At 35.7% G+C, this 144,179-nt stretch overlaps 8 protein-coding genes and 1 long non-coding RNA gene across 12 annotated transcripts in view; 4 read left to right on the forward strand and 5 right to left on the reverse strand.

Moving 5' to 3' along the window:
* Nucleotides 1-4,380: 4,380 nt before the first annotated feature.
* LOC136802880 (uncharacterized) lies at nucleotides 4,381-10,072 on the reverse strand. The gene is made up of 9 exons (XM_067059637.1): nucleotides 10,009-10,072; nucleotides 9,060-9,255; nucleotides 8,697-8,857; nucleotides 8,136-8,366; nucleotides 7,531-7,696; nucleotides 6,795-7,187; nucleotides 6,164-6,316; nucleotides 5,129-5,618; nucleotides 4,381-4,734 (listed from the first exon to the last, which is right to left on the reverse strand). The coding sequence occupies exons 2-9, from the start codon at nucleotides 9,238-9,240 to the stop codon at nucleotides 4,554-4,556; spliced, it is 1,956 nt and encodes a 651-aa protein (XP_066915738.1). The 5' UTR covers nucleotides 9,241-9,255; nucleotides 10,009-10,072; the 3' UTR covers nucleotides 4,381-4,553.
* Nucleotides 10,073-24,760: 14,688 nt separating this feature from the next.
* Nucleotides 24,761-26,066, reverse strand: LOC136802881 (uncharacterized). The gene is made up of 2 exons (XR_010846077.1): nucleotides 25,695-26,066; nucleotides 24,761-25,447 (listed from the first exon to the last, which is right to left on the reverse strand). It is a non-coding gene; the product is annotated as an uncharacterized lncRNA (long non-coding RNA).
* A 35,024-nt stretch (nucleotides 26,067-61,090) lies between these two features.
* On the reverse strand, nucleotides 61,091-66,304 carry LOC136802882 (lysosomal membrane ascorbate-dependent ferrireductase CYB561A3-like). Its single transcript, XM_067059638.1, has 5 exons — nucleotides 65,999-66,304; nucleotides 65,532-65,734; nucleotides 62,824-62,975; nucleotides 62,506-62,641; nucleotides 61,091-61,966 (listed from the first exon to the last, which is right to left on the reverse strand). The coding sequence occupies exons 1-5, from the start codon at nucleotides 66,267-66,269 to the stop codon at nucleotides 61,937-61,939; spliced, it is 792 nt and encodes a 263-aa protein (XP_066915739.1). The 5' UTR covers nucleotides 66,270-66,304; the 3' UTR covers nucleotides 61,091-61,936.
* Nucleotides 66,305-72,493: 6,189 nt separating this feature from the next.
* On the forward strand, nucleotides 72,494-79,916 carry LOC136802884 (uncharacterized). The gene is made up of 5 exons (XM_067059639.1): nucleotides 72,494-73,750; nucleotides 75,519-75,784; nucleotides 77,008-77,141; nucleotides 78,788-79,059; nucleotides 79,420-79,916. The coding sequence occupies exons 1-5, from the start codon at nucleotides 72,514-72,516 to the stop codon at nucleotides 79,686-79,688; spliced, it is 2,178 nt and encodes a 725-aa protein (XP_066915740.1). The 5' UTR covers nucleotides 72,494-72,513; the 3' UTR covers nucleotides 79,689-79,916.
* A 4,520-nt stretch (nucleotides 79,917-84,436) lies between these two features.
* LOC136802885 (uncharacterized) lies at nucleotides 84,437-97,041 on the reverse strand. Of its 4 annotated transcripts, XM_067059640.1 has the most exons (5): nucleotides 96,099-97,041; nucleotides 94,090-94,354; nucleotides 88,181-88,314; nucleotides 86,284-86,555; nucleotides 84,437-85,926 (listed from the first exon to the last, which is right to left on the reverse strand). In XM_067059640.1, exons 1-2 carry the CDS (start codon nucleotides 97,024-97,026, stop codon nucleotides 94,194-94,196), a joined length of 1,089 nt encoding a protein of 362 aa, XP_066915741.1. In that variant the 5' UTR covers nucleotides 97,027-97,041; the 3' UTR covers nucleotides 84,437-85,926; nucleotides 86,284-86,555; nucleotides 88,181-88,314; nucleotides 94,090-94,193. The 4 variants fall into 4 exon arrangements, with proteins under 4 accessions (XP_066915741.1, XP_066915742.1, XP_066915745.1 ...); XM_067059641.1 differs by lacking the exon at nucleotides 88,181-88,314; XM_067059644.1 differs by lacking the exons at nucleotides 94,090-94,354; nucleotides 96,099-97,041 and adding an exon at nucleotides 89,519-89,548.
* Nucleotides 97,042-109,404: 12,363 nt separating this feature from the next.
* On the forward strand, nucleotides 109,405-111,052 carry LOC136802886 (2-oxoglutarate and iron-dependent oxygenase JMJD4-like). The gene has a single exon (XM_067059645.1). The coding sequence runs from the start codon at nucleotides 109,740-109,742 to the stop codon at nucleotides 110,898-110,900; it is 1,161 nt and encodes a 386-aa protein (XP_066915746.1). The 5' UTR covers nucleotides 109,405-109,739; the 3' UTR covers nucleotides 110,901-111,052.
* A 324-nt stretch (nucleotides 111,053-111,376) lies between these two features.
* On the forward strand, nucleotides 111,377-120,442 carry LOC136802887 (uncharacterized). The gene is made up of 11 exons (XM_067059646.1): nucleotides 111,377-112,851; nucleotides 113,016-113,147; nucleotides 113,501-113,761; nucleotides 114,736-114,990; nucleotides 115,194-115,493; nucleotides 116,689-117,639; nucleotides 117,866-118,087; nucleotides 118,924-119,068; nucleotides 119,276-119,461; nucleotides 119,605-119,723; nucleotides 119,812-120,442. Exons 1-11 carry the CDS (start codon nucleotides 111,663-111,665, stop codon nucleotides 120,243-120,245), a joined length of 4,194 nt encoding a protein of 1,397 aa, XP_066915747.1. The 5' UTR covers nucleotides 111,377-111,662; the 3' UTR covers nucleotides 120,246-120,442.
* Nucleotides 120,443-120,523: 81 nt separating this feature from the next.
* Nucleotides 120,524-134,056, forward strand: LOC136802888 (armadillo-like helical domain-containing protein 3). Its single transcript, XM_067059647.1, has 26 exons — nucleotides 120,524-120,660; nucleotides 120,754-120,810; nucleotides 120,945-121,010; nucleotides 121,141-121,221; nucleotides 121,532-121,639; nucleotides 121,946-121,991; nucleotides 122,228-122,274; nucleotides 122,399-122,473; nucleotides 122,990-123,076; nucleotides 123,839-123,895; nucleotides 123,985-124,028; nucleotides 124,119-124,185; nucleotides 127,755-127,801; nucleotides 128,087-128,171; nucleotides 128,538-128,601; nucleotides 129,319-129,426; nucleotides 129,672-129,730; nucleotides 129,855-129,920; nucleotides 130,697-130,763; nucleotides 130,852-130,912; nucleotides 131,056-131,227; nucleotides 131,426-131,552; nucleotides 131,763-131,841; nucleotides 133,133-133,211; nucleotides 133,374-133,490; nucleotides 133,829-134,056. Exons 1-26 carry the CDS (start codon nucleotides 120,589-120,591, stop codon nucleotides 133,919-133,921), a joined length of 2,031 nt encoding a protein of 676 aa, XP_066915748.1. The 5' UTR covers nucleotides 120,524-120,588; the 3' UTR covers nucleotides 133,922-134,056.
* Nucleotides 134,057-144,108: 10,052 nt separating this feature from the next.
* LOC136802913 (protein trapped in endoderm-1-like) overlaps nucleotides 144,109-144,179 on the reverse strand; it is a 1,047-nt gene continuing 976 nt past the window's right edge. Inside the window, exon 1 of the mRNA XM_067059667.1 lies at nucleotides 144,109-144,179. This exon is cut by the window's right edge and continues 976 nt beyond it. Within this exon, the coding sequence (XP_066915768.1) occupies nucleotides 144,109-144,179 (71 nt within the window).

Genomic DNA, 144,179 nt, shown 5'->3' on the forward strand with positions numbered 1-144,179 from the left:
TCACCTCAAAACTTTGGGGCAGCCTGGAGACTTCAATAATGGTCCGATTTGGCTGAAATTTTGCACACTTGTTCCTTGGGTGAATCCCTGGGGGTGTTTTTTTTCATTTTTTCAAAATTTTGATTTTTAAGGGCGTGGTCACGAGTTTTAGCCCCGAAACGAGGCTAAAAACTTTGGGGCAGGCTGGAGACTTCAAAAATGGTTTGATTTGGCTAAAATTTTGCACACTTGTTCCTAGGCTGAATCCCTGGGGGTGTTTTTTTCATTTTTTCAAAATTTTGATTTTTAAGGGCGTGGTCACGAGTTTTAGCCCCAAAACGAGGCTAAAAGCTTTGGGGAAGGCTGGAGACCTCAAAAATGGTTCGATTTGGCTGAAATTTTGCACACTTGTTCCTTGGGTGAATCCCTGGGGATGTTTTTTTCATTTTTTCAAAATTTTGATTTTTAAGGGCGTGGTCGCGAGTTACAGCCCCAAAACGAGGCTAAAAACTTTGGTACAGGCTGGAAACTTCAAAAATGGTTCGATTTGGCTGAAATTTTGCACACTTGATCCTTGGGTGAATCCCTGGGGGTGTTTTTTTCGTGTTTTCAAAATTTCGATTTTAGGGGCGTGGTCATGAGTTCTAGCCCCAAAACGAGGCTAAAAACTTTGGGGCACGCTGGAGACTTCAAAAATGGTTCGATTTGGCTGAAATTTTGCACACTTGTTCCTTGGGTGAATACCTGGGGGTGTTTTTCTTCATTTTTTTTTCAAAACGTTGATTTTTAGGGCGTGGTCACGTCTTTTGGGCCCAAAACGAGGCTAGACACTTTGGGGCAGCCTGAAGACTTCAAGGATTCAGGCGTTGTTAATGAGGCTAGAATCATAATTGCTCAAATTTGGCTGGAACTTCACTTGGTTGTAGGGTTAATTAATGATCTGTAGGCTTTAGAAAATTTCCATTTCGGGGTCTATATCTTATATTAAAACTTGTCTGTTTATGTTTACAATTGGGCCTACGAGTAAATATTTAAAAGATACTGAAGTTGAGCCAGTGCGGTTAGCACGTTCGACAGTGGAATCTCTAATCGGGGAAACAGGTTAGTGTCCACCTTTTAGAAACTTTTGAACTATGAGCTTAATTTTGGTATTAGCCAATATTAAGGGATCAAAAATATGAAATTTTGGTCCTTAAGTACTAAACTAGAGACATTGGGCCATAGAGGAATAAGAAAAAGATTATTGAAACGTAAAAATTTGATTTAAATAAATCATAAGAGTTAAGGTATCAGTGATTTACCAATTTTATGGCTCATATAAATTCATCGGCTGGATAAAGTTTCAACTTGCAGAAAGCAATTTGTACAAAAAACTAAAAATAGTTTAAAATTACTCTTGTCTCAGACTTTTAAGTCTGTCACCAGTTTAATGTTCAATGTATCCGCTAATTAGAGAGAAAATATTAAGGTTTTGGCTATTTCGTGCATAAAACTTTGTCCGCTAATTGGAGGGTCCGCTAATTGAGTGTCCGCCTTTTGGAAACTTTTTTATGAGGATTTGACTAGAAAATGGCCGGGGAAAATAAAATCGTCCGCCAATCAGAGATGTCCGCCTCTTAGAGTGTCCGTTAATTGGAGGTTTATTTACTGTAGTTGCGAGACTAGTTGTTAAGGGTCACAAGGTTACTATTTCTTTTACTTTATTGCTAACGACTATAGTATGTTTATATTTTTAGTATATTCGTCTCTATAAATTCAACCTTCACAATTCATAACGTAATCCCGCTCTAGTTTCGATGTTCATTCTCAATCTTTTTGGGGCTTTATTCTTTTTTTTGCGTTAATTTCTTTCCTGCTGGTCTTAGAATTTTATTTCCTCGTATAACAATTTTCTTTTTTTTTTGGATTTTTTAACGAGCCCCCTGTATTTTTCAGAGAGTAATTTTCTAGTTGGTGAGTTGGGGAGTTGGGTAGTTGCAAATTTCGAGTTGGGGAGTTGCTACAAATTTACGAAAAATTTTAAGTTAAATTTATGTAGCTCAAAAGTACAAATTTCAAATTAGCCAGTACCAAACATATTGTTGGCTTTAAGATCATGAAAATGGTGATGTGTGCTATCTATAGCAAAGTTAAAATACTTAGTACTGTTATGTCATTGTCATAATGCTGACAACAGTACACGTTCTTGTAAAAATATTGTCAAACAAATTCCCCAAAAAATATTAATCATACTGCAAGTGATGCTTATTGTATAAAAGGATGTAAATTGACAGTCGTCTTAGCCTCAAAAAATTCGTAGAGGTTTATAGCTTATAAAGCTAGAAAATTAATGACACTTTCTTTTGTCTTTTTATCATTGAAATTGACACTTTTTGATAAAGGTTTTGATCATACACATTTTTTTATAAAGCAACTCCATTTTTCGGGTCAGGCCTGGAGTTGCTAAGGATTTTTCGAAATCCAGGCCCAAAGTTGCTTGTAAGGTTGCTTAAAAATTTTCAAGCTCAAAATGGTTCAAAAGCACATTTTTGCATTTTTCAAAATTTTTCCAATTTTTAATGGGCAGTAGAGGCATTTTTCGAAGATTTTCAAGGTTTTCTTTTTAAAGTTGTGTCAAAGTTATTTTTTTATGCTTGAGGGAAAAGTTGCTAATTTGGATTTGAGGCCTCAGGGTTGCTAAGCAAGTTGCTTATTTTTTGGGCCATTTTGAGGCCTGAGCCCTTAGCAACTCGGTTGCTTATAAAAAAGAATGTGTAATATTATAAAATACAATGATTCTAAAGTCACTTAATCAAGAATTATATTTATACTCTATATATATATGGATATGAATTGACAGTAGAAAATAGCTTTCCATGCTCTCAGCGCACGTGTTTAAGGCAAATAAGCATATTATATGTGTTATATGGATTATACGTATTATATGTGTTATATATTACTCTCATATTACATTTACTTTCAAAATCGGACTTTTGATGTATGTTTTTATGTATACTTTTTTCGGTGACCGGTAATTTTTTAATTCCCCAACTCTAACTAGTTCGAGAGCTGTTGGCCTTTTTATTGAGTTATTTTTCTCATCGGATTCTGACAAGGGGTGCAAAAGGTCGCGCAAGGTATAACCAACAGCCGAATTGCGCCGCATAGCGTCCTCGCGGCTTCGAATTGTCTAAAATGGTAGCTGAAGTAGCGAATGAGTAGATAAAGCAAACAAAGCGCCTGTCTGCCTGGATGCTGGAATATGAAGGAATTCCTGGAACGAATTCCCACAAATTTCTTTTACCTCGACTAGGTCTAGGCAGGGTAGTTGCATAGACTGTATCCTGAGACTGATTGGAATCGATTGCTGGCTAAATTTAACATGTTTCAGATGACCTTTACATGGGGAATATAGTGGTATATAGGTATATCATGGAGTTTTTATTTATTTTTTTTATAAATGGGGGGATGGCTACCATCATGTGTATGAGATCTGGCTAGAAACTTGCATTTATAGTGGAGGCTAACATACATAGTCCTCAAATCATTGACCACCTGAACCTGAACCTGTAGTTCATTTGTTTTGAAATTTTGCTGCTTTGTTTTGATTGCGCAGCGATTGGTGGTCAGTCCATTTGAGTAGTTTGTCAGTTTGATGGCGCGCTATCCACTGGTGCAAGTTACCTGACTTTACGGTAGTCATTTAGATAGCTATACAAGTTTCTTTCCATGCCATTTTAGCCTTCGATGTTTTGTTCGATGTCGTCCATTGATTACATTCAATCTTGTTCGATTTAAACAGGAGAACCCGTCTGCGTATTTAGATCTGATGTACCGTAGGTCGGGGAAACTTCGGACAGATTTTCAAGTTTTTTCTTTATTTCTCCTGGAATATGAAAAAAAGATCAACCAAACTTACTGTACATAACATTTGTGTTATTGTCTTTCAGGAAACCAACGTTACAAGTAAATCAGCCAGGTCATTATGAAAGAAACACCGTCTCAATTTCAGAAAGGTCAACTTCGTAAAATGTTAAACTTCGGAATGATTTGCCGTCACTCCAACGATCTACCATCATGACTGGATGCTGCGCTATTTCGAAACAAAAACATTGCACTTGAAGTGCCATTTGTTGAAAAATACCAAGAGACAAATTCGTGTGAGCCGAGAAGTTAACGACATAACGATTCGAATTTCACTTAATTGGTCATTAATTTTTCTGGGCGTGCAATGGAAGCGTGAATAACAAAAACTCGTCAACCGATCATTAGACTTTTTATGGACGCTGAACACATGAGAGGGTTTTCCTAACACACTTAAAATTTACGATTTATATAGCGGAAACCTGGGAAATAGTCATAGGGGTTTCCTGAGTAGGCTGTGAATTTCTAAAGCGGGAAAAGAAAGAAGGCGAAAAATTTGAATGTTTTTATAAGTACACATAATTAGAATCCGATCATAAATATAAAAAGTACCACTATAATATGAATTTCAATCTTGAATATAGACAGAATATAGTCAGCAAAATGACTATCAACATAAATGTTTTATGAACACAAATTTACACACTGAATTAAAAAGTACTGAAAAAAATTTATTTTTTCGCCTTTTGTTTTAAGCGTTGGCTTTGCCTCTGCGCTGGTCTCGGCTGACAAACATCACATGTGAACGGTATCGTCTCCCAATCAATTTCGTTAACTTTTCGAATGTTATAATGTAAACCGGAACAATGGATGTGGTAGGCCCGGCCACATTTTTGATCACATACTATCCAGCTGAAATAGCAAAGAGTTAAAAAAATAAGAGCGCAAAAAAAACAGTACCAAAATGTGTTTAAGGTATTTGAAGCCATAAATTATAACCTTTTCGTCCAAAAATCATAAGCATTGATTTCTACTATCAATGGGTGACGTTTTAATTTAGACACTTTCTGTACCAACAAATGGAGCATGTTTGAAATACTATACTCCCGCCAAAATTGTTAAAAAAACCTGTCATTTCAGATTTAATCCTAGATTTAATCATGGGCTTGTGACACAGGGGTGTACTTAAGGAATTAGTCAGCTGTTACACTTTACTAATCTTATTGTCAATTATATTGTAAAACGAAAATGCCAAAGGGTTGAAATATTTCTAACGAGTTTATATAGACAGGGTGCAGACACTCACATTTCAGAAGCAGTGTCGCTGTTCCAACCGATATTGCAGCCTGGACACACCCAGCTGATGCCATCTCCGTCCTCTTCCTGCGTCATTTCCTCAGTTTCCTCTACTGTATCTGTGGGGAGTTGTTCCTCGGCCTGTTCTCTTTCTTTTGCCGCACGATTTTCGATTGCCTCTATTTCTATTTCATCTATCTCTTCCTCTATATTGAAGTATTCCTCATCCTCATCTTCATCCGATTGTGCGGCCAGGGCTTCCTCTAGCTCCAATGTCAATTGCTCTTCGACGTCACTATCATCAGTGTCTGTATCAACCTCTCTGTCATTGATGACGTTCGATGGCCCTGGTTGTTCACCATCGTCCACACTGGCTTGTGCTTGGGTCTGTGCTGGTTGCTGTGAAACCTCAAGGACTTCAGTAGTTGTAGCCGCCTGGGTATCCAGCATGTCGCAAGCATTTTTGCCAGGCTCACATTTCTTGCCTCTGGTTTGTTTGTCTAAGGGAGAAAACAGTTGTCATTTCAAGTATTTCAAGAAGAGCAAGATTTTTCCATTGTGTGACATCAACGACCGGTTTTCCATCTTTTTAACGAGGACAAAACCTACTGTTAAAATCCTGGGGGGGGGGGGGTACTAGGGTTGAGGGAGAGATTGCTATTTGCTGACAAATCAGAAAGTCTTAAATTAGTCTCTCTAAGGGTCACCTTAGAGAGACTGATTTAAAACTTTCTGATTTTTTCCGACCCTTCGAGAGACTTTGGAAGGTGAAAAAACCGACCGACCTTAAGCCACGCACATACCCAGCACTCATTTTTTTGCCTAAGTAACACTCCCCACCCGGGTTAAAATCTTTGTAGTGGATTTGGTGAACAAATAAGCATATCTGTAAGCTTGTTGATTGGTGTATACTTGGGTGTAACTTTCGTTTATCTTTTCCATTTTAATGACTCCCTTTTTTCGGAAGAATTCAATTCACAATATAGCTAGGCGTAACCGAGTCTGTTTAAAAAAAGGAAATATGCTTATAAGAACGTGTACTCACTGGTTACAGAACATGTTCGGTTGTTTTCGAGAAAGTCTAGAACACTATCATTGAATATATTTAAATCAAAGCCATCAACAACATGAACACGTGAAGGTATCTTCTTTGCTATCTTAGTACGGTCCAGTGGGTGAATGCCACACGTTCGAAATCCTAAAATGACGTGGAATGATAGAATTCATTAAAATGTGATATCGACTGTTCATGGCTTCATTAGACGAAGGTAGAAGAGCAAATTTCACCCTAATTTAACACTCAAAAATCCACAATTTATCCGGCCCGTCGGCATAAACCGTTGTCGTATCTTTTTAAACTCTAAGTTCATTACGTTGACTCCCAAAAATAATTTGTATTTGCACGTCCAATTAAGAAGTAAGAATCACTGACGGGAAAATTATCAAGTCTCCATAAAAAAAGAGATGCCTTGGAGTTTTTACAAGATACTTTAATAATTGGTCATGTAAAGCGATAGAGATGACGCGTTCTTTTTAGAAAAAGTAATAAGATTCTTTTATTACATCTTAACAACCAACCAAATCAAATAAGAGCTAGTAAAAACTCCAGCTTGTCCCATAAAAAAGGCATTTTTTATGAAAATCAACCGCTATCATATATAAAAATGCATACTAACCAGATTCTAGGGCAGTTCCAAGCTCGCGTTCTATCCTGATAAAAGTACTCCTTAGAATTGCCGGAAAGCACGTTTTTTGTAAGTCATCCTTAATTCTGGTTTCCCGTCTCCATGCCTCCAAGCTTTGCCGCCAAAACTTCTTTACTGGGGAGAAAACGGCAACATCAAGGGGTTGTGAAATGTGGGTGGTGTTCGGAATGAGCGGAATGAATGCAATGTTGTGACGGCGGCATTCAATCAAGACGTCAGCAGTGTAATGACACCCAAGATTGTCACCAATGATGACCTTCTTTCCAGTCAACTCCTTTAGACGTGGTAACGCTAGGTCCATAAACCATTTGGTGAAGGATTGTGCCTCAAACCAACCATTTTTACTCATAGTATACGAAGCACCTTAGAGTAATGTGATAAGACGTTATTTCCACTATAATACACCCCTGTCTCAGTGCCCCGGTGGAACCTTTTCCCACGGTGGGGATGAAAATTTCTATCGAAATCCCAATATGGATAGAAAATCTATTGTTTCCAGCTCAAAATTTACAGTGGGGATGGTTTTGGAGTCCAATTTTTTCCATTAAATTTTCAATGGGGATAGCCCACAATTAAGTCACTCAGGTATTGTCTGTAAATCAATGCTAAGGCAGGCTATGTGAACGGTAAAATAACTACGCAAAAAACCTTATTGTTGACGAATATGAAATAGGAGGAGTCAGTTACTACATAGAAACATACATACCTCTTGGCCCGTGTTTCTTCCAGTTTTCCCACATACATTTCGATTTATATACAATCATGGGTGGCATGAACTCGCCCTTCGGGTTGCCGCAACACATGACTGAAAATGAAGTTTTCGAGTGAGGCATGCATCGTTCAACTCTCCGTCTCCTCTTAGATACAATGACCTGGACGAGATAATATATGTCGATAAAGTTAATTAGCGTGCCCTGTGAAACAGAGATATGGTGCTCACAATCCAAAAAGACTCCTGTGTAATGGACGCGGTCAGATCTTAATGGGCTAGCTAGGTTAGCTAAGTAAAAAATTGAACATCAATGTAATCCTGAACTTCCTGACACGAATACTAACATCTACAGTTACACAAAAGGTACGAGAATTCAATTAAACTTTTGATAAAATTAGTTAACCTATGATTAGGAATTGAGTATAAAATCTCCACCTTTGTAAAACCGAAGATTATAAATCCCTATATTTGGTTATTTGCCTGATTTTATCTGAAAAGGTACGAATTTGCATTTGGGTCACAGGAGAAGGGGTTAAAAAAAAACCTTTTCTGATGTAAAAAACGGTCAGATTTGATCAATAATTCAGAAATGTTTTAACCTTTTTCTTTCCTGGATCGTCAGTGAAATTAGTCTCGTCAAAATTCCAAATATTCTCTGGCGGTACCCCGTCGAGTTCTTTTTCCAGATTGATGAAAAATTTGTTTACATCTTCCAAACTTAACCCACTTCTGTTCGGTTTGACGTTGTCTACACTTCGTAGTTTGAGTTTGAAGTCACGAATAAAGCGTTCGGTCCAATCCATGCTGGGGAGGTTTTCATTTCTGAACAACTGTAAGACAATATATACATGTTTTATATAAGCGTATAGGTTCAGCGATGCCTAGGTTGAGGGCGTGGCAAGGCCGAATACTGTTCGTAAGAGTGCTTATACCCCGAGCAAAATGTTAGGAAAAATCCGTGAAACCCAGCCCAAATCAGGATAATTTTCTTAGTCTCGAGAAATGCCTAGTATATGCTTAAATTATTGCCATTACTGATTCTAGATGTTTATAACTTCAATGCTTATAAAAAAACATAATAATGTAAATTGGTTTAATAAAATTCTTCACAATTCTGGCAGTTCATTTCCCCTAAAAACACATCAGAATATTTCCCTAACCTTTACGCCCTTTTTGTTTAGGTAGTCTTGCACAAAGTATCGTAGGTCTGTTCTGTCCATGGGTACCTGCCACTCACATGTCAGCTCTACCATTGAAGCCAGTGCCTTCTCTTCATCATGACTGAGAACGGTCGGGCGTCCAACTTTCTTTGGGTGATTGTCTGAGAGTATGCAGAGGAAAATAATTTTATAAAGGCAAATTTTATAAATTTATAAAGGCAATTCTTTGTTAAAAGTCTTAAAGAACCTAAGATATAACTGTTATGTTCAAATACTAAAATCAATTTACCGACTATGGTCAGAGCCCTTAAATGAAATCCTTATAATAAGTTCCCTCTTTTTCTCGGGTATCGTAAATATTACCTTTTATTTTGTCATACAGAGTGGACCGTGGGATTTTATATTTTAGCGCGATATCTTTGACTTTTTTTCCCAACCTGATTTCTGTTAACGCCCTCTCCATTGTCCCATCGTTTGGGTCATACTTTGTCTGGTATTGACGAGCTCCGTACTTCCCCGCTTTTCTCTTTGGATGTCTTGCCATGATGCTTTGTTCCTACTGCAAAGGAAATATAGTTTTTGTTATATTGCTGCAACAATGGAGATAAATCATAAAGAATTTGTGTCCATTCATTTTTGCCAGCATTGGCTCGATGGCTCTTGATTAATCATAGCGTGTGAACGTGCTACGTATGAGAGAACGACAATGGTCGTTCGCGCCACGCAGAAGAGTCGGTCACTTTCGATTACACCGGCACTCTTATTCCCTTGCGGCACGAACACACTGCGACTGATCAAGGCCGTCCCAAGGGAACGCCTCACCTTTAGCATTGTATTACAGGCTGACTGTACACAACTTGTTAAGATATAGTGGATTACAAAATTACCAAAACACATTTGGGACAAACTTCACTTGTGGTGCCCAAATTAAATTTTTGTAAGACAACATGTAAGCGCTATAATTTATTGGAGGACAGGCTAACAAAGAAAAAAGAAAATATCCATACACCTGGATGATAGACATGGGTTTCTGCAAAGTATGTATTAGATCATGGTTTGCCCTGGAATCAGGTAACAATAAAAAACCCTTTTCAAATCCCCAATACTTTTATCGGTACAGGCTAAGTGAAATAAGCCCATACATCCACAACAAATATACAGGCCCTGCAATTTAGGTAGAATTAAGTGTAACTGAAACAGGGGTGGCTTATGTCACGAAAACATGATTGACCCACTAAAATAAACATTTCAGCCCAAAGCTATAGCTAATAATTTACATGTAAATTTAAAAGGATAAATAAAATTTTCTTACCTTTGGATGTGTTTTGATGTAGATTTGTTTCAGTGTGTCATGCGAGTATGTATGTATGTGTATTTGGATACACAATCTGTGCTCAAGGCATTTATACACAAAACTGCACACGTGTGTAAACAGTGGTCACCCGCGCATTCACACTCACGAGATGAAAAAATTATTACCGCCCTTTCAATACGCCCCTACGTCACTGACCCAGTGAGACCCCCGCCTCACTGGAAAATTTGACCGAAATTTCGTTCCCGGTAGGAAAACACTTTACAATTTCACTACAAGTATGGGAAGAAATCCTACTGGGGCTGTGAGACCGGGATATAATAGTTATGTGGATATTTGCTGGGACTATAGTGAGTAAGACCGTTAGCAACGGAGGGTGAAAAAAACGAAGGAAACTGTGAGGGTAAATTTCAAAGTCACCCTGCCGCAAGTGACTCAAATACGATGGTCGCAAAAAACTTTTGAATTAAAGACTTTTTGGACGTTAAAAATAAAAAGGACTCAGACAGCCGTTATTCCATGGCTAGCCACTTAAAAATATAAGTTGTTATTACTATTATTATGTTATTATCAGTAACTGTTGAAATAACGCGAAAGAGGCCAGCACGAAAACATTTGGGTCATTTTTCTCATTTTTGTGATTTTTGAACAGAAACAACGAGGCGCTATTTCGCTTCCATTGTCTTTCGGTGCTCCCTGTAGAAATTGCCTGCTAGTGTTACCCCTGGCCCCCCTGCCACCACGTTACTACTTGTCTAAATTAAACCCCCCTGTAACAGATCACTCCGGTGGTTGAATAACCAAGTGTATAAGATTGTCAATCAATGCCTTGGATACTTAACGTGTGAACCTGGTCACAATTATTCATAAATTAAAGTTTATAAGTTGGTCAACAATGCAAGATTTTTCAAGGGAGCAGCCAACTAAAGTAAAATTTTTCTTATCCGCTTATTTTTAACATAACGCATGCTAAAATAAGTTATCGCAGCAAGGTTTTAAAATGCCACCGGGTTACTGAGATAGGGTTGTTCATAAAAAGTTACCATGCGTAAAAGTTGAGTTAAATAGTCGTCCAACTATGGAAAAAATGGCCGACATATTGTCAAGAAAGTATTCACTCACAAATCAGACAACGGTTTCCTATAAAAAACTTGTTGCACTTTCCCCTCACCTTTTGAAATAGAATTAAGGGGTTTCCCTTTACTTTTTCATTTAAAACGTCATAATTAGTCTACTTACGTCATAATTGGAAAACGTGCAAATCGCGGGACAATTCTTAAACCAATTACCTTAAATGACTAGCATAACGTAAGAGCTTGAGAAATTTCTCGCTTGGGAATTGGTTCAATTCTTAGATCTTCGGCTACCGGTGCAACAATTTCCGCAGCGATCTTTCTGCGTGATGAATGGGCCAACTTTAAAGGGCTGTTAAAGATCGAGGAATGAATATTTTTGAACGAAATAAACTTTAACATAACATTGAATATATCCTCTTTTCATTACATAAATAAAATTTTGAGGTTGCCGCCTTAGTTATCCAACAAATCTCTTTACAATGGAAGATGGTCAAATATCGTGGTTTTCTTCAATTTCTTCTTCGTTTTTCTTTCGGCGTTCCGTCGCTTGATATGTATCGTCGGGTGTACTTCATTTCTGAACTGTGAAAGAAAAAAGTACGATAAAATGTTAAATCCTCGCGAAGTAATCACTCGTTAAAGATTTTAGTCCGAAGTTTCCTTCATTCCGAAGTTTCCCCGACCTACGGTATACTTGACGAGTCAGAGCTGTCAGTCCATTTTCAGACTCAAAAACAAAATAATAGCCTATTTTATTGCTGTGCTCACTTGCTGAAGAAAATTTTTTAGAATTTCAAGAATTTGTTCAGAAAGTGAGTGTGACCACTAGTCATAACGCTTTGAATAACATGTTTTGATTGGTAGATTTTTTGATTGACAGATTGTTTTGGATGGAAATTTGAAATTCAAATTCTCAGCTCTGACCATGCTATCCATTTCGCCATTTCGCCATCAGTATATAAAAAAGAAATCATAGCATGGATCTCCAGGCTATGTTCAATTACGTTCAATGTCTTCAATCAAACCAATCGAATCTGAAAATTGTGGTAATAATCAATCGAGTTTCGATTGCGTTCGACAATCGAATTTCAATTGGTCGATTGCGTTTCATGTGTTTTGATTGGTTTGATCAATCGCGATTCCGTTCGATTGAGATCGTCTGGTTATATTGTATGTACATTTGATCGTAAATTGTCAAACGACTGATGGACTGTCTAACAAGAAGCAAGGACTCCATTTGTTGAACATTTGGGTTGGATCATCAAAAAGTTAATCGATAATCAATCAATTCAATTGATGAATTTATCAATCAATCAATTCATCAAAGGGTTAATCAATATTCAATCAATTCAATTGATGAATTAATCGATCAATCAATAAAGCACCCCTCAAACTCCTGATTTTGATTACCTTTTAATTATCATAACCAATTGATATCCAATCCATAGATTGGTTATCAATTGGTCATTGATCGGAAAAAGTTATCAATTGTATCGAGTGGGACAGTCTGGACTACTACCGTCAGTTGGGGTTACTTTCATAAGCAAGGGGTCACTTTCATCAACTTTAAACGGCAGACCACTTTTAATGTTTTTCATTTTATTATTTATATATGTTACATTGAATTGATGAGGAGAGTAACTTTTTGTAAATATAGAAAGTAAATTTTTATGGTCTGAAATTTCTATAAGAAAAAGAAAACAAAAAATGATTTACTTATATACAACTTGTTACATTTTATCTACATTCATTTAAAAGTTACAGACCAGAAAGGGACCGTCTACTATGCACTAAGGGGGTTGGTTGTGTTGTCTCAAAAGCGTATGTTTGCGTAAGGAAGTATAATGAAGTCATATGCACTGAAGAAAATACGAACTAGCAACTAACCATAACAATCCGTAATTAAAAACCCAAGTACACCATGGAAGAAAAACAAAAAAACAAACTAACAGTAACAATAGCACAGAGAACTACAAAAGAAATGCACAAGACACAAAAGGAAGTAATAAGCTGAAGACCGAAGTCCGAGATCAGGTGCGGTACCTCGAGTAAGCATCTCCTGCCACTCTAGAGTCACCCGTCAGCTTATCAGGAAGAGAAAGAAAATAAAACATAGGCACAAAGTCTGACCATACAGTTAAGTACAGCAGAAAAGAAAAGTTTGAAAAGTCAGCCTAGAACCCGGTTCGGCGTCCCGTACCCGAGCGACCGCCTCAAAGAGGAGAGGAAGAAGAAATGACACAAAATCAATAACGAACAATATTAAATTGAAAAAAAAAAAAATATTAAATAAATAAATAAAAAAAATAAAAAATAAATAAAATAAAATAAAATAAAAAGAAATAATAATAATAATAAAATAAATAAACAAAATAAAGTAAAGTTAAAATGAAATAAACGACAAGTCCAATATTTTTTTGTAATTTTATAAGTAAATAAGGAAAACTCCCGAGAGCAGATTCATGCAAGGAAAAATAACAAAAACAAGACGACTTAAAGTCGAAAATTTCGCATAATATTAGAACATCAACGACGAAGACGCGTGAAACGTGACTCCGGCAGCAAAAAACTAAAAAATCCCTTTTTATAAGCGTAAAAAAGATCTTTATATTCAGAATAAATCAGAGAACTGCAATATACTTGAGAAAAAAAATTTAAAATTTTTTGAAAATGAAGAAGAAAAAATGAACTTTTCATTCTCTGATGCCAGAAAAATCATTTTGTGCTTTGATAACACGTCACTTGTGATAAGACTTCTTTCACTTGCGCAAAGTTTATATCAACTTCTTTCTATAAACAGTAGAATTTTTCTAAAATTGAGAAAATAGCTACAGTATGTGGCCCCCAAAACGGCGATCAAATTTGAAATTTCTCTCAAATCTAGAGGAAAACAGATTTTACAAAAAATTTTGCTGCATGAAAACCTTTAACAGGCTTAACATCTCTACTTTATTTCCAGGAAGTTCTTTTTCAAAATTTTCAATTTCAACAATATTTTTCAATCGCTTAAAGATAGGTAGCTTTTTTCTAAGGACCCCCAAAATGGAGGTTTGAAATTTTAGCGATTTCTCGAGATATCTTTAAGATATGAATACAAAATTTTGACCATAGTTTTGAAATATGATTTAGAGGGTTTTGGGCAGGGTTTTATTTGATAAAATTTTTACAGTATACCCCTGGTCGTCAAAATGCAGGTTTGGGGCCCCCAAAACGGAGGTGTAGTTAAAATCAAATTATTAAGCCCAGTGGTAATAGGGGGAAAAACTATGAACAAATTTATGTTTTTCCTTAAATTTACGACCCGATGGATGTAAAATTTATGATTTTTATGAAATATTTCAAGATTTTCGATACTGCAAAGTCCAAACTGAAAATTTGGAAATTTTCAAAATGACAATTTTAATTTAAAAACATCTTAATCAAGTTTTTGAAAACAAATCTCTTTTGAAAATAGTTCCATTCATGTATGGAATAAGCTGTAAAAATTTTAGAAAGAAAGCTTAACTAAAACTGAAAATATTAAGCTTTAAAGATATCTTTCTCCTATATTTTGCAAAAAAATTACAGAATTTGCCGTTTTTTGCTGATTCAGCGAAAATTTTATATATATAGTTAATTTTTTGTTTTATAAACTATTAACTCAAGGTGATAGAATTAGAATTCCAAGATTTTTTGCTTTTTCTCACATTTAGAATTTTCGGTTTTGTCAATGCTGATTCTAGGGCTCCAAAATACTGGTTGTCCTTCAAGATGCTATATCTTTTACCCAGCCTCTAAAGTCACAGATGTATTTGCATTTTCTGAACGGCATTAGGTGTAGAAAGTTTCCTATACCCCGTTTTCATAACTTATTTTCAATATCCAAGGAGCTAGAGTGAGTTATATGTAATTTTTATCTAATTTTGGTGTTAAAATATTTTCTTTAGACGCAAATATGTTGTTTTGAATCTGTCTCAAACCAGCAAAAACATGCTCATTTTTAAGTATAACCATCATTCTTTCAAAATAAACAAAAATCGTTTAATTCTGATAAATCTACAAGTCAGAATCTTCATTTTAATGAAAACCTCCGTTTTGGGGGCCGTCTCCGTTTTGGGGTCCATATACTGTACATTAGTCTGAAAAATCTGTTGTATACTATCTTTCTGATATGAATGATGGCGCACCACCATCAAAATCATTGGGCTTTTCCAGAACAAAATTTGAACATTGCAGAATATTGTGGGTTTGAGGATATAACATTTTTTGGAAATTTACCCTATGACTTTTGACCCACAGACAGCAGGTCTAACCCATCGGACAGAGCAGGTCTAACCTTCAGACAAGCATCAGTTGACCCTATGGACCAATCAAGAGGCCACTAAAGGCAAAAAACAGTTGAGTAGTTGAGCTCCAGCTTCTGAACTAGAAAATGGCAGGGTAAAAACTAGCCAACTGTAAAGAAATAATACTCTTTGAGATTTTCCAAAATCTCAACGCAATAATCCATATAAAATATATTTAGAAAAGCTCGTAACTTAAGGATGCAGACTTCGGTCAAGATAGAATATGGGGATTTATTTACCACCTGTCACTCAAATTTTCCCACCAGATACAAATTGACTAAACCTCACTAAAAGTGAAGCAATTATTTTCAATCTTCAATTATTTTATGATGCTATAATAGAGAGCTTTAAAATTAATTATTTCTAGGTTGACCGTAAATCTTTCAAAATCATAAAATAAAATGTTTACACACCCAGTGAAAGTAGTAAGTGCTAAAAGCAGTAAAAGAATCAATATTAAATGTAATCGATTAATGGCCCTTCTATCAAATCACAAGAATGACTCCTTTATACTGCTCTAACTGCATCCTATTAAAACAAACCCTCCCCAATCTCTTGCCAGTTACATGTTTTTTTTTATAAGCATAACGCTTAAAGCATATGAAGACTCAGATTTGCAGGATTCCTAAGCATAACATGAACATATATGTCAGCCTAAAATATTTTTCAAGTGGTCATTTTTATCTGTTTAAAAAGGTTTGGTAGAGGTCAAGTAAAAAATAAGACATTCCACGGTTTCCTACATTCCAATGCTCCCAAAATCTGAACAAACTTTTACAAAATTTCTGAAATTTCATTAAAAACTTGGCTCGGGTGAATCATAATCATGATTCTTAAATCTTAAGCATATAATAAGCATAAACTATGCCGGGATGCTTTGAGAACTTAAGCATACACGAGCCTGACCAAGGGGCATACACTTATGCTTATAAAAAAAGAATTTATCCTGTAAAATAGATATAGGGGGAAGATTCCAGAGTGGGGAAATGGGAATCTCATACCAAACAACGGTACCACTGGAATTTTTAATAATTCAAAATGAAAATCCTGATGAAGTTTGATTGAAGCTCAATTAGTTTGATTTTTTACCATCAACTGCTCTAACTTGGGACTATCTGACAAAACATGGGACAGCAATTTGGCCACCATTTCACCAAACCTCCAAAGTCATTTGATTTGAGTTAAGGAACGGCGTATTTAAAAATACACGATTTCTCTTTCGATTTTTCAGTAAGTTGAAATAGAGACCAGATATGCAACAGTCCCATCTTTCGACCAATCGTCCAAGTTAGAGCAGTTGACGGTACCTTGTTGCCCATTCTTTTTACACTCTGACGGCTTATAAGCAGACACCCACGCTAAACCTTAAAGAGCAGGCCAATATCTATCGGCCAAGCGATGTCAATCGAACTGTTCGATTACCGAACCACAAATCCAACAGTCATTGAACCAAGAAATTTCGGTAAAGTTCAATTTTGATTGATGTTCGACGTGTTTGATTGAGCTGTTGCGCTAGCAATAAGTGGGACCATTTGAGCTAATAAAAACACTGATCGCATCAAACTTAATTGAACTGCGATGTATATAATCAAACATCAAACTGAAGATTTTCAGGTAAAGTTCAATTACTGTTCGATCAGGTTCGATAATCGAACACCTATCGTTCGATGAAATTTGATGGTTCAATTACCAAAATTGGTTTGATAAGGTTTGGACGTGGACATCGTCGCCTGGCATCGGCCATCGCCATCGGGGAGGAAACAAGCTGGAACTTTTTTTTAATCCAAACTCATCGAACAACAATCAAACTTCATTAGAAAAAAAACTGTCATCAAACTTACATAATCAAACTAATCAAAAACTTGTCTCGTCAAATTAGGCTTGGTAATCGAACAGCTACTGTTGGATAGCTCGATAGTTCTTCGATATATATGAAATGATTGCTGAATTTCAATTGACATAATTTCTAGGAAATATGTGGAAATACTTGCTAAATCAGACTGCTTGTCACAATTGGTTAACATTTAACACATAACTATTTGGTGAAAAAAGGAAAAAAATATGATACCTGTGCTGTTTGTAGTTTTTTGAAGAAGAGGGTTATGTGGTGTTGTTGTTTGTGTAAAATTAACTCTTTTTGTACTACTTAAAACTTACTGAGCATTATCAATTTATTGGTGCATTCACTAACTACACAAACATAAAATACTTAGTAGTAAACGAATAATAAACCTCTTTAAATACTCTACAAAAGACCAGAAAACATGATAAAAATGTCTACAGCAGCAGCAAGTATCAAAAGCATGTGCAATCAAGCAGCCATTAGCTGATTAGTTCCCTTAGTTCTCATGATGAAGATGAATGTTTACAAAGGCTTGGTTACACATCTTGCACTATAGTATTTTAATTATCAAGAAAAGCGCTGTTTTTTATCTTTGTGAGTGAGTCCACCTTTAGAATATTGGCCGTAGTACGCCCGCAGCCAAACGCCCACGCCATAATTTGCGCCCAAAAAATTTTCTCGCCACGCACACAGAAAGGCTATCGTAATACTTTCGCTATGCGAAATTAATAATGCTTCAATTGATAAGCGATGATGCAAATTTAACCGAGTCTGCTGCAAATTTTTTCAAATCGTCATGTTTACCATAAGTTCTTTTTAAAATGTCTGTAATTTTTTGTGGATGGGCACCTTGATTCTTCATTCTGTCGATAACAGCTTTGGCAGACTTGATAAATGGTTCACATGTTGAACTTGCGCGACCAATTCTCAAAATTTCTGCACCAATGGTGGAATAAAAAATTTTAGAAGGCATGTTACTGCATTTAAAAGGCATCCTCACAATAGAAAAAGGAAAGCTGTCACGCTTGTCGTATAGTGAAGTATTGAAAAATCTTCCCTGTATTGAAATATCTAAGTCAAGGAAAGATACTTGTGTGTCACCGTGTTCCTTCTTAAGTTCTAATTCAGAAGGGTAGATATTTTTAAAGCATCGCTCAAATTCACCATCATCATTAATGGCCAAAAGATCGTCTATGAAGCGAAAGGTATGTCGAAACTTCCTGGCAATAAAAATATCTTCTTTTTTTACCTTTTTGACATAAGCTGACTCGTAGTAATAAAGAAAAAGATTGGCCATGAATGGAGCTGGATCCGAACCCATGGGAATACCAATCTTCTGTCTATAAACACGGTCTTCAAAAGTAAAAAAACAATTATCCATCAAGTATAACAGCTTCCTTAAAAGATTCTCTATAGTAAATATCACTCCATTTGGGGATGGTCGCGTCACCCATCTAGCACCAGACTTTGTTACAGACAACAGCTCTCGATCTCCCCCATTAAAACAAACATCAGTCAACTCGTTTAGAACAAACAACAACTTGTCATGAGGGATTTTCGTGTACAGAGTAGAAAAATCAAAGGTGGAAATGCAACTAGCTTTACCTTTTTTATTCAATTTATTTAAACTTTTCAATACTTCGTTGGTGTTCTCAATAACCCAAAATGTTTTTTAACAGAAGAATAATAACAGCACTTCATGTTGTACTAGTTTTCAATTTGATTGTAAAAGAGACGAAAACTGAAGTTACTGCCTGGGAAAGTTGTTTAACTGAACAGCTAGGAGCTGCAATGATAAAGCGAAATTTCAGAGGGTTTTTATGCATTTTTGGTAGCCAATAGATATTGGGTAGTTTTTCATTTCCAACTGACACCTCTATCCCAAATTTATCTTTAAGGTCTTTTTTGTGTGTACAAATAATGGTTTTATCCTTTTTGCGTACAGATTTGTAAGTGTCAGAGCCTGTGCCATTGAGTCCTAATTCCCTTGCCAAAACTTTGGCATAAAATCTTTTGCAAATCAAGGAAATATTGCCAGAAGCCTTGTCAATGGGGGCAATAACAAATCTTTCTTGTAAATCTAGTAAACTTTTTCGACAAATAGGGTCCCTCAATGTCTCTAGAACATGATCAAGTTTTAAAGTGGGAACAATTTGTTGTACTCTCTCGTCGATAGCTTTTACAATTTCCACTCTCCAAGCTCTAAGAACAACCTCATCTAAATGGTAACGCTCGCAGTAGGATTTAATGCATTTGTCAACACCTTTCAAAATTTCCATTTTAGCTGCTTCAAAATCTAGTTGTTTAGGTTCACGAAATTTAGGTCCACGAGAAAAAAGTTTACGTAATTTTTGATTGTCAATGATAGTTAAGTCACCTGTTATTATGTGATTATGAAAAGGATCTTTGAATTTGGAATCATTACATGAACAGGGAAGAATCGTAGGATCATTAAGAAATGACTTAACATCTAAAGTAGTGGAAAATTTGTTAAAATTAAAGATTCTACAATCAAGTTAAATATTTGTCCACCGGGAAGTAACAATCGATTTAAGTGCTCTAAAAGGGTAAGTTTTAACTCTGAGTTTTAATGAGACTTAAGACTTAGTTACGAAAGTCCAAAGTTCAATAGTCAATAAACTGATATAGGTTTGCCCCTCCCAAATTGAAATATTGAAAATTAAAAAGACCAAAGTTCTTTAAATCTGAACGTTAAAAAGCCAAAATTCTCACATATTAACCTATTGTCTTTGGAAATCAAAAATGCCAAATTTGCTTGCTGGGGGTCTAATTTTCACAGTCATAAAAAAATTTCTTCGGTAACAGCCAAAATTTTTGAAAATTCTCAATATGGCATTGTTAGATTTCTGTGGGACCTTATTGATATTTCACCAAAAACTGTTTGACCTGAAAATGCTTCAATGTCGTGGGTTATTTTTCAAATTTGACCCCCGCAGGCGAAATCGGCATTTTTAATTTTAGCAATCAAGGTTAATATTCTGAAAAGGAAATCGGGAAGTTTTGAACGATTTGAAGTGCTCTAAAGTAGGTTGGAGGGTAGAGTTTTAACTCTTTTTAACATGAGACTCCTTAGGATTTCAAAAGTTCAAATATCCAATAAACTCAAAGCCTGTAAGTCTGCCAACCCCTCCCAAATTGAATTTCGATTAGATAGCCAAAAATCGCTTTTCGCCAGTTTATTTGAAAACGTTAAAAGCCAACAACAAACCTGATTGTAGAGCCAACAGGTTCTTTCAATGTATAAATGATGGTGGTGTTTCAAAAGTTTTAGCTAAGAAAATGTAGGTACACACAAAAAAAATTTACAGCCTTTTTTTGCTTGTCAGAACTTTTGTTGAATGAAAAAGTACAACAAGGGGGTAAAGCCATACGGACGGCTCCAAAAATCTGCTGTTTGAACTTAATAAGTGTTAGTTATTCAGGAAAACTTTTCTTCGGATTTCGGCTAGGAATGGGTGTGATGTGCGTGCAGACCTCTGGCCCTTACTAGCAAAAAGGTGACCCTCTCAGTGCCCACCCTTAGAGAGACTTTTTCAGTTTCTATAATGGGCCAAAGAAATTGGGTTGGTGTAATTTAGATGCTCTAACGATACTTCACGAGCGCGATCCATGCATAATGGATTATTCCTATAATTAATCAAAAACTTAATTATAACTAATTGAAAACTGCATAATCTTTCTCGCTTTTGCCACAGGGAAAAAAGTAAGCATGGAACTACGAATAATTATGGTAGAAAAAGAAAAACTAATATTTATAAAAGAAGTAATCTAAAGGTGAAAGTAAACAATGCTGCTCTCAGTTTAACAATCATAATGAATATAGAATTTCTTGAAAATAAGAGAATATATGGCGAACAAATGTTTGAGGACGTTGTTCGGCAAAAAGATTTTTTTCGTAAACAAGCCCCTATATTGGTTGGAAGTAAGTGAATGCTGGGTTCTTAATCTTTATATTGCATAAACGTTTCAAATGAAGTTAGTATATTACCTAAATATTTTATCATGATTGTTAATTACGCATGAATTAACATTTTTATGGATCGCGAATCGTGCATCGTAATCGTTACGTGCATCTTTAAATTACACCACCCAAAGAAATTCGATTTTTAAAAGAATTCTATTTTGAAAAATTTCTAATTTTTGAAAAATTTCACTTTTTTAAAATGTTCACTTTTTTGACTTTCACTTTTCTTTGACCCGAGTTTGTGAAAAAACCGACCCTTAGAGAGACTGATTTTGACTTTTGTTGTTTTGGTAACCCTTAGAGAGACTTTGGGAGGGTGAAAAACCATTAAGGCACGCACATACCCAGCACCATGGTTCGGATTCCATGAAGCCCACGGCTAAGCCCAAGTAAAAAATCACTGCAAAGCTTGTATTCTCGGCTGCCGTATCATTATTAAACAGTAAAAATGGTAGATAAATGGCGAAGAGAGGTTTCTGCGAAGAGAATTGTGCGGGAAATTTTGTGGAATGGTGTCCTGTGTTCCTTCTAAACAACTATAATAATACATAATAATTTTCTAATCAGGGAAAGTTTTTACTGACTGATGGAGATTGGAAACAAGACCAACAAAGACAATGATTTGATTCCCTTTATTATTAAGCTGTTCTGTTAGAATCTTCAAAATCTTTATAGTTATAGTTTCTTACCGTCGTTAGACAAATCATTCCCATTTTCTGCCAAACATTCAAATGTTAAAATGGCAAAGTTTTGGTATGTTGAAAAACGAACCAAGCTGGCACTATGTAATAAAAATGAGAATAACATTGTTTATTCCGCTTTTTTCACGGGGTCAGAATTTTAGTTGATTGACCAGCGTGGCTTATCTTGGTCGTTAGAATTTTTTCATTTGAAAGTTTGGCAAAACATTGGAATGATTTGTCCAACGACGGTATTTTATAGCCTTTACCACATTTTGTATCAGGTTGAATATCATTGAGGGTAGTTGGTTTTCTAGAAACATATTTAGATGTAATTGATCAAGAATGATTCGAAATTCCCCAACTTGGTAGTTAGTAACGAGTAATTAACTTTTATGACTTTTAGCTATTTTTAGTCTTGGGTGAGGGTTCAATATAAATACATCAAAGGTATGGAAGCTTGAATCAGTTGTAGGCTCTTCTCCATCGACTAAGGATGTCAAATAAAGTCGGAAAGGTCAAGATTATCAGACTGTCTGCCCATTAAGAAGTACCACAGAGTGTATCTTGTTGTGATTATAAAAACCAGGTGAAACTTTTGAAAGAAAAATTAGAACTAATTGGAAATTGGAAACACTACTAGGAAAAGTTGCTGAATTAACGAAACATCTTGGCCGGGTGATTGGCTTCAAGACTTCAGATTTCAAAAATGATGAAGAAAAAGTTTCATACAATACATCTTTGCCAAAATTTCTATACAATCCCTTTAACACTTTTGATGAAGAGTAACCCCGAAGATATTTCAACACTTGATAAGGTTGTTGTAGTTGCTTGTGCTCTCACAATGAAGACTGATTATCAAAATAAGGTTAAACATTATAAGTGCTGCATGTGAATTAATACAATATATGACATTACACTTTTTGTGTTATTGCTATCACATCTTCTAGGTTTGGATCTCTTTATATTATTGCAATATACAAGATAAACGTGGTCCTTTAGACCTGCTTATTATGACCAGTACTTACGTTATATCTTCTCTATCAAGAGTCAGCGACAATGAGGCCTTTGGGAAGGCTGATACCCTTTCCACTTTATTTTAAAGTGGACCACTTTAATTTTAATTCTAAAGTGGATAATACAGACTATCTCAAAAAGAAAAATATCATTCAGAGAAACAAAAAAAAAGAAGTTACTTTTGCGAATGAATTTCTTTTGGTGCTAGAACTTATTTAGAATACTAATTCTTTTAATCTTGGCAAGTATGAATTTTGGCGAACATGAGGCGTTAATATCAATTGTATCAAAATAACAGAAAAACTTAATATTTTTTAAAAGCGTGCGATGAGATAGTCTGGGGGATACCCAAGATAGATTTTAGTAGTTTATTTTTATTGATTTAATAATATTTTCAAAGTTTATACTCGTGACAGGGGGCATGAAGGTACTACATGACACTAACATAACACACACTACAAAGTGGTCTAGTTTTGAATATTGTCAAAAGCAGTACTGCAGGGTGGTATTTTTTAAACTTCACTTCACTATTAGAGACCGCCAAGATAGGGTATAAATTTCCCCTGTTCGTACTCGGTTCATCGATTGGCTGGTGGTGAGAAAAAATCTGAGGAAAAAACTTTTTGTTTCTTTTCCTGATGCTTTAATTTTTTACTCAATGTGAGGTTTAACACCATAGGTAATATTACAAGACCTTGTTAAGAGCTTTAGTTAGCTTTTATGTTAGCTTTATATTCAAGGTGGTGACAATTTTTTTACATTTTTTCTTTGTATATAGGGACGAGATAACATGAATAGAAGCAGTATTATGTTGTGAGCAAAAATCAAAAAAAGATTTCAAGGGGGGGGGGGGAATTATTTTAAAAACCTTAGGGAGGGGAACTAAAAGGGGGGCAGAGGGATTTTTTTCAATTTTCAAGGGTGGGGAACCAACCTACTAGGACACTATGGCGCTGAACTGCGGATTCTAATGAATATAAAAAATAATCCATCAATTAATATCCATTATTTTCATGGAAACAATAAGGAAGGGTAGAACCTTTACAAAACCATTTGATAAAAGGAAGGGGTATAGAGGAAAGTGCCTTCAAAAAGAAGTGGTAAAGGATGAGTGTGGGTAGATTTTCGAAGAGGTTACAACTCTTGAAAGAATATTTTAAGAATATATTTTATAGTTAAAGAAGTATTAAACCTTCAACTATTTAAAAAATGTACAATAAACATAGAAAGACAAGAACAATACCAATAAGCGGATACAACAATACAACATGCTCAGATTGAATATTCATAGAATCTATGGAAAATATAAAGCTTTTAGTTCTATATTTTCAAAAGTTTTATTTCTATCTCTGGTCAGTGAAATTCTTTCTATCTTTGATACATTTCTATGATAAACTTTTAGGGGATAGGCTCATTTTGTGAAAACACAAGGTTCATAAAAGGGACAAAGGCGTAGATAGATTTGTAAAGGAAAAGGGTAGGACATCTCTCTGCTAGCTACACTTTGTGCTAACAAAAGTTTTTGACAATTAAGAAAAACCTCTTTTTCAAAAGAGTTTCATGCAAGGAGGTTGTATCTCAATCAGGTTACTTTACCCTACTAGTCAACCTCGTTAATTTTTGAAATGTGTCATACTGGATGTGAATATGGAAAGCTTACAACAGGCAACCTGGATATAAACAAAATGGAATTAGTGTTCTGTACTAAGTAGAATGATGGAAACATTTTTACAGAAACCTCACCTTTAGAAAAGTTTGTTGTATAATGAGAATTTAGAACTTGAAAGAAATTGGGTTCTCTTAGGGTCACTTTTGGGAATGATTAGTGAAATGTAATTTAATTTCTGGATATTTAAAACTGTGCTTTTATAAAACTAAAACATATTTAAAACTCATGTAAAATAAGGATTTTGCTTAAAAACTAAAATACAAATTATTGTGTGAAAGAAATTTGAATCATAATCAAAATCGACCACATGGAACCACTCTCAAGGGAATTATTCCACTAACATGGCTTCCACACGAAAGTCGAAAAGAGTACACACTTATTGTTAATAGATTTAAAACTTATTATGATAATATTATTGTGATAGTTATTATAACAATATGTGGCATATCCAGTGTCTTTCTTTTCCAGCTTCAGGGCAAAATCTTTTTCCAGTGAAAGCTGTTTACTTTTGGTGACATTGATTGAATAATGTATCATTTTGGGGAAAAGAATTTGCCCTGACTTTGGCATGATCTCACAAATCTTGCTTTCTTCTCGGTTAGAAGGAAGCTGTCATCTAAGATCATTGGACTATGCATAGACAAGGTGTACTTTGGGTTTGTTTACAATATACACCATTCTTTCTTCCTGTGAACTTTACCAATATGGGCATTATTTAATAAGGCATTTGATGCAATCCATCCGTTCTTTCATTTTTGTTCGTCCTTCCTTCACAGCTTATGGTCTAGTATCAACTAATGACCAGGGTGACAAACAATAGGATCCCATCAAATGTTTCGATGTTCTGCAAAAAAAAAGAAAAGTTTAAATAAAACTTGATAAATATATTTTTTAAAAGATACTTATGGATATGTTGCTATTTTTTTCACTAATTTATTCAGATGTTAAATTATATATAAACAGACTGATCTGGATGAATTTTAAAGGAGATTATAAGAGTATGAAAATAGCTTTTCTGATACAATACAATAGAGTATATAAATATGAGTATTAAACTCTGTAAAAAGAAGCCTTTAAAGGGTATTGCATACCTCTTTATTGTGGGAGATAATTGACTCTCTCTCTGATCATTCTTTCTATGAAAAGCCACGTACAAAGAAAAAATCAGCTCGGTTCGTTGGGCAGGGATGCCAAACCCTGAAGAAGCAATCAGTGAGCCTCCACCGTACCCAAAGCTATAAACTCTAGTCAGTTCTTCATGTTAATCGTGCTTCTGTTCTTCTTGAATACATTATCTTTTATATTTATTTATGGGTCCATCATGAACTAAAACTTTTCATTTACGGGTCATGGTGACCCTATCTTTGGAACGTGTCCAAGTATTTTGATGAAAATAATAACTTTTCCTGTAGGATTAAGATTTTTGTTTTTATATCCATTTGTTCCTCCTGGTTCTTTTAACTTAAAACATGTAATGTGAATATATTTTTCACTGTCTTTAGTTTTTATAGATAGATATAAAAGGGGAATCACAAAGGTACTTTACCTTTCTCTTTACGGTGTGAATTATTAATCATTTTTACTTTTTCACATCTACTTAATGTTTATACCGGGTGTCTCTGAAAAAACTTCCCCCTGTTTGATTCAAAATTGCGAAAAAGTGAAAAAACATATTAGCTTGATTTTTTCGAAATCGTTTAGAGGAGGATTTAACTTAAATTTTGGTATATCAAACTTTAAAATTGCTTCATTAGATCAAACGTTATGACAAAAAGAGTAAAAAAATTGTTTTCAAAAAGAGCGCAAAAAAGACAAGAAAACAGGGTATTCAAATCTTTTGTTAGAAAAAATAGACACTCAAACTTTCTCTTCTCCACTCAGATCCCAATCAAAAATAAACCCCTGTTTTGTCACATTTTTAATGTCAACCACTAAATTGACCATAACTTGGGAAAATTATGTGGCTTACACTTAGGATTGCTTTGGTTGTTAAGCTGAGGAAATTAGCTATCCATTGCATAAAGGGCTAATTTCTGTGGCTTACTTAAAGGTGAGTTACAAGCAAATGAAATGTGGGCAAAAAATGTGGCTTACTGGTCATGTGGCTGACCCTACCAAGAAATTTTAAAGGCTGAGTTCTCAATAATGGAAACAGTCAGAAATATACTTTCTTTTCAGTATTGACAGCAAAGAGCTAAATTTTTCATTAGCTGCAGCTAATTTAAGACAAACCCTCCTCTAAACGATTTCGAAAAAATCAAGCTAATATATTTTTTCACTTTTTCGCAATTTTGAATCAAACAGGGGGTAGTTTTTTCAGAGACACCCGGTACAGATTTATAAATATAGGTGTAATTCTCCATAGGGAATTCACCTAGGGGCTCTCGAATTAACAATTATTAGAATGATTCATGGATACTAAATAACAAGGTGATACTAAAGAAGTCGCTAAGGATTTCGAAAGTGATTTTTCAATTTGTTTTTTTCCATAGCTACAGAGCTATGCTTGGATACAAATTCAACAAATTTAAAATGTTACCTGCGTTTAAACCAATCTCAAATTACTTCTAGATCGTCATTTTTAGAGTTTTAGAGAACTCAAAAAACTTTCCTTGACTTATGTGTGGGGGGCGTACGGCAATCTGGAATCCCGTCATCCCGTAAATTTTTCGAGGAAATCCCGTCATCCCGTGGTTTTTTTCCGCAAATACCGATCCCGTGAAGAATTTTTGTAAAACCAAGAAAGTTCCTTGGTCAAACTTGATAGTTTGGTAATGTGAACTCCAAAGATTTATATCATGACCCTTTATTTGGCAAAAGACACTTAGCTCACTCATCAACCGCATGATTGTGATTTTGCCGAAAAACAACGAAAAAAGTGAAAATTAGTTCCCGGCAAAATTAGTTCCCTTAAGGTATCTCGACTTTTCAAAATTGTTGGACTGTACCAAAAAATTTAGAGGTTTTTCCGGACCATAGACGAATACATATATACAGACAGTATCTTATAAGACAATATCCTAAGACAACAATTTAGAGTTAATTTTGATTGATCGACCAAATCTCGAGGAGCGACCAACAAGGAGGAAAGATCCCTCGTCAAGAGCATTTTCCATGTTGATGGGTTCGTTCATCACTTCGTCCTCATTGCCTTATTCATCAAACTTATCAGGTTCTTCTGGTTCCTCTAGTTTTTCTGGTGGCGTTGTTTTAATTGGTTTTTCTGATTCCACTGGTTTTTCTGGTTCCTCTGCTTCTACTGATGATGACTCCTTCTGTTGATCGTCTTGGTTACGCTCAATTGTTTGACTCTTTGATAAGCTTTTGTTGACTCAATCACTTCACTCAGTTTTGTCGTGTAAATGTAGTGTGGTAATGTCCCCATTTTCGCCATGGTTGTTTCTTGACGTATCGTTCTTTGTCGAACTGCTTTCGTATAATTATTAGAGAGATTTCCTTTTCGGTAGGAGCGCTGCCAACGTTTTGAAGTTGAAACTTCCTTCTGAAGGAGGATACCAACTCCCCTTTCTACTGGTAAAATAATGAGCCGACCAAGGGTTTGTTTGCTTGAGAGATTCTTTTATTGCACGCATGAATTCTCTTGCACATTGAAGCTGACTCATTAGAACATGTTTCACGTGTGTGGTGGAATGAAAATGCTCCAAAGACAGGGTCATCATGCTCAGAAAGTTGGCGTTGTTGAATTTAAACGACGAAAGATTCTCAATCAGTCTCGTAATGGACCATTCCGTCAGCTGCAATGACACGAACGACTTTGTAGACACGAACACTTGAGCACCAGTTAATACAGCTGGAACATTGTTTCCGCTGGTCCAAATATCTTGCTCGAATCCAGAAATGATATTAAGTGACTGTGAAATCATTTTTAATCCATTCGGAAGAGCTTTGAGTTCGTAATCAACTAGAATATGTGGTGTTTTCAGCATTAAACGATTATACTTCTTAGAAAAAAAAGTACTTTAAAAATATTCGACTAAACGATACGTGCATGGAATGGTAAATCATAGTAACAGAAGGATCGCTCGCCCTTCAATGGGTCAATTCGTTACGCCGATCCCATTTGCTTAAAATGTACGGATGTACCTGTCCCAAGAAAAATGCCTTTTTTCAAGAACTTTCGCCAAAACAAATTCAAATATAATGATGCAAGTTATTCCCTAATTTGGGTAATGTTTTAAATACTTACCAAATTACAAGTTCTGTCTCCCATCGTTACAAATTTCCCTTTAAAAACCCTTTACCCCGCCTCTTTATGAAAATCTACCTTGCCTTATTATTTATACCTTCCCAGCTGGCACACAACGTTGTTTCTACGTTTGTCTAACGTTATATATGGACGTTAAGAACGTTAGATGGACGTTGAAACACCCGGGGGCATTCGATTTTGAAAGCGACCGTACGTTCGGCCAAAAATCAGGTCTCTAAAATGGGACCCTTACAGTGCCGGAAAAATTTGGCTGAAAATCGATTTTTTTCCCTTTTTAGGGCAAAATTTTTTGAAATTTCTCAAATTTTACCTCAAAATTTGGCATTTTCTCAAATTTTACACCCTTAGAGTGCATTTTTTCCCACTTGCTCATAAATCAACCCTTACACTCAGGCCCTTTAAGTGGATTTCTTTTCGGAAAAAAAGTTGATTCTACTAACTATTTATGAAACATCATTACTCTTTCAAAAAAAATTATTTTTAAGAATTTTTTTCGACTTCATGACGGGAAAAGATAGAATTTTAATATGGTTACAATGATACCCATCAAGTCGGTGAAAAACTTACATAGAATTTCATTAATGTGGAGAAAATCGCTAAAAAATACATAAAATGGCGCCTCCGCGGGATACAGCGTTGAGCTTTTCACCTCAACTTTTGTACACGAGTAGTTCAAGCAGGTGGCTATTCGAAACTATCTCAATAGTGAAAGATATATTTATAGTCTTTTCTCTATGCACGAAAGAATTACCAAAACTTCAGTATTTTCACTTGAGTTCAAATTTCAATCCGTATTTTAACTATATTGCACAATGAAACCCTCCACTATAGAGTTACTTTCGATATGCCGACTCTCCTCCCTAGTGCCTTGGAAAAAGAAAATCACGAATTTCCGATTTTGTATCGCGCGGAAGGTAGGAAAAACATAGTTTCTCCAAAAAAATACTCAAAAATTGGAAGGTACAGGCCAATGGGTAAACCTGTTTGTTAAAAATGGTTGATTGACAAGTAGATTCTTACGCAATAATCCAGTAATCAAATTTAAAAGGAAGACGCACTTCTTTCGTTCTTTTGAGCATATACCAATTAGCTCTCTCTTATTTTTTTTTTTAAAGAATGTTTACAAGAGTAAGATTTCGTTTATTAAATAATCTTTTAAAAGTGTTGATTGATGCGTGAGGCCTTTTCATTGAACATATAACTCTGTCGGTGTTTTTTTAGACTGTACCAGAGAGATCTTAGAAAAGAGAGAAAAGAGAATTTTCGTTTCAGAACCACTTAAAGGGCCTGAGCAGTGCACTTTCCAAAGTCCAAAAAACCTACCCTTAAGGGCCGCACGTTCGGTAGGTCACTTACCTGGAGTGCCCCCCGGGTTGAAGCAACGTTATGTGCCAGCTGGGTTACATTTTTGGGAAAGCTTTACCCCTCTCCCCTTTCTAATAGGGTAGTTCACACTGAAGATTTAAAAGAGGAGGTTTAAGATGGCACAAACAAACACGTCATACCTTTCTTCTCATGAATAGAGAATGCTCTCAACAATTTACCAATTGCCTCCAAAAACGTTGCTGTGTGGACCATTGTTGATGCTATCTTTATACAAGACGTTTGTAGTCCACAATATAAAGAACATTGTCAAACAAGTATTCGAATATTTAAAGCCCCGTTTACACTTTAACTCTCTGGTTGTGTTGAGAATTGCGTACCGGCTGTACCGTCCTTCTATGATTTTCACCGAAATACCCTAGATTTTTACTCAAAATACCGTATCCCGAGATTGAAATCTGACAAATACCGTCACCGTGGGTCATCTGAAATCCCGTCATCCCGTAGTTTTTTTTCACAAATACCGTTATCCCGTGTTTAAAAAAGCCTTTTCCCGGATACCGTGAAACCGTACGCCCCCCCCTTATGTTTGCTTCAAAAAATTACAGTTCTTACATTTTTGAACCTATTGAAGTAAAAAAAAGATGATAATAAGTAATTCCTCGTTAGGAAGATTATAATGAACATTAAATCTCTTTGAATTTCGCCCATTCTCAGCCATTTATGGTCCAAAAAGCATATATTTTTTTTCGAGGTGCTATAACTGTTAATCCTGGTTCATCTAAGAAAAACACATACTTGAAATCAGGGAAGTTTCTGAAAAGTATTAAATATTACGTTCAGTAGAACAGTCTTTATTTCTTTTGGTATTTTAATTCTTACTGTCTTCTAACAAGGTATGGCTTTTGGTAAAATTTTTAGTCAGCCCAGGTGACTCTTCAAATCGGTTCGACGATTTTTTTCCCGCTGGTCGTCGTTAAGACTTTAAGTTTTAATTCCGATTTCGGATTATTTTCGGGAAACAGGATTTCGGAATTACTTAGCGCGCGAAAATAAATTTTTCTTAGTAAGATAAAATAGGACGAGAAAAACACATAACATAAAAAGACGCGTATAATTAATAATAAGAAAAAAATAAAAAAGATTCTTTTTTGCGACCAAAATGAAGCCAGCGTCAGTTTCGCAGCGTCAGCGTCAGCGTCAGCGTCAACGCAAATCACATTCAAATCGAAAGTGGTTATAAAAAGTGTTCTAGCCAACTTGGATCGAACGGTATGGCTCCCATTTATAGATATGATGCAACCTACACCCATTAGTGACCTTTTACAAAAAAATGAAGTTCATAGCTCCTTCCAATTTTTCAGTTAGTCGAGGAACGTGTTCCTAACTGACTTTAACCAAAAAGTGAAAAAGTGGAATTCGGACTTTCTGGCCAACTTGGATCGAACGGTATGGCTCCCATTTATAGAAAGGACGCAACCTACACCCATTAGTGACCTTTTACAAAAAAAATGAAGTTCATAGCTGCTTCCAATTTTTCAGTTAGTCGAGGAACGTGTTCCTAACTGACTTTAACCAAAAAGTGAAAAAGTGGAATTCGGACTTTCTGGCCAACTTGGATCGAACGGTATGGCTCCCATTTATAAAAAGGACGCAACCTACACCCATTAGTGACCTTTTACAAAAGAAATGAAGTTCATGGCTGCTTCCAATTTTTCAGTTAGTCGAGGAACGTGCTCCTAACTGACTTTAACCAAAAAGTGAAAAAGTGGAATTCGGACTTTCTGGCCAACTTGGATCGAACGGTATGGCTCCCATTTATAGAAAGGACGCAACCTACACCCATTAGTGACCTTTTACAAAAGAAATGAAGTTCATAGCTGCTTCCAATTTTTCAGTTAGTCGAGGAACGTGTCCCTAACTGACTTTAACCAAAAAGTGAAAAAGTGGAATTCGGACTTTCTGGCCAACTTGGATCGAACGGTATGGCTCCCATTTATAGAAAGGACGCAACCTACACCCATTAGTGACCTTTTACAAAAAAAATGAAGTTCATAGCTGCTTCCAATTTTTCAGTTAGTCGAGGAACGTGTCCCTAACTGACTTTAACCAAAATGTGAAAAAGTGAAATTCGGGCTTTCTGGCCAACTTGGATCGAACGGTATGGCTCCCATTTATAGAAAGGACGCAACCTACACCCATTAGTGACCTTTTACAAAAGAAATGAAGTTCATAGCTGCTTCCAATTTTTCAGTTAGTCGAGGAACGTGTCCCTAACTGACTTTAACCAAAAATGTGAAAAAGTGAATTCGGGCTTTCTGGCCAACTTGGATCGAACGGTATGGCTCCCATTTATAGATATGATGCAACCTACACCCATTAGTGACCTTTTACAAAAAAATGAAGTTCATAGCTGCCTTCCAATTTTCAGTTAGTCGAGGAACGTGTCCCTAACTGACTTTAACCAAAATGTGAAAAAGTGAAATTCGGGCTTTCTGGCCAACTTGGATCGAACGGTATGGCTCCCATTTATAAAGGCAACTACACCCATTAGTGACCTTTTACAAAAAAATAAGTTCATAGCTGCTTCCAATTTTTCAGTTAGTCGAGGAACGTGTCCCTAACTGACTTTAACCAAAATGTGAAAAAGTGAAATTCGGGCTTTCTGGCCAACTTGGATCGAACGGTATGGCTCCCATTTATAAAAGGACGCAACCCTACACCCATTAGTGACCTTTTACAAAAAAAATGAAGTTCATGGCTGCTTCCAATTTTTCAGTTAGTCGAGAACGTGTCCCTAACGACTTTAACCAAAAGTAAAAAAGTGGAATTCGGACTTCTGGCCAACTTGGATCGAACGGTAGGCTCTCATTTATAGAAAGGACGCAACCTACACCCATTAGTGACCTTTTACAAAAAAAGGAAGTTCATGGCTGCTTCCAATTTTTCAGTTAGTCGAGGAACGTGTCCCTAACTGACTTTAATAACCAAAAGTGAAAAAGTGGAATTCGGACTTTCTGGCCAACTTGGATCGAACGGTATGGCTCCCATTTATAGAAAGGACGCAACCTACCACCATAGTGACCTTTTACAAAAAAAATGAAGTTCATAGCTGCTTCCAATTTTTCAGTTAGTCGAGGAACGTGTTCCTAACTGACTTTAACCAAAAAGTGAAAAAGTGGAATTCGGACTTTCTGGCCAACTTGGATCGAACGGTATGGCTCCCATTTATAGAAAGGACGCAACCTACACCCATTAGTGACCTTTTACAAAAGAAATGAAGTTCATGGCTGCTTCCAATTTTTCAGTTAGTCGAGGAACGTGTTCCTAACTGACTTTAACCAAAAAGTGAAAAAGTGGAATTCGGACTTTCTGGCCAACTTGGATCGAACGGTATGGCTCCCATTTATAAAAGGACGCAACCTACACCCATTAGTGACCTTTTACAAAAAAAATAAAGTTCATAGCTGCTTCCAATTTTCAGTTAGTCGAGGAACGTGTTCCTAACTGACTTTAACCAAAAGAAGAAAAAGTGGAATTCGGACTTTCTGGCCAACTTGGATCGAACGGTATGGCTCCCATTTATAGAAAGGACGCAACCTACACCCATTAGTGACCTTTTACAAAAAAATGAAGTTCATAGCTGCTTCCAATTTTTCAGTTAGTCGAGGAACGTGTTCCCTAACTGACTTTAACCAAAAAGTGAAAAAGTGGAATTCGGACTTTCTGGCCAACTTGGATCGAACGGTATGGCTCCCATTTATAAAAGGACGCAACCTACACCCAATAGTGACCTTTACAAAAAAAAATGAAGTTCATAGCTGCTTCCAATTTTTCAGTTAGTCGAGGAACGTGTTCCTAACTGACTTTAACCAAAAAGTGAAAAAAAGGAATTCGGACTTTCTGGCCAACTTGGATCGAACGGTATGGCTCCCATTTATAAAAAGGACGCAACCTACACCCATTAGTGACCTTTTACAAAAGAAATGAAGTTCATGGCTGCTTCCAATTTTTCAGTTAGTCGAGGAACGTGTCCCTAACTGACTTTAACCAAAAAGTGAAAAAGTGGAATTCGGACTTTCTGGCCAACTTGGATCGAACGGTATGGCTCCCATTTATAGAAAGGACGCAACCTACACCCATTAGTGACCTTTTACAAAAAAATGAAGTTCATGGCTGCTTCCAATTTTTCAGTTAGTCGAGGAACGTGTTCCTAACTGACTTTAAAACCAAAAAGTGAAAAAGTGGAATTCGGACTTTCTGGCCAACTTGGATCGAACGGTATGGCTCCCATTTATAAAAAGGACGCAACCTACACCCATTAGTGACCTTTTAAAAAAAAATGAAGTTCATAGCTGCTTCCATTTTTCAGTTAGTCGAGGAACGCGTTCCCAACTGACTTTAACCAAAAAGTGAAAAAGGGGAATTCGGACTTTCTGGCCAACTTGGATCAAACGGTATGGCTCCCATTTATAGAAAGGACACAACCTACACCCATTAGTAACCTTTTCCAAAAGAAATGAAAGTCATGCCTGCTTCCAACTTTTCAGTTAGTCGAGGAACGTGTCCCTAACTGACTTTAACCAAAAAGTGAAAAAGTGGAATTCGGACTTTCTGGCCAACTTGGATCGAACGGTATGGCTCCCATTTATAGAAAGGACGCAACCTACACCCATTAGTGACCTTTTACAAAAGAAATGAAGTTCATGGCTGCTTCCAATTTTTCAGTTAGTCGAGGAACGTGTCCCTAACTGACTTTAACCAAAAAGTGAAAAAGTGGAATTCGGACTTTCTGGCCAACTTGGATCGAACGGTATGGCATCCATTTATAAAAAGGACGCAACCTACACCCATTAGTGACCTTTTACAAAAGAAATGAAGTTCATGGCTGCTTCCAATTTTTCAGTTAGTCGAGGAACGTGTCCTAACTGACTTTAACCAAAAAGTGAAAAAGTGGAATTCGGACTTTCTGGCCAACTTGGATCGAACGGTATGGCTCCCATTTATAAAAAGGACGCAACCTACACCCACTAGTGACCTTTTACAAAAGAAATGAAGTTCATGGCTGCTTCCAATTTTTCAGTTAGTCGAGGAACGTGTTCCTAACTGACTTTAACCAAAAAGTGAAAAAGTGGAATTCGGACTTTCTGGCCAACTTGGATCGAACGGTATGGCTCCCATTTATAGAAAGGACGCAACTACACCCATTAGTGACCTTTTACAAAAGAAATGAAGTTCATGGCTGCTTCCAATTTTTCAGTTAGTCGAGGAACGTGTCCATATTTGACTTTAACCAAAAAGTGAAAAAGTGGAATTCGGACTTTCTGGCCAACTTGGATCGAACGGTATGGCTCCCATTTATAGAAAGGACGCAACCTACACCCACTAGTGACCTTTTACAAAAAAAATGAAGTTCATGGCTGCTTCCAATTTTTCAGTTAGTCGAGGAACGTGTTCCTAACTGACTTTAACCAAAAAGTGAAAAAGTGGAATTCGGACATTCTGGCCAACTTGGATCGAACGGTATGGCTCCCATTTATAGAAAGGACGCAACCTACACCCATTAGTGACCTTTTACAAAAGAAATGAAGTTCATGGCTGCTTCCAATTTTTCAGTTAGTCGAGGAACGTGTTCCTAACTGACTTTAACCAAAAAATGAAAAAGTGGAATTCGGACTTTCTGGCCAACTTGGATCGAACGGTATGGCTCCCATTTATAAAAAGGACGCAACATACACATAATAGTGACCTTTTACAAAAGAAATGAAGTTCATGGCTGCTTCCAATTTTTCAGTTAGTCGAGGAACGTGTCCCTAACTGACTTTAACCAAAAAGTGAAAAAGTGGAATTCGGACTTTCTGGCCAACTTGGATCGAACGGTATGGCTCCCATTTATAGAAAGGACGCAACCTACACCCATTAGTGACCTTTTACAAAAAAATGAAGTTCATAGCTGCTTCCAATTTTTCAGTTAGTCGAGGAACGTGTTCCTAACTGACTTTAACCAAAAAGTGAAAAAGTGGAATTCGAACTTTCTGGCCAACTTGGATCGAACGGTATGGCTCTCATTTATAGAAAGGACGCAACCTACACATAATAGTGACCTTTTACAAAAGAAATGAAGTTCATGGCTGCTTCCAATTTTTCAGTTAGTCGAGGAACGTGTCCCTAACTGACTTTAACCAAAAAGTGAAAAAGTGGAATTCGGACTTTCTGGCCAACTTGGATCGAACGGTATGGCTCCCATTTATAGAAAGGACGCAACCTACACCCATTAGTGACCTTTTACAAAAGAAATAAAGTTCATGGCTGCTTCCAATTTTTCAGTTAGTCGAGGAACGTGTTCCTAACTGACTTTAACCAAAAGGTGAAAAAGTGGAGTACGGACTTTCTGGCCAACTTGGATCGAACGGTATGGCTCCCATTTATAAAAAGGACGCAACCTACACCCATTAGTGACCTTTTACAAAAGAAATGAAGTTCATGGCTGCTTCCAATTTTTCAGTTAGTCGAGGAACGTGCTCCTAACTGACTTTAACCAAAAAGTGAAAAAGTGGAATTCGGACTTTCTGGCCAACTTGGATCGAACGGTATGGCTCCCATTTATAGAAAGGACGCAACCTACACCCATTAGTGACCTTTTACAAAAAAATGAAGTTCATAGCTGCTTCCAATTTTTCAGTTAGTCGAGGAACGTGTTCCTAACTGACTTTAACCAAAAAGTGAAAAAGTGGAATTCGGACTTTCTGGCCAACTTGGATCGAACAGTATGGCTCCCATTTATAAAAAGGACGCAACCTACACATAATAGTGACCTTTTACACAAAAGAAATGAAGTTCATGGCTGCTTCCAATTTTTCAATTAGTCGAGGAACGTGTCCCTAACTGACTTTAACCAAAAAGTGAAAAAGTGGAATTCGGACTTTCTGGCCAACTTGGATCGAACGGTATGGCTCCCATTTATAGAAAGGACGCAACCTACACCCATTAGTGACCTTTTACAAAAGAAATGAAGTTCATGGCTGCTTCCAATTTTTCAGTTAGTCGAGGAACGTGTTCCTAACTGACTTTAACCAAAAGTGAAAAAGTGGAATTCGGACTTTCTGGCCAACTTGGATCGAACGGTATGGCTCCCATTTATAAAAAGGACGCAACCTACACCCATTAGTGACCTTTTACAAAAAAAATGAAGTTCATGGCTGCTTCCAATTTTTCAGTTAGTCGAGGAACGTGTTCCTAACTGACTTTAACCAAAAAAAAGAAAAAGTGGAATTCGGACTTTCTGGCCAACTTGGATCGAACGGTATGGCTCCCATTTATAGAAAGGACGCAACCTACACCCACTAGTGACCTTTTACAAAAAAATGAAGTTCATGGCTGCTTCCAATTTTTCAGTTAGTCGAGGAACGTGTTCCTAACTGACTTTAACCAAAAAGTGAAAAAGTGGAATTCGGACTTTCTGGCCAACTTGGATCGAACGGTATGGCTCCCATTTATAGAAAGGACGAAACCTACACCCATTAGTGACCTTTTACAAAAGAAATGAAGTTCATGGCTGCTTCCAATTTTTCAATTAGTCGAGGAACGTGTCCCTAACTGACTTTAACCAAAAAGTGAAAAAGTGGAATTTGGACTTTCTGGCCAACTTGGATCGAACGGTATGGCTCCCATTTATAAAAAGGACGCAACCTACACCCATTAGTGACCTTTTACAAAAGAAATGAAGTTCATGGCTGCTTCCAATTTTTCAGTTAGTCGAGGAACGTGTTCCTAACTGACTTTAACCAAAAAGTGAAAAAGTGGAATTCGGACTTTCTGGCCAACTTGGATCGAACGGTATGGCTCCCATTTATAGAAAGGACGCAACCTACAATCATTAGTGACCTTTTACAAAAAAAATGAAGTTCATAGCTGCTTCCAATTTTTCAGTTAGTCGAGGAACGTGTCCCTAACTGACTTTAACCAAAAAGTGAAAAAGTGGAATTCGGACTTTCTGGCCAACTTGGATCGAATGGTATGGCTCCCATTTATAAAAAGGACGCAACCTACACATAATAGTGACCTTTTACAAAAAAATGAAGTTCATAGCTGCTTCTAATTTTTCAGTTAGTCGAGAAACGTGTTCCTAACTGACTTTAACCAAAAAGTGAAAAAGTGGAATTCGGACTTTCTGGCCAACTTGGATCGAACGGTATGGCTCCCATTTATAAAAAGGACGCAACTTACACCCATTAGTGACCTTTTACAAAATAAATGAAGTTCATGGCTGCTTCCAATTTTTCAGTTAGTCGAGGAACGTGTCCCTAACTGACTTTAACCAAAAAGTGAAAAAGTTGAATTCGGACTTTCTGGCCAACTTGGATCGAACGGTATGGCTCCCATTTATAGAAAGGACGCAACCTACACCCACTAGTGACCTTTTATAAAAGAAATGAAGTTCATGGCTGCTTCCAATTTTTCAGTTAGTCGAGGAACGTGTTCCTAACTGACTTTAACCAAAAAGTGAAAAAGTGGAATTCGGACTTTCTGGCCAACTTGGATCGAACGGTATGGCTCCCATTTATAAAAAGGACGCAACCTACACCCATTAGTGACCTTTTACAAAAAAGATGAAGTTCATAGCTGCTTCCAATTTTTCAGTTAGTCGAGGAACGCGTTCCCAACTGACTTTAACCAAAAAGTGAAAAAGGGGAATTCGGACTTTCTGGCCAACTTGGATCAAACGGTATGGCTCCCATTTATAGAAAGGACACAACCTACACCCATTAGTAACCTTTTACAAAAGAAATAAAGTTCATGGCTGCTTCCAATTTTTCAGTTAGTCGAGGAACGTGTCCCTAACTGACTATAACCAAAAAGTGAAAAAGTGAAATTCGGACTTTCTGGCCAACTTGGATCGAACGGTATGGCTCTCATTTATAGAAAGGACGCAACCTACACCCATTAGTGACCTTTTACAAAAAAATGAATTTCATAGTTGCTTCCAATTTTTCAGTTAGTCGAGGAACGTGTTCCTAACTGACTTTAACCAAAAAATGAAAAAGTGGAATTCGAACTTTCTGGCCTACTTGGATCGAACGGTATGGCTCCCATTTATAGAAAGGACGCAACCTACACCCATTAGTGACCTTTTACAAAAAAAATGAAGTTCATAGCTGCTTCCAATTTTTCAGTTAGTCGAGGAACGTGTTCCTAACTGACTTTAACCAAAAAGTGAAAAAGTGGAATTCGGACTTTCTGGCCAACTTGGATCGAACGGTATGGCTCCCATTTATAAAAAGGTCGCAACCTACACCCATTAGTGACCTTTTACAAAAAAAATAAAGTTCATAGCTGCTTCCAATTTTTCAGTTAGTCGAGGAACGTGTTCCTAACTGACTTTAACCAAAAAAAAGAAAAAGTGGAATTCGGACTTTCTGGCCAACTTGGATCGAATGGTATGGCTCCCATTTATAAAAAGGACGCAACCTACACATAATAGTGACCTTTTACAAAAAAATGAAGTTCATAGCTGCTTCCAATTTTTCAGTTAGTCGAGGAACGTGTTCCTAACTGACTTTAACCAAAAAGTGAAAAAGTGGAATTCGGACTTTCTGGCCAACTTGGATCGAACGGTATGGCTCCCATTTATAAAAAGGACGCAACCTACACCCATTAGTGACCTTTTACAAAAGAAATGAAGTTCATGGCTGCTTCCAATTTTTCAGTTAGTCGAGGAACGTGTCCCTAACTGACTTTAACCAAAAAGTGAAAAAGTTGAATTCGGACTTTCTGGCCAACTTGGATCGAACGGTATGGCTCCCATTTATAAAAAGGACGCAACCTACACCCATTAGTGACCTTTTACAAAAAAAATAAAGTTCATAGCTGCTTCCAATTTTTCAGTTAGTCGAGGAACGCGTTCCCAACTGACTTTAACCAAAAAGTGAAAAAGGGGAATTCGGACTTTCTGGCCAACTTGGATCAAACGGTATGGCTCCCATTTATAGAAAGGACACAACCTAAACCCATTTTTAACCTTTTACAAAAGAAATGAAGTTCATGGCTGCTTCCAATTTTTCAGTTAGTCGAGGAACGTGTCCCTAACTGACTTTAACCAAAAAGTGAAAAAGTGAAATTCGGACTTTCTGGCCAACTTGGATCGAACGGTATGGCTCTCATTTATAGAAAGGACGCAACCTACACCCATTAGTGACCTTTTACAAAAAAATGAAGTTCATAGTTGCTTCCAATTTTTCAGTTAGTCGAGGAACGTGTTCCTAACTGACTTTAACCAAAAAATGAAAAAGTGGAATTCGGACTTTCTGGCCAACTTGGATCGAACGGTATGGCTCCCATTTATAGAAAGGACGCAACCTACACCCATTAGTGACCTTTTACAAAAAAATGAAGTTTTTTTTTTTTTTTTTTTTTTTTTTCTGTTTAATTATTTGCGTTTAATCACTAAGCTATTATAAAATTACACGTTAAAAGTTTTATAGCTATTGTTTGTGAGATAAAAAAATTGTTTACGCTAAAAACATTCGCAGGAGATAGAAGAAGGCATTGCTACCTTTTCACCTATCCCCTTGATTGCGAAAGTGTTTATTTACATCTGCTACATGTTTTATATAATAGAAAAAGAGAAATAAAAGAATAAAGAAGAAAAAAAGGATTATATAATTTATTTACACCTATGTGATACATTGTCATTTAGTAATATTTCTCAACATCTGTGTTAAAGATATATTTCTTTACAGCCTTTTGGAAACTTAGTTTTGATTTTTCTCCACAAGTTTCTTTGAGATCACTATTAAGAACATTGTTCCACATAAAAGGACCCCTATATCTAATGGCAAACCTTTTGACATCTAATCGTGCACCCTGTATTTTAAAAGCATTTTTTGAGTATCTTGTTTGGTATTTATGATTTATTTGAGGAAATTGGTTCAAAAATAAGTCAGGACAGGTTTTAGTTTTAACACTTTGCATAAATGCAATTGTCTGGTAGATGTTTATTTGATGGATATTAAGCGCGCCTAAGTCCTTAAAGTGATGATTAACCGGACTAAATTTATTTACACCAAACATGATGCGGAGTGCATGTTTTTGTTTACTAAAGAGTTTTTTTAAGTTCGATTTAAAAGTACTACCCCATATTATGTTACAATAATTTAAATAACTATGAATAAATGCAAAGTAAAGTTTTTTGAGCGAATTTAGTTCAAGGACTTGCTTAGCTTTAAAAAGAACTCCGATGTTTTTAGAGATCTTATTTTCAATGGTTTTAATGTGTTTATTCCAATTTAAGGATTCGTCAATTATTACTCCGAGGAAGCTTGTATCGTAAACTCGTTTAATTTCTGTATCGTTAATTCGTAAGGAAGGGAGTCTTAAAGGTAGGTCGTCAACTTTACTGCGTTTACAGAAAAGTATGTACTTCGTTTTTTTAACATTCAGTGATAATTTGTTAGCGACAAACCAGTTATTTATAAGGTTAAGTTCATTGTTTACTAATTCAAAAAGTGTTTTTAGGTTTTTGTTTGAATAGAAAAGATTAGTATCGTCAGCAAATAGTATAAAATCAAGTAGTTTCGATGTGTTATTTAGATCGTTTACGTAAATCAGGAATAGTAGTGGTCCCAGGATTGAGCCTTGGGGAACCCCACAGTCAATTTTTCTAGTGGTCGTTGTCGAGTCGTCATATGCAACACATTGTCTACGTCCAGTCAAATAGTTTTTAAACCAGTCCAAGTTAGTACCTGTTATTCCGTATCGTTCCATTTTTGAGATTAGTATGTCATGGTTAACAGTGTCAAATGCTTTTGAAAGGTCAATGAAAATACCAATGGTGAATTTATTCTTTTCGAAAGAATTTGAAATTTCACTGATTAATTCGAGTAGAGCGTGTTCAGTCGAGTGTTTTTGTTGGAAGCCAAATTGTTTTTGATATAGAATTTTATGCTGCTGAAGATAGTCATAGAGCCTGTTGTACATGATTTTCTCGAGGAGTTTTGAAAAGCATGGTAAAACTGAGATTGGCCTATAATTCCCTGGGTCATTTTTGTCTCCTGTTTTAAAAACGGGTGTAACTTTAGCAATTTTTAATTCATTCGGAAATATGCCTAGTTCATAGCTGCTTCCAATTTTTCAGTTAGTCGAGGAACGTGTTCCTAACTGACTTTAACCAAAAAGTGAAAAAGTGGAATTCGGACTTTCTGGCCAACTTGGATCGAACGGTATGGCTCCCATTTATAAAAAGGTCGCAACCTACACCCATTAGTGACCTTTTACAAAAAAAATAAAGTTCATAGCTGCTTCCAATTTTTCAGTTAGTCGAGGAACGTGTTCCTAACTGACTTTAACCAAAAAAAAGAAAAAGTGGAATTCGGACTTTCTGGCCAACTTGGATCGAACGGTATGGCTCCCATTTATAGAAAGGACGCAACCTACAATCATTAGTGACCTTTTACAAAAAAAATGAAGTTCATAGCTGCTTCCAATTTTTCAGTTAGTCGAGGAACGTGTCCCTAACTGACTTTAACCAAAAAGTGAAAAAGTGGAATTCGGACTTTCTGGCCAACTTGGATCGAATGGTATGGCTCCCATTTATAAAAAGGACGCAACCTACACATAATAGTGACCTTTTACAAAAAAATGAAGTTCATAGCTGCTTCCAATTTTTCAGTTAGTCGAGGAACGTGTTCCTAACTGACTTTAACCAAAAAGTGAAAAAGTGGAATTCGGACTTTCTGGCCAACTTGGATCTAACGGTATGGCTCCCATTTATAAAAAGGACACAACCTACACCCATTAGTGACCTTTTACAAAAGAAATGAAGTTCATGGCTGCTTCCAATTTTTCAGTTAGTCGAGGAACGTGTCCCTAACTTACTTTAACCAAAAAGTGAAAAAGTTGAATTCGGACTTTCTGGCCAACTTGGATCGAACGGTATGGCTCCCATTTATAGAAAGAACGCAACCTACACCCACTAGTGACCTTTTACAAAAGAAATGAAGTTCATGGCTGCTTCCAATTTTTCAGTTAGTCGAGGAACGTGTTCCTAACTGACTTTAACCAAAAAGTGAAAAAGTGGAATTCGGACTTTCTGGCCAACTTGGATCGAACGGTATGGCTCCCATTTATAAAAAGGACGCAACCTACACCCATTAGTGACCTTTTACAAAAAAAATGAAGTTCATAGCTGCTTCCAATTTTTCAGTTAGTCGAGGAATGCGTTCCCAACTGACTTTAACCAAAAAGTGAAAAAGGGGAATTCGGACTTTCTGGCCAACTTGGATCAAACGGTATGGCTCCCATTTATAGAAAGGACACAACCTATACCCATTAGTAACCTTTTACAAAAGAAATGAAGTTCATGGCTGCTTCCAATTTTTCAGTTAGTCGAGGAACGTGTCCCTAACTGACTTTAACCAAAAAGTGAAAAAGTGGAATTCGGACTTTCTGGCCAACTTGGATCGAACGGTATGGCTCTCATTTATAGAAAGGACGCAACCTACACCCATTAGTGACCTTTTTGAAAAAAAATGAAGTTCATAGCTGCTTCCAATTTTTCAGTTAGTCGAGGAACGTGTTCCTAACTGACTTTAACCAAAAAGTGAAAAAGTGGAATTCGGACTTTCTGGCCAACTTGGATCGAACGGTATGGCTCCTATTTATAGAAAGGACGCAACCTACACCCATTAGTGACCTTTTACAAAAAAATGAAGTTCATAGCTGCTTCCAATTTTTCAGTTAGTCGAGGAACGTGTTCCTAACTGACTTTAACCAAAAAGTGAAAAAGTGGAATTCGGACTTTCTGGCCAACTTGGATCGAACGGTATGGCTCCCATTTATAAAAAGGACGCAACCTACATCCATTAGTGACCTTTTACAAAAGAAATGAAGTTCATGGCTGCTTCCAATTTTTCAATTAGTCGAGGAACGTGTCCCTAACTGACTTTAACCAAAAAGTGAAAAAGTTGAATTCGGACTTTCTGGCCAACTTGGATCGAACGGTATGGCTCCCATTTATAGAAAGGACGCAACCTACACCCACTAGTGACCTTTTACAAAAGAAATGAAGTTCATGGCTGCTTCCAATTTTTCAGTTAGTCGAGGAACGTGTTCCTAACTGACTTTAACCAAAAAGTGAAAAAGTGGAATTCGGACTTTCTGGCCAACTTGGATCGGACGGTATGGCTCCCATTTATAAAAAGGACGCAACCTACACCCATTAGTGACCTTTTACAAAAGAAAATGAAGTTCATGGCTGCTTCCAATTTTTCAGTTAGTCGAGGAACGTGTTCCCAACTGACTTTAACCAAAAAGTGAAAAAGTGGAATTCGGACTTTCTGGCCAACTTGGATCAAACGGTATGGCTCCCATTTATAGAAAGGACACAACCTACAACCATTAGTGAGCTTTTACAAAAGAAATGAAGTTCATGGCTGCTTCCAGTTTTTCAGTTAGTCGAGGAACGTGTCCGTAATTGACTTTAACCAAAATGTCAAAAAGTGAATTTTTTTTGGATAAGATTAACACTTCATTGGAAAGTTGTTTTTCAGTTTTTATGACGTTTCAAACTATAAAGTAATTTTAAAATGAAGACCAAAATTTTTTTCCAAAACTCTGACTACCATTGATTTCAAAGACACTTAACTCCCGTAAGGCAGGATCAAAGATTTATTATAAACTGGATAAACGACTCATAAAACGATGGAGAGCGATCATTGTATTTCCTTTGTTTCAGAAAACAATTGATGTTCTAGCTTTGTCCGCAAAGGACAACTGTCATGGCGGCTCGAAGATGTCTGATTTTTAAAAATGTTTATCAGTCTTATTTTTAAAAAGTTCTCTAGCTCTTTCTTTTTGTACATTTGCAGAAAAAAAAGTTTGAAAGTAAGGCTAGCATTCCAAGCCCAATACATTTGTGAAATCTAATGTGAGAAAAACATCATTAGACAAGAAATTCAGACAAAATGCTTATAGTGACACGAAATTTTCAATTGAAAATATCTTTCCAAGACTGTCCCCAGAAAAGCTGAAATTAACATACATAAGACTTAAGTGTCTTGGCTCCACTGTGGTATGAAAATCCTTTGGAGGCACGTGGTGGCAAGGTCGTTTTTTTGAGGTTGAAGTTTGAAAATTTCCAGTGTCAACATTAAATTTCTTATACACAACACGTCTTTTGCATCTTTCTCACAGCTTGAAACGTCATAACGACTTATAATTATCAATTAAGTGGAAGAATCTAACTCTCACAGGAAAGTTTTAAGTCTCTTTTTGGAATTGGATGAGTGATTTTCGATAAGAAATGCAATAAAAATACTTCGAAAAATCATTTAACGAGGGACATAGCTAGTACACGAGAAATCGGCAAAAATATGTTACTTGTATATCCAGTGTATAATAAATCCTTGGCAGGATGTTTTGGTTTCTCGGGAGCGATGATTGCGAGTTTTTTGTATCAGGCATGTGACCACGGTTAAAAGAAGTTTCTTCACTCCGAATTAATTCTAATAGTATAAATTCATAGCACCATTTCACGGATTTGATTGAATTTTCAATATGAAATAAGTTTTATTGCTTCATTACACTCTAAAATTCATTATTTAGCTATAGAAGATTACGGATTTGAAAAACCGGAAAAATGGTAAATGCATTTTGGCTTTTTCAATTTTAAATGGTAAATTACAGAACCAATGCGTTACACGCCTTGAGCATTCTACTTTTCAAAGGTAAATATTTACAGCCTTTAAAAAGAAGGTGCGTGTAACGGGACAATTTTTTTGAGGATTAAATTTCACGGATTTTCCGATTTGAGGAGTTTCTCGAGATAAAAAGTGACTTCATCACCAGAAACCTCGTTTTTGATGTTTTTAGGAACAATCGTTCTCTGTATGGGTTTAGTACAGGCTAATTTTGGTAGAAACAAGACACAAAAGCAGAAGGATATTGTCTCCAGATTGTGCCATCCGCAACTGTGAAATTCAAACCTTGCAAAAGATTATCCCATTAAATGCGCTTATTATTAGCAATTTCGACCATAATCGCTCGATGAGTTATTTTTTCTTATTTGGTGCTCCTTTAAAGAGAGCAATTAATCGTTAATCACACTCTTCAATGCAGCGCCAATGTTTACAAAATTGATTTTAATGTTTTTTCTTACATTTTTTTTCATCGAAGAGAAAAATATAAAACTTTCAGTGTAATTTACTTTCCTAACGGCGAAAAAGCAGTGAAACCGATTGTGCGATTAGCTCGCAATCACATGATAACTCGTACAATTCGAAATTGCCCTCGTGATTTTTTTGTTTCGAATTTTCCTCGTCCTTTCATTCGGACTCGGAAAATTAATAACAAAAAAATCATTCGTTCAATTATTCTCGAATTGCACTCGTTATCATGTGACTACATATACTAATACTACTATACTAAAAAGAAGAAAGAAGAAACGAAGCAGAACGGACGTGTTTTTGAGAGAAGAGAAAAAAGAGAAAAAGAGAAATTTTGTGTAAAAAAGTATAAAGTGTTTTAAAAAATTGGAAAAATTCTTGAACTTGATTGTTTGTATTGTATTGTTTGTTGTTATTATTATTAACTTTGCTTGGCAAATACCATGGATTCGAAAAGCACAAAGAAAATGATCAAGGAACTAATCGATGACGCTTTAGCAAAGCATGAAACCAACGTGAGAACATTTATAGCAGCTAATACTACTTTGATTCAGGATTCTTTGTCTGAAATGAGAAAATCAATAGAATCCTTAACAACAAGAATTGGAAAAATTGAGACGACAGTAAAGGAGCATGATGGCAAAATAAATGAAATCGAACGATCGATCGAGTTCACCCAAAACCTTTTGGACGACAAGACTGCTGAAATGGATCGTCAAATCGACCAAAAGCTGCGGTTAGAAGTCCGGAACCTTAACAACTGTATATATACATCGAACAAACAATTAGACTTCTACAAAGAAAAGCTGCGTGTTCTAGAAGACCGAAATCGACGAAATAATCTAAGAGTGGATGGCATTAAAGAAAACGCGAACGAATCTTGGGAAGAAAGCGAAGCAAAAATTGAGGATTTTTTAAAAACAACGATGAAGATTGAACAAGATATTTTAATAGAAAGGGCACATAGGATGGGTAAGAAGGATCGAGAAAGGCCAAGGACAATAATTTTCAAATTGCAATCATGGAAGGACAAGGAAATCATTCTCAAAAACTCTAACAAATTAAAAAATACAGGATTCATCATTAACGAGGACTACTCGGACGAAACAATGGCAATAAGAAAAAACCTATTCAAGGACATGAAAAAAGAAAGAGACAATGGTAAGTTTGCTAGAGTTATCTATGACAAACTTATCGTGAGGGACTTTAGACCAGCCCGTTAGGAAAAATCTTTTCATTTTTAATGATTTATCTGAAACTATGCCACTAAATATTCAAAATGGGTGATTCATCTTTTTGCCTTCTAAATGAAAACCATACATTAACTCTTAGTGATTCTAATGATCCTGATGTAAACATTTCTGAAAATTTTAGCCTCGAAACTTCTTTTTTATCAGCAGACGAAACAAAACAAAAGCTTCATCATATAAATCAGGACTTTTCATTACTTAATATGAACATCAGAAGCCTTTCAAAAAATTTAAAATTCTTATTAAACAGCTTGATTATAACTTCAAAATTATCTGCGTAACCGAAACCTGGTGCAAAAAAGACGAAGCGGAAAGCGAAGAAAATCAATGTAAGAAAAGCTTCTCTAATTATTCTCTTCCGGGGTACAAAGTTTTACACCAAGCAAGACCACATAAGAAGGGAGGAGGCCTGTGTATCTTTGTACACGAGTCTCTAAATTTTAAACGTAAAGAAAATCTTTGTGTGAATGATAATGATTGTGAAATCTTAACAATAGAAATATTAAACAAAATTTCTCGAAATATTTTAATCTCATGCGTATACAGACAACCTTCTGGCAATTTAAAAAATTTTAAACAGCATTTAAAAAAACACTTAAACAACAACAATAATAGTATTTACTTAGCGGGTGACTTCAATCTAAACCTTCTTCATTATGAAAGTAATAAACATGTTAAAAACTTTGTAAATACTCTTCTTCAACATAACGTTTTACCGACAATCAACAAACCGACACGAATTACAAGAACAACTACAACTTTGATTGATAACATCATAACGAACGATTACTACAACAATTTTACGGGCGTGATAAAATGTAATGTTTCAGACCACTTTCCAAATTTTCTCATAAGTGAAAAAAAGATTGAAACCTTTGAGACTGAAACTACAACCTTTAAACGATTCATTGACCAAAAGTCAATAAAAAACTTTCGTGAAGCCTTATCAAACTATGAATTGGGAACTTGTAACAGAAACACATCATGCAGAACATTCATTTCATGCTTTTAACGAAATTTTCACAAGAACATACAAAAAGACTTTTCCAAAACAAAGAATCGAAATAAAACCAAAGACGATTAAATTTCCGTGGATGACAACAGGATTATTGAAATCTTCAAAACGCAAGCAAAAATTTTATGACAAATTCTTGAAAAATAGGACCCTAAAAAATGAAAACGTCTACAAGGCGTATCAAAAACTCTTCGAGAAAATCAAGAAAAAAGCCAAAAAGAACTATTTCTCAAAACGTATCAATAATTTCAAGGAAATTCCAAACAAACATGGAATGTAATTAAAGATATTATCGGCAAATCAAAAACTTTTAATAAATTTCCCCAAGAACTTACTACAAGAACATCAACTATGATAAAAAAGAAGACATAGCTGATATTTTTAACGACTTCTTCTCTACCATAGGAAAAAATTTAGCATCAAAAATACCACAAACAAATCAAAATGTTTTGTCATATATTGAAAACTACCAAAGCTCTATGATACAGAACCTTTAACTCTCGACGAACTTGATAAAGCATTCAAATCTCTACAAGCTAACAAAAGTCCAGGAATTGATGAGATTGACGTCAATGTTGTCTTCAAAATATATGACATTATCAAACCTTTTCTTCATCATATTTTCAACCTCTCCTTAAAACAAGGCATATTTCCGAATGAATTAAAAATTGCTAAAGTTACACCCGTTTTTAAAACAGGAGACAAAAATGACCCAGGGAATTATAGGCCAATCTCAGTTTTACCATGCTTTTCAAAACTCCTCGAGAAAATCATGTACAACAGGCTCTATGACTATCTTCAGCAGCATAAAATTCTATATCAAAAACAATTTGGCTTCCAACAAAAACACTCGACTGAACACGCTCTACTCGAATTAATCAGTGAAATTTCAAATTCTTTCGAAAAGAATAAATTCACCATTGGTATTTTCATTGACCTTTCAAAAGCATTTGACACTGTTAACCATGACATACTAATCTCAAAAATGGAACGATACGGAATAACAGGTACTAACTTAGACTGGTTTAAAAACTATTTGACTGGACGTAGACAATGTGTGGCATATGACAACTCGACAACGACCACTAGAAAAATTGACTGTGGGGTTCCCCAAGGCTCAATCCTGGGACCGCTACTATTCCTGATTTACATAAACGATCTACATAACACATCGAAACTACTTGATTTTATACTATTTGCTGACGATACTAATCTTTTCTATTCAAACAAAGACCTAAAAACACTTTTTAAAGTAGTTAACAATGAACTTAACCTTATAAATAACTGGTTTGTCGCTAACAAATTATCACTGAATGTTAAAAAAACGAAGTACATACTTTTCTGTAAACGCAGTAAAGTTGACGACCTACCTTTAAGACTCCCTTCCTTACGAATTAACGATACAGAAATTAAACGAGTTTACGATACAAGCTTCCTTGGAGTAATAATTGACGAATCCTTAAATTGGAATAAACACATTAAAACCATTGAAAATAAGATCTCTAAAAACATCGGAGTTCTTTTTAAAGCTAAGCAAGTCCTTGAACTAAACTCGCTCAAAAAACTTTACTTTGCATTTATTCATAGTTATTTAAATTATTGTAACATAATATGGGGTAGTACTTTTAAATCGAACTTAAAAAAACTCTTTAGTAAACAAAAACATGCACTCCGCATCATGTTTGGTGTAAATAAATTTAGTCCGGTTAATCATCACTTTAAAGACTTAGGCGCGCTTAATATCTATCAAATAAACATCTACCAGACAATTGCATTTATGCAAAGCGTTAAAACTAAAACCTGTCCTGACTTATTTTTTAACCAATTTCCTCAAATAAATCATATATACCAAACAAGATACTCAAAAAATGCTTTTAAAATACAGGGTGCACGATTAGATGTCAAAAGGTTTGCTATTTACCGTGGCTGAAGAGGACCTTTTAGTTTGTATTTAGTTTGCGTTGTAACGCGCGGCCGCGCTAATTATACGCGGCCGCGTGTTACAGTATGCGGCCGCGTGTTACAATACGCGGCCGCGTATTTTTTTGAAAACGAAAACATGCGGCCGCGTCTTTTTTCGAAAACATGCGGCCGCGTCTTTTTTCGAAAACATGCGGCCGCGTCTTTTTTCGAAAACATGCGGCCGCGTCTTTTTTCGAAAACACGCGGCCGGGGAATAAAACCTGCGGCCGCGTGTTTTTGTCAAGAAAAACACGCGGCCGCGCGTTATAAACATGCGGCCGGATCTTTCTTCGATTTTTGAAGCCGGAACTTTCTAAAATTCGCCGGAACGGAACAGCAATTTTCGCCGGAAAAATGGTATTTCTTGAATTTCTCGAGCTGTACTTTATATTTTTTCATGAAATTTTGCACACTGATGCAAAATGGCAATACCTAAAATGTGACAGAGCCCGATTTTCAATAAACATTGTTTGTACTTTGACTTTGTTTGAATCTCTGATATGGAAAATAATAGTAATAGCGTTAAGTTTTCGTTTGTCGTTGTTCATTAATTATGCCCTTGCAGATTGATTATTAGCCCTCTAGTGCTATTTGCGCTCTCCGCTTCGGAGACCTACCTTTGCCTGAAAACTCTCAAAGAAAAAAGAAGATAAGAGGGGTATGAATGTTCGATCTGAGTATAAATGTGTTGTGCTTAGACTAGCTTTCAATCATTAACTTGGCTGGGAAGCCAACTACCTGCGGAGAGATAATATGCGAACGGAGCGCGGGAGATTGTTGAAATGACTTCCTCGGAATTAACACGAGCTAAATTCTTAGCTCTAAAAATCACGAATACGGGGACGGAAAATGTTTCAGGCTAGTTCACTGGATAAAAAAAGGTGGGTGAAAACGTTAGTTTATCTGGTGGCAGCTGTAGAAATTTTATATTATATTATATTACATAATTGGTTACTCGAAACAATAAAGATGACACGTTGTTCAGAAAATGGTAAATATCTAATAAAACGTCTCAATAGCAAGTTAACGACCAATCCAATGACGAAAATTCCTGCAATATGTTCAACTTAACCTAAATTTTCTTTCGACAGGCTAATATCCTCAAGGTTGAAAATATTTAACTCTTTCGATTCCGCCCCAGCTAAAATCGTTCCATTTTTGAGGACCTTATTCGAAAAACTGGCACGCTGAAAAGATAGCCCTTGAAATGGGCTTTCCAACGAACCCAAACATGGCCTAATTTGCTTTAGAGGACGTCTATCAAAATAATCCTGCATTACTAAAAATAGACAAACAATAGAAAAACGACAAAAAACGACAATACTGACGAGTTAGGCTAACTAAAGACAAAAAGAACGACAACTTTCGCACTCAGATCATCAAATTGAAGCCCAGTGTCACTGCATACTGTGTCTGGGTAAGTTAACTTTCTAGATTTTTGAGGGAGTAATTTGGGTTTCCACAACAAGAGAAATGAAATTACCTGAGTTTAAAATCGATTGGGTCGGTTTAAAACGCGATTGGTTCAGTTTGAAACGCAATATAGGTCAGTTTTGAAAAACAATTAAATGAAATTTAAATGTCAATAGACGATATCGGCTTTCCAAATTCTCCCCGAATGATTACCCATGATGCAAATTCACGGACGATATCGACTTTGATGTGCAATGTATCATGGGTAATCATTCGGGGAGAATTCGGAAAGCCGATATCGTCTATTGGTCAACTTTTATTGCATATGTCATTAAAAGCTAAAAATAATTATAAACTTTTTGTAAATTAATGTCCGAAGAGAATTTAACCCTCTTTTGCACATGACATTAAGGAATTTGCACTTCACGTAGAGGCTTTTCGAAGAAACGCTTGCATACGAAATCTATCTAAACGTGACAAACCCTACTACCGTCAGCTACATAAAGAAGTAGGGTTTGGCGCGTTGTTGAAATTTTTATACTACTTTAACCGGATTAACTTTCGCGAGATAAAGTTTCGCGAGGTCAAAAATTCGCGAAATGTTGCGCATAAATATTCGCGAATTGGAGCTATCCCAAAATTTTGCGAGATAAACTTTCGCGAATGAAGAAATTGATTAAAAAACAAACCACCAAACCACAGAACCCAGCCAACTCCCAAGGTTCTAGTTCTCACCAGGGCCATGCAATTGTGAGGATTTGACCATTTGGAAGTGGCTCAATAGCTCCAGAGGTCGAGAAATTAGGAATTAGTAATGGAATTGGAAAAGTTGCAGAATTTCGCGAGATAAACTTTCGCGAAACTCGCTAAAGTTTATCTCGCGAAAGTTAATCCGATTAAAGTACTTTTTCTAGATTAAGTTTAAGTAGGAATTTTTCTCAATTAGAAGAAAGTAAAATAAGGTACAGACTTTTTCTGTAGAAATCAATCGTTAATTAAATACATCTATTGGACCTTTGGTTTTTTGGCTTGGTGTTTTGGAAAAGTTGGTACCAAAAAATTGGCGCTTAGCTTTATCATAATTAGATCTAGTGAAATGTGACATTTTCCAGACCATACTTAGGAGGACTTAGTAATCCGATTTCCCGGGAAAAACGAAAAAACCAAGCCGATCACCTTTTAAACCGACCTAATCACTTTATAAACCGACTCAATCATTTTCAAACCTCCGACTGTTGTCTAAACTGGATATTTTTGACATACCACCCCACACAGTGCGCCCATTGGTGGGCATCATTTTGGGTAGACTAGCAAGCGTCCGGTTTTCCTGAGACACAAGACGCGGAAATTGTGCTTATTATAAAGTGATGTGCGGGCGGGGAAATTATTCTTATAAAAAAAAAACGCTACGGGAATGAGAGGTTTGTATTCAGTGAACGTAGTGAGCGTGTTGAAAACGGAGCTACAGCGAAATACAACGACTAGTTACTAGTCTACATTTTGGGAGCCGTCGTGTGTCTTTTTTTCAAAAAAGACGCGGCTGCGTGTTCTTCATAAAAGATGCGGCCGCGTGTTTCTCATAAAAGATGCGGCGGCCGCGTGTTTCTCATAAAAGATGCGGCCGCGTGTTTCTCATAAAAGACGCGGCCGCGTGTTTCTCATAAAAGATGCGGCCGCGTGTTTCTCATAAAAGACGCGGCCGCGTGTTTTTCATAAAAGATGCGGCCGCGTGTTTTCAAAAAAAGACGCGGCCGCGTGTTTTTCACGCGGCCGCATCTCATAACACGCGGCCGTGTATTATAACACGCGGCCGCGCGTTTAAACATGCGGCCGCGTTTCTTGAAAAATACACGCGGCCGCGTGTTAAAAGGCGCGGCCGCACGTTGCAACGCAAACTAGATACAAACTAAAAGGTCCTCTTCAGCCACGGTAGCTATTAGATATAGGGGTCCTTTTATGTGGAACAATGTTCTTAGTAGTGATCTCAAAGAAACTTGTGGAGAAAAATCAAAACTATGTTTCCAAAAGGCTGTAAAGAAATATATTTTTAACACAGATGTTGAGAAATATTACTAAATGACAATTTATCACATAGGTGTAAATAAATTATATAATCCTTTTTTTCTTCTTTATTCTTTTATTTCTCTTTTTCTATTATATGAAACATGTAGCAGATGTAAATAAACACTTTCGCAATCAAGGGGATAGGTGAAAAGGTAGCAATGCCTTCTTCTATCTCCTGCGAATGTTTTTTAGCGTAAACATTTTTTTATCTCACAAACAATAGCTATAAAACTTTTAACGTGTAATTTTATGATAGCTTAGTGATTAAACGCAAATAATTAAACGGAAAAAAAAAAAAATACTGCCGTACATTATTGTACGGTGGGTACAGTGGGTGTACAGCAGATTTAAAATTAACCTATTTCCACCGCCGTACAAAGGACATTTAGATCCAGCCCCACCGTAGGCCTAATTGGAGTTGAGTCCCGAGTGGGATTCGACTTTTCAGACAAAGGATTTTCGTCGATTTTGTACTTAACCATAAATTTATGTCTTTACTTTTTTGGGTTTTCTTTGGAATCGATTCTCTTCCTCTTCTCTTCGTCATTAGGGATCCCTCGTCATTATGCGTTTAAAATAAGTCCATTCTAATTTGCCGGAACCCGATTTCAACGTCATTGTAACACGCCCGGAAAAGTACCATACCGATTTAAATATTTGGAAATGATTGTCCGTGTTTGTAATACTCTCGGGTACCTAATGGCCGTCCCCCCCTGCTAATTAATTTTTCGAAAATTTTCCACTACCCATATTAATTCAGTCCCGAATCTAGCCTCATATTTAACACGTTCGGAACAGTCCCGAATTCAACCTTTTTGTTATCAAAATCGGGACCGTCCCGAATACCGCCTTCTTTATAAACACTCGAAAACGTATTTTTTAAAGAAGTCGGAATACTATGTTATGGCAGTAAGTCCAAAGTAGTGTATTCCGCCTTCTTTTGAAACACTCGAAAACGTATTTTTTTAAAGAAGGCGGAATACTATGTTAGGGCAGTAAGTCTATAGTAGTGTATTCCGCCTTCTTTAGAAACATTGGAAAGGGAATTTTTTTAAAGAAGGCGGAATACTATGTAAGGGCAGTAAGTCCATAGTAGTATATTCCGCCTTCTTTAGAAACACTCGAAAACGTATATTTTTAAAGAAGGCGGAATACTATGTTAGTGCAGTAATTCAAAAGTAGTGTATTCCGCCTTCTTTAGAAACACTCGAAAACGTATATTTTTAAAGAAGGCGGAATACTATGTTAGGGCAGTAAGTCTATAGTAGTATATTCCGCCTTCTTTAGAAACACTCGAAGACGTATATTTCTAAAGAAGGCGGAATACTATGTTAGGGCAGTAAGTCCATAGTAGTGTATTCCGCCTTCTTTAGAAACATTCGAAAGGGAATTTTTTTACACTACTTTGGACTTACTGCACTAACATAGTATTCCGCCTTCTTTAAAAAAATACAGTATACACTACTTTGGACTTACAGCAGTAACATAGTATTCCGCCTTCTTTAAAAAAATACGTTTTCGAGTGTTTCTAAAGAAGGCGGAATACACTACTTTGGACTTACTGCCCCAACATAGTATTCCGCCTTCTTTAGAAACACTCGAAAACGTATTTTTTTAAAGAAGGCGGAATACTATGTTAGTGCAGTAAGTCCAAAGTAGTGTATACCGCCTTCCTTAGAAACACTCGAAAACGTATTTTTTTAAAGAAGGCGGAATACTATGTTAGGGCAGTAAGTCCATAGTAATGTATTACGCCTTCTTTAGAAACATTCGAAAGGGAATTTTTTTATAAAAGGCGGAATACATTGTTTGGATTTTTTGTTCTAATATTTTCGCCTTCTTTAGAAATTTTGAAATAAGGAAAATCGGGACTAAAAATTTCTCGTTGCCTTATATACTTTTACTTGAGTCCCGAATCCAATATGTTCGTAAAGTAAATCGGGACTAAAAATTTCTCGTTGCTATATATACTTTTACTTGAGTCCCGAATGCAACCTTTTCGTAGACCAATTCGGGACCGTCCCGAATCAAACCTTTATATAGACAGATTCGGGACCGTCCCGAAATTTACATTTTCAAGACAAGCTATCATTAGCCCGTATAAATAAAGATCTGCCCCACACTTCCCTGATTTTCAAATTCAAGCCGCCATATCCATCTTTTCAGTGACTCAGATATTAAATATGTATTATATATACTTTTACTTGAGTCCCGAATTCAATATGTTCGTAAGGTAAATCGGGACTAAAAGTTTCTCGTTACTATATATACTTTTACTTGAGTCCCGAATTCAACCTTTTCGTAGACCAATTCGGGACCGTCCCGAATCAAACCTTTATATAGACAGATTCGGGACCGTCCCGAAATTTACATTTTCAAGACAAGCTATAATTAGCCCGTATAAATAAAGATCTGCCCCACACTTCCCTGATTTTCAAATTCAAGCCGCCATATCCATCTTTTCAATGACTCAGATATTAAATATGTATTATATTTACTTTTACTTGAGTCCCGAATCCAATATGTTCATAAGGTAAATCGGGACTAAAAGTTTCTCGTTACTATATATACTTTTACTTGAGTCCCGAATTCAACCATTTCGTAGGCCAAATCGGGAATTTTAATTTAGTCCCGAATCCAAACATTTCGTACGCAAAATCGGGACTCAAGTAAAAGTATATATAGTAACGAGAAACTTTTAGTCCTCGTTTACTATATAATAGTATAAATCAAACCATCGATCAATTTTTTTTTTCATCGATTTCGACTTCCTAACTACGTCGTTCTAGTTCGGGACAGTCCCGAGCGGGACTCAAGTTAAATTAGGCCCCACCGTACACCACAGCACAATGTACAGCGGTCGTCAGCGGTCCCTCGTTAATGATGACAGTTTTCTATCCGACGAGGTTTGATTGGTGTTCGAGGAGTTTGGTTAGTAAAAGTTCCAGCTTTTCCTCCCCGATGGGATGATAGATATTGGCTCTTTAAGCTTTAGCGTGGGCGTCTGCTAATAAGCCGTTGGAATGTAAAAAGAATGGACAACAAGGTAATAAATCAAACTAATCGAGCTTCAATCAAACTTCACCGATCTTGATACACCTTTTGCTAATTAGGAATTTCATTTTGAATCATGGTACCATTGTTTGTATAAGATTCCCATTTCCGCACTAAGATTCTTGCTACTTTTCTGAAATCTTTCCCCTATATTTTTCACGGGATAAACGGCAAGAGATTGGGGAGGGTTTGTTTAATGAGATGCAGTTTAAAGCAGTTATAAAGGAGTCAAAGTTTAATCTCAAGGAGTATCATTTCTTTTGGTTTGGCTAGTTGGCTAGTTTTTACCCTGCCATGTTCTAGTCCAGAAGCTGGAGCTCAACTACTCAACTGCTTTTTGCGTTTAATGGGCTCTTCCAGAAAATGTCCGTACATGGGGTGGAGGATATAGTGTCCGGAGGGGGGGGGGGTAGTGAACAATCTCCCACAATCTACAAAATTTGCCTTGTCCTGGGGGGTAAACTTGCTCTCGATGGGGTCAACTGATGCTTGTCCGGGGCGGGGGGTTAGACCTGCTGTCCGGGGGATCAAAAGTCACAATATCCAAGGGGGGGGGGGTAAATTTCCAAAAAATGTTGTATCCTTCACCCCCCCCCCCCGATATTCAATTTTTTTCTGGAAAAGTCCAATGATTTTGATGGTGGTGGGCCATCATTCATATCAGAAAGCGAAGATAGTATACAACAGATTTTTCTGACTAGCCATTTTTCTCAATTTTAGATAAGTTTATATAAACTTTGCGCAAGTGAAAGAAGTCTTTATCACAAGTTCCTTCAAAACACAAAATGAGGTTTCTGGCATCAAAGAATGAAAAGTTCATTTTTTCTTCTTCATTTTCAAAAAAATTTAAAATTATTTTTCTTATAAGTATATTGCAGTTCTCTGAATTATTCTGAATTGAAAGATTTTGTTTACGCTTTATTTTAATGGATTGAGATTTTTCATAAAAAAACAGGGTATCTATGACCTGTGTGTACAATACATTCTCTATATTTTGTGTAACTCTTCATTCAAAATGCATAATGCTGCAGGAGTCACGTTTCACGCGTCTTCATCGTTGATGTTCAAGTATTATGCGAAGTTTTCGACTTTAAGTCGTCTTGTTTTTAATTTATGTTGTTCGATAATTTTTTCACTTATTCGAAACTATTTTCACGTGTTATTGACATATTTACAGACAAGTATCAATCAAATTACGAAGAATTAATTAATGTTCGCGCAAGGAGCTTGGTCCATGCAGAAGAATGTAAAGAGATGGAAAAACAGCTTCTTGAAAACAATGGAAAAACGGCTTGTCATATACCAGGTCTCTTGCCCTTAAGGGAGTTTATGTCGAGTAAATAGGTTTCTTTTGTTGTCACTATAAAAAATCTGCATAATTAGCGTGTTGTGACAAAATTCTTTTGTTTCAAGCCTGATTATGCGTAAACTTTTAGGGCTTATATTTTGGGTACACCTCTCTTATACGAAAAGGTACCTATATCTTCTTGCTCAGAATTTCCTAGCGATTCTACTGATATAACCGCATCATGACCGCATCACCATAATATGGAAAGCTAGAGCTCGAGAACATTATAACTTCATCTTGATTTTACTCGAGTTCTGACAGATTTTACAAGAACCAATTTAATATCATTGCGTTAAGAATTTCTTTTGCTATACATTGGTAAAAATATTGATCCTTATTCTTAAAAATTGAACTAGTAATCGGCAAAAAAGGAAAAACAAATTTTTATCGTCAAATCATGTAGAAACCGTCTGATTTGTATGGCCAAGAGCCGTCTTTTCTGGACTTTTATTTAATGACATAATCAACGTTTTTACAATAGAATTTTCAATAGAAGTGGTCGTTGAACTTTGAGTAATCAGAAAAGCTGTTTTTCCATCTCTTTACATTCCTCTGGTTCATATGATATCAATGTTTGAAAATCAATGTTTCAAGTTTGGCAAGTTTCTTTCAAAAGGAATCTTTTCTCTGAGTGCAATCATGAACATATAAACGACTGGACATCCTCTTTTGTCTTTTTGTAGAAAGGGCTTCGTTGCCGCCTCGTTAAAAGCACAAAATGAAACAGTAGAGTTTGATGATATACCACTTGAAAATACCTTACTAACAACGTCAAAACTTCGAAAAAAGTCTCTGTTGTTCTACTCTTCTCAAGTCTTTTATCTATATCATAATAAAGATAACAGAGGTAAAATCATCGTCAGCTTGTCAAAACTCCGACTAATATTTCTAAATTTTGACTTAAAAGTGTCTAATAATTTTAGAGAGTGTCACATTCTAATTTCGATATTCTTATTAAACACACAGGCTCTCAACTTTGGCAAGCTATTTTTTTCAAGTCAAAAAAAAAATTATTGGAGTGACAAAAGAGATTCAAAAGTATACACGCAGTTGAAATTCTGCATTTCAGAGTTGAAAATGTTGATAAGATAAATTAGAAACTTGTAAACAAATTCGAAAATAATTTTTTTGTACATTAGGAGTAATGTTTAAGCTCTATCAATCTTTTCACCTAAATAATTCAAAGAAATAAAATTATGCTGGAATATTGTCGGATTTTTCATACCAATTTTGAAATACAGGCGGCAACGAAGCTCGCTTCAAAGAGACAATAAAAGATAGATGTCCAGTCGTTTATATGTTCATGGTGCAATCGAATCAGATGAAATTTAGGGCCTAAGAACGAATTAAGCAATGAATTTTTTCAACTTTCCGAGCTTTCGATTTTGTGCATCAACGAGGTATTGCTAGGCTACCAGTTTTATAATGGTACTAAGGGATCGGATAAAGAAGGACGAAAGATTGTATAATTTTCTCCGTATCTCTTTAATCGAAATAAATCATAAAATATATATTATATATAATATCTCACCCTATATTAATTTTCATTTACAGCTCCTAAGAAATATTGATATTACCTGATATTATTTGGCAATAATGTCAGAAACCTTTGCTTCTAAAATCCAATAATTTCTAGCAATATAAGATAAATTAAATCAAAACAGAGCAATTCTATAAGCAATACTCTGAAAAAAAATATTTATACCCGATTTCTTAACAGCCAAGGCTCATTTTCCCTCTTGGTCTTCACAAATAAATTTAATTCGGAAAAAAGGAAATTATGAGCATTGTCCGTTAAGTTTGTGTTAGATCAACAAAATAAAAATCTACCAAAAAATATTTATTAGTATAGTTCACTCTTTCTGATTCGATGTTCAAGGAATTATAACTTTTCTTCGAATTAGAGAAAAATTCGAATTATAGAAAGTATTCTAAACCAGATTATAGAAGTTCGAATTAGAGAGAGTTGACATAATATATGAAAAAATAAAAATAAAATGCAGTTGTATAGATTAAATTCCTAACAAAAATATTATGTTAACCAAAAAAAAATCATGTAAATTTTGATCAGTTTTAATCACTATTATTTGCAAATGAAATTATTATCATTTTATTTCTTCAAAAATAATCAAAGTGGTATTTAGTCAAAAGGTGAGAGGAGTTCAAGTCTCACCTTTAAAATTAATTGTTGTTAATAGTAGAAAGAGAAATTTTCATAAACACAAGACTTGAATCCATTACTTGACAATCGCACATTTATCAAAAATAAATTTCTAAAGAAAAGTACAGTAAAGTGTGTTTGTGTTTAAAGGGACATAAAAGTACTGACGAAATTTGTAAACAAACCGTATCCGCTGCATACAAAATCAAAACATATATGGCTGATTTTGATTGTTTCAATTGTTTTGCAAGTTTGTTTTGGACACATGATTTTATTTGTTCCCTTTAAGGACACATGGTTCGCGCAATGTTTACATCTTACTACTTTTATGTCCCTTTAAAGTGAATATCAGATAAGACATAAATAATGACCCAAACAAAAATTAATGACTAACTAACCCAGCAGCTGGCACCTGTCGTTATTTCAACGTTCATCTAACGTAAGATGTCGTTGATGATTGATTAATGTTGTTGTGACGTTGAGTGCCAGCTCTGTCATTTCTTATTAGAACCCAGTTTATAAGAACATCTAAACTGAAATTTGGGATAAAATAAAACATTGTGTAATCCATGAAAAACAAACTCTAATTGAGAACGAGACTGTATTATGTTTTTAACGTATGGAAAAGGTGAGTCCTATGTAGATCTCAAAAGTAAAACAAAACGTTAAAAAAAAACAAAGACGGACTAAAGACCTACACGTTTTTTTTTTTTATTAGAACACCTAAAATTTGGCTGAGCCTGGATGTGCTTATTTTTTTTAGGAATTTTCAGCCTAAAATGTTCTTAAATGCGTTCTTGATTTTTCAGACCACTCTAAATCAACAATATGATACAAAATAAAGAGCACTTAAATTTGGCAAAATTTGGACAATATTTGACTCTTGACTTTTGAAGATCCACCCCTAAATTCGGTTAAAACTGCTTAAAAAGAGGAAAAAATTGTAGTTTCTTGTCTTTTTTTTTCCAAACTGAGGCTGGGCATGTTCTTAAGATGTTCTTAATTTTTCGACGAATTTCAGCCTATATGTTCTTATAAACTAGGTTCTAATAAAAAAAAAAACGTGTATCCTCATCTAAAACATCTACCCTATCACACGAATATAAATTATACTTCTTACACCTAATAAACCTAATAAAATGACTTCAAAAACGAAGTGGGTTAATTTCATGTTGCATCTGATATTAGACTTCTGCTCATCATCTAGCGAAAATGTTTCTTCTATATACGAAGTATATCTATGGAGGTTTGTGATTCAGAATAATCTGGTATATTCAATGGCACTCGGCAATCAATGGTTAGTTATATGAGGTGTATGTGAGTCAAATGGTGTCAGTCAGTGATTGGTTAAAAAGCTATTCGTGTCCATAATACACGGGGACAGGCTGAAGAAGGAGGAGAAATAAATATCATGCATTTAAATTTCCTACAAATGTCTGATAGTTTAATATAATAGCATGCATCTAAACTGGAACGACAGGTGAATTTTTCTACTGTCTCTACAATTTAATTTCACCCACTTTATCAATTGTACATGTTTTTTATAAGCATACAAAAATTCGAAAAAGGCTCGGAGATGATTAGGTCGAGGGCTTGACAAGGCTGAAAAATGCTTATAAGGATGCATCTATACAAGCAAAATTTTAGGAAAATCCGTAAAATTCCAGCCAAAAAGAGATAACTCTGAAAAGATAGGCACTAGGTATAATGCTTAGCATATGCTTAAATTTTTGCCAAAAAAATGAGCCTAGATATTCTATAAGTGCAATTCTTATAAAAAACATGTACTCTCTATTTTCACTCAGAGAAATTTGTATATAAATCAGGTTAGTTAAGCTATATTCAGTTATTTCAAAAGCACGAATACTGAATGATCGGAGGCGAGAAACTAAAATTTGAACAAAAATGTTGATTATTGTAAAACCTCATATGGTTCTTCACGTTTGAATGTTGGCTCGTGGACAATGTATTCGACAAGCATTGCCATGATTGCCAGAACCACTCCAATAACGTTAGCAATGTTTCCAACAGGGATGAAATACTTGTAGTCCGCACTATGTCTGAATTGGAAGAAAATGTTTGGTTAGAGTAATATTTCCGAGATTGTCATTAAAGCTATCTAATGATTTTATCCACCAAAGTTTGAATCTTCTTTAGCTTAGAATTTGAAATATTTCTCAGTTTTCTTCGACTTTTACTCGGGAAATTTTCGAGGAAATGAAATAGAATGTATAAAACTTACGCAAACAACATTTTTTCAGTTAACCCGGAAACAGACGCAATAACAACAAGATATAAAATTGCACGTCCAAAGAATTGATGGTATTTCAACGCTATAGCTCGAAGGTCGTCACCAAACTTGGGGAACAAGAAAGCTGTGAATCCAAGTAAATACTAAAAGGAGAAAATATAGATTTTTATGTTACTGTAGTTAAAAAATTTTGCAGTGTTAAAGGGATTATACGGTGTTATATACACCCGACTCGTCTGAAACTGATGTCAGCAAAATTTTAATAAAAGAGTCCTTTCAAATTTGTAAATAAAAGGAAGAAAGAAATCTTGCTCCACATTTTTCTTTATTCATTACAAAAGATTCTATTTATTTCAATCTGCTGAATCAACATACATTATTTATTTATTTATTTATTTATTTATTTATTAAAGGATTGAGGTTCAAGGCGCGCCGTGGGCCTCTAAGAACCTATCTTTTTTACAAATGCTTGTTGTTATAATTTTTTTTAGGTATAGTTTTGTTCTGGGGCTTCCCCTGACTTTAAATTGAATAGTTTTGTCTTTCATTTGAGCATTGAGCTCGCGTGCTCTCTTGCAAAATTCTTTGATTGTCAATCGTTCCAAAATCGTGAGGTCTTCTGTTGCTCGATAGGGCGAAGGAGGGCCTTTGTATGTCGTGATGGTTCTCAAGACTTTGTTCTTGTCTTCTTCATTTTCGAACACTACCTTGATTGGTCGATACCTCCCTTCCTCCTCTCTTTCTTCCGTGAATACTCCAATCCTCTGTGTGTTTACAATTTTTATGTCCTTGATACCCAGTTGTAATCCAAGGACTCTGTACTTGATAAATTTCTCGTCGTAAATTTTCGTTGTATTCTCAGGATCCTCCAAATGTTCTTTGATTCCATGGAAAATTAGGTTGCACGCTGTGGATCGTTGTTTACCGACTGTTTCACTTCGAATTATTTTCTCCACCTTATTCGATTGTTGATTCATATGTTTGGATACAGCTTCAGCATAACTAACCTCTTTCAGCTCTTGCTTCTTTTCAATTATGATGTTCTCGATCTTTGTTTCTATCTTCTTCTCGAGTATGCTCATCTTTGCTTCGAGGCTTTCTTTGATTTCTTTTGTAATAACAGCGACGTCTTTTGATTTAAGTTGGGAGATTTCTTCATTTTGTACTTTCATGATGTTTTCACATGCTTTAATTTCCTTTTGAAGTCCTTCGATTTTGGTGTTTCTGCATGTTTCAACTCGTTCCATCAGCTCTGGTGAGATCTTAACGCAACTTTGACATTGGAAACTTCGAGATTTAAACGTTAAGCAAATCTGTATTTGGTAGATTGGTAGCTGGGAACAGTTATAATGAACATCTCGGTGGCACTTCCTGCAGGTCAGAGTGTCTTTTGGTTTTGTTCCTTCTCTAATAATGCATTTTTCTGGGGTGCAAACCTCATTTTTAAGCGGCAATTCTTGGTCATTTTCATCGATTTTTTCCTCCATTTTCCTTGCGAGATTCGCCAACTATGTAAAAGGTCAATGGCTTTAAACGTGCTAAACGTCCTAAAAGCAATTGCTCTGTATCCCTATTAGGACTAATTGAAAATCAAAGCTTAGATTGATATGATACTAAGCTACAACCAATACCAAATCACCTTTTTAGCCTATAACATACTCAACATTTACTTATAACACTTTAAGGATTCAAACCTAAAAAGTTCAGAACATTCAAATCATTTAATTTTTTTCTTCAAAAAATGGTCATGGTCAAACTGCTGGAAAAATGAAAGAAAAATTACCTAGACCTCTTGGGATATTTCCTGCCCCATTTGGAAGTTCATTCACCCCCACGTATGGATATAAATAGAATGGCCCAATGTTTTATAAGAAACTACCCGAATAAAAACAGACTTGCTTTTCTAGCCTTTTCATAATGTTCTATAAAAGATCTACCTGAGCAAACAGACTGGTATTTTAGCATTTTAATGTTCCTATAAGCGACCGTAGCGCAAGGTCGTGGGTTCAAATGCCGGGTCCTACCAAGACTTCGTACTTAATGCTCAGCAACTAAAAGAATGATCAAGGGAAGTTGAGCAATACAGGGAAAAAGAGTGGCGCCTTCCCCTACCTTTGGGTCGCCTCCAACTGCGGTCACAGACTTAGAGCCTGAACCTTTCATGTCTTAAAAAACACATTGCTTACCTGGTTTGCAGAAAACACTTTTGAACACGAATGGTTCAGTTTTAAAAGTTTTTAGAAACACCGAATGTCCTGTTGAAGCCGACTGTTAAAAAAAGTCCCGACTGGCTAATTTTTCCGATTTTTTCTCCATTTTCTAACCCGATTTTAAACCCGATTTTTATCTGATTGGTTCCGACAGGACACTGCAAGAGCTTCAAAATCGTCTTGAAAAACACCTTGAACACCAGAGAAACACTGAATGGTTCAGAAACTTGCCGGTGTTTCAGGTAATGCATTTTGGCTTGGATTTTATAGAGAAAATTGAGAGTTGATTTAGGAAAATCCCAGGAACACAGGAAATGCTGAAAACACACCACCTCGAGAGGTAAGGTGTTTCTGGGAAATGATTTTTGCCAACACATCCCAAAAAAGCTTGAAAGGTTCAGAAAAAGTGTTTCAGACAAAGTGTTTTCAGTGTTTTCGGGACTTTTGACATGAAAGGTTCAGGCTCTTACTTTATAATAAAAAGAGTACCTGTGCTGAGAACAGAGTGACAGTCAAAATACCAATCCAACTATGAAGACTGTACAGGTTGGGAATGTTATTATGATTATGGAATCCAAAAACAGCAACCAATCCAACAATCATGAAAACAAGAGCCAAACCGTGCAATCCAGCGTGTAATAATTTGATCTGAAATTTGGGTGCGGTATTGAATACACGGTATGAAATGGCAGCTGAAAGATAAATTGATCATGATTGATGATTAGCAATATATGAAGTTTTAAAATGATAAACATTTTTATTAGAATAAAAAAACATTTTTGCTCCCATTATAGTATCATTAGTAACTAAAGAATCGAAATACAAGACATTTTCATTCAAATTCCAATGGGGAACCAACCCCTTACATGCTAGCCAAGTAAAGTTATAGTAAATTTTTTACTAAGCTGAATTTCCCCATTAAGTATTAGAAATATGAATAAAAATACTTTGCTTACCATTTCCATAGAGAACGATCATTCCAAGAACCATCATTAAGGGATGCCAATTAAACATTTTGCCAGAACCATCCCAACCATATCCTCCGAAAAAGTTATGACCCCAATATACCAATAACACTATTGTAAGTATACACAACAGCTCGAAAATCAAAACAAGTGCAAAGAACAGTCCATCATTCCTCTGTTCACTGTTTGTATTAGCAGGTGGGGTGATAGGTTTACTTTCACTTGCTTGAGAAGTGTTGCCGTCATCGAAATTGGTTTCCATACTTTTTCTCAACTCTTTTTTTAACTTATCTAATAAACACTACAATAAAAATAAAAAGATGTATTGATGATAAGATGTTGTTTTCTGCTTTGAACAGGTTTGTAAAATCTACTTTTAAAGGCGAGTAACATGTAACCCACAAAATTCTTTCTGAAGTATTTCAAATAAAATTAGAACCATCATTGAATAGCCCTAGTGAATTATAGCAGCATAGAGCAATGTAATCCACACTTATTAAAGATTTTAATCAAAACTCACAATGAATATCACTTGAGTTTGACCCACAATATTTACCAAGAACCTTATCTGATTACTTTTTTTTTCTTTACTGATGTCCACCAAGCTGTTTTGAACTTTTATTTTATGTAATTTTTAAACTGAAATCTTGTTTTTAAAAGTTTGTGGGTTACATTAATAAAGAGGACTTAGATTTTAATGTGTATATAACCCACAAAAAACAAAGTTGACCCCATTGATAAGCACGTCGCAACCCACCTTCTTACAAATCAATTTTCGATAAAGTAACTATAAGATATTGCAATTTTTCAAATTATAAGAAAGATAGAAGTTATTTTTGATGCCAAACTTTTTTTGAACCTGTTCCTTTTTCAAATTACAGTCTAAAGGAAAGCAAGGTTTGTTGCCAGCAAATAAAAAACAAAACAGAGGCATTCAAGGTGTAAGTAACCCTAAAGGATGCGTTTTTGGTTCCCTTAATGCATTTTAAGGCCCCTGGGATATAATAGTGGGTGTTAAAAAAACCCTATAAGTTGTTCTCGTATTTTAGATTAACATTCTTTTGTTTTGTTTTGTATCCCATTTCCTTCGGGCTGCACCCTTTTAACCAACATGAATGTACACGGTTTTTTTTATTATAAGAACATTTAGGCTGAAATTCCTTGAACAATTAAGAACATTGTATGAATATGCCCAACCTCAGTTTGGAAATATATGACAAGGAACTACAATTTTTTCCTCTTTTCAAGAATTTTTAACCAATGATAATTTTATAAAATCAAGAGTCAAATATTGTCCAAATTTTACCAATTTTAAGTGCTCTTTATTTTGCATGACATTGTGGATTTAAAGTAGTCTGAAAAATTAAGAATGCATTTTAAGAACATTTTAGGCTAAAAATTGCTGAAAAATAAGCACATCCAGGCTCAGCCAAATTCTAGGTGTTCTAATAAAAAAGAATGTGTTAACTTTTTCAGCTGTATTTGTGTATATGCGTACACCATCATTATATCAGAGGAATGGAAAGAGATGGAAAAACTGCTTTACTGATTACTCAAAGTTCAACGATCACTTCTATTGAAAATTCTATTGTAAAAACGTTGATAAGGTCATTAAATGAAAGTCCAGAAAAGACATATAAATCGGACAGTTTCTACATGATTTGACGATAATAATGAAAATTTGTTTTTCCTTTTTCGCCGATTACTAGTTCAATTTTTAAGAATAAGGAGCAACTTTTTTACCATGATAGTAAATTGATTCTTGTAAAACTGTCAGAGATCGAGTAAAATCAAGATAAGTTATAATTTTCTCGAGCTCTAGCTTTCCATATAATTGTGCGCTCATGATGCGGTTATATTAGTAGAAGCGCTGGGAAATTCTAAGCAAGAAGATATAGGTAGCTTTCCGTATAGAAGAGTTGTACCCAAAAGGCATAATTGTAGTTGAGTCCCGTTAAGAATTTTCGTTAAGAAAGAACAAAAATGTCGGGACTGAATTGCAAGTATAGTAGTTGGCGGGACTGAACTGCAAGTATATATATAGTAATTGACGGGACTGAACTGCAAGTATATATATAGCAACTGAAAAATAATTTTCCTTTTGTTAGTTTATTTAAAAAGTCCATACCAAAGATACACTATTATAATTTAAAGCTCATTACCAATTATTGCCCATTCTTTAAAAGCATTATAGAAAGGGGTTATTCTAAAGAACGGAAGATACACTGTTATATCTTATAGTCCATGCCCAATTATTGCCCGTTCTTTAAAAGCATTATACAAAAGGGTTATTCTAAAGAACGTAAGATACACTATTATATCTTATAGTCCATACCCAATTATTCCCCGTTCTTTAAAAGCATTATACAAAAGGGTTATTCTAAAGAACGGAAGATACACTATTATATCTTATAGTCCATACCCAATTATTCCCCGTTCTTTAAAAGCATTATACAACACTGTTATATAATTTAAAGTACATTCCCAATTATTGCCCGTTCTTTAAAAGCATTATACAAAGGGGTTATTCTAAAGAACGGAAGATACACTGTTGTAATTTATAGTACATTTATAGTACATTCCCAATTGTGAGTTTTCATTTTATTTCTTTCCAATTTTTTTCACAAATAAGATCATCAATTTAGATCTGAAAAAATCAGTCCCCCCGAGGGACTCAACTGCAATTATGCCACCCAAAATATAAGCCCTAAAAATTTGCGCATAATCAGACTTGAAACAAAAGGATTTTGTCACGACACGCTAATTATGCAGATTTTTTATAGTCACAACAAAAGAAACCTGTCAACTCAACATAAACTCCCTTAAGGGCAAGAGACCTGGTATATGGCGGGCTGTTTTTCCATTGTTATCAAGAAACTGTTTTTCCATCTCTTTAAATTCCTCTGATTATATCATGACAAAATGATAAAAAAACCAAACAACATGAAAAAGACTAAGGTTAAAACAAGCTGCCAAATAACCTAGAATGGGATATTGGGATATATGATATTGGCACGAGAAAATTTTAATAACACTGGGTTGATAATGGCTAGGAAGCTGCAAAAGGCTCATAAAATTGTTGAGCTGGAGTGATTGAGAAATAGAAAACAAGAGACGTTGGATGGAAGATAAAACAACTACTCTTATCGACAGCAAATTAAATTTTAGCTTTGGTAGAACAAGCTTAAATAATTCTTTCAATTTATGCAGTTTTCATCCAAGAATATCTTAACGGAAAAACAAGCGATACTTTTATGGACCTACCTGTTTATAAAACGAATGATAAAAGTTTAATGAAGGCAATGTAGAAACATAAACTGAATAATTTAAAACTTTCCAAGTTGGTGCCAAAAATGTTTTGTCGAAAAATTAACTTTTTCATATTTATACAATTTAATTTTACGTCTTTGTATAAAAAATTAGGAAAAACTTAAGAACAGATTTTTCACAAGTCCAAAAAAACCCATTTTTGTGCTTTTTTGGTCATTTTGGGACAAAAAAATTTTTTCTCAAAAAATTAAATCTTCCAATATGCACATTGCAATTTGACGTCTTTGTACCAAAGATTAGGAAAAACTAATGAACAGATTTTTCACAAAGCCTGAAAAACCTTATTTTTGGGCCCAAAATTTTTTTTTTCTTTCAAAAAATGAACTTTTTCATATTAAGCACAATTTAATTTTACATCTTTGTATAAAAAATTGGGAAAAACTAATGAACATATTTTTCACCAATTGATTATAATTTGAGAGACGAACAAAGCCGACCAGCTAAAAGAACTTTGCCAAAAATCCTTGCGGATAGAGCTAGGTTGTAAAGGTTGTTTTTTTTTCAAACTGGATGTACTGCAACGCTATACAAATTTTTGTTGTAATTTTGGCATGTTTGATTGTTGAGTGAACTTTTGGATTGTTGGATAAGTTTGGTATTATTTGAGACAAATAAAATTCATTGTTCTACGGGAAGACCTTAACCTTATTCATACTAGGCTTTTAGGGGTGGTTCAGAACTAGGGGGGGGGGGGCTTTTCCTGTACCACCCCTTAACTTGTGATCTAGTGGGTCTTTTTGGATGAAATTCGGCACGAAAACGAACGGGGGGGTCAAGTCGATCTGTGTACGTTCGCTTTTGTGGGGGGGGGGTGCTTGTCACAAGTGTGACTTTTAACTTAGTCTATGAAAAATATTTTTCTATCTATCTCCTAATTACATTTTTTCTTTGAATCGATAACCGAAGATAATTGTTAATCCCCTAAACAATTGTGTATGTTACAATTGTTATAGCAATTATTAGATAATTAGAGAGCAAAAACTTAAGGTGCGGTATAAGATTAAAGAATAACGCTAAAATCATATTCTTTGAACTTGCCACATAAAACAAATATAAAAGTACGAAAATTGGTTTGGTTCGATTAATTACGTCGGTCCGGTATTTAACACAAAAATATCTGGAGGGGAAGTCTTTCCCAACAAAAAGGAGATTTTTCATTTTATTTCTGTTCGATTGTTCACACATTGTGGCTTGAACCATATACTAACCACCAAATAGAAACAGTATTTTCAGAATACTATCACAGCAAAAAAACTTTATAGGTTTATTACTAATGCCATTTTGGAGATTTTTCTTGTCAAACATAAAAAATTAAATGGGATTTTTGCTTGAAATATTGCGTTTTGCAGTTTTGGCAGGGATTTCAATTCTAAAATGATAGATATATACCCAAATCCCCGAGGTGGGGGGGGGGGGGTACTAGGGGGTCGTGGCTTCTTCGTAAAGACAAAAGACAGATCTGGACTTATTTTGTACTTTCCAGTCTCTTGTTTGTAGTTTTTCTGACTTTCTTGTTCTGTGTGAGTTATTTACTATGTTTTCTAACTTACTGAATGACCTACCAACCGATCGTCACCGGTGGGATTCGAACCCACTAAATGCAAAGTTCCGATGTTTTGAAACCCATGCCTTATCCACTGTGCCACTGATTCATGCCGAAAGAGCGTTTCTGACGTTTCTGATATTGTACAAACTGCAGACCAGACTGTATTAAGAGAAAATCACAAAAGAGTGCTTTTTTCGAGCTCCAACCCTAACCCTAACTGATAATAACCAAATTCCTAGCCAATCTGATACGTAACCACAACCCAAACCACACCCATATATGGTGACCCTACCAGGTCGCCTGCAGGTGTAGCACCATGGTTGTTTGACTACATTGTTGGTGGAGTTGAGAAAATGTTCAAAGTTCTACCTGTTGAATTGGATCGTGAATCCCAGTTAGGAGTTATGTATAGCAAGGTATTTATTTGATGCAGCTAATTATTAAAATTTCTGAAACTGTTTGACATCGATCCGTCTTCAGCAAAATCAACACGTAAGCATTCAATGAACATTTCATATACGACCAAAGCTGTATATCTAAATGGCAAAATATAATTCTGAAAACATCCGGATTTGAACGTATTGGTTCAAGGAGGGGGGTGAATGTTTTAACCTTGATGGGGGCTTTCATTTATTCCAGAAAATTTTATAAGAAAGTTGGGGGGAAAAGAGCAAAAACTAGGTAATAATATTTCAATAGATGATTAAAAAATGTGTCTATATTTCATCCATTTGTGTGTTCACTGCAGGAAATTGTTATTTTTGTTTTAAGTTATTATTCAAAATAGGGGAATCGGTTGGACGCAAAATTTTTCTTCTAATGGGGGGGATCCCGGAAAAAGGGCAGGTGGGGAGGAGACCAAATGGGGGTTTTGGGCCCCAGATGGGGGGACCTGAAAACCTGGAGGACACCATGACAATCTACTTCAAAACAATTTTTTTCAAGGGAATTCTGAGAATAGACTCAAATGCAAGTGAATATGCTATAATTTGAATTACTAAAGAGTGGTGGTTGGTGAATATTACATTGAAAGTTGGAGGGGGGGGGTTTGCATCAAATTTTGAAAGGCAAAGTACCAGTAGGGGGGGGGGGGGTTTGCTCTAGACTAAGAGGGGTTAGTGGCCCTTTCCAAACTATACCATAATAGGTTGACTGAGGTAATAGGTTGATTCGAAAAAGTAAGTCCACGTGGAAGTTTTGTAAATTTCCAATCGTACAAATAAAATCTTGCGAAAATTGAAACGCAATTAAATGACATTGTATTTTTCCCCATTTCATCCTTTTATATCTTTTTTTCCTACTCGCTAATCAAGTTAAGTATGTACTTCCCTCTTTGGACAAACTTTAATCTTGAAAAATTGAAAATTTGCAGACGAACAACTATACTATACGGTGGCCGAGGAGGGACATTCAAAATAAAAAATTCAAATACAAAATAAAAAATTAAAATACAAAATAAAAAATTAAAATACAAAATAAAAAATCAAATACAAAATAAAAAATTCAAATACAAAATAAAAAAATTAATTACAAAATAAAAAAATCAAATACAAAATAAAAAATCGGATAGCCAAAAAATCCCGTAGTAGCCAGTAGCGAAGCGAGCGGAAGGTTATCCCAAATTTTCAAAATGGCGGAAGCAGGAAAGGTGAAGTGTAAGCAGTGTCAGTCAATGGTGCCTGACAAGCGCTTTTGTGGTTCTTGTGGACATGGATTGTTGAAGTATTGTATGGATTGTGGGAATAAAGGAAAGTGTGATGAATCCTGTGAAAGTGCTTCCAGTAGCACAACTCTCAATCTCAAACAATTCCAGGCAGCCAAAACTAAACAACGCACAGAACTGATTTCAAAAAAGAACAATAACAAACAATCCAAACAATCTACTTCAACAAAATCAACAAAGGAGAGAACTGATAAAGTGACCATTAAAGTTGGGCTAATGGTCAGAGACAAAGGTGTCCTCAAAAAACAAAGAGGGAATTGGGCCAATTTATCCGTAAGTCGTTCAGATTCAGCTGATATTGTTTTCAAACTAGCTATAGAGAAGCACTCATCTCTAGACCAATACTTCTGTGGAAGTGATGACTACCTTCTTTTGTATCCTGACGAAAAAATTGTTGACAAAATACCATCATCTGAAGAAACTTTTACTGTCAAAAAGTATAAAGAATTTCTCAAGGAACCGTCGTATGAAAGGGTAAAACTATACTTATGCCTTGAGGTAGACTTCATGAGTGATAATGTTCCTAAAACGTATCTTGAAAAACAAGAAGACAAGAAAATAGATGATTATTTTAATTCCAACGCTGCAGACAAGGCTTCAGATTCAGATGATGAGAATATTGAGAATATCACGATTGTTCCCAAAAGAATTGAAGTTAAAGATGATGTGGTTGTCATAAATGCTGATGCAGAGGCGAAAACAAACCTCACTGAAAAAAATTATCCATGTCCTACTTGTAGAACACTCTTTTCATTAATGGATATAGAAACACATGCTGATGAGTGTGCCAATAATGCCCCAAACATGCCCATAATAATTGATGATGAAGAAACATTTACATCTTATAACGAGGAAGCAATGATGGAACAAATGCAAACAGAACCCAGAGAAGAGACTCAAGGAACAGGAAGAGTATTACAGTCAGAAGAGGTACGTGAAATAGTACAAACCACCATCAATAGCATTGAAGTTAAGGATAATGAAAGTATAAACTTAATTGTATTCAGAGGAAGCTGTTTCAAAGACTTTCATAATCATTTCAAAAAACCTTGGAGGGACAGAATAGCTGCAAAATTATGTATCAAATTTGCTGGAGAAGTTGGTAGGGATGAAGGTGGCGGTGTCAGCAGAGAGTTTTACACAGGTACATATGAGAATTTTAGTAGTAGTTCTGGGTGGGTAGGTACTTATAGACCTTTCCAATAATGCTGCAGCCCTATTAAAAAGTTGACAAATATTGCTAAGGATCGCAGCCAATGAGACATATAGGCAAGTCGTTTCAGATTGGGATGGCTACCGTCAATCAGGATTAGTTTCATAAAATGAGCTAGGTAACTTTCATCAATCACCAATTAGCAGTCTGGTCTATGATTTGTACATTTTACAAGCTAGAATAACAACAAGTCATGATATAACTTCTGGCCTTAATAAATTGGGGACCAGAAAATATTGTGGTCTGGAGGTGATGAAAGTTACCCTGGCTTATTATAGTAATGCCGATTAACAACGGTACTCTCCTAGCAAAAGTTGGGGGGTGAACATCCAGATACCAGACCCATACCATAGCCGGGTGGTGGTGTCCTTTTTCCTTTAAAAGTTTGAAAAGTTCAGTTGGTATTGATACCAAAAATAATATGGTCCCAAAAGTTGGTATCCATATCAAAAGGACAGCATATAAACTTTCCTATTTTTTGTCCTTAGCTAGAAAATATCACGAAAATTTTATCAAATCAGTCTGAAGTGCATATCAGTTTTAAACAGGTTTCAATTGGATTGGTTTTAGCTTTTGCGTATAATGTTTAACTAAAATGACATAGAAATTTGTTTATTTTGGACTTTTTTTCAATATTTTCAAATTTAATTTTTTTGATCAAGCCTGAAGCAAAAACATTTTTTCTGTGATATCATTTGGTAATGATCGATTCTATTCTGTTCCAAAAATTATGGTACTAATAATCACTTAAGTAAGTAAGTAAATATTTTGCAAATCAATTATTCAGATCATATTGATTCAGATTGATTTAGCTAAAATTATGGTACTAATAATAACTTCTCCATTGGGTTTGTTTTCAGTCTATTTAGCATATGACATTTTTGTGTAGGAAAAAGTCTATATAGCATGTTTAGATGTATTTAGCTAGCATTTAAAATTGTTAGTTTTGGTACCGTGTTTGTGCAGGATAATAGGGGCCCGGGTCCCCTTAAATGTTACAAAATCAAATTTGTCTGATTGGTATTTTGTCAAATCCAAAAAGTCATGTTGGTATGGATACCAAATTAAGGGGGTGGTTCAGGGTGGTTTCCCCCCTTTTTTTTGAAAATTGTGATTTTCAAATTGGTATTGATACCAATTTTTGGGTAGTGGTGTTAACTTAGCTCAAAATGTCAAAAGTCAGGTTTTTGGGCTATGGGTTGGTATTATAAATGTTGACCCCTCCTGCAACAGTTACTATTTTGTCTACTTCTCAATATGGCCACAGTTTTATATCGGAAAGGTCTATTTGAGACAGGTTTGGTTTTCTCTTTTTAAAATTTCCCGTCTAGACCATTTTTAAAGATGACGCCCTGTTGGATAATTATTTACTCCAGCAGAAAAACACAATGATTATTCTACTACTGAAGTCAATATACTCTTAGGTTCCAAATAAACGTTATTCAAAAATTTTCCAACCCTCGGACCTTATTAGGACCCCCCCCCCCCCGTTTATTAATTTTTAAGAATATTTTTCAGCTGTCAAAGAGAAGGTTCCTTATTTTGCTCAAAAAAGCCTGGTTTAAGCCTAAATTTACCTCATTTTTGGGTTTTTATTTGGGTTTATTTGGAAACTAAGAGTAATAATTCAACAGGGTGTCTTCTTTAAAAACAATGATCATTTTTGTTCTTAGCTATTCTGTTTTATTTCATTATTTAGAGGCCCTAAAAGAGGTGAAACAAGACTACTTTTGTGGTGTGGATAATGCTATGGAACCACTGCTGACCAGTAGTCACTCTATTGTGGACGGAAAAGTTAAATCCATTGGTCACTTGTTCGCTTCTTCAATTTGTAACCATGGCCCAGCACCAAACTTTTTAGCACCATGGTTGTTTGACTACATTGTTGGTGGAGTTGAGAAAATGTTCAAAGTTCTACCTGTTGAATTGGATCGTGAATCCCAGTTAGGAGTTATGTATAGCAAGGTATTTATTTGATGCAGCTAATTATTAAAATTTCTGAAACTGTTTGACATTCGATCCGTCTTCAGCAAAATCAACACGTAAGCATTCAATGAACATTTCATACGACCAAAGCTGTATATCTAAATGGCAAAATATAATTCTGAAAACATCCGGATTTGAACGTATTGGTTCAAGGAGGGGGGTGAATGTTTTAACCTTGATGGGGGCTTTCAGGAAATTTTATAAGAAGTTGGGGGGAGAAAGAGAGCAAAAACTAGGTATAATATTTCAATAGATGATTAAAAATGTGTCTATATTTCATCCATTTGTGTGTTCACTGCAGGAAATTGTTATTTTTGTTTAAGTTATTATTCAAAATATAGTGAATCGGTTGGACGCAAATATTTTCTTCTAATGGGGGGGGGGATCCCGGAAAAAGGGCAGGTGGGGGAGGAGACCAAATGGGGGTTTTGGGCCCCAGATGGGGGGACCTGAAAACCTGGAGGACACCATGACAATCTACTTCAAACAATTTTTTTCAAGGGAATTCTGAGAATAGACTCAAATGCAAGTGAATATGCTATAATTTGAATTACTAATGGGTGGTGGTTGGTGAATATTACATTGAAAGTTGGAGGGGGGGTGGCATCAAATTTTGAAAGGCAGTACCAGTAGGGGGGGGGGGGGGGGGGTTGCTCTAGACTAAGAGGGGTTAGTGGCCCTTTCCAAACTATACCATAATAGGTTGACTGAGGTAATAGGTTGATTCGAAAAAGTAAGTCCACGTGGAAGTTTTGTAAATTTCCAATCGTACAAATAAAATCTTGCGAAAATTGAAACGCAATTAAATGACATTGTATTTTCCCATTTCATTTCATCCTTTTATATCTTTTTTTCCTACTCGCTAATCAAGTTAAGTATGTACTTCCCTCTTTGGACAAACTTTAATCTTGAAAAATTGAAAATTTGCAGACGAACAACTATACTACTACCTATCTTCTGAATATAATTCCGAATTCGAAGTCACTAAATTTAATATTTAAGACTCATTTCGCAAAAAAAATCAACTCAAAGATTTTAGAATAGGTCAATTTGCAAAAATAAGTCCGGGACGTGAATAATTTCGTGAAAAATTTTCGTGAAAAAATTTCGATTCGCGAAAAAGGTCCACGCAAATTAACTCACTTTTAAGGTAGTTTTGATGATTTCAGTCGCTAGATTAACAACTCTGAACTTTCTTACAGGTATATCAAGCAAGTACAATAGAATTATTAAAGGAAGCAGTGGTATGTGATGATGGTTATGCAGTTTTTCAAGCAATTGGATACAGGGCCCTCCCGAGAAGTATTACTCTTCAAGATAAAGAAGCTTTGCTAAGGTTGGAACAGGTCTTTTATTCCTTTGGAAAATATAATTTAATGATTTAAATAACATTTTGATGGTCATTCTGTATATATTTTTCGTGTAAACAATATTTCGACCTGCTTGGTGCAGGTCTTCGTCAGGTCTAAACAATACAAACGGTTGAAGGCGCTACCTTGACTTTTTTGACGTCAAAAAAAAGTCAACGTAGTGTCTTCTCCCTAATGTGCGAGAGCATTGGCTTCCAAAACCTAGATGTCACATACTGACCATCGTCTAAATTAAGACCATGGTCACTATGTGGCGCCCGTCTGACGGAATTGGATTTCCAATGCTTCTCGCACTTTTCTATCAAATTTGTTCTCTTCAGTCTTCCTAGCTTCGTTCCAATTAAGTCCTTGGGTACAGTCTTTAGCATGGTTAGTTATACCCGAAATGTCCCATTTTTCATCTTCAACGTTCTTTTTGTGTTGGCTGACACGTGTGGATATCTTTAACCCGGTCTCGCCAACATATCTTTTACCACATTCGCATTCTATCATATACACACCAGGGTGACTGTTAGGTGGTAGTCGGCTTTTGTTCTTAGAAGTTAGCAAAGTTTTTAGATTTGAACCACTCTTGAACACTGTTCTGTACCCAGCATTTCGGAAGGATTTCCTCAGTTTTGGGCTCAGACCAGGTATCCAAGGTAATTTAACGATTGGTAGTTGCTCTGGATCATTTCGATTGTCGGTTGTCTGGTTTCTGGCTCTGTCGTAATCGTTTGCGATACGGGTTAAAGTGTTACGATCATAACCGTTCTCGACAAAGTTATTTATTAAGAAATCAATTTCTTCCTGACGAAATCAGTCATCACAAATTCTGTACGCACGGTTAAGAAATCCAGAGAATATACTCTTCAACACCTTTGGGTCATGAGCTGAATTAGGTTTAACTTGCACGTTAGTGATCGCATTTTTAAGGTGGATTTTCAATTCATAACGGCCATTGTTATTTCGAACGTTCACGTCTAGAAAGTTCAAACTTTTTGTTGTATCCTCGGTTTCCATAGTGTATTGGGTGTGTTCATTTTTTTGGTTGAGAATTTCTTTCTTGGAACTTTTCAGCTTGATGGACGGTTTGGAAACGGGCATGGCTATCGTCGACGTAACGAACGAAGGATTTAGGTGCAACAGGAGGGTCGTGTGCGTTGGCTGCTTGAAGTGCGTTTTGTTCATGATATTGTAGGAAAGCTTCTGCGATTACGACCATTAGTGCTAAACCGATCGGTGCCGAATTCTGAAGTCGGTACAGTTTAATGATGTCAATGATGCCTTGATTGCTCTTTATTAATTCAAAAATAAAATAAAAACACTAGGGCTTTGGCTTTTTTCAAAACATTCATTGCTTGTGTGTGTCATGAGATCTTAATTTTCAGAATTTTCTCAAAACTAGCCTTCCTTTGTGTCAGTTTGTGTGTGCCTTTGTCAATATTTTAAACCCCTTTGGAATTTCACCCGATTGGTGAAAATTAAAAAAGAAAAATTCAACTCAGATTGATTGGTTGGCTCAGAAAAAGCAACAAAATGGTAGATATTTAAATAATTTGATTTAAATTTATTATATTGAGACAAACTTGTTGGAAACTACTTTTAATTTGATTTGTGTCTTCTCTTTTAGAACCATTTTGCTAAAGAAGATGGAACCATACATCCCATTCATTGAAAGCTTAATGCAAGGATTGCAAGTTTTTCAGTTGCTCGAACCAATCCGTTCAAATCCGGATGTTTTCAGAATTATATTTTGCCATTCAGATATGCTGCTTTGGTCGTATGAAATGTTCATTGAACGCTTACGTGTTGATTTTGCTGAAGACGGATCGAATGTCAAACAGCTTCAGCTTTCGTGCTATCGTATCTTTCTCGAGATGTGCGAGTTGAGCTTCCATTCTGGTAAGGTTTTGAATTTTTTAAAAGATTCTTTTTTTAGCTTTAATTGAGCTACATTCTTTTACATTCTAAGAATGTACATTTATCGATCTGACGAACGGCTTATTACAAAAGAATCAATTTTTTAACCTAATGTTTTTGAAAACACTGGGTGTGTTAAAATCATATTGGGCACGCACCCCCCCCCCCCCTTAAAAAGGGTTTGAAACTTTTAAAAAGAGGGGACTTTTGAAAATTTCAATTAAAAGGAGTGACCTGGAAAATTTTCTTAAAGGTATTTGATAACTTGCATTTTAATTTATATTGTATTATATTGCCCAGTAATGTACATTAAAAATAGTTTAAATTTCTTTTGTTTTTTAGAGAATCCACCTTTCAAGCTAGGATCTCTTCTCCAGTTTGTTACTGGTGCTGAATCAATCCTCCCCTCTGGAATTCCACAATTGATTTTGAAATTTAAACCCCCGTGTGCGAAACGGAACAATGGTAAGGATTGCGCATGCTTACCAGAAGCCTCAACTTGTGCTTCGATTTTAATCATCCCGCTTCACTTTCAAACAGTCGAAGATATGTTTCAAAGCTTTTGTGAAGCTTTCAGCCACGTGAAAATGCATGGTTTTGGCAGGAGTTGAACACGTTATTTTCGCTGTTTTGCATGCTTCATTTTAAAGTCAATTATATTCTTTTGATATTACACCTACGAAACCTCGTGTTATTTTTGTATTGTTGCTCACATCATTGTCTCTTTTGATCAGTATTTACATTTAGTATTTACACATTACATTTTAGTTTTTACATTGTTTACAAAATTTGTACGTATTCCTGCGTATTCGTACACGTTGATTGGTTTCTAACGCTTATGCTGCTGCTCACCAAAATCTTTTATCCAAACCAGGTCAAGTAGTTATGAGGTTTTTTTTAATTTATACTGAAGCTAACATTTTATTCTTCAAACGTTGTTAAGTTTCTTTTTTCAGATTTGTTTTTTTGTCAAAAATTTATTTTTCACCGATTTGATTTTTTGAACCTTTCCAGGCACTATTACCCGATTGGGATACACTTTCGATTTTATCCTGTATCCAACTCCGTAAGCTTTTTGACAACTTTAGGAATTCGATATGTACTGGCTGGCTGCGCCAAAACTTGGAGAAGAAATTTTGCCTAGAAAAGGTTGGGAAAATTTTCTAAGGTGGAATATCTTTAGTTTCTATCGGTGAATTTTAAGATCCTTTGGTCAAAAGTTTCTAAATGTATTCTTCTTTTTGGGTTTCTTTTATAGTTTCCCCTTTTTAATTTGAATGTCAAGGTGCAAAAACGTATCCCAAACAGAATACATTTGATAGAAATCGTCTCGCATCCCAATCGAGTAATAGTGCTAGGTCTTGCACATTTCGCTAAGTTACGTAATTTCCGCCATTATGGAGTCAAACGTTCGATTTGCATAAGGGATCGCCTCTACGAAATCGAACGTTTGACTCCATAATGGCGGAAATTACGTATCTTAGCGAAATGCGCAAGACCTCTATTGAAAGTATCAATGCAACAAACCTAACTCGCGCTGCACAAACTAGCTCCTTGACAAACATTGATGTCGGGGAAAGAGGTGAAAGCAGATATTTTGAATTTTTTTGACATATATTTTGGCTAAGATTGTTGATACTGTCATATTTGTATGTATTTTATATTTTAGTGCACATTAGACATGAGTTTTTATTTGTAAATATTGTTTTGCTTCGCCAGATGCTATCGATGATAACTTTGTCGTTTGACGGCTTTTTAAAAGAAAACTTGTAAAATATGTTTATAGTCCATATGCCATTTACTATTTTGTTTTATTTTTGATATAGTTACCCGTGAGTTTAAAAAAAAAAGAGACGTTTGCATTTTTTTATTAGGTGATATGACTACTATTGTATTTAGTTGGGAGTTTTGTGGAAACTGACCTTTACTGATCTGTCCAAGTCTCTCTAAGGGTATGAAACCAAGGAAATTCTAAAATTGTTTTCTAAGGATGGGAAGTCTTTCTAAAATCCGCTCTCTAAGGGTCGCTGTTTCACCAACTTTGTCTTTCTGAACACCCCTGTCTCAGTGACCCGGTGAGAACTTTTTAGCCAGTGGGGATAAAATGAAGAGCCAAATACCAATGGGGATGGAAATTCCCTTGCTTTTAATGGATGGGTATTTTGAATTCTATTACTTACAGCTCAGAAATCCAGTGGGGATTCCCAAAATTTTCATGCTTTTCCCAGTGGGGATGAGAGTTCAGTGTATTTTTTTCGATGAGGATGAAATTTCAGGGTATTTTTCTCACGTATGGCGGTTTTTTTTTTTTTTGACGGCGGAGACGGTTAGTTTTTCATCTTTCTAGATCCTGATCGGTTTGAGGACTACGGTAAATCAGCACTGCAAGACCGTTGCCGTCCTCAAAAGCGTAGATACATAAACTCGCTAATATAAGCTAGACGGGCTAGAAAAGAATCTCCTATTTAGGATTAGAAGCCGTCATTTCCTACAAAAGTTGCGTGGCCTAGAGCGTTCCACGTGGTTTTTATACATGTGCCGGATTGTACAAAATTTGCCGCCAGATTTCGAAAAAAACTCAAATAATTAAACTGCTATATCCTATCCGTCGTCAAAAATGTGGCTCAAATTTTTGTCCCAGGTCGGTGACATAAGACGACTTTTCACTAATTCATAAGATTAAATAGCGCAAATTTAGAAATAACAGATTACTACGGTGGCCGAGGAGGGACATTCAAAATAAAAAAACAAAATACAAAATAAAAAAACAAAATACAAAATAAAAAATTAAAATACAAAATTAAAAATTCAAATACAAAATAAAGAATTCAATACAAAATAAAAAAAGTTTGATATACAAAATAAAAGAATCAAATACAAAATAAAGAATTCAAATACAAAATAAAAAAAGTTTGATATACAAAATAAAAAAATCAAATACAAAATAAAAAAAGTTCGACATACAAAATAAAAAAAGTTTAACACAAAATAAAAAAAGTTCAACGCAAAATAAAAGAAACCAACCGCAACATGGCGATACTACACTACAGAATTGATACCCTGACACTAAACCATAAGAAGCAAGTGCCTTCACCCGAATTATTTAACGGTTTAAAGGCATAGTATGTTTTGTCCATCGTGTGGTGCGCAAAGGGAAGTTGAATATAGATTCTGTGGAAATTGTGGAGATCAATTTATTGTTCCAAACCCAAATGAAGGGGAAAATATTGAGGAATCTCTGATAAAAAAGTATTTTCACGATGGTCACACATATTCGGCCATTGTCTGTTTACTTGAAAATTACGGTGTCAATCTTGGTGTCAGGACACTTAAAAAGAAGACTCGTACTGTATGGGCTTGATAAGAGCCAGAATGTAGACGATGCAACATTGAGTGGAATCATGAAACGGAACTCCAAGGACCTGCCTCTAATCTTGGATATAGGAATATGTGGAACCTTTAAGGACAAAGTATAACATCAGATGTCCTCGTGATAAAGTATGAACCTTTTACAAGAACTGGATCCTGAAGGGGGGTTCAGCGAAAGATCCAGAGTTTTGAGACGAAGAAGGTACACTTCAAGAGGACCAAATGACACTTGGCATATTGATGGATACGATAAACTTAAACCGTTACGGTCTACCGATTCATGGAGCAATCGATGGCTTTTCGAGAAAAATATTGTGGCTCAAAGTTTGCAAAAGCAATAACGACCCTTGTGTCCCTGCAGCTTACTATCTTGATACTATCAAAGACGTTAATATGATTCCAAAACTTTTGCGCACAGATTTAGGCACAGAAAACGGACTTGCTGCTGCTATTCAATGTACACTTCATAATACCATTGGTGCACATAGGTATGGTACATCAGTATCCAATCAAAGGATAGAAAGTTGGTGGTCATCCCTTAGAAAGTCCTACAGTGGATGGGTGATTGACTTCTTCAAAGAAAAATTGATGACGGCACTTTGTGACTGGGAGTAAGTTATACGAGGAAGTTTGTTGGTTTTCGTTTCCCCCTTAATTCAAAAAGATCTTGACCACATTGTAAAGAATTGGAACACACATCGCATAAGGTCATCTGGAGAGAACGTTATTGGTGGTGTACCTAACGAATTATACAACATTCCAAATTCTTTCGGTTATGTAGAATGTGGTCAGGTGACAAGAGAGCATGATTTAAATCGGATTGACCAAATAGATGAAATATTTGATAGCTTTCAACTCAAAAACTCAATGGACGATGACATAAAGGATTATTGTGAGCACGTGGTAGCTTCTAGGAACATTCCATGGCCACCGAGTAATTGGACGAATGCTGAATTTTTATTTGACGCTATCATAGCTTGCTCTTAAGGGCTTTTATTTTATGAATCATCTTTATAGTATAGTATATATACTTTATAAAAATTTCTCGTGAAACAAAAGTTAATGGTTTAGCACTTCAAAACTCATCAAATTGTCCACCCCCTGAATTGTCCTAGTTACAGCAAACACTGTAATCTGTTATTTCTAAATTTGCGCTATTTAATCTTATGAATTAGTGAAAAGTCGTCTTATGTCACCGACCTGGGACAAAAATTTGAGCCACATTTTTGACGACGGATAGGATATAGCAGTTTAATTATTTGAGTTTTTTTCGAAATCTGGCGGCAAATTTTGTACAATCCGGCACATGTATAAAAACCACGTGGAACGCTCTAGGCCACGCAACTTTTGTAGGAAATGACGGCTTCTAATCCTAAATAGGAGATTCTTTTCTAGCCCGTCTAGCTTATATTAGCGAGTTTATGTATCTACGCTTTTGAGGACGGCAACGGTCTTGCAGTGCTGATTTACCGTAGTCCTCAAACCGATCAGGATCTAGAAAGATGAAAAACTAACCGTCTCCGCCGTCAAAAAACAGCCATACGTGAGAAAAATACCCTGAAATTTCATCCTCATCGAAAAAATACACTGAACTCTCATCCCCACTGGGAAAAGCATGAAAATTTTGGGAATCCCCACTGGATTTCTGAGCTGTAAGTAATAGAATTCAAAATACCCATCCATTAAAAGCAAGGGAATTTCCATCCCCATTGGTATTTGGCTCTTTCATTTTATCCCCACTGGCTAAAAAGTTCTCACCGGGTCACTGAGACAGGGGTGTTCAGAAAGACAAAGTTGGTGAAACAGCGACCCTTAGAGAGCGGATTTTAGAAAGACTTCCCATCCTTAGAAAACAATTTTAGAATTTCCTTGGTTTCATACCCTTAGAGAGACTTGGACAGATCAGTAAAGGTCAGTTTCCACAAAACTCCCAACTAAATACAATAGTAGTCATATCACCTAATAAAAAAATGCAAACGTCTCTTTTTTTTTAAACTCACGGGTAAACTATATCAAAAATAAAACAAAATAGTAAATGGCATATGGACTATAAACATATTTTACAAGTTTTCTTTTAAAAAGCCGTCAAACGACAAAGTTATCATCGATAGCATCTGGCGAAGCAAAACAATATTTACAAATAAAAACTCATGTCTAATGTGCACTAAAATATAAAATACATACAAATATGACAGTATCAACAATCTTAGCCAAAATATATGTCAAAAAAATTCAAAATATCTGCTTTCACCTCTTTCCCCGACATCAATGTTTGTCAAGGAGCTAGTTTGTGCAGCGAGTTAGGTTTGTTGCATTGATACTTTCAATAGAGGTCTTGCGCATTTCGCTAAGATACGTAATTTCCGCCATTATGGAGTCAAACGTTCGATTTCGTAGAGGCGATCCCTTATGCAAATCGAACGTTTGACTCCATAATGGCGGAAATTACGTAACTTAGCGAAATGTGCAAGACCTAGCACTATTACTCGATTGGGATGCGAGACGATTTCTATCAAATGTATTCTGTTTGGGATACGTTTTTGCACCTTGACATTCAAATTAAAAAGGGGAAACTATAAAAGAAACCCAAAAAGAAGAATACATTTAGAAACTTTTGACCAAAGGATCTTAAAATTCACCGATAGAAACTAAAGATATTCCACCTTAGAAAATTTTCCCAACCTTTTCTAGGCAAAATTTCTTCTCCAAGTTTTGGCGCAGCCAGTACATATCGAATTCCTAAAGTTGTCAAAAAGCTTACGGAGTTGGATACAGGATAAAATCGAAAGTGTATCCCAATCGGGTAATAGTGCCTGGAAAGGTTCAAAAAATCAAATCGGTGAAAAATAAATTTTTGACAAAAACAAATCTGAAAAAAGAAACTTAACAACGTTTGAAGAATAAAATGTTAGCTTCAGTATAAATTAAAAAAAACCTCATAACTACTTGACCTGGTTTGGATAAAAGATTTTGGTGAGCAGCATAAGCGTTAGAAACCAATCAACGTGTACGAATACGCAGGAATACGTACAAATTTTGTAAACAATGTAAAAACTAAAATGTAATGTGTAAATACTAAATGTAAATACTGATCAAAAGAGACAATGATGTGAGCAACAATACAAAAATAACACGAGGTTTCGTAGGTGTAATATCAAAAGAATATAATTGACTTTAAAATGAAGCATGCAAAACAGCGAAAATAACGTGTTCAACTCCTGCCAAAACCATGCATTTTCACGTGGCTGAAAGCTTCACAAAAGCTTTGAAACATATCTTCGACTGTTTGAAAGTGAAGCGGGATGATTAAAATCGAAGCACAAGTTGAGGCTTCTGGTAAGCATGCGCAATCCTTACCATTGTTCCGTTTCGCACACGGGGGTTTAAATTTCAAAATCAATTGTGGAATTCCAGAGGGGAGGATTGATTCAGCACCAGTAACAAACTGGAGAAGAGATCCTAGCTTGAAAGGTGGATTCTCTAAAAAACAAAAGAAATTTAAACTATTTTTAATGTACATTACTGGGCAATATAATACAATATAAATTAAAATGCAAGTTATCAAATACCTTTAAGAAAATTTTCCAGGTCACTCCTTTTAATTGAAATTTTCAAAAGTCCCCTCTTTTTAAAAGTTTCAAACCCTTTTTAAGGGGGGGGGGGTGCGTGCCCAATATGATTTTAACACACCCAGTGTTTTCAAAAACATTAGGTTAAAAAATTGATTCTTTTGTAATAAGCCGTTCGTCAGATCGATAAATGTACATTCTTAGAATGTAAAAGAATGTAGCTCAATTAAAGCTAAAAAAAGAATCTTTAAAAAATTCAAAACCTTACCAGAATGGAAGCTCAACTCGCACATCTCGAGAAAGATACGATAGCACGAAAGCTGAAGCTGTTTGACATTCGATCCGTCTTCAGCAAAATCAACACGTAAGCGTTCAATGAACATTTCATACGACCAAAGCAGCATATCTGAATGGCAAAATATAATTCTGAAAACATCCGGATTTGAACGGATTGGTTCGAGCAACTGAAAAACTTGCAATCCTTGCATTAAGCTTTCAATGAATGGGATGTATGGTTCCATCTTCTTTAGCAAAATGGTTCTAAAAGAGAAGACACAAATCAAATTAAAAGTAGTTTCCAACAAGTTTGTCTCAATATAATAAATTTAAATCAAATTATTTAAATATCTACCATTTTGTTGCTTTTTCTGAGCCAACCAATCAATCTGAGTTGAATTTTTCTTTTTTAATTTTCACCAATCGGGTGAAATTCCAAAGGGGTTTAAAATATTGACAAAGGCACACAAACTGACACAAAGGAAGGCTAGTTTTGAGAAAATTCTGAAAATTAAGATCTCATGACACACACAAGCAATGAATGTTTTGAAAAAAGCCAAAGCCCTAGTGTTTTTATTTTATTTTTGAATTAATAAAGAGCAATCAAGGCATCATTGACATCATTAAACTGTACCGACTTCAGAATTCGGCACCGATCGGTTTAGCACTAATGGTCGTAATCGCAGAAGCTTTCCTACAATATCATGAACAAAACGCACTTCAAGCAGCCAACGCACACGACCCTCCTGTTGCACCTAAATCCTTCGTTCGTTACGTCGACGATAGCCATGCCCGTTTCCAAACCGTCCATCAAGCTGAAAAGTTCCAAGAAATTCTCAACCAAAAAAATGAACACACCCAATACACTATGGAAACCGAGGATACAACAAAAAGTTTGAACTTTCTAGACGTGAACGTTCGAAATAACAATGGCCGTTATGAATTGAAAATCCACCTTAAAAATGCGATCACTAACGTGCAAGTTAAACCTAATTCAGCTCATGACCCAAAGGTGTTGAAGAGTATATTCTCTGGATTTCTTAACCGTGCGTACAGAATTTGTGATGACTGATTTCGTCAGGAAGAAATTGATTTCTTAATAAATAACTTTGTCGAGAACGGTTATGATCGTAACACTTTAACCCGTATCGCAAACGATTACGACAGAGCCAGAAACCAGACAACCGACAATCGAAATGATCCAGAGCAACTACCAATCGTTAAATTACCTTGGATACCTGGTCTGAGCCCAAAACTGAGGAAATCCTTCCGAAATGCTGGGTACAGAACAGTGTTCAAGAGTGGTTCAAATCTAAAAACTTTGCTAACTTCTAAGAACAAAAGCCGACTACCACCTAACAGTCACCCTGGTGTGTATATGATAGAATGCGAATGTGGTAAAAGATATGTTGGCGAGACCGGGTTAAAGATATCCACACGTGTCAGCCAACACAAAAAGAACGTTGAAGATGAAAAATGGGACATTTCGGGTATAACTAACCATGCTAAAGACTGTACCCAAGGACTTAATTGGAACTGAAGAGAACAAATTTGATAGAAAAGTGCGAGAAGCATTGGAAATCCAATTCCGTCAGACGGCGCCACATAGTGACCATGGTCTTAATTTAGACGATGGTCAGTATGTGACATCTAGGTTTTGGAAGCCAATGCTCTCGCACATTAGGGAGAAGACACTACGTTGACTTTTTTTTGACGTCAAAAAAGTCAAGGTAGCGCCTTCAACCGTTTGTATTGTTTAGACCTGACGAAGACCTGCACCAAGCAGGTCGAAATATTGTTTACACGAAAAATATATACAGAATGACCATCAAAATGTTATTTAAATCATTAAATTATATTTTCCAAAGGAATAAAAGACCTGTTCCAACCTTAGCAAAGCTTCTTTATCTTGAAGAGTAATACTTCTCGGGAGGGCCCTGTATCCAATTGCTTGAAAAACTGCATAACCATCATCACATACCACTGCTTCCTTTAATAATTCTATTGTACTTGCTTGATATACCTGTAAGAAAGTTCAGAGTTGTTAATCTAGCGACTGAAATCATCAAAACTACCTTAAAAGTGAGTTAATTTGCGTGGACCTTTTTCGCGAATCGAAATTTTTTCACGAAATTTTTCACGAAATTATTCACGTCCCGGACTTATTTTTGCAAATTGACCTATTCTAAAATCTTTGAGTTGATTTTTTTTTGCGAAATGAGTCTTAAATATTAAATTTAGTGACTTCGAATTCGGAATTATATTCAGAAGATAGGTAGTATAGTTGTTCGTCTGCAAATTTTCAATTTTTCAAGATTAAAGTTTGTCCAAAGAGGGAAGTACATACTTAACTTGATTAGCGAGTAGGAAAAAAAGATATAAAAGGATGAAATGGGGAAAATACAATGTCATTTAATTGCGTTTCAATTTTCGCAAGATTTTATTTGTACGATTGGAAATTTACAAAACTTCCACGTGGACTTACTTTTTCGAATCAACCTATTACCTCAGTCAACCTATTATGGTATAGTTTGGAAAGGGCCACTAACCCCTCTTAGTCTAGAGCAACCCCCCCCCTACTGGTACTGCCTTTCAAAATTTGATGCAACCCCCCCCCCTCCAACTTTCAATGTAATATTCACCAACCACCACCCATTAGTAATTCAAATTATAGCATATTCACTTGCATTTGAGTCTATTCTCAGAATTCCCTTGAAAAAAATTGTTTGAAGTAGATTGTCATGGTGTCCTCCAGGTTTTCAGGTCCCCCCATCTGGGGCCCAAAACCCCCATTTGGTCTCCTCCCCCACCTGCCCTTTTTCCGGGATCCCCCCCATTAGAAGAAAATATTTGCGTCCAACCGATTCACTATATTTTGAATAATAACTTAAACAAAAATAACAATTTCCTGCAGTGAACACACAAATGGATGAAATATAGACACATTTTTAATCATCTATTGAAATATTATACCTAGTTTTTGCTCTTTCTCCCCCCAACTTCTTATAAAATTTCCTGAAAGCCCCCATCAAGGTTAAAACATTCACCCCCCTCCTTGAACCAATACGTTCAAATCCGGATGTTTTCAGAATTATATTTTGCCATTTAGATATACAGCTTTGGTCGTATGAAATGTTCATTGAATGCTTACGTGTTGATTTTGCTGAAGACGGATCGATGTCAAACAGTTTCAGAAATTTTAATAATTAGCTGCATCAAATAAATACCTTGCTATACATAACTCCTAACTGGGATTCACGATCAGCTTACGTGTTGATTTTGCTGAGACGGATCGATGTCAAACAGTTTTCAGAAATTTTAATAATTAGCTGCAGCAAATAAATACCTGCTATACATAACTCCTAACTGGGATTCACGATCCAATTCAAACAGGTAGAACTTTGAACATTTTTTCTCAACTCCACCAACAATGTAGTCAAACAACCATGGTGCTAAAAAGGTTGGTGCTGGGCCATGGTTACAACAATTGAAGAAGCGAACAAGTGACCAATGGATTTAACTTTACCGTCCACACTAGAGTGACTACTGGTCAGCAGTGGTTCCATAGCATTTATCCACACCACAAAAGTATTCTTGTTTCACCTCTTTTAGGGCCTCTAAATAATGAAATAAAACAGAATAGCTAAGAACAAAATGATCATTTTTAAAGAAGACACCCTGTTGAATTATTACTCTTAGTTTCCCAATAAACCCAAATAAAAACCCAAAAATGAGGTAAATTTAGGCTTAAACCAGGCTTTTTGAGCAAAATAAGGAACCTTCTCTTTGACAGCTGAAAATATTCTTAAAAAATAAAAACGGGGGGGGGGGTCCTAATAAGGTCCGAGGGTTGGAAATTTTTTGATAACGTTTATTTTGGAACTAAGAGTATATTGACTTCAGTAGAATAATCATTGTGTTTTTCTGCTGGAGTAAATAATTATCCAACAGGGCGTCATTTAAAAATGGTCTAGACGGGAAATTTTTAAAAGAGAAACCAAACCTGTCTCAAATAGACCTTTCCGATAAAACTGTGGCCATATGAGAAGTAGACAAAATAGTAACTGTTGCAGGAGGGGTCAACATTTATAATACCAACCCATAGCCCAAAAACCTGACTTTGACATTTGAGCTAAGTTAACACCACTACCCAAAAATTGGTATCAATACCAATTTGAAAATCACAATTTTCAAAAAAAAGGGGGAACCACCCTGACACCACCCCTTAATTTGGTATCCATACCATACCAACATGACTTTTTGGATTTGAACAAAATACCAATCAGACAAATTTGATTTTGTAACATTTAAGGGGACCCTGGCCCCCATTATGGCATTATCTGCACAAACACGGTACCAAAAACTAACAATTTTAAATGCTAGCTAAATACATCTAAACATGCTATATAGACTTTTTCCTGAAAATGTCATATGCTAAATAGACTGAAAACAAACCCAATGGAGAAGTTTTATTATTAGTACCATAATTTTAGCTAAATCAATCTGAATCAATATGATCTGAATAATTGATTTGCAAAATATTTACTTACTTACTTAAGTAATTATTAGTACCATAATTTTTGGAACAGAATAGAATCGATCATTACCAAATGATATCACAGAAAAAATGTTTTTGCTTCAGGCTTGATCAAAATTAAATTTGAAAATATTGAAAAAAAGTCCAAATAAACAAATTTCTATGTCATTTTAGTTAAACATTATACGCAAAAGCTAAAACCATCCAATTGAAACCTGTTTAAAACTGATATGCACTTCAGACTGATTTGATAAAATTTTCGTGATATTTTCTAGCTAAGGACAAAAAATAGGAAAGTTTATATGCTGTCCTTTTGATATGGATACCAACTTTTGGGACCATATTATTTTTGGTATCAATACCAACTGAACTTTTCAAAACTTTTAAAGGAAAAAGACACCACCACCCGCCGGCTATGGGTCTGGTATCTGATGTTCACCCCCCAACTTTGCTAGGAGAGTACCGTTGTTAATCGGCATTACTATAATAAGCCAGGGTAACTTTCATCACCTCCAGACCACAATATTTTCTGGTCCCCAATTTATTAAGGCCAGAAGTTATATCATAACTTGTTGTTATTCTAGCTTGTAAAATGTACAAATCACAGACCAGACTGCTAATTGGTGATCGATGAAAGTTACCTAGCTCATTTTATGAAACTAATTGAACCTGATTGACGGTAGCCATCCCAATCTGAAACGACTTGCCTATGTCTCATTGGCTGCGATCCTTAGCAATATTTGTCAACTTTTTAATAGGGCTGGCTGCAGCATTATTGGAAAGGTCTATAAGTACCTACCCACCCAGAATACTACTACTAAAATTCTCATATGTACCTGTGTAAAACTCTCTGCTGACACCGCCACCTTCATCCCTACCAACTTCTCCAGCAAATTTGATACATAATTTTGCAGCTATTCTGTCCCTCCAAGGTTTTTTGAAATGATTATGAAAGTCTTTGAAACAGCTTCCTCTGAATACAATTAAGTTTATACTTTCATTATCCTTAACTTCAATGCTATTGATGTGGTTTGTACTATTTCACGTACCTCTTCTGACTGTAATACTCTTCCTGTTCCTTGAGTCTCTTCTCTGGGTTCTGTTTGCATTTGTTCCATCATTGCTTCCTCGTTATAAGATGTAAATGTTTCTTCATCATCAATTATTATGGGCATGTTTGGGGCATTATTGGCACACTCATCAGCATGTGTTTCTATATCCATTAATGAAAAAGTGTTCTACAAGTAGGACATGGATAATTTTTTTCAGTGAGGTTGTTTTCGCCTCTGCATCAGCATTTATGACACCACATCATCTTTAACTTCAATTCTTTTGGGAAACAATCGTGATATTCTCAATATTCTCATCATCTGAATCTGAAGCCTTGTCTGCAGCGTTGGAATTAAAATAATCATCTATTTTCTTGTCTTCTCTTCTTGTTTTTCAAGATACGTTTTAGGAACATTATCACTCATGAAGTCTACCTCAAGGCATAAGTATAGTTTTACCCTTTCATACGACGGTTCCTTGAGAAATCTTTATACTTTTTGACAGTAAAAGTTTCTTCAGATGATGGTATTTTGTCAACAATTTTTTCGTCAGGATACAAAAGAAGGTAGTCATCACTTCCACAGAAGTATTGGTCTAGAGATGAGTGCTTCTCTATAGCTAGTTTGAAAACAATATCAGCTGAATCTGAACGACTTACGGATAAATTGGCCCAATTCCCTCTTTGTTTTTTGAGGACACCTTTGTCTCTGACCATTAGCCCAACTTTAATGGTCACTTTATCAGTTCTCTCCTTTGTTGATTTTGTTGAAGTAGATTGTTTGGATTGTTTGTTATTGTTCTTTTTTGAAATCAGTTCTGTGCGTTGTTTAGTTTTGGCTGCCTGGAATTGTTTGAGATTGAGAGTTGTGCTACTGGAAGCACTTTCACAGGATTCATCACACTTTCCTTTATTCCCACAATCCATACAATACTTCAACAATCCATGTCCACAAGAACCACAAAAGCGCTTGTCAGGCACCATTGACTGACACTGCTTACACTTCACCTTTCCTGCTTCCGCCATTTTGAAAATTTGGGATAACCTTCCGCTCGCTTCGCTACTGGCTACGGGATTTTTTTGGCTATCCGATTTTTTATTTTGTATTGATTTTTTTATTTTGTAATTAATTTTTTTTATTTTGTATTTGAATTTTTTATTTTGTATTTGATTTTTATTTTGTATTTTAATTTTTATTTTGTATTTTAATTTTTTATTTTGTATTTGAATTTTTTATTTTGAATGTCCCTCCTCGGCCACCGTATAGTATAGTTGTTCGTCTGCAAATTTTCAATTTTTCAAGATTAAAGTTTGTCCAAAGAGGGAAGTACATACTTAACTTGATTAGCGAGTAGGAAAAAAAGATATAAAAGGATGAAATGGGGAAAATACAATGTCATTTAATTGCGTTTCAATTTTCGCAAGATTTTATTTGTACGATTGGAAATTTACAAAACTTCCACGTGGACTTACTTTTTCGAATCAACCTATTACCTCAGTCAACCTATTATGGTATAGTTTGGAAAGGGCCACTAACCCCTCTTAGTCTAGAGCAACCCCCCCCCCTACTGGTACTGCCTTTCAAAATTTGATGCAACCCCCCCCCCTCCAACTTTCAATGTAATATTCACCAACCACCACTCTTTAGTAATTCAAATTATAGCATATTCACTTGCATTTGAGTCTATTCTCAGAATTCCCTTGAAAAAATTGTTTGAAGTAGATTGTCATGGTGTCCTCCAGGTTTTCAGGTCCCCCCATCTGGGGCCCAAAACCCCCATTTGGTCTCCTCCCCCACCTGCCCTTTTTCCGGGATCCCCCCCATTAGAAGAAATATTTGCGTCCAACCGATTCACTATATTTTGAATAATAACTTAAACAAAAATAACAATTTCCTGCAGTGAACACACAAATGGATGAAATATAGACACATTTTTAATCATCTATTGAAATATTATACCTAGTTTTTGCTCTTTCTCCCCCAACTTCTTATAAAATTTCCTGAAAGCCCCCATCAAGGTTAAAACATTCACCCCCCTCCTTGAACCAATACGTTCAAATCCGGATGTTTTCAGAATTATATTTTGCCATTTAGATATACAGCTTTGGTCGTATGAAATGTTCATTGAATGCTTACGTGTTGATTTTGCTGAAGACGGATCGATGTCAAACAGTTTCAGAAATTTTAATAATTAGCTGCATCAAATAAATACCTTGCTATACATAACTCCTAACTGGGATTCACGATCCAATTCAACAGGTAGAACTTTGAACATTTTCTCAACTCCACCAACAATGTAGTCAAACAACCATGGTGCTAAAAAGTTGGTGCTGGGCCATGGTTACAAATTGAAGAAGCGAACAAGTGACCAATGGATTTAACTTTTCCGTCCACAATAGAGTGACTACTGGTCAGCAGTGGTTCCATAGCATTATCCACACCACAAAAGTAGTCTTGTTTCACCTCTTTTAGGGCCTCTAAATAATGAAATAAAACAGAATAGCTAAGAACAAAAATGATCATTGTTTAAAGAAGACACCCTGTTGAATTATTACTCTTAGTTTCCAAATAAACCCAAATAAAAACCCAAAAATGAGGTAAATTTAGGCTTAAACCAGGCTTTTTTGAGCAAAATAAGGAACCTTCTCTTTGACAGCTGAAAATATTCTTAAAAATTAATAAACGGGGGGGGGGTCCTAATAAGGTCCGAGGGTTGGAAAATTTTTGAATAACGTTTATTTGGAACCTAAGAGTATATTGACTTCAGTAGAATAATCATTGTGTTTTTCTGCTGGAGTAAATAATTATCCAACAGGGCGTCATCTTTAAAAATGGTCTAGACGGGAAATTTTAAAAGAGAAACCAAACCTGTCTCAAATAGACCTTTCCGATAAAACTGTGGCCATATTGAGAAGTAGACAAAATAGTAACTGTTGCAGGAGGGGTCAACATTTATAATACCAACCCATAGCCCAAAAACCTGACTTTTGACATTTTGAGCTAAGTTAACACCACTACCCAAAAATTGGTATCAATACCAATTTGAAAATCACAATTTTCAAAAAAAAGGGGGAACCACCCTGACCCACCCCCTTAATTTGGTATCCATACCAACATGACTTTTTGGATTTGACAAAATACCAATCAGACAAATTTGATTTTGTAACATTTAAGGGGACCCGGGCCCCTATTATCCTGCACAAACACGGTACCAAAACTAACAATTTTAAATGCTAGCTAAATACATCTAAACATGCTATATAGACTTTTTCCTGAAAATGTCATATGCTAAATAGACTGAAAACAAACCCAATGGAGAAGTTATTATTAGTACCATAATTTTAGCTAAATCAATCTGAATCAATATGATCTGAATAATTGATTTGCAAAATATTTACTTACTTACTTAAGTAATTATTAGTACCATAATTTTTGGAACAGAATAGAATCGATCATTACCAAATGATATCACAGAAAAATGTTTTTGCTTCAGGCTTGATCAAAATTAAATTTGAAAATATTGAAAAAAAGTCCAAAATAAACAAATTTCTATGTCATTTTAGTTAAACATTATACGCAAAAGCTAAAACCAATCCAATTGAAACCTGTTTAAAACTGATATGCACTTCAGACTGATTTGATAAAATTTTCGTGATATTTTCTAGCTAAGGACAAAAAATAGGAAAGTTTATATGCTGTCCTTTTGATATGGATACCAACTTTTGGGACCATATTATTTTTGGTATCAATACCAACTGAACTTTTCAAACTTTTAAAGGAAAAAGGACACCACCACCCGGCTATGGGTCTGGTATCTGGATGTTCACCCCCCAACTTTTGCTAGGAGAGTACCGTTGTTAATCGGCATTACTATAATAAGCCAGGGTAACTTTCATCACCTCCAGACCACAATATTTTCTGGTCCCCAATTTATTAAGGCCAGAAGTTATATCATAACTTGTTGTTATTCTAGCTTGTAAAATGTACAAATCACAGACCAGACTGCTAATTGGTGATCGATGAAAGTTACCTAGCTCATTTTATGAAACTAATTGAACCTGATTGACGGTAGCCATCCCAATCTGAAACGACTTGCCTATGTCTCATTGGCTGCGATCCTTAGCAATATTTGTCAACTTTTTAATAGGGCTGCAGCATTATTGGAAAGGTCTATAAGTACCTACCCACCCAGAATACTACTACTAAAATTCTCATATGTACCTGTGTAAAACTCTCTGCTGACACCGCCACCTTCATCCCTACCAACTTCTCCAGCAAATTTGATACATAATTTTGCAGCTATTCTGTCCCTCCAAGGTTTTTTGAAATGATTATGAAAGTCTTTGAAACAGCTTCCTCTGAATACAATTAAGTTTATACTTTCATTATCCTTAACTTCAATGCTATTGATGGTGGTTTGTACTATTTCACGTACCTCTTCTGACTGTAATACTCTTCCTGTTCCTTGAGTCTCTTCTCTGGGTTCTGTTTGCATTTGTTCCATCATTGCTTCCTCGTTATAAGATGTAAATGTTTCTTCATCATCAATTATTATGGGCATGTTTGGGGCATTATTGGCACACTCATCAGCATGTGTTTCTATATCCATTAATGAAAAGAGTGTTCTACAAGTAGGACATGGATAATTTTTTTCAGTGAGGTTTGTTTTCGCCTCTGCATCAGCATTTATGACAACCACATCATCTTTAACTTCAATTCTTTTGGGAACAATCGTGATATTCTCAATATTCTCATCATCTGAATCTGAAGCCTTGTCTGCAGCGTTGGAATTAAAATAATCATCTATTTTCTTGTCTTCTTGTTTTTCAAGATACGTTTTAGGAACATTATCACTCATGAAGTCTACCTCAAGGCATAAGTATAGTTTTACCCTTTCATACGACGGTTCCTTGAGAAATTCTTTATACTTTTTGACAGTAAAAGTTTCTTCAGATGATGGTATTTTGTCAACAATTTTTTCGTCAGGATACAAAAGAAGGTAGTCATCACTTCCACAGAAGTATTGGTCTAGAGATGAGTGCTTCTCTATAGCTAGTTTGAAAACAATATCAGCTGAATCTGAACGACTTACGGATAAATTGGCCCAATTCCCTCTTTGTTTTTTGAGGACACCTTTGTCTCTGACCATTAGCCCAACTTTAATGGTCACTTATCAGTTCTCTCCTTGTTGATTTTGTTGAAGTAGATTGTTTGGATTGTTTGTTATTGTTCTTTTTTGAAATCAGTTCTGTGCGTTGTTTAGTTTTGGCTGCCTGGAATTGTTTGAGATTGAGAGTTGTGCTACTGGAAGCACTTTCACAGGATTCATCACACTTTCCTTTATTCCCACAATCCATACAATACTTCAACAATCCATGTCCACAAGAACCACAAAAGCGCTTGTCAGGCACCATTGACTGACACTGCTTACACTTCACCTTTCCTGCTTCCGCCATTTTGAAAATTTGGGATAACCTTCCGCTCGCTTCGCTACTGGCTACGGGATTTTTTGGCTATCCGATTTTTTATTTTGTATTTGATTTTTTTATTTTGTAATTAATTTTTTTTATTTTGTATTTGAATTTTTTATTTTGTATTTGATTTTTTATTTTGTATTTTAATTTTTTATTTGTGTATTTTAATTTTTTATTTGTATTTGAATTTTTTATTTTGAATGTCCCTCCTCGGCCACCGTATAGTATAGTTGTTCGTCTGCAAATTTTCAATTTTTCAAGATTAAAGTTTGTCCAAAGAGGGAAGTACATACTTAACTTGATTAGCGAGTAGGAAAAAAAGATATAAAAGGATGAAATGGGGAAAATACAATGTCATTTAATTGCGTTTCAATTTTCGCAAGATTTTATTTGTACGATTGGAAATTTACAAAACTTCCACGTGGACTTACTTTTTCGAATCAACCTATTACCTCAGTCAACCTATTATGGTATAGTTTGGAAAGGGCCACTAACCCCTCTTAGTCTAGAGCAACCCCCCCCCCTACTGGTACTGCCTTTCAAAATTTGATGCAACCCCCCCCCCCTCCAACTTTCAATGTAATATTCACCAACCACCACTCTTTAGTAATTCAAATTATAGCATATTCACTTGCATTTGAGTCTATTCTCAGAATTCCCTTGAAAAAAATTGTTTGAAGTAGATTGTCATGGTGTCCTCCAGGTTTTCAGGTCCCCCCATCTGGGGCCCAAAACCCCCATTTGGTCTCCTCCCCCACCTGCCCTTTTTCCGGGATCCCCCCATTAGAAGAAAATATTTGCGTCCAACCGATTCACTATATTTTGAATAATAACTTAAACAAAAATAACAATTTCCTGCAGTGAACACACAAATGGATGAAATATAGACACATTTTTAATCATCTATTGAAATATTATACCTAGTTTTTGCTCTTTCTCCCCCCAACTTCTTATAAAATTTCCTGAAAGCCCCCATCAAGGTTAAAACATTCACCCCCCTCCTTGAACCAATACGTTCAAATCCGGATGTTTTCAGAATTATATTTTGCCATTTAGATATACAGCTTTGGTCGTATGAAATGTTCATTGAATGCTTACGTGTTGATTTTGCTGAAGACGGATCGATGTCAAACAGTTTCAGAAATTTTAATAATTAGCTGCATCAAATAAATACCTTGCTATACATAACTCCTAACTGGGATTCACGATCCAATTCAACAGGTAGAACTTTGAACATTTTCTCAACTCCACCAACAATGTAGTCAAACAACCATGGTGCTAAAAAGTTTGGTGCTGGGCCATGGTTACAAATTGAAGAAGCGAACAAGTGACCAATGGATTTAACTTTTCCGTCCACAATAGAGTGACTACTGGTCAGCAGTGGTTCCATAGCATTATCCACACCACAAAAGTAGTCTTGTTTCACCTCTTTTAGGGCCTCTAAATAATGAAATAAAACAGAATAGCTAAGAACAAAAATGATCATTGTTTAAAGAAGACACCCTGTTGAATTATTACTCTTAGTTTCCAAATAAACCCAAATAAAAACCCAAAATGAGGTAAATTTAGGCTTAAACCAGGCTTTTTGAGCAAAATAAGGAACCTTCTCTTTGACAGCTGAAAATATTCTTAAAAATTAATAAACGGGGGGGGGGGGGTCCTAATAAGGTCCGAGGGTTGGAAAATTTTTGAATAACGTTTATTTGGAACCTAAGAGTATATTGACTTCAGTAGAATAATCATTGTGTTTTTCTGCTGGAGTAAATAATTATCCAACAGGGCGTCATCTTTAAAAATGGTCTAGACGGGAAATTTTAAAAGAGAAACCAAACCTGTCTCAAATAGACCTTTCCGATAAAACTGTGGCCATATTGAGAAGTAGACAAAATAGTAACTGTTGCAGGAGGGGTCAACATTTATAATACCAACCCATAGCCCAAAAACCTGACTTTTGACATTTTGAGCTAAGTTAACACCACTACCCAAAAATTGGTATCAATACCAATTTGAAAATCACAATTTTCAAAAAAAAGGGGGAACCACCCTGACCCACCCCCTTAATTTGTATCCATACCAACATGACTTTTTGGATTTGACAAAATACCAATCAGACAAATTTGATTTTGTAACATTTAAGGGGACCCGGGCCCCTATTATCCTGCACAAACACGGTACCAAAACTAACAATTTTAAATGCTAGCTAAATACATCTAAACATGCTATATAGACTTTTTCCTGAAAATGTCATATGCTAAATAGACTGAAAACAAACCCAATGGAGAAGTTATTATTAGTACCATAATTTTAGCTAAATCAATCTGAATCAATATGATCTGAATAATTGATTTGCAAAATATTTACTTACTTACTTAAGTAATTATTAGTACCATAATTTTTGGAACAGAATAGAATCGATCATTACCAAATGATATCACAGAAAAAATGTTTTTGCTTCAGGCTTGATCAAAATTAAATTTGAAAATATTGAAAAAAAGTCCAAAATAAACAAATTTCTATGTCATTTTAGTTAAACATTATACGCAAAAGCTAAAACCAATCCAATTGAAACCTGTTTAAAACTGATATGCACTTCAGACTGATTTGATAAAATTTTCGTGATATTTTCTAGCTAAGGACAAAAAATAGGAAAGTTTATATGCTGTCCTTTTGATATGGATACCAACTTTTGGGACCATATTATTTTTGGTATCAATACCAACTGAACTTTTCAAACTTTTAAAGGAAAAAGGACACCACCACCCGGCTATGGGTCTGGTATCTGGATGTTCACCCCCCAACTTTTGCTAGGAGAGTACCGTTGTTAATCGGCATTACTATAATAAGCCAGGGTAACTTTCATCACCTCCAGACCACAATATTTTCTGGTCCCCAATTTATTAAGGCCAGAAGTTATATCATAACTTGTTGTTATTCTAGCTTGTAAAATGTACAAATCACAGACCAGACTGCTAATTGGTGATCGATGAAAGTTACCTAGCTCATTTTATGAAACTAATTGAACCTGATTGACGGTAGCCATCCCAATCTGAAACGACTTGCCTATGTCTCATTGGCTGCGATCCTTAGCAATATTTGTCAACTTTTTAATAGGGCTGCAGCATTATTGGAAAGGTCTATAAGTACCTACCCACCCAGAATACTACTACTAAAATTCTCATATGTACCTGTGTAAAACTCTCTGCTGACACCGCCACCTTCATCCCTACCAACTTCTCCAGCAAATTTGATACATAATTTGCAGCTATTCTGTCCCTCCAAGGTTTTTTGAAATGATTATGAAAGTCTTTGAAACAGCTTCCTCTGAATACAATTAAGTTTATACTTTCATTATCCTTAACTTCAATGCTATTGATGGTGGTTTGTACTATTTCACGTACCTCTTCTGACTGTAATACTCTTCCTGTTCCTTGAGTCTCTTCTCTGGGTTCTGTTTGCATTTGTTCCATCATTGCTTCCTCGTTATAAGATGTAAATGTTTCTTCATCATCAATTATTATGGGCATGTTTGGGGCATTATTGGCACACTCATCAGCATGTGTTTCTATATCCATTAATGAAAAGAGTGTTCTACAAGTAGGACATGGATAATTTTTTTCAGTGAGGTTTGTTTTCGCCTCTGCATCAGCATTTATGACAACCACATCATCTTTAACTTCAATTCTTTTGGGAACAATCGTGATATTCTCAATATTCTCATCATCTGAATCTGAAGCCTTGTCTGCAGCGTTGGAATTAAAATAATCATCTATTTTCTTGTCTTCTTGTTTTTCAAGATACGTTTTAGGAACATTATCACTCATGAAGTCTACCTCAAGGCATAAGTATAGTTTTACCCTTTCATACGACGGTTCCTTGAGAAATTCTTTATACTTTTTGACAGTAAAAGTTTCTTCAGATGATGGTATTTTGTCAACAATTTTTTCGTCAGGATACAAAAGAAGGTAGTCATCACTTCCACAGAAGTATTGGTCTAGAGATGAGTGCTTCTCTATAGCTAGTTTGAAACAATATCAGCTGAATCTGAACGACTTACGGATAAATTGGCCCAATTCCCTCTTTGTTTTTTGAGGACACCTTTGTCTCTGACCATTAGCCCAACTTTAATGGTCACTTTATCAGTTCTCTCCTTTGTTGATTTTGTTGAAGTAGATTGTTTGGATTGTTTGTTATTGTTCTTTTTTGAAATCAGTTCTGTGCGTTGTTTAGTTTTGGCTGCCTGGAATTGTTTGAGATTGAGAGTTGTGCTACTGGAAGCACTTTCACAGGATCATCACACTTTCCTTTATTCCACAATCCATACAATACTTCAACAATCCATGTCCACAAGAACCACAAAAGCGCTTGTCAGGCACCATTGACTGACACTGCTTACACTTCACCTTTCCTGCTTCCGCCATTTTGAAAATTTGGGATAACCTTCCGCTCGCTTCGCTACTGGCTACGGGATTTTTTGGCTATCCGATTTTTTATTTTGTATTTGATTTTTTTATTTTGTAATTAATTTTTTTTATTTTGTATTTGAATTTTTTATTTTGTATTTGATTTTTTATTTTGTATTTTAATTTTTTATTTTGTATTTTAATTTTTTATTTTGTATTTGAATTTTTTATTTTGAATGTCCCTCCTCGGCCACCGTAGATTTGGGATGCTAAGGCAAGGGGTTTAAAAATGCTGAGCTGATAATTTTTAGGCATAGTTATTTTTGAAAATTCAATACTCTACTAGGAACGACTAGGAAAAGTTACACTTAGTACAGGGGGTTATTATAAATTTTAGGAGCTTGCTATTTTTTCGAGCGAAGCGAGAGGTTAAAAAGGAGCGCAGGCGAATTTTTTTCACTGTTCAAACTGTTTGCGAAGCATTTTCATTATTTTGCGATGTTGTTTAGAAGAAAATGCGAAAGTATCTTCAATGCATTTCTCAAGACTTGAAGTAAGAAATTATAAACAACAAAGAATAGTGAAGTTTTGAAGTAGCTACGATGACGGATCGATATGTGATCGATGGGTTACTTAACGATCCGGATAGGAGATCGATAGAGGATCGATACTCAAGATTTTTTTAAGCTTATGATTAGTTATCGATTATTTATCGATCTATCATCGATCTTTTATCGATCTTATATCGACCCTATCGACTCATACTCGATTTACGATCAATAACAAATCGATTAACGATCGATGACGAATCGATTTACGATCGATGACGAATCGGTATACTCGATTCACGTGCGTTTGGTTTGGGAACGCGAAACACGAACACGAACTAACCATGTCTAAACTTTGCAATATATCTCCAGAACTAACAGATTCTTTGAAATTCTGTAAAAAGGTCCAAGTTCCTGAATAGTTTTACTATGTTCTGTGAAAAAATCATAACCATCAGTGAAATACTCGTTCATCTATTTAAGATTGAAGACAAAAATTTGCGAAGAAAAATAAACCTTGAGCACAAAAAATGCTTTTTTAAACACTTTTTCTCACCGAAAAACAAATAACATTGAAGAAGCCTAAACTAATTACTAATTAAAGTAAATGAGATAAGATAAGATAAAACCTTAAAATCAACCAGAATTTACAACCTTTCGTCCAAAGCAAAAGACGTGCTTTTCTCGCTGCCATCTTGTTTTAGAATGAGAATTCCAGAGAATTCCATTCGCAGTCGAGTACTATTGCAAATTAGGAGAAATGCGGGTATTTCGCTTAAATAGGATGAATTATCCTAAATAAGATAAAATCGATAGCTTAGTTAGGAGAAATAGAAGAAAAAGTTGATTTTCTGAACAAATTCAGAGATCCGCGTCTTTATTACTCTCTAAATCAATTGTGCTCATACAGAAGATCATTTTAAACCAAAAGTTAGCTTCTTATCAGCGCGGAGCGAAAAAATATAAGCATTTATCCTATTTTGGATAAAATGTACTAAATAAGAGAAATAGTATTTTTGTTTACTCTCTTTCCCGTAATAAAAAAGATGAAGAATTAAAAAGGTTGAGTGGACGAAAAGTGTCGACAGCGTTCAATCGTGTTTGTTACAATTACTGTTTAATACATCTTAATTTCTATATCTTCAAAACAACTACGCATGCGTACTACTTAAAAGTTGAATAACTTCTGAACGCACGCTGACTGGTGGATCAGACTTCACAAGCATACTATGCTGGCTCCAAATTTCTTAAATTTATGCAAAACTTGACGCGGATCTCTGAATTTGTTCAGAAAATCAACTTTTTCTTCTATTTCTCCTAACTAAGCTATCGATTTTATCTTATTTAGGATAATTCATCCTATTTAAGCGAAATACCCGCATTTCTCCTAATTTGCAATAGTACTCGACTGATTCGGTTCCAGTTCCCACGGTCTTTGTTTCATCCAATCAGATCGCGCGATTTCACTTTCGCTTTCTCTAGTCCAATAAGACTGCGGGATTTGAGTCATGTGACATCTCTATTGAAAAACCCGAGCGGAATAAAATAGAAATAACAGGGGGTCACACTATTGGCTACAGGAACTGAAAGCAAACAATTAAGGCCAATATTTTTGGTTTTTCTGAAAGACAAAAGGTATAGGAAGCTTTACTGAAGGAGGGATAAGGCTGGGACTATCTTTTTAAAAGATATGGACAAAAAAAGGCACTTTTTTGGGTGATAATTAAGATTTTACTTAGAAACTTTAATTCTCTTACCCCCGTCTCGGGCCCCCCTGATATGAGCAAGGGAACCATGTTGGCCACCCCTACTGAAAATTTCAGATCAAAACAAACAAGGAATTAATTCCTGTAACTCGATGAAAATTAGAAAAAGCTGGTTTTTGACTGTTTCTGATCCTAACAGATCCTAAAGTGCTATTTTTTGGTAAAAGCTATGCACTTTTTGTTTGGATTTCTAGAAAGCTTACTCATTCATTGTCAATATATTTTTTATTTGAAAGTAATCTTCTCATGGAATAAAAAGATATAGTCAAATCTTGTTGGGTCATTTTTCAAAAAAAATTTGCCAAAATCGATTTTTGCATTTCGCCATTTTACCCTACAGAAACGCACGTGGATTGAAATACTAGCTCGATAATGGATCAACGAAGGATCGATACTCAAGACTTTTTAATGGCTGAATCTTCCATCGATCTCCTATCCGGATCGTTAAGTAATCCATCGATCACATATCGATCCGTCATCGAGCCGTTCCGATGATCGATCCTATCGAGCGCGGACGTCTGGAGCAATAGATAAATGAGTGACTAAAGTTGTGAGTTTATAAACCAATAAATAAGCGAATGAAGAAAGTTTTGAAATAAGCGACTTGATAAAGCAATAGATAAACGAATGAATAAGGTAGCGAAGTGGCAAGTTGACCAAGCAATAGGGGGCCATTGACTTTCGATTTTCGAATTTTTTAACAGCATTTGGCTGTTAAGGCTCTGACCCCTATTTTCTTGGAAAGTTGATCTTCAAATTAGTTTTCAAGGTTGGCTTGGCTCAAATCTTTTCATTTATGACTCAAATATTAGGCAATTTCTCATAGTTTTTGAAAATGTTAATTTCATTAAAAAGTGCCAGGTTATTTTTTCTAACTCTTCATACAAAAATTACAGGAAACACATATTTGGACTTTGTACCATATGCTGCACGCAAGCACTGAAGCTAAAGTTCTGCAAAAGCGGGACAACAATCAGTTTTTTGAAGTTTGCAAAAAAACGCCACATATAAGATTTTTCAAATGTTTGTAATTTATCGATGTTGATGGCTTGAAAAGCCAAAAGTGGCCAAAAATGTTTGCTTGCCAATCTTGTCAATTTGCCAAACTTAAAATTATAAGTTGGTGGGTTTCATGAGCTTTCCTATATAGACCTTTTTTCAAAGAGGCCACCCCCTGTTGAATAATTATGTAGTCCAGCAGAAAAACAATGATAAAACCATGCATAATTATTACAATATGCATGATACAGTAATTATGCATGGCTCTATCATTGTTTTTATGGCTGGACTACATAATTATTCAACAGGACGTCCTCTTTGAAAAAAGGTCTATTAAATTACGGTATATATTGTTTATATATTGTTTGTTATTTCTGTTATGTTTTCTGAAGCCGACTGAGTGTGGGCCCTTTAACACGTGGAAAGTCACTATGCCAGTCACAAGTCTTGGACTACGGGTTGTGTTTTGTGTTTGTATGTTTTTTGATGTATTTGATGTGTTTGGGTGAATTGCAGAAAAATAGTACAATTTCCCATCCGCAACAAAAGCTATAAATATAACAATCCAAGGAAGGCTATTTAGTAGAGTTCACAAAAATGTGAAGTTCTTAGAAATTGCATTTGCCAAAGTTGAGTTATGGGTCCTCAAAAAGTGCCTGATGCGGACAGGACATTGTACTATTTTTCTGCAATTCACCCGTTTGCTTTTATATTTGTCCCAATTTTGTATGTTTTTTGATGAACTTGTGTAAATGATTGTACGGAAGTGTGTTTATCAAAAAAGTTTTTTGCAATTCATTGCTTCTCCACTATTACTTTTCTTCTATCTTCATTTGGATTAGGTTTTTCTTTCACATACCACTATTTAAATTCCCTTTAACTTCTTGCTAAATTACCCTCTGTTTCGGAATGATTAAAAAATTAAAAATACCAAAAAAATCGTAAATATACATAATTAACAAAAATATTCTTCACTTTTTTTGTTTTTATCAGTTTGAGAGATTTATATATCAATACTTTTCTTTTTCTACAATGACAGATATTACATATCTTCACTATATATACACTTCTTTTTTTATAAGAGCCAGTAAAATTTGTTTGAGCCTTGGGTGTTCCTATTGTTTTGGCACTTTGAGTCTCAAATTGTTCTTATCCTGTTCTTATTTACAGAGTGTAATTGAGGTATTTTAGGTGTTACACCCAATTGTTACTACTTTCACTCCTAAATTGCTTGAAATTGAGTAATTTCAACCTCAGCATTGTTCTTAAATTGTTCTTATTTATTGGCGATTTTGAGCCTCATTGTTCTTATATAAAAAAAGTGTATATGAAGACTCCCTGGATGGGCGAATGTGAAGAAATAGAAGAAAAACTAAAAATTCATCCCTTGGCAGCCTAGCACAAAGTTAATTCTTCTCCCTGAAAAAAGAGTATATATAATTTGTTTACCCTTTTCTTGCAACTTCCCAACATCCAAGCTCTCAAACATCACAAGTCGAATGAAATTACTTTCGATTTCCCGTAGAAAGTATGCGATGAAAAATCTGGGGGTCAATGAAGACTCTTTACCGCACTAGTTATCTTTGCTTATAACAAATTATTATTTTTCAATATATTTGTTAAATATAATTTTTGATAAAAATATTTCAAATTTTGTATTTAAAAAAGGTTGAAAAAGTCGATTCTACTTAAGAGCCATTTTCTGTAAGAACCAGGCAGGTAGTGATAGTAGAAAAATTTGAATTCTTCCATTTTTGGATATTTGGTAGACAATAGTGAAAAACTCAGAATCCCAAAATTTCAGGTCCCCAAAATCCATAATGGCAGATTAACAGCCAATCAAAAATTTCACTTTTTTTGGCCGTTTCCTTTGTTACAACTTTAAGAGGCATTTGTTCAAGTTGTAACTAAGATCACATGGGTTTTTATTAATTTTCTTGAAGTACCCAATTAGTGCTTCCAAAAAAACCCATGTGGCCTTAAACGCAAATTCCATAATGGCGGCCTAAAAACGCTCCAAAATCCATTTTCAGCCATCTTTAAGGTGCCATTACTCAGCCCAGGACTTTTTTGGGGCAAATTCTTTTGCTGAAATGTGTTGAGCAACTTTATGAAAGCAGATTTAAGCAATTTTGAAAATTTTTCTTAAAGTAGACTGGGCTTTAGCAGCCCTGAAAGGCGGCTCCAAACTCAAAAAGTAGCAAATCCGGCTCAAATTTTTCAGAGTTGCAACTAATTTCGGGCAAAACCAAAAATTGGATCTGATAGCCTAGACTATGTATTTTCAGAAAATGAAATAAAACCCATGTGATCTATAAGCATGAAAGAGAAAAAAAAGGATCAAAAGAGTCCGATAAAACTACATCTTTTAGGCCTGTTTTCAAGATCCAATTTTTTCATATCCAATTGTTGCATATCCAATTGTTGTATACGTTGGTCTATTGTCAACCATTGTCCAATCCTGTAAGCAATTGAAGCACCGTCAGTAATAATCTGAGAATAGAACAATAACATTATGATATCACACAAATAAATTACGGTAAGAAAATTTGCGAGTACAACACGTGGTCTTAACATTTTTCCCTCGCAAGTTTGGGGGGAAAACGAAAGTACTCTATAATTTACGTATGGGGAAGTGGAAGAAAGTTTTACAAAATAGAAAAGTTTGGTTTATGGGGTTTGGGGTTAAAGAATCAGTAGTGTGAATTTAAGCGAGTTTCTATTTTGCAATTTTTTTACAGAGCCAAATAAAGATTTTTTCTATTGTTCTTGCTCGATTGCCTCTAAGGATAAGTTCCGTAGGTAGGTATGAGGCTTTAGAGACATAATATGACGAATTTGTGGGAAAACGAAATTTAACATTGCTCTAGTCTGCTTGGAAAATATTTAGATTGTTTTATTTTGTTCAAATCAATAAGTAAAAGATATACTATATATAAACATAATGCTTACAAAAAAGATTATTTAATAACAAATGATAATAATACACAAATATCTCTTAAAAAAAAGAAAAAATCATAAACAATTTATTCATTTATTTATTTATTTATTTATTATTAAAAGAGTTACAGTCCAGGCACACGAGGACCTCTAAACCGATCTTGTACAAAAATATTTTTAAGGTACAGTTTGTCAAGAGGACTTCCCCACACCCTCCAATTAAAATCTTCATTCGACTTGGCTTTATTCATCTCGTCAGCTCTTCTTTTCCATTCTTTGATTTGCTCTCTCTCCATTTTGGTTAAATCGTCGGTGATGCTCAATTTTACGTATTTCTCATGCTGTCTTTGAATGCAACTTTGATTGGGCGCACACCATTTGATTGTTTTCCAACTCGAGAGACGAAGGTTGGTTGAGCTTTTACGTTGACGTCGTTCAAAAGTTTGTTCACGAAATCGATATCTTCTTTATTTTCTTTTTCACGCACCCAGTGGATGATGATGTTTGCGTCTATTGATAGCTTTCTTTGGTCTTCGATTTTTTCTTCGACTTTCTCCCTTCTAAGTAACTGCTTGATGTTTTTTAGGTTCAACGAACCATTTACTTTTGCAGCGTCTGCAAAACTTTTTGATTCTTTTGCCACTTGAACTTTCAAAGTCTTAGCATTCACTGTCTCTTCAATTTTGGTGGATAGCTTCTTTTCCAGGATGGAAAATTGGCTCTGGATTAGATCAGTTACTTGATCAGGTATTCCTGACATCTTACCTGTAAGTCCTTGACCACGGTATTAAGTCTCTTTTCATTCTCACTTTTATGGTGTTTAATGCTTTCACATGCATCAATTTCTTTATAGCTGTGTGTACAGCATTCTATTCTTTCTGCTTGATGATGGATTTTTATGCTGAGGTCTTTTGCCGGAGAACAACAAGTTATGCATTGGTATTTTCTGTAACCTTTATTCAAAAACATATTCAGCTGATATGCTGTCCAGTGCAGGCATAATGTAGCATTCTTTGACAATTATGACATTGAATCTTCATTTTTTCATTATCCTTAATGCAATTATGCTCCGTACAACGGTTGTTGTCAATCTCTTCTTCATCAAGAGTCAGGTTCTTGTCAGGTGATGCCAGTTTTTGTCTAAATTTGGTTGTTTTTTCCATTTTTTGAAATTTTATTAAAAATTCTCCATTTTTTTGAAAAAAAGAAGAGCACAACCTTCCTGTTTGACGTTAAACTTATTCCTAATTTTTTTTTCAAGCATCTTTAGAAGAGAACTGAAGCTATATAAAATGAATACATTCATTTTCATCTTCCGCCTCTAATTTGAAGCCCTTCCAGTCACAAAGCATTGTGGTGTAGAATCCTTGTTCCTATCCATAAAACACACTTTTTATGAAGTGCCATTTTAGCTAATTTTTAATTTTGAAGTTTTTGGCATGCAGCCTTTCTAATTTAGATTTATTTGCGTCAGCAAAAAATTCTGGGTTCTAAAGTACATTAAGAGCCATTTTTTAAAAAATCTTCAGAATAAAGAAAGTGTGATACCTCACCCTCTTAGATTTTGATGAAATTTTGACCAAATGATCTATCACACAAGAAAATAAGACCCTGAAAATTTCACCTTGATATCTCACGTAGTTTTGAAGATACAGCGTCTCAAAGATAGGCTACTAAGCGAAAATTGACCCCTAAATTTGGAAACTTGACAGCACCAGTCATCTTGTTTTATAGAATGGTTGACAGAATAGAAAAGAACATTTTGTATGAAGATTTTGTTGCACAACATTTAAAAGAGAATAAACCTTGCATTTTCTCGTCTAATTTAATCGCTGATTGGAAATGTGTAAACAGTTGGGTGAAAAGTGATCATCTCAATACTGATTTTATTGAAAAGCATTTTGGAAACTTGACAGCGCCAGTGATGGATTGCAATAAACAATATTTCTCATCACATGAAAAGGAAGATATGAAGGTATCAGAATTTATCAAATATTGGAATGATCGTGATGATAGATTACTTTATTTGAAAGACTGGCATTTACAAAAGCTAACTGATGAAAGGTTTTATGACATTCCCACTTTTTTCACTTCTGACTGGCTAAATGAATACTTTGACAGAGATGGCAAAGACGACTACAGGTTTGTTTACATTGGAGTTAAAGGAAGCTGGACTTCATTTCACGCTGATGTCTTTCGTTCATATAGCTGGTCAGCCAACATATGTGGTCTAAAGAAATGGATATTCTTTCCGCCTGGAGAAGAAGATAAATTGAGAGACAATTTTGGAAATCTCCCCTTTGATGTTTCTTCATTGTCCCTAGACGAAATGGACATAACTTATTTCGTAACTTTCCAAAAGTCTGGTGAAGTAATTTTTGTTCCTAGTGGTTGGCATCATCAGGTATTTAATTTGGAAGACACTGTCTCTATCAATCATAATTGGGTTAATGCTTTTTCTATTGGATATTTCTGGAATCATCTTACATCAACATTGAGATCGGTTCAAAAGGAAATTTCTGACTGCGCTGAAATGGATGGCTTTGATGATCAATGTCAGTTGATACTTTTATCTTGTGCTGGTATGCACCACAAAGGTTTCTATGAAATGCTTTGTTACCTTGCAATTAAACGACTTCAAATTCTTGAAAGTGAGCCTGATAATAAGAGAATGAATGCAATTTTTATAAGCTCCCAGCCAGGAGTTGTTTACAATGATGGAAAACTCTCAAAAGGCAACAAATACAACCAACTCATTACAGACTTAAGAATGCTCAAAGAAATGTTGTTGTTTCTTACTAAAGATTCCTACATGCAACGGACAATTAATAAAGTAGAACTTGAAGAATTAAATGTATTGATATCTAGGATATCTGATTCCTTGGCTAATAAATAGTCATTTTTGTAAAACACACATGAAATTGAATATTTTTCTTGCATGTTTTATGTTACAATGTTCTGATATATTTTTTTCACCTTCCAATTAAGATTTGTAATCGTTATTTATCAATGAATAATGCGTAGCAAACATCCAAAGAGTGCACAATACAGTTGTAGTGCTTCATAAATATGTATTTTCCAAAAATCAAAATGTTAAAAACATAACTAAAAGTTTCATGGACTTACGTACAATCATCAGATGTGACTAAAAACAGTGTTGAAAAGAAATTTATGTACAAGAAAAAATTCTGATTCATTAAAAGGTGATTAAAACATGTGATGGGTAATTATTAAAAGATCGTTAAAAGATAAAAAAGACAAAGGTATTAAAAAAAGACAAAGGTATTAAAACTGTAAAATTCTCAAGGGTCTGGTGGGACCTCGTTACTAATCGTTATTTATTATAATACGCATGTTTTCTTCTTTTTTTTCAGTAAAAAGAATAAAATAAATGAAGATAAATGTCTACTACAAGTAAGATAACATTAGTTGGGGCTTGTGTATCAACACTGGGCATCATCACCTTTGTCCATAGGTCACAACAAGATGACCGAGTTCGCTTGAGACAAGGTGTCATCAAGGATCAAGAACGACAAGAGCGAAAACGCAAAAATCTTGAAGATTTGAAGGAGCAGCAACGATTAACACAATATTTTGAGAATAAAGAAAATAGACCAGAAAGTAGTTAAATCATCCAAGTACTACCTTTTGATCAGTAATGGATAGCAATGCGGGCTTTGGTCTGGCTTTGACCACAGGAATCGCAACACTGGTAGGTGGCGTGGCTGCATGGAAAATACGAAAAGAATACAAAAAATGTGAAGCAAGCAAACGAAAAGATTTGTCTGAGGTTGTTCATTTAATCCAAATCAAAGATATCGGAAATCTGTTGGATTCAGATAATTTGGAAGTGCAACAATGTGCAGAGAAACTTTTGAAACAAAGAGCAATGAGTCCTCGATACTTTCCAGAAATTCTGAGATGTTGCTTGTCAGACGATAAAGAGACTGTTTTGAAGGCTGCCACAGCTGTTTTTCTCTTGTCTACTTCTACAAACGAAAGCAAAGTTTTCTTATTTTATAAATCAGCCCTACACGTTCTTTTGAAAGTGATAAAGAATCTTTCAGAAGGGTATAATTACAAAACATTAGTGGCTCGTTGCAAAGAGGACGTCATGATTGAGAAAACCTTTTTCAAATGTGTTGGCTCAATTTTTCACTTGACTTTGAATGATTCTCAGATTGCCAAAGCACTGTACCAGGAGAAGAACTGTGTTCGAGATATTTTCATGCATATTTTAAGTGATCATGGTTTTCACATATTGGCAGATGTGAAAAGGTGGTCAACGTATATCGTCCACCAATTGATCCAAATCGAGGATAAAGACGTGAAAGCAACATTGCGCAAATGGGGGATCATAACAAAAGCAACATTGTGTTTGATTCGTTACCTTGGTGATTTGCTGCTAACACAACTTTGTTTACAAATTTTGGTGCAGTATTTAAGTGATGCTGTTGATGAAATAGTTCAAGTTTGTCAGGAAATGGCTTCTCTTGGAATTTTACGACACCTTGTTGGTTTGTTGCGTTGCGAGGAAGAGGAAAATATAGTGCAATTGTCGGCTATCATCATCCACCACTTTTGTTGTTTTGACATAGATGTGAGGAACTTGAGCAAAATCCCTGGAATCATCAAGATCTTATTCACTGTGCTCAATAGCAATGAAGCAAATATTCAGAAAACCGTTCTGAGGATCTTTAATTATTTATGTGTCAGCAGTAGCAGTTTTCAGAAGAAATTGCTAGCTGACAAACCTGTCTTGAAGAGACTTTCAATTTGTTTGGTATCAGGGAATAAAGAAGTTGTCCAAGGAAGTTTGATGCTGGTGCACGACCTTGCCATGCCAGGTTTGATGTTATGATTATGTCAAGACGGAATGCTTTTAAACCAAAATAGTTTGTTCTTTGAAGTTGACTTTACTTGCAAGCTCGTAAATGCTTTATCTTCCCAAACAGAATCCCAAGAATTTGTTTGACATTTTTCAACCATTGGTCAATTACTTTCATTTCAGGCAAGCATGCTGCACAGAAGTTGATTTCGTCTAATCCAGACATTCTGAAGGCATTAGTTTCGCTTGCAGTTTCTAGTTCTGGAGAACAAGTTCAACTGATTGCAGAAACTCTTGGATTCTTTTGTTCTTGTGGTTAGTTTTTTTCATTACCAGCCATAAACAACTTCGAAGTTATTATTTTAAATCTTGCCACCCAACATTCTTGACATCTTTGTTTTTAAAATTTAATTTGATACACAAACTGTTTTTACCTTAAAATAACAAGAAATTTCAGCGTACGCTTGTTTGTGGAACACACAATCATTTTCCATTTCCAATTTCCAAGTAAACAAACTCTCTGGTTTGTTTTTAAACTGCGCATATCACAACATTGTCCAATCTTTTTCGTACAAGTAACGCCTAATCAAAAACAAAGCTTATTCGAGACCTACTTATTCTGGAAAGTGAAAGTAAACACGAGCATAACTGAATTGTTTGTTTTACAGAGTCATTACATTCGGTGCTTCTCAAGCAAGGTGTCATCAATGCAATCCTTCATTTCACCAAAAGTTCCGACACCTCCGTCCAGTTCTGGGCATCAGCATTGCTGTTGAATCTTTCAATGATTTCGGACGAATTCAAAGAAGCCATCATACGAAATGGTGGATTGTTTATCTTGTTGGAGATGGCAGTGAGCGGAGATGAGGTGGACATGCCGGATATTTCTTCCAACGCAACCAAAGCTCTCGTTATCCTCGGCTTCTTAGGTGAGTCTACTCCATCACCCATCGACAATCAATTCTAATGTTTTTAATGTCGTTTCATACTAAATTGGAGTGTTGGACTGATTTTATAAGAGCAACATTTTAAAACAACTGCAACATTTTTGAATTTAGTTTATTTCATATTATTTTTAAAACGTTGCACAAAAACGGTCCTTACACAGTGGGCCCAGAGGTGGAAATAGGGAAAAAACGAAAGTTAAAATTTTGCTTTATTAATATAATTTATGGAATCTTGAATAAATTTCTGATCAGATGCCAAAGTTTCAGGTCTGTATCTGATTTGTAACTCAAGTTATGTGGCTCCAAAGTTGACTGAAACCAGATTTTAATGAAAAATCAAAAAAAGTGAAAAATGCATATTTTTGAAGATTCTGAACTAAATTCAGCTTCTAAATCAGTTCATTTTGTGTGATTACCTTAGAGACATTATATTCTAAAGAGAAATTGCTTAAAAGTATGTATAAATGTCCAAGAGCGAGAAAAAACTCAAATTTTCAATCGAAATTCTCATCACGAAAATGCTTAAGGTAACCACAAATGTCCAAATATCTCGAAAACCGCTAAGTGTCACATATCAAACCATATATGTTTTGAAAACTACAGACACTAACCTTTCTAAAAATGCTGGAGTTTTGATGTGACACTTAGCGGTTTAAAAGTTCAAATTTTGCCTGCATTTTCCAATCTAAAAATCTCAATTTTCATGATAGATCTCAAAAGAAAGTCAAAAGTTGAAGTCTACTATTTTCTATCTCATGTAATGTGACCCTAGAGCTCTATGAAAGCCTTTATAATACAAAAATTGTAAGAAATAGTTTTTTGTTGCTCTCCCTCTCCCTATTTCCAAACTTTTGCCATCTGGGCCCAGTGTGCCTTATTTTCTTTCGAAAAACTCCATCTGTTTCTTTTCATTATTTTAATGTCTTCTAATAGCATATTTCTGCTTTGCCTTGTAGATTCTTCTATCAACGTTAAACTTGTGTCTGGTATGGACGCAAGTACGATCATCGATGGGACAGAATATTGTCCAGGGAAGCAAGGCATCAATATTGTCTCACTGGACTTCGTCAATTTTAAGTATTCCAAAGGCTTAGTGTTGCAGCCAGAGAATTTTGCCAACTATTTACACGATAATCATTTTGGATCGCTAAAGAAATGGGACCCCATTTTTCTGGTCACTCAAGGAGATTGTACGCTAATGTCAGATGAAGGTACACTATTTTATACAATCATGTTTTCAATTAGCTGAGAATCTGATTGATGCTACGACTTGAATTAGTTGTTTTTCCCAACGGAAAAGTGTATCTGAGTAGGTTTCCCCTTTAGGTAGGTAAGTAGTACGTAGTTCTGACGCTCTTAATAGTTGATTTGTTGAATGGAGATGTGCTGTAATCATTTCATGTTCAATTTACAGGTGTGGTCAGTAAAGAATACGAGAAGTTCATTCCTGAAGACCAGCGTGAAGAATTTCTCAAGTCACCAGTCTGGACCATGTTGGTCTCCGCACGAAAGACGCGCATGGATTTCAGTGACGACAACTTGTTGTCTCATTTCAAATTGTCGTTCGAAGAATGCGTCAGTGTTGTGTTGAAGGAGAACTTCACGGATCCTTTGATCGACGTCCTGCTCAGCTACCCACCTTCCAGTACTTTGAACAAAACGGATGATTTGGAGTTGATCGAAATATTAGCAAGACACCATTTTCAAAGAAAAGGTACGCTAGCGATTTTTTCAATATTTAAAGATTATATAATTGAATGTTAGGGAAGGCAGTAGCTTCCTTATGTCATAAGATATCCGATGAAATTATTCAATAAAACATTTGATGCGATAAATAATTCGGTAAATTCGACCTTCTAATCAAACTGGCAGCCTTTGGGTTGGAGAATGTTGGTATTATTTTGCCCTGCTCCTCCCACCCAATAGAACTGAAAACATTTGAATCAAATTCTTCGGATAATTCATCAATTGATTTATTGAATAGGTTTAGTAGGGGGAATTTTGTTCGATTTTTTGGAATCGCTTGACTGTTTTGTTAGAAGCACTTGTTATACATTTTTGGAAAGCTAAGGGGTAGGGGAATCGAAATTACTATGTTTCCAAATTTTTTTTCGGACACTTTGGTGTGATTTTCGGACAAATATGACGGTCTCAGGCAAAATCATGGGTTAAAAATTAATGAAATTTTAGCTCGAAAAAACGAGACCTGTTGTATATTTTTGGAAAGTTCTCAAAAAATTAAGATTAAGATATATTTGCAAGTATAGGTGATTTCTGTACCTAACTCGAGATATTAACCCTTGAAAACCGTGTTTTTCAGCCAGAAACAGCTATTTTGTCCAGTTTTTGCGCTTTTTGAAGCTCAATATCTCGAGTTAGGTACTGAAATCACCTATACTTGCAATATATCTCTAATCCTAATTTTTTGAGAGCTTTCCAAAAATATACAACAGGTCTCCGTTTTCTCGAGCTAAAATTTTCATTAATTTTTAACCCTATGATTTTTGCCCGAGACCGTCATATTTGTCCGAAAATCACACCAAAGTGTCCGAAAAAAAATTGGAAACATAGTAATTTCGATTCCCCTACCCCTTAGCTTTCCAAAAATGTATAACAAGTGCTTCTAACAAAACACTCGAGCGATTTTACAAAATGCCCTCTACTAGTTATCGCATCGATTTTTATCGAATTTTTAATCAAATATGGTATCTCAAAATTGAAGTTTTTATGGTATATTTGATCACATATGATCATAATTTATTGTATCGAATGTATTAACCGAACGATTTATCGCATAATCGAATATTTATTTCATTAGGCAGCTACGGCTTTTCATGAAGTATGAATCCTATACCCACTTTGTCAATTGTCATTCGCACATGAGTTATCTTGTTTAATTATTATTCTAGCAATCACAACTACGACAGGATTCTTGGAGTACTTGAACGAAATGATCTGGTCTATTGTCTCATTACAAATCAAACATATCGAAGAGCCAGAAAATGCAGTCAAGTTATCGCATTGTATCGGTGCTTTGAAAATCCTTCACTCCTTCAGTATCGATAAAAGTTGCACCATAGAACTTATCAGTCGTGGTGTACCCAGAGTTATTTTATGCTTATTGGTATCTCTATGCAAATATATCCAGAGCACACAAAACTACACCGTCTTTAGCTTCAATCGACAAGACAGTGTTCCTGAAAGCGAAAAACGGTACAGCCCTGACCCCGAAGACGAACTCAATTTAAACACTCCATTTTTGACCGGTAACCAGTTCGATTACGTCACAGCCTCCAATGACAACATTTTCTATGAAGAGGACGAAAGGACGGGCCGAATCACCAACGACCGACAACCGAAAGAAACCACTAGACGAAGGGCGGATTCTTACATTGTGCGGGCGGATAACAAGAGCAGACAGAGAAGTGAGAGTCTTCTTTTCGATCGTTCAACGTCCATTGAGCCACAGCCACCACCGGTTGAAGAAGTGCTTTCTTCGCCATACACACCATCGAGGAGAGGTTTGCAACACGAGGAGGCCGTCAATCACCAACAGATGCGGCGCATCTCACGAAGCATGAGTATCTCCCTACAACTCACCAAATCTGTGGTGGGCGAAGAATCACAAGACATGTTGCCAGCGACTGATGAAATTGCCAAAAAACTCACCAGGCATTCCGTCATGACCGTTTATCACTTGATCAAAAATGCCGGAAACGAAGCTCGACAGAAATTGCTTGCAATGCCATTAATTTCAGTGCTGTTCAACCTATTATCGTGTTTTGATGAGCCGTTCAAATTTGAACTTGGTTTGCCCATCTCTTCAATCATCATGAAAAGCAGTCAATCGCTTCATCAAGGTATTCGGTCTTTTTCTTATGAAAAAAGACAAGATCAGTTTGTTAGGTTGATTACACTCTACAAACAGCCCGCTTTTTTACACTCCAGAACCTAAATAAATAAGTAGTCAATTCAATTTCGGTCTACTTTTCGGCTCTGTTTTTCTCTTATGAGTCCAAGTAAATTAAACTCTTTATTTGGGTAGAAACCTCCGCCTTAAAACTTGTGCTTCCTTATTCCTCATAGATGAGTGTGGAAGTATAAGCGGCGCCCATTTGACGCACACCAGCTCCCCGCAAAGTATGATCCTTTCTACAAATAAGATGTCCATCTCAAACCAAAATTGGTTTTTCGAAAGCGTCAAGGCTAATCAGTTCGTCAGCACTAGCCTGTACGAAGAAACTGATGAGAAAGTTGATGGGTGGTATTTCGAAGTTGTCATTCACACCAAAGGCATTATGCAAATTGGTAAGGCAAACTCCTGGCTAAGTGTCATAATTTGTTCGTCGTTGTTTGAGATAATCTTATCCCAGGGGGTCATGCAGTTGATACCAGAAATCATGATGACAAGAATTAAAATTTGAAAGTACACCCACCACCCCTCAGCAGTTAATACCCAAAAGTACCTAGCGCATTTGACTTTTGGTAGGTTGGCGCCACCCCCTATTTGCACTTAGTGCCCCGTAGTACTAAGTGTCATTGACTATTAGCAGGTTGACACCACCCCCTATTCTGCCCTGTTTAGTGGCCCTGAATGGCTGAGTCTCAAGATAATCACTATTTGAAACCTGTTCCATGATGTACTTTAGTAGCTGCACACAATTTCAAAACAACCGGATAATGGATTTAAGATTCCTGATTTGGTAAATCTGGAGAGTAAGACAAATAAAGCCTCAGAAAGTCTCTAAAATATTATAGAGCTGTAAGTTATTGATTTGGATAAGACCAGCTTTTTCAGCAGTTAGTTCCCTAATAGTGCCATTTCATTGACTTGAAATTCATAGCACACCATCCCTTACAGCAGTTAGGGTACCCACAAGGTACTAACTGCAAATTCGAAAAATCAAATATGACCCACCACGGTACTAACCGTCATGATGTCTGGTACCAACTGCATGCCCCCTCTCTGCCTATCTTGTAATCTTATTTTCGTTTTTCTCAAAAGTTCGTAAAAGTTAATCTCTACAGAGAACGTTTCCCTCTAATTCACAAAATTATTTTGAAAAGTTTCTTTCTGTAATTCGAATGCCATAAAACATTTTTGCTGTCACCATTAGAACCCTTCAACGTTTTGCTTTGTACAGGTTGGGCGAACGAAGAATGCCATTTCAACGCGCGGAAAGGGATCGGCGTTGGAGATACGAGCAATTCATGCGGCTTCGATGGCACCAGGTGTAAAGTATGGAGTGGTCCTTCCGTCGATGTCGCCATGGAGAATGATTATGGATTGTAAGCACTTGTCTTTCTATTCCGATGTTCATAAGTTTCCAACCCATCACTTGTATTGTTTTGTATGCTTTTTAAATCTCCTTTTGTGCACTAGGGCGGAAAGTAGAGAACGAAAATGGTGATTATTTTTCAAAATCGAAACTCAAATATAGGGAAGTACTTTTATACACAAATATATTTTTAATACTGACAACTTGCTTCTACAAGATCTTGGCAGATTGGTGACGTATTAAGCGTGTTGTTGTCATGGAGTGGAGTGGTGTCTTTCTGGTTGAATGGCAAGGATCTTGGAGCAGCTCTCAAAAATGTAGACACATCTAAACATTGGTACCCTGCTGCTTCCCTTTCCATCGATCAACAGTGTTCTTTCATCTTTGAAGAATCCCAAATGAAGTAAGTAACGATTCGATCAAAGCTTTCATCGCAAAACACCCTCGTTTGTCTTCAGTTTGGTATTCCCTCGATTATTGAACTTCTATCGCCACCTTTCTTTTTCTCGAGTGTCCTGAGCAACTTTTTTTTTCATTTTTCTTCAGACACAAAAAGACCACATTCGTCAGCATCGAAGAAGTTTATCAACAATTCAAAAAGCAACCTTCAAGCATGGTTTGTTCAACACAAAACGTCATCTCTCAAACGAGAAGCCTTACAAAAGGTTCGAAATCTTTTGTTGTCTTTCTCATTTTATCATGAAATAGTGATCTGACAATCACTTTCATTGTTTTCTGTCGGTTGCATTTCAGGTATGCGACCAGAGGTGGCGTATTTCTTCGAAGTTGATTTGACGCACATGAAGGACATTTCCATCATTTCTATCGGTTATACATGCTGCGGAAAAGAAAGCCAGCCAATCACAATCAAAATATCCATGGGATTCTTGAAGAGTGTCAAAGAACGAGACGTCTTGGGCTGTGGGTTGATTCTGCAACCTGTCAAACTAATTTTTCTTACTAAAGGGACATCTGTTATTTGGGAGATGGCGCTCGCTGAATATCTTGATGTTGAAAAGTTTTCTGATGAACGGATTCTTCAATTGCTCCCTTTTGTCAACGTGGAGAATGTGCTGATGAACGTCGGACAAAGTTGTTTTGTTTACGAAGCGGCAAACCTCAACAAGTCCAAACAGAAATTCCTCAGCTTTGTGCTTAGTTTGATCGATAAGGAAGAAAAACAATGATTTTTTTATTTTTTTATTTAGAAGATAAATATGATTGATTGTGTTCCATTAAGCGAGTGAAATTACTATTGAGGTGTCGCTCGTTCGATTTCTTTTCGAATGAGATTTGTGTTTTTGTATTTTATTTTCATATGGATTTATAACTTTTTATAATTTTTATTTTTAATTTCAGAAGAATGATTTCTTTACTCGTTTCATCTGTATTTTCCACAACTTTTATCAGTTGAAAAGTCAATTAATATTGTTCTAACTTTTCACGTTCATTTTCTATTTCTTACAGAAGAAAAGCTAAAAAATGACACCAATATGATCAGAATACAAATAGAATAATTATGTGGAAGAAATGAGTACAAAATCACCTGTAAAAAAGAACTTCAAAGAAAAAATCATCATTCTTTACGATGCCATCTTCAACGTAAGTCACCCTCTCTTCCTTATCTCTTCTCCATTTTCTTATGATCCTTTTTGCATTTTTCTAAATTCTTCATCTTTTGCTTTTCTCATCCAGGGAGATGATATCGCAGCAAGTTACCCCGATCTTTGGAATGAAATCTTTCTTCTGAAGGTAAATTCTCGTGACGGCAAAACTCCGCCTTTTTATACAATGCACACGAATCGAACGAATTTTGAAGATTATGGATATGTCTTTGTCCATGGTTTAGGTAACTTAGATCATATATCTGTAACTTTTTTCGATAGGTGAATGTGACCTACCTTGAGCAACTGATTGCTGGTAAAAGTGGAGATGCACTTGTCAAGATAAAGGTATTCTTCTCTTCTTTGTATTGACGTAATTGTGGTGGAGAGTTCTTTCGGTGAATAAAGAATCCAACAAACATACACCCACCATCTTCTGTTTGGACAATCACTAGCTTCTTCCCGTTCCTCTTCATAGAACAACGTTAACGAGTTCACCTCAAGATGTTGCACAGCTCTCAAAGAAGAACATCAAATCAAAATACTCAACGCATTACAGGTCTGCATTTTTTAACTACTTTTTCCAATTTATTTTTCACCCCTTTTTACATGAGAATTAAACTTCTATTAGAATGATGGATGGATTGAATTCGTCTGTTTTATTTATCATTTGAAACTGATCACACATATTCTCACATGCACATACACACATATTTGACAAATAGGTAAAAAATGGTAACATTCTTCCAAGCAGCCCCGCCTCCTGTTTTGCAAAATGGTGAGCGATTCGTCTTTTGTCAGGTCAGTGCTCTCCTATGATGGATTTGAGAATGGAAGATTACTTATGACCACTATCATCTATTTTTCAGACTTTGTGCGCTGTTATGCAGAGTCTGTTCAAGAAGAAATTCAATAATTTCGGTTATGACGTCATTGACATTTTGATTGGCTTTGACAGCGCGAATGACGTTATGCAGGTTCAATTTCTTTGGATAGTTTTCCAACTTGCTAATTGAGCTACATAGGAATACAACTGAATTTAAAGTTCAGAGTGCTAAATACTGTAATTGGCAGAGCGATATCATACTTTGAAATCATCGGAGAAATATTTTTATATCATACATACAGACATGTTTAAATTATTTGTTGTCTTGTTCCATTCCACTACCAATAAAAGCATATTGAATGTTTATTTCCATTCCTGCTCACAATCAACTGATCTTGTCCAATGACAGATTCTGATATTTTTGTATTCACACACTTGGTTTCTTCTTTCGTTTCAGAGATTGTTGGAATCACTAGGAAATGTCCTTCAAAGCGATTCGTCAGGTAGAAACCATCCCGCAACTTCTCGAACATGCTCGATTAAGATTGATTGTTTAGGTTGTTTTGGTCGGAAAAAGTTTTTATCCTATAAACAGAGCCAACACTGCAACATACAGTGTGATTTTCAGCTTTTGTGGGACAATTCTTTTTAATTATTTTTCGCCGATTGGGTTTTGAGTAAGGGTCTGCGGTCAACAAGTGTCGACAAATAAACATTTTTCACTCTCCCTTTCTTTCAGTAAGTCTGAAGAATTTGGTGTTGAAATTACTTCTGATCATGGCCACGGTAAGATAATGTTGTTGCATCCTTTTTAAAGCCAACTGATCTCCATGTAAACTCTCTCTCACACACACACTCTTTTAATTAATGGTCAGTATAAAGAATAAGTCTTCTTCCCGTTCGTTTCCAGGCGACAGATAATGTCAGTTCGAATACGTTGTTGGAATACTTCATACTGAACAGCGTCTTCGATACACTCACACAGGTAATATTGAGATTTAAACTCCATTCCATCTCGCGTTGTGACAGAACATGAAAGAAGCAAACTCATTGATTACCATGTTAACCCTTTTCGTGCCGATGTCGGCATATGCTGACATGAGCATTTTTTATTTCCTTGCCATTGTCGGCATATGCCGACATGTGAAATTTCCAATTCTTTGCCGCAAAATTTAACACTTCTACAAAGATTTTGTATTAGATGGTTTGAAATGAAAAAAATGAATAGTTAAAAACTTTTCTATGTTGAAAAATAACTATTCTACAATGTTCAACTCAAAATTATAGTCCTTGGCTGATACTTCATATATTATTCAGAAAATGAAGTTAAAATCGTTACCTTATGCCGACATTGGCAAATAGGTCGAGGGTGTAAAAAAATAGGCCGGCAAATAGGTCGAGGGTGTAAAAAAATGCCACGGCAGTTAAAGGGTTAAAAGGTGGGATTCTTACAAAATGAAACCCCAAATAAAAAGGGAATCTTTTCTTTCTCTGTTCACAGATATTGGCAGATCCTTCATCACGTGGGGAGCATGGACACGAGGCTATCCTTCTTTTGTGCATTCTTATTAATTATCGCAAAAATGAAGTAAGGCTTAAACTTCTGCTATTACCACTTTCAATTACTTCAGCTTCGATTATTGGACCTACCTAAGGTAGTCCTTTAAATTAACCCTTGTCCGTTCGTTCGTTCGTCCGTTCGTTCGTTCGTCCGTTCGTTCGTCTGTTGCCAGCTTTTCTCGGGATCGGCTCATTAGTTTTTTCTAATTTTTTGCACAATGATGCGAAATGGCAATGCCCAAAATGTGACGGAGCCCGATTTTCGAAAAAAAAAAATTTTCCGGCGGAAAGTGCCTGAAATGTGCCGGAAATCGCCGTTTTTCTAGATTTTCATTGGACTTTTTCCTCATAATTGGTTGTTTTTTCATTCAAAAACATTATTAATAGCAACGCCCACCATCAAGCATGTTTCAATTTTCAATAAAATTGATTTTACTCTCCTTCCCTCTTCCCCCATCAACAATCAATGATAAAATTTAAATTTTTATGCATTTTCGCAAAACGGTATATCGTCTGACTGATTGTTTTAATTTTTCTCCTTATTGCCTTATTATCTAGCTTTCATCATCAGGTAGGTCCATTCAGCATGTTGCTTGTTTCTTACTTATGTCATTGTAAGCACTACTTCATACGTACTTCATGTCTCTATACCTAATGTTAAGCAAATAAAGAGAGAAATCAAGGGTAATAGGAGAATTCCGTGTATAAGGAGTAGCGTCCTTCGCTACCTTTGAGTAACTGTCTACTGAAAGGAAGCCTTCCAATTTGTAACGGTTTTCCATTTTTTCAGATTCAAAACCCTTATTTGTTGAAGATGTCGATCTTAGATGACGAGTTGGCTCTCAATGTAAGTAGCATTCTACTTTGTAAGAAATGAACATCCTTTGTAAGAGTAGAGCTCGTTTTTTGAACCTCACCTTTTTCTTTATTTCTCAGGGGCTTGGATTGATCATTTCTGAAATTCTTTCAACATGTAACAGGTAATTAACTTGTGCTTTTAACTTGCTGCGTGGCTCAGTCAACGACATTCACTATTTCTTATAATGACAAATGAATTATTTTTCTTACAGGAAGTTTGCACTGAGACGGAAGAAAGAAGAACCTTCAGGAAGTCTGTTAACCAGCATCACTAGCTTTGTAAGATTCACTTAACAATGCTTCAAATGATTTTACCTGTTCTAAGGGAGACTAAGCGGAGACGATTCAAAAGGAAGTTCTAATTTCATTTCTTTTTTACACAAAGTATCTGCAAAATGATACAAATCATAACTTCAACTTTGACGAGCCTGATTCTCTTCGAAAGTTTTTCTTTGCACGTAGCTCCGTGTGTTCTTCTCTTTCTTGAAGAGAACAATGAAAAGCTTCTTTCCATAACAAAGCAAAACATAAATGTTCGTATTCAAGGAGGTTGAAACGAATATGATAGCAGAAGGTAGGAAGGGATTCTCTTTCCCACTGAACCGCAGAACGATAAACATGACTACAAAGGACATGCTTGAAGCGAAAGAAGCACACAATAAAGAAATAGACTCATTGAAAACGTCCGGCAAATTTCGTCCCCTATATGCTATAATGAAGGTTGCAAATTTCAAAAGCCCTGCAAAGCCAAGCTGCAAGGTTTTGTGCGAGGTGGTGTTACAATAAACATAAATGTGGATATTTTCGACATCCCTTGTACGAATAATGTCAGGTGCTTGTTTGTTCAAACCAATAAGAATCAAAGCTCCACTCGACATCACAATCAATGAAATGACAAACCACTGTTGAATGATTGTGTTTCTTTTGTTGTTGGAAGTCAATCTCCGAGTGGATTCAAAAGCTCTCAACAATTTGTGAGATTTCGTCAACACACACGCTATGAATATCGTGTAAAGAATGCCCACAAATGTTGCATCGAGATAGCAATTTGGTTGAGTAGGTGTCGTCAAACTTCCCAAAAGAAGCACAATATTCATAAACAGTGAGGTAGACAGGTGTAAAATGGTTAAGTGGAAGTCGCAGCATTTGACGATTGGTGTGCTACGAAAGACGATGATTATCGCCAGTGCTAGTATACTTATTGTTGAACCGGTGAAAGCCAATGATAGCCCTGTATAGTAAAGTGTACCTTTGGCCTGAAAAACCTCTTTATAAGGATCCAAACATTTTGTGTTGTTGGCATTAGAATGATGATACTCAGAACAACTGACACATTTAACAATTCCTTTGTTTGGCTTGACAAAGTCCCTCTCACACTTCTCACAAGTAAATCCGTATTCGAAATTCCATGTTTTGAAGCTTCCCAACAGTTCTCCTCGAGCTTGTTGCCAACCAGGAGGGCAGAGGAAAGCTTGACACGAAGTTTCTTTAATGCCCATATAATGCAGATGGTCGAAGGTGTCATCAAACAATTTACCATTGTGCTGGTTCAAGTAGTGGAGCCATTCCTTGTGCGGGTATCGCTGAAGATAGAGTTCAGTCATGAAAACTAATGGCCCTCTGACACTGCTACTCATTGTATGCAAATGTACGTTTCCCTTTGATAAGAGCATTTCCATTCGTGAGAAGACTTCACGAAAGATAGCGAATGCTTGTTCTGCTAGCCTCCCTCTGGAAACAAAGTTGCTTTTGAAGATTTGCTCGACGGCTTTGTATTCTTTTCTGTGTTCAAGAAGAAGTTTTCTGATTTTCGATTTGGAAGAAAAAATGATAGTGTCCTCGTTTGTGACTTGGCTCGGGTGGTCTTCCAAATCATGCAAAAACCAAATGAAGTTTGTATAAAAATGTATATTTGTGGCACGGACGAATTTGATCTGGTCCTCGGGCGTACCAAAAAGCACCAACACATTTTTAGACATATCTGCGTGTAAGATATCAACGACTCGCGTCAAATCGGTGGTGTTGTAAATATCGACCACCTGTCGGAAATAACACAAGTCAGGATGTTCCCGACGGATGCTCGCAATGATACGTTTTTGCATTTCCGAATAAAACTCTTTGAAAAAAGCATTTTCGTTTGTTAACATGAACAAACCGATGCGCTTCCACTCTAAGATTCGGATGATTTGAGATAGAAAGAGAGACTCGATTTGATAGGGATCGATCAAACTGTTGTATTGTTTATTAATCCAGGATCCATCACCCAAGTTGTTGTTGTGGTTCAGCGAAAGAATAACGAATTTTTGTATGCTGAACAAATTTGCAAACAGCATTTCCATTCGGGCGTCTAGATACACAAAAAATATGGGGAAAGCTTCTAGGTCTTTCTTAATAAAGTTGTCCTCCAGTAAAATTGTTGCAGATATGTTGACAAGTTGTTGATAGCTGTCGCAGACGTCAAAACTGAGATATTTGATACCTCCGAATGCTTTTGAGTAATTTCTTTGAAAAATTTTAAACGTATGGTTGATAACTTGATCGTACAAGACAGCTCGTTTTTGCAAACCTGTGTTATTTGAGCGTTTGCTACATTTTGAGTATATACCAATGATGGACTTCGGTGAAGCCAACACGTCCTTGAAGAAACAAAAAAGGGTCAACACCGCAAAAATCCTTCTCATTTCGTGGAACGGTAAAATCGTTAGAGATTCCTTAGTGAACGAGAGAGTTGAAACATTTGTCCAATAAGACTAAAAGTCGCACTAAACATCGTATATAAATTTCTAATCAATCAATGGAACTGTTAAAACATGAGATTCAATCAAATGAAAAGATGGACGGATTAAACGTGAAATGGATTAATTAAAAGTAAAAATAATTAAATCCAAAATAAAAATTGATTAATTTTCACAAATTCTCCCTAGTTTTTCTTGTTTTCAAAACATGTTTGGAGAAAACAATGGGATAATCCCCGCTGGTAAGATCGGTCTCTTCTCCACATGACAAAGCGGTATCAAGTTTTTTCGATTTCAGTGCCCTTGACCGAGACCTGTTGTATATTTTTGGAAAGCTCTCAAAAAATTAAGATTAGAGATATATTGCAAGTATAGGTGATTTCTGTATCTAACTCGAGATGTTAACCCTTGATAACCGTGTTTTTCAGCCAGAAACAGCTGTTCTGTCCAGTTTTTGCGCTTTTTGAAGCTCAATATCTCGAGTTAGGTACTGAAATCACCTATACTTGGGATGTATATCTCTAATCCTAATTTTTTGAGAGCTTTCCAAAAATATACAACAGGTCTCCGTTTTCTCAAGCTAAAGTTTTCATTAATTTTTAACCCTTTGATTTTTGCCTGAGACCGTCATATTTGTCCGAAAATCACACCAAAGTGTCCGGAAAAAAATTGGAAACATCGTAATTTCAATTCCCCTACCCCTTAGCTTTCCAAAAATGTATTACAAGTGCTTTGACCAAAACAATCGAGCGATTTTACAAAATGCCCTCTACTAAAAGTAGTATAATAATACCGATTGTTTTTGGTGATAAAAGAGAATATAAATAAAAACAACTCCAGAAAAACTTATCACGATTCCCATTTGATTTAAACGACTATCCTGAAAAATAATGTCGGATGTTGGCAACTTTTAGGCTTCAACTGACAAGTCAGGGCCGCCACTAAGGAACATGTATTTTTTGAATTTGATATGAAACACAAACACATGATTTACCCTCAAGATAATTTGTCACAGAGTTTTGATTGATACCCATTGACAAATTATCCTCCAGCTTTGAAACCTTTTCTACAGCTCATTATGTGATGCAATGAAGGAAAAAAATTCCCTTTCAGGTTGGCAGTATGTTTGTATCAACGGAATCAACTGGTGTTTCTTTGAGGTAACACCCTTTTATTCAAGACTTTTGAGTTGAGTTTTAGCTTGTGAACCGTTTTGGAGGGATATGGGTTTTTCCCTGAACTGTTTCATCAAGTGTATAATGAACCCAAAAACGCGTTTCTGGATAGAATACCGATTACAAAAGACCCCGTCGCTTGTTAAGAGTTAAGAGTTAAGAATGATGTAAGTGATGTGAACTGAAGTGTGGACACCGTTCCGACTCGTCAACTGTTGTGAAGAATAACTCGTTTATTTTTATTTACTTTGTTTATTTTGTCTTGTTTAGTTCGGAGAATGATGGTATTTTGTTGGCTTTGTACGAAGCCGTGTTGACCAATCGAAATTTCTTCACCGTTCTTGGACATATTATGGTAAGTTCCTCTTCTTCGTGTGAAGTATTACTTGCTGTGGGTTGTATCATTTCTTTAGGTTACTTACTTCATCAGCCCTGTAAAGCGATGATGCTGTTACTTGAAAGCTCAATGTAATTACAGGGTGTATGTTATAGCAATCTTCGCGTGGGCAAAATATCATTTACCTTGGGGTTTCGGAAGAAATCCTGATTTTAAAATTTCGCGAAAATGGCCAAAATCCGTGAAAATCACAAAAAATGAATCCACACGAAAACGAATCCACTAAGGTCCCAACCAAAAGAAAAGCTTAATCAGCAAAATCAAATCATTCTCACTCAAAGCTTAATCATCTTTGTCACAATGTTCGATTCTTTTCTTACACAGAGTCGTGACAAAGATGTATCGGAGAATACAGTGTCTTCACACGTCATTGAACGCACTGCACCAGGTATTACGTGTTTTGCTTTCAAAAACCCCTTTTTTAATTTGTAGTATCACGTATAAGGACAAGAATGATTTTAATTTATATTTTTATGAGAAAGAAATTACTGGGATAAAAAAGGCGAAATTAAGGTTGTGATAGGAAGCGGTCAATATTTCAGAATTTGAAAAAGAATAAAAATATATTAAATTATTCAATCTTAATTTTTTGGAATCAGCTCACAAGAGAACGCCATTTTGGTGTATGATACATAGGGGTTTCTACTGTGGAGAGTACCACGGTACTATAGTATTCATGATATGCACCACTGCAATGACTTCACGAAATTATGCAACTTTTCTGTTTTTGTTCCACCCAATACGTCACTTTTTCTATTGTTTAAGTGACGTATTGGGTGGAAATTTTTTAAAGTTCTCAGAAGACTCTCCAGTGGTGCATATCATGAATTCATAAAATGCACCATTTTAATGTCTTTGTAATGTCTTCTGACATTACATCACGGACCCAGCAGCTGGTTGGTAGTAAGTGACGTAAAATCAGTCAATAGGTCACTTATAACCAATTTGCGGTTGAGTCCGTGGAAGACACTGCAATGGTGCATATCATGAATAGGCTTAAAAGCCTTTCTGTTGTATGGAATCGTTTTATCATTTGCGAGTTGTGAGTTGAAACAGAGAGTTGTAACTGATATGTTTTACCTGAAACTTTTGCATTCATTTTCAGTTCCATCGAACAGTACACTTGAAGAGGAGACGATGGACGAAACACAATCGGGAAATTTGATGGCCACCTTCCTCCGCTTCTCTTCTATATCCATCCAAGACTCCAAAAGTTGGTCTTTCTCTGCCAATGTTTAAAGAAGGGAGCCTTAAAGTAGATTGTTATAAGAATCCTTGTTTTGCATAAAAAAAATTAACCAAAGTTGAGATTGAGGATTTTGTGTCAAGATTTTTCAGAAGGGATAAACCTTTGGGAAGTTATTGTTTCTTGCCAATTTTCGTTGTCTTCTACACTCTTCTAGTCAGATTAATACAAGATACCAATTTCTATAGAACGAATAATTTTTCTCTTTTTAGCGGAGAATGGCGCAGACACTTCCAGACTTTGTTTCACCATTCTTAATTGTATTGTTGAGGTATTAAAAAATTATTTTGAAGGACATCTATAGCAATTATTAAGGATGATATAATTAAGATGAGATGTATTTGCGTTGACAGACTCAAATAATTCTTCATTCCATCCTTTCATTTCTTCCACAGGACCATTATGCGAATGCTTTTCTCCACGATGCAAACATGACTTTCACTGTACCTATTTATAAAATGGTAATCAAATATTACTCATGCTCTCTATCTTACCACGATGCAAACATGACTTTCACTGTACCTATTTATAAAATGGTAATCAAATATTACTCACGCTCTCTATCTTACCACGATGCAAACATGACTTTCACAGTACCTATATATAAAATGGTAATAAAATATTACTCTTGCTCTCTATCTTACCACGATGCAAACATGACTTTCACAGTACCTATATATAAAATGGTAATAAAATATTACTCTTGCTCTCTATCTTACCACGATGCAAACATGACTTTCACTGTACCTATTTATAAAATGGTAATCAAATATTACTCTTGCTCTCTATCTTACCACGATGCAAACATGACTTTCACAGTACCTATTTATAAAATGGTAATAAAATATTACTCTTGCTCTCTATCTTACCACGATGCAAACATGACTTTCACAGTACCTATTTATAAAATGGTAATCAAATATTACTCTTGCTCTCTATCTTACCACGATGCAAACATGACTTTCACTGTACCTATTTATAAAATGGTAATCAAATATTACTCTTGCTCTCTATCTTACCACGAGCGAACTTGAGAAAAATTTTAATCATTCAAGAAAATACCCTTCAAAAAAAGTAGTTTGAAAAATAACTCGACGTAGGTTTGACTTCTTCCTTAAATGCTTGTCACAAACTACATCGCAGAAGTCAGGAAAAATAAACTGAGACCATTATTTAATTTTTGCTAAGTAGCTCCCCTCCGAACTCAACTATATTCCAAATTTTTTCCAATTAATAGAATTTATACCACCGGAAAGTTGGCTTGGAAATTCCGAACTCGAAACCCTTAGCATGCGTGTTACTTGGTAAGGAAACTGTTTCTTTCAACGAACGCTCTTCAAATATTCGTGTTATAAGACCGTTTGAACTTTGTTGTTTGTTTTTTTCCATCAGATTTGATGGTGGAGTTCATTGTGACACACATGATGAAGATGTTCCCAATCGCTCTTTACAGGTACCCATTCCTTCATTCTTTAAATCACGTTTTTTTTAACGTTATTCCAGTCATTTAATACCTTTCACCAACACCTCCGTATTTAACGCGCCATATCTCAGTCCTCACCAGCCTTCATTCAACATATTTTTCTTCACTTGCAGACGTTGCATCGGGATCATTCACAGATGTTTATGTTACCAAAAGCGTTGTCGAATTCGTCTTCAATACTCCTGGAAACATTTGTGGACGGCTCTCATGAACCTTCTCAAGTTCGTCAACACTAACGAATCTTATCTCATCCCTAAATATAATATCTTTGAACTTGCTGTACAGGTAGGTCCCTTTCACTTTCTTATTTGGTAAGTGTTACCATGGAAAACAATCTCCGATTTATCTTAGATTACTTCACCACTTCACTTTATACTTTATATACTTTTACTAAAATGTAACGAAAACTTTTAGTGTATCCGTTGTCATTCTCTACTCCTCCACCTCCTCCCTTTCAAAATGACATTTCTTTCTTTGTTGTAGATTGTAAATATCTTGAACTTATTTATCACTTACGGAGACACGTTTTTACCCAGCCCTGGCTCTTATGATGAACTATATTATGAAATCATTCGTGTTCACCAAATCTTTGACAACTTATACACGCTGGGTAAGAAATAAACACTTGTCAGACCTCTTAAGATCTTTTTGTCGTTTTTTTTCTTTTACCAACTTCTAATGCTCCTTATGCTAATTTTATTTAGTTGACTGAAACAAGGAGTAATTTTTGCATTTTCGAATGTTTTTACAGCCTTAAAATCTATCCCAAGTGGAACGGTGAAAAAGAATGCGGCTATTATTATTATTTTTTTTATTACAGCCTTACGATACATCTCAAGTGATGTTAGCGAATTGAAAAGTTCGGCGACCAAACTATCAAGTTGTCTGGTCAATGTCCGGTAAGGGATTTGATATTTCTTTTTAAATGATTTGAGTATTGCTTGATGTTTAACAAACTATCAATTAAGGCGTAAGACTTATTGTTTCTATCCAAGTTATGAGTTAGATTTTAATTGATAAGCGCCACACTATTCGCGTTGCTTGCTCCGCTAACCGAGACTACTTTGCTCTTTAAAAGATTTCTTGCTGGGCCAGATAAATTTAATAATGAAGGTGAAAACTGAAAATCTAATTTTATTCATTTTTGCCGTTTCGGTGTCTTCTTTGCACCATAATCACAAGTATGGTAAAAAAAATTTAAATCGAATTTCAATTTACAACATTCTAAAAAATTCACAAAATTAGAAAATACTACCAGGTATTAAATTTCACAAAGGAACGCATACATAAAAGAGCTCAAGGGGGGAGGAAGAGACGTACTCATTCAAATCCGGTTCGAGCCCCCTTATAATTAGTGTTTCTTTTATATAAAGCTCTTCATCGATCCGATGATTACTACTATATAAAACTTTCATATTATCTATGGAAAAATCATGATTTTCAGTCATTATGTGAGTTGTAATCGCGGAGGGTTTTTCGGTGTTGCAATGTTCTTTACATCTAGTGGCGACATGCCTTTTGGTCTTGCCCACGTAAGCGTAGCTTCATGATTTTAGCATCTAGAAAAGGAAAACTCTCATCAGTCGGTGACTCTTCCTCTTTCGTGAACATAATGTTCGTGTGTTTCCCGTTCAAATAATTAAAGAAAGGCAGTAGGTGAGACTGGTTGTTGAATGTAAGAGACTATCATCTACGTAACGTCGGTAGTACTTGGGAGGTGTTACGTCTTGAGGACAATTTTTGAAAGCATTTTCCTCAAAACTGCGCATAAAGATGCTAGCTAATACTGGAGTCAGGGGTGACCCCATGGCGTCTCCATCAATTTGGTCGTAAATGTTTCCATTGAAAATAAAATTAGTAAATTTAGTTAGTTTAGCTATTAGTAGACTTTGCTCTTGTCACGTTCCATAATAGCCATCGCAGATCCCAGTTCTTACGCCATAAAACTGAAAGCTGAGTGGACAAACTAGTTTCTGCCGTCGATCCTCTTTGATTTAAACTGATACTGGATTATTCGTGACAAATTTTATACTAATACACTAAAAATTTACACTAAAAACTAATATCTAACGACTGACGTTTTTTTTGCCAGCAGTCTGACTATTTATTGTTGTTTTTGGACCTAACACAAGTGGTAAATGGGGTTAACAACGGTTTTTCACTCATTGATGATATTCTTGTTCTTTTCAGTGCAATTATTCACCATTTCACACCGAAAATTGACGCATGGTCAACAGAGAACGGAAAAACCTCTTTAAGTGAGGATGAAGTAAGCGTTTAAATGTTTAAATCTCTAATCTTTGAGCTCTTTTTAAACTCTCGAATTTTTAAACTTTAGAAGAGTTAAAAGCAGAAATGTTGTTAATTTACTCGACCATTCCTTTGAAAGAAACGATCATATTGATCGATAGATATTGCATTTTGTTCTTAGGTTCTTGAGGTGATCCGTGGTAATTACGAAACACTGACGTTGAAATTAATGGAAGGGTTGGACTCCTACTCCAAATATTCTGAACATCCCACAGAAACACCTTTCTTCTCACAATTGGTATGTCTAGTCCTCTATTATTTTTTCACATGGAATTATTATCCAATTGCTCAAATATATAGAGGTGTCTAAAAAGTCCCCAAAAACTAAGCTCTGGTTTAGACGGCCCATTTTTTCCCTGTTTTTTCTAATTGTGAATCGAAGTGGGCAGAAAGTTGGCTAAAATCAATTCGTTACCCTCTTTTGACGCCAATGCAATCACTTCTTTCAATCCTTTTCGAACGAAGGTTTTAATTACCAACATTTTGGCCACTTTTTGCATACTTAAATATTGAATTAGGCTGAGTGGGGAGTCGACCGTTTACTAGAGCTAATAGAAGATACTTCTGCGTTCTTAGATACGAAAGATAATTCAACGCATTCGGGATTGCATCAACATAAAAGATCTTCAACAATTATCCGTACTCAAAGAATTCTCTACCATCTCGTGACAAATTATAGGGGAGTGAATTACACGCAGAGAGGGTATTAATTTTTTTAGTTCTAGAAAAATAGATTGTACTTAGGTTTTTCTTTTTATAGCTTTTATTTTGATAATTAATAATCATTAGTACGTACACACAAAACATCTATATCCTTTTTTACGATGGACCTGAAGGGTCATGTTTTCAACTAAAGACAATGTTTTCACCTAGAAAAAAGCTTGGTTGAAAGCTCTCTAATTTAAAAAAAGTCAGTTGAAAACTCTCAAAAACTGTGGTGAAAACTCTCTATATTAAAAATAAGTCAATTGAAAACTCTCAAAACAACATGGTGAAAACCCTCTAAAAAACCAGTTGAAAACTCTCAAAAAAAATCAAGGCAAGCGTGCAGGGACGTTATGATTGCAGGGGAGGCTAGCCATGCTCCTTCCCTTTGCAATTGCTGGCCATCCTGGATGGTACTGTCTGAAATGATATGCAAAACTTCAGATATCGCTCTTGTCGTGTGTCTTTGTACGTCTGTTACGTTCGAAATACTCATTACAATCAATTACCGGCAATTGGAAAGGGTGATAGGTGTATCGCTAGCCTCCCCGCAATCACAACGTCTCTGTACGCTTGGGTTCCAAATAAACGGGGGGTTGGAAAATTTTAATAAACGGGGGGAGGGGGGCCTAATTGCCGGGGGGTTTGAAATTGTAACGAAAACCCAAAAATAGGGTAAATATAGGCTATTTCGAGCAGAATAAGGAACCTTCTCTTTGAAAGTTGAAAAAAAAAATAAAAAATTAATAAACGGGGGGGGGGGGTTCTAATAAGGTCCAGGGGGGGGTTGGAAAACTTTCGAAAAATTAGCAAGCGGGGGGGACCCGTTTATTTGGAAACTAAAAGTACGTTTGGGTTAATTTTGTTTGAAAGTTTTCAACAGACTTTTTATTGAGCAAAACCTTTGAGCAAGGAATTATAAGAGACACTGGATAAATGACTCGTAAAACGGTGGAGAGCGACCATTGTATTTTCTTTGTTTCAGAAAACAATTGATGTTCTAGCTATGTCCGCAAAGGACAACCGTCATGGCGGCTCAAATGTATCTGATTTTGAAAAATGTTTATCAATCTCATTTTAAAAAAGTTCTCTAGCGTTTTCTTTTCGTACTTTTGCAGGGAAAAAACTTTGAAAGTAAGGCTAGAATACCAAGCCGGATACATTTCTCTAATGTGAGAAAAACATCATTAGACCAGGGGGGGGCAAGCAGTTAGTACACGACACCCATGACACTTAGTACCGTGGAGGGTCCATTTTTCAAATTTTCAAAATGCAGTTAGTACACCAGTGTACTAACTGCCAAAAGGGGTGGTGTATAAAGAATTTTGGAAGAAAAAAGGTGTATTAACTGTTTTCAAAACGAGAATTTTAAACTAGATTTCTCAGATTTTTACTGTTATCAGTTTATGAGAGGTTTATGGTTCCATCTTTTTTATGTATCTTCTTTCTAGGACAGTCAGGAATACCTTTTAACAGCTTGACACATGACATTACAATTCTAGGAACTCTTAGAACTCTTAGAAATATTCAAAATAAAACATTCGAATTTGAAAATTTCGAACTTTCGAACGTTTTCTGTTTTGTTTTGGTAATCTGATCATCCGATCCATAATCGGGAAAAATAGAAAATTATCTAAAGATGGTGGATAAGTTGCTGAACAAACATGCTGTGTTTTCTGTCTAAACTAGCCGTATTGTATAAGGGTTGCGAAGCGATCCAGACTCCACCTCAATTCGCAAGTTGCTAGCAAAATAAAGAGATACTCTAAAAATCCCTCTAATAAAGCCGCTATAGAGACAGGGTCGTAGAGCCTTTATGCCCCAAACACACCACATAATCCACGGCGGCATAACACCCGCCGCGCATCGCTCTTTTTTTTCCTTCTAGTTACCATTCTAGTGTAAATGGTGCCTTAATAAAATCGAACGATATTCGTCGAACGATCGAACATTTTTATTCGAATCACGAATCGTCTGTCGAAATCAACAAAACATATATAAAAATAAAACAAGACAAAAATGTACAAAGATGGCTTGTTGGTTCTTGGGCAGTTTTGATTTATTTTTTTTCGACAAATTTGATTACCTCCGTAAGTTTCGTTCACTTAAAGAGCACTCTTCCCGCCCGATCGCGCGACTTGCAAAAACCTCTCATTAATTGACCTTTATTTGATACTTGATACTTGCTGTTAAAAGTCAAGGGATGATGAAGATCCTTTCTGTCAACGTTCAAATCAAACTATTTTTTTCCATTTAACAGGAAAATAAACATTTAAAACCGAAGAACCACTGCTTAGATTGCTTAGATGCGTGCCGCCCGCGCGGCAATTTGATCAACTTCAGATTCTAAGTCCGTGTTTCGGCTTCCGGTAATTTTGTTGCTGTTCACTGCTAGGGTACACCATTTTAAAACGGCATTTTTTGCAGTCCTAGCTACCAAACCGAGAAAGTTTTCGTGGCTTCAAGCCAAACCATTCAAGGTCATTTTGATAAAATCATCGGTTTGAAGATGTGATTTATATAGCAAATTTTATGGCAAATTTTCACTTGGGATAGAAGTTAAAGGTACGTGCACAATATAGCAAAACTGCTTCGCTCATAAATTCGCTTCGCAAAAATGTTTCTGGAAAGTCATTATTGTCACTTTAACTAGGTTAGAAACTGGTTAAAACTACTTTTTTCCTCAGTTTCATCGAGAGATATGATTATACTTTTTACAAAAAAGGAAAAACTGGGAAAATGACTCTTTTTGTGTGTTTTTGTCTCGTTATTCATCAATTTTTCCCCCCACCAGCCCCCACTGCGGTTGACCTACTCCATAATTTGTTATATTTTTATTTGTTTGAAAGTAGTTAGTGGTAAAAACCTGGTAAAGACAGGTAAAAACGTAAAAATACACCTCATAAAATTCACCTGGAATGCACCGTAGAGAGACGGATCCTTATTTTGGGGGGTGGTATATATATTGTGAGCAAGGTCAAAGACAGTTAGTACACGGTGTACTAAGTGACAGGGGGTGGCGGTGGGGTACAGATTTTTCCAAAAATCAGTTAGTACACATAGTGTTCTGTACTAACTGCTTGCCCCCCCCCCTGATTAGACAAGAAAAATCGAACAAAATGCTTATAGTAACACGAGATTTTCAATTGAGAATATCTTTCCAAAACTGTTACCACAAAGGCTAAAAGTAAAGTAAACATTAGACTTGAGTGTCTTGGCGTCACTGTGGTATGAAAATGTTTTGGAGGTGGTTTTTTTGTGGTTAAAGTTTGAACATTTCCGGTGCCAACATTCAATTTCTTATACACGACACATTTTTTGGACCTTTCTCACAACTTGAAACGTCATAACGACTTATACTTGGCAATTAAATAAAAGAATCTGACTCTCATAGGAAAGTTTTAAGTCTCTTTTGGGAATTGGATGAGTGATTTTTTATATAAAACGCAATTAAAATGTTTCGAAAATCATTTAATGAGGGAAGGAGAGTGAACAATAATATCATTACTGCGGACATAGCTAGAACATGAGAAATCAGCAAAACTCAATACCGTGAGAGGTCCTAAAGCCGACAGCCCAGCTTAATTCCGACACCCCAAATAACTGTTATGAAAAAAAATTCTATGTTTACAAACATTCCCTCTCCAAGTTGAACGATAAACTATTGCTAGAACTCTCGAAACAAAACATCTAACAAGATAGCTGTAATGTCAAGATGTCAATTTAATGTAATCAAAAAGTGCGAGTTGTAAAAATAATTACCTTTTTATTCTGGATCAGTTGCTCATGTTTAAAATGATAACAGTTTTGTAATAAAATTGACTTGTGCGGGAAAAATACGAAACAACTTGGGCTGGTTTCCATCAAGAAACAAACAGACTAAATTGTAAAAATGGCGCGAAGTTGAAAAAAGGGCGGATGCGGTAGCACTAATTTGAATAACAAACATTGAATCAATGAGGCGGCAACTATCAACGCCCTCTTTACCACCGATAAGTCCGGATGTTTATTTACGGAAGGCCCGCAATCGGACAGCTCTTCATTTAAGTGTACACTTTGACGACATATATTATCTTTACTAGAATAGGAGCAAGGTGTCATGTAATACATAATAATTGTAATATACGTCGTCTATTTGTATTCTTATCATGTAATATATAATATAATGTAATATACGTCGGTATTCTAACACAAAGTCCTATCCCCGCAATCAAGCCAAATGCCAGTGTAAAGTAATAGAAACCAGGCTTGATTACGTAACGTTTCAAAATGAGCACGCTCGTACACAGACCTCTTTTATATTTCCGTGTGCTTTGGAAAATCAAAACATCTCGTTACTTTTTATGATGCTGTTACTACTGTTGTCATTTATGACGTTGTGCATATTGCCTCGCATATTGCAATAAAAAAATATGTTTTGTTATAAGAAGCAATTATTGTTATTTGGTTCAATTGGTTCAATGTATCAAATCTCTCAGTTTAGTTGACACTTTGGTATCTTCGTTGCGTCACAGCGAAAGGTTTGTTTTTATTTTAGTTTGTATCTTTGAAAGACCCCATCGGCTTTAAGCTGGGCTGTCGGCTTTAGGACCTCTCACGGTACTTGTATATCCAGTGTATAATAAATCCTTGCTTTGAGAGTTTTCAACCGACTTATTAATATTTCCCGCTTTATGGGGGAAATGTTTTTAAAATCGGCTTTTTAGGGAGGTTCGATGTAAACTTTTGAAAGCGGTCGCGCGATCTGAAAGCGTGTGATAGAATGAATAAGTGTCAGTAGCTAGTCTTTCCAAAGCTTTGGCGTATGCTATTTTATTACTATTGAGGTAAAAACAATATTAAGGATATGGAAAACTGTGGAAGTTTATCTCCCTAGTATTCTTGAAGTGAGAGACACATTTTAATTGTCAAACTAATTACCCAGTGAGCTTTGCGTTCACGTTTGGTTTTTATGCTCTGTGTTGCTCTAGATTGAAAGAGTTGGTTGAAAGTGTCGTCCAGAGTCCAGTTTCCCCTTCAGATATTAAACTTTTATAGTGAATCTGAGGTTTGTGTATGCAATATTTTATCATATTTTTTGTTTTTTTCTTTTCTACGTGCCAGACTGAGCAGGTGTGTAATAGAGCATTTACTCCAAGAGTGAGTAATAATTGTTTGATCACCGATATAAAAGTTCAGTGCAAAAATATACTTTATCCACTTGAGTGGATTGAAATACATTCTCGACAAAGAGGTCGATACAAAGATTTTCCACTTGAGTGGATTGAAATATATTTTTGATTGACAAAGAAGTCAATTTGAAAACCCTCTACACTTGTGGATTTGGATTTTTAAACTATTTTTTGACAAAGTCAAAGAGATTTTTGTTTTGAAAAATATTGAAAATAGGGGGTAATTCCCTGCGACGAACGAAATGCACTTGTGAAAATACGCAACATGATTTGTCAAAACTGAGGTTCGAAATTCTCGAGTTATGACGTCATCACTAGCATTTTCCATCCGTCGTGGCGATTTTCATCAAAATATTTAACCTCGCTATTCATGATATTAATGACGTAATCTTTCCACGGAAGCACCCGAGATAACCCGGAACTAGTGGCAAAATAACAAAAGACTTTTGCCACTAGTCCGTATTATTTCGTGTGCTTCCGTGTAAAAGATTACATCATGAATTGAGAAGAATTAACGGAAATCTCCATTTCAGTCTTTATGAACGGACGATGGATTTCAAAGTTCAAAATCAAGTGTGAAAATGTTAAAAATTCATTGGGGCATAAATTTTTTTAAAAGGCATCAAAAATATATTTGCCAGGACAGTTAACTGGCTATCGAAGAAAAAATAGTTACTTTGATATTATTTTTCTTTCTTTTGATATTAATATTCAATGTTTATAATCCGTATTTACATCCAAATCTATTAACCCTTCTCTGTGCTGCTTCCTTTTTCATTTATTATTTAGACAAAAAAGAATTTTTTATATGAAAACTGAATTGAACTTTTACGGTGGCCCACAACTGCCACGTCAAAAAAGAAAAGCCACGGTGAATAAAAAAATGTTCACGGCAAATAGAAAAGTTCACGGCAAAAAGAAAAAACGTTCGCGAAAAAAAAATGTTCGCAGCAAATAGAAAAGTTCACGGCAAAAAAAAGAAAACTTTCACGGCAAAAAAGAAAAGTATAAGAAGAATCTTACTAAAAGAATCTTACTAAAAAGTACACTCAAATAAAAATAAAAGAAATATAGAAAAAAGCTAGCTTGATTTCTTTTTTTTATTGCTATGCCTGCATGGTGCTGCCTAAGCTGCCTTTTTCACATGGACAGCATAGACAAGGACAACAGAATGAATAAGAATGGATACTTCATTACTTCATTCAGGCAGAGGTTGGAATTGAGGATTTGAAGAAGGGAGATTTTAGCTTTTTTTAGATACCAAACTATCACGCTACAGTCAGTCAGGGAAATCCCTCAATTGCGGTAGTAATTTCTTACTGCAATTGCAGTATATACGTCACTTTTAAATTTTTCATGTACCGCAATTGCAGTATACTCAAGAACCAGAATTCAAGATTCAAGGAGAAAACAGGCAATTTTTGTACATAATTGATCATATCTTTTTAACGCACAGACAAAATATTTTTTCCGTAGATCAGATTCTTTTGATAAAGAAAAGCTATCTTCTTGTACGATTTTTTACAGTCGATGTTTGTTTATCTTTGTCGACCAGCACTATATGTAGCTGTTATAAGCCTTTGTAGGCTAATCACGATTGAAAACTACCGCAATTGCAGTATACCGCAATTGAGGGATTTCCCTGACTGACAGTGTTTGCAATGTCAGTATAGACCTAACTCTTCATACAAAAATTACGGGAAACGCATGTTTGGACTTTGTACCCTATGCTGCACTCAAGCACTTAAGCCAAAGTCCCGCAAAGGCGGGACAAAAATCAGTTTTTTGAAGTTTGCAAAAAAACGCCACATAGAAGATCTTTCAAATTCAGTATGTGAATAGAGCAGTAAAAAATACAACTTTTCTATTTTTCCTTTTTTTTGCAAAAGTTCTAGGAATGAAAATAAAGGGATAATGATGATTGAATACTATCCATTGATGTCCCGCGGCACTATCGTAAAGCTAGAATCGCTTCGCGTACTCTTCGCTTGAGAAAATGATTGACAGATTGAAGTTTTCACCCGCGCAGGAGTTCGCGGAGCGCTCTCGGCTCAATCCTCGGACCGCTCTAAAAATGGTAGACTGAGCTGTGATAGATCATTTCGTTGGAATGTTTACAAGGCTCTTGACAGAAAATCGTTTGTTTTATTGTCAATGATGACAGTGCGGTTATTAATTTTGTTAGATCTGACAAATTGATGTTTGTAAGTGCACTTTATAGTTTTGATTCCCATTGAAGAATCATATTCTGGTTTTCATGTTATTAGATGGTGTTTTAGAGCTTTAGGTCTACACTGAATGTAGGAGACAAAGTTTATTCCATTCCAACGACCATTCTTGGCTTGTTTCCGGTGTTGGTCAGAAATGATGAAGCCTTGTAAAAAAGCAGTAAGTTTTTTAATATTTTAGATTACAGTTTGCATGAATGAAAAATCACCCAGCTTTTTTATCCCAATTAAAACAAAGCTTTTCTCTAATTGGAACTCGTTTGGGAAAAAATCACTCAATTTGTGTTTTAAATTCGGCATAATAGGGCATTTACTTCTTTTGAAGAAGTTAACGAAAACTATCAGAGAGTTTATTTGGCAATGGTTTGTTTCAATTTGAGTTATATCTATTGAGACAAGGTGAAGCGTGATGCTGCAGATCGAATCTGTGTTTTGACTGAACTCGCCAATCTTTATGATTATAAAGGATCAGTCTGTTTTATGCAACAATTCTTTTTTAATTCAAAATCCCATCAGTGTGCTAATGTTTTCATCTTACTTTATATAAAATCTTTGCTGTTATGAAGTGTTCATTACTTTCGAAAATGAAAAAAGAAAGGACGGAGCGTCTCATTTTTCATTCTTTTGAAAGATCGAAGATAAGCTACCGATATCATTTTTTGTAGAAATGATTATTTTCTATTTTTGTGTAGCTGAAAACATCCTGATATCTCGAGGTATCTTTTGGGTTCATAAGGTATGAAAATGTTACCAAAGGGATCCCAAAGGAATGAATCTGAACGGGATCTGAACTCATTGATCTGACTTCCACGTCAGTTCGGTATAGTTGCAAGGAAAATCGGTTGGCAAGTCCCCTGCTGACTAACAAAATCCTTCCGCTGGCCCATTTTCTTTTTCCCGTGAACTTTTCTATCAACCTCGTTCCCTGCGTATTATCAGCTTTTGATGCTTACTGATAGCGCTAGATAATACTTCTCTGGCGTCCATAAGTAACGTAAATATAGCTTTTTTTGTTGACGTGACAGTTGTGGGCCACCGTAAACTTTTAATATCGCGCCGCACCTAAAGTAAATTCACAAAAATTTAATAAAGCGCCAATTGAGAAAATTTGAGTTAAATCATTAAAATAAATACCATATTATTAAAGTTAAAATAGATGCTGAAAAATGTATCCAATCCAAAAGTTAATTTGTGCTTAAAGAATTTGGGCTACTGTTGGGTATCTAGGGGGTATGCCCCACGTGGCAAGATTTCAATACGATAACATGCTATAGTAGTATATATGAATGATGTAGATAAAATGATCTCCAGTACACCTTGGGGCCACCGCAACCAAAAAAGCGCTGCGAATTCTTCAATCTTGAATTAATTGCAGATATTTGATATGGAGAGGTGGTCTAAAAGATAAACGAAGCAAAATTTTCACGTTCATTAATTTAAGATATTTTACCTACGACCCGGTCGATGGGAAGTAAAATTTCTTAGAACTTCTCTAAAAAACTGGCAGAGAGACCAGCTAGTATCATGATACACAATATTTATAAAGGCAAGAAACATGGATGATAGCCAAAAGTCCGTCATCCGGATATAAGTCCGTGAACATGTCTAGATCATCTATCGCGGACGGTTCCGTGTATGTTACCACAAGGAAACTAATTTAACAAAGTATCGCTCGAGAAATTTGATGTAAACAACCTCTATACGTGCAACGCTCGCGCCTATCACCGCGTGCGTGTGCGAAGAAAACAAATTCTTATCAGGGTGTATTTGTAAAATACTCTCTTTTCTATAGTATATTTATTTGATAACTTTATTTACAGTGATTGATAGAGTTAAGGAATAAGAAGAAGTAAGGACAAGAATTTTTGTTTCATCGTTAGAAAATAATTTCAATTACAATTTTAAAAACTGTTGTTGGGAAATATTTTGTCGCATATTTGCGAATCTTGTTTTTAGTATAGAAAGTTTTCACCATAATTTTTTAGAATTCTCAACTGACTTTTACTTAAATTACAGAGTTTTCATCACAGTTTTTGAGAGTTTTCAACTGACTTTTTTTAAGTAAGAGAGTTTTCAACCAAGTTATTTTCTTGGTGAAAACATTGTGTTTAGTTGAAAACATGACCTTTCAGGTCCATCGTACTTTTTCTTTGGAGATGCTTCTTACACATTCTCCACCTTTAGTCAGATCATTAAGCTGCCTAGGTCTATTATATCTTTGGATAAATCTTCCCTCTGATTCGTAATACTAAAATAACGAAAAGCTGATGATGAAACTAACTTAAGGTGAATTTTCGATTTCTTTGAAGTTTCTAATAAACGCCATACCTTTGCCTGCTTTTTGATTTCTAGAAATTTCAGCACTTTATTTTCCTTCCAACCTCTTTGTAACAAGACATATCCCTGATAACAAAATTTCAAGAGTTCCCGAAAGACAAAGAGAGACCCTACCTAAGCAAGATATACGAAAGATCGCACAAAAGGCTTTTTTGGCTTCTGAGAGTAAAAACGTTTATATTAGACAACGGAGCACTGCGTAGACGAAGACTTTGTCAATATAATGAACCCTGAAAGACGCCTTTAAAAAATTGGTGGATATTTAGGTTTTGAAAAAGTAATTGGAATTGTTTGACAGTATAATTGGCTAATTAGAACAGTATATTTTACAACAACTTGATTTCTTTTGCTATTTTGAACAAATATACAACTATTTTACAAATTCACATGCTTTCTCATCTTTTTCAGTTTTTCATCAGTTCAAGATTTGTTTGGTGTCCAGTGGGATTGATGGATGATCCCTGACTGGACTAGACTGTGGAGAAT

This window comes from Clytia hemisphaerica, unplaced genomic scaffold, assembly GCF_902728285.1.
Source record: "Clytia hemisphaerica strain Z4C2 unplaced genomic scaffold, Clytia hemisphaerica genome assembly, whole genome shotgun sequence".
NCBI classification, from domain to species: domain Eukaryota; kingdom Metazoa; phylum Cnidaria; class Hydrozoa; order Leptothecata; family Clytiidae; genus Clytia; species Clytia hemisphaerica.

Coding starts and splice junctions, on each gene's coding strand:
- LOC136802880 (XM_067059637.1), bottom strand. CDS start 9,240: ATGGCAAGACATCCAAAGAGAAAAGCGGGGAAGTACGGAGCTCGTCAA. Junction 5,619..6,163: donor CCGAACATGTTCTGTAACCA/GTGAGTACACGT, acceptor TTTCTCCCTTAG/ACAAACAAACCAGAGGCAAG. Junction 4,735..5,128: donor AGCGACACTGCTTCTGAAAT/GTGAGTGTCTGC, acceptor TTGCTATTTCAG/CTGGATAGTATGTGATCAAA.
- LOC136802882 (XM_067059638.1), bottom strand. CDS start 66,269: ATGGAAACCAATTTCGATGACGGCAACACTTCTCAAGCAAGTGAAAGT. Junction 62,976..65,531: donor TCACTCTGTTCTCAGCACAG/GTACTCTTTTTA, acceptor TTCTCCTTTTAG/TATTTACTTGGATTCACAGC. Junction 62,642..62,823: donor ACTGAAAAAATGTTGTTTGC/GTAAGTTTTATA, acceptor CTTCCAATTCAG/ACATAGTGCGGACTACAAGT.
- LOC136802884 (XM_067059639.1), top strand. CDS start 72,514: ATGGCGGAAGCAGGAAAGGTGAAGTGTAAGCAGTGTCAGTCAATGGTG. Junction 75,785..77,007: donor TAGGAGTTATGTATAGCAAG/GTATTTATTTGA, acceptor ACTTTCTTACAG/GTATATCAAGCAAGTACAAT. Junction 77,142..78,787: donor GATAAAGAAGCTTTGCTAAG/GTTGGAACAGGT, acceptor CTTCTCTTTTAG/AACCATTTTGCTAAAGAAGA.
- LOC136802885 (XM_067059641.1), bottom strand. CDS start 97,026: ATGGTCAGAGACAAAGGTGTCCTCAAAAAACAAAGAGGGAATTGGGCC. Junction 94,355..96,098: donor CAGCAGAGAGTTTTACACAG/GTACATATGAGA, acceptor TTCATTATTTAG/AGGCCCTAAAAGAGGTGAAA.
- LOC136802886 (XM_067059645.1), top strand. CDS start 109,740: ATGGTTGACAGAATAGAAAAGAACATTTTGTATGAAGATTTTGTTGCA.
- LOC136802887 (XM_067059646.1), top strand. CDS start 111,663: ATGGATAGCAATGCGGGCTTTGGTCTGGCTTTGACCACAGGAATCGCA. Junction 114,991..115,193: donor TACGCTAATGTCAGATGAAG/GTACACTATTTT, acceptor TTCAATTTACAG/GTGTGGTCAGTAAAGAATAC. Junction 119,069..119,275: donor ATGGAGAATGATTATGGATT/GTAAGCACTTGT, acceptor TGCTTCTACAAG/ATCTTGGCAGATTGGTGACG.
- LOC136802888 (XM_067059647.1), top strand. CDS start 120,589: ATGAGTACAAAATCACCTGTAAAAAAGAACTTCAAAGAAAAAATCATC. Junction 120,661..120,753: donor TTTACGATGCCATCTTCAAC/GTAAGTCACCCT, acceptor TTTCTCATCCAG/GGAGATGATATCGCAGCAAG. Junction 124,186..127,754: donor TAACCAGCATCACTAGCTTT/GTAAGATTCACT, acceptor ATTCCCTTTCAG/GTTGGCAGTATGTTTGTATC.